At 42.1% G+C, this 144179-nt stretch overlaps 1 protein-coding gene across 1 annotated transcript; it reads right to left on the bottom strand.

Annotated features, from left to right (window-relative positions):
* Positions 1-56431: 56431 nt before the first annotated feature.
* MALT1 (MALT1 paracaspase) lies at positions 56432-134414 on the bottom strand. The gene is made up of 17 exons (XM_077816224.1): positions 134107-134414; positions 127961-128127; positions 114867-114988; positions 112955-113105; positions 102294-102472; positions 100545-100641; positions 99721-99753; positions 97286-97312; positions 91699-91731; positions 86873-87076; positions 73140-73317; positions 70050-70124; positions 64503-64630; positions 61686-61835; positions 59989-60146; positions 58311-58436; positions 56432-56941 (listed from the first exon to the last, which is right to left on the bottom strand). The coding sequence occupies exons 1-17, from the start codon at positions 134265-134267 to the stop codon at positions 56492-56494; spliced, it is 2439 nt and encodes an 812-aa protein (XP_077672350.1). The 5' UTR covers positions 134268-134414; the 3' UTR covers positions 56432-56491.
* Between the last annotated feature and the right edge of the window lie 9765 nt (positions 134415-144179).

The raw sequence follows: 144179 nt of genomic DNA, 5'->3' as shown, positions 1-144179 counted from the left end.
TTAAGATCCAAGGGTTCACCTATTCAAATTGGTGAGGATTTTTATCAAGCCTTCCCGAGGGAAGGGGCTGTAGGGTTTGGGGGGATATTTTGGGGGGAAAGATGTTTCCAAGCGAGCTCTTTCCCTGTTCTTTGTTTAACATGCTTGGTGGTGGCAGCATAGGGTTCAAGGACAAGGCAAAGTTTGTACGTTGAGGAAGTGTTTAACCTAAGCTGGTAAGAATAAGCTTAGGGGGTCTTTCATGCAGGTCCCCACATCTGTACCGTAGAGTTCAGAGTGGGGAAGGAACCTTGACACATGCATGGAAGTCCAGTTAGCAGCGGGAGGACAAATTAATCCTGTCACCATCACAATAGTGATGTAATTACAACAGTCATGCATATTGGAACACGTAATCCCAAGTATACATACAAAAATATGGAGTCTAAATTAGCTGTGACCACTCAAGAAAGAGATCTTGGAGTCATCATGAATAGTTCTCTGAAAACATCCACTCAATGTGCAGCAGCAGTCAAAAAAGCTAACAGAATGTCAGGAGCCATTAGGAAAGGGGTGGATAATAAGACAGTAAATATCATAATGCCACTACATAAATGCAGGGTTTGCCCACACCTTGAATATTGCATGCAGTTCTCGTCTCCCCATCTCAAAAAAGATGTATTAGAATTGGAAAAGGTACAGAGAAGGGCAAAAAAAGAATTAAAGGGTATGGAACAGCTTCCATATGATGAGAGGTTAAAAAGACTGGGACTGTTCATCTTAGAAAAGAGATGAGTGAGGGGGGATATGATAGAGGTCTATAAAATCATGAATGGTATGGAGATAGTGAATAAGGAAGTGTTATTTACCCCTTCACACAACACAAAAAACAGGGGTCATCCAATGAAATTAATAGGCAGCAGATTTAAAATAAACAAAAGAAAGTACTTCTTCACACAGTGCACAGTCAACCTGTGGAACTAATTGCCATGGGATGTTGTGAAGGCCAAAAATACAATTGGGTTCAAAAAAGAATTAGATAAGTTCATGTAGGATAAGTCCATCAATGGCTATTAGCCAAGATGGTCAGGGATACAACCCTATGCTCTGCTAGATGCTGGGACTGGATGACAGGGGATGGATAACTTGATGATTGCCCTGTTCTGTTCACTCCCTTGGAAGCATCTGCCATTTGCCACTGTTGGAAGACAGGATACTGGGCTAGATGGACCATTGGTGTGGCCCAGTATGGACATTCGTTTGTTCTTATGTTCTCTAGCCAAGAAGGACCATACTTGGGTCTGACAGGTGGAGACTGGCTGGATTTCTGACACCTGGTACAAATACTGATGAAAGAAATCAGGGAAACTCCCTCCAAGGTGGAGGAGACCTTGGGAGAACATTCTACATTTACAAATGAAGACTTGTTCATATCTCAGACAAAATCCCATAAAGCCAAGTGGGAAAGAAGAGTCACCAGGCATGAAGACAGGGACCAGCAGTGGGCAAACAGTGGCTCTTGGGTAGGAGAAAATGCTAGTCCAACATAGATGGAAGACAACCTGGCCTGACCCCACCTGGACATCCAGGCTGTATTGATATGTGGGGAACAGGATCCCATAGATGTAGGGAAATTACTCTAATCTGAGCGAGGAGCAACAAAGCGAGGCCTTCCTCTGTAGGGTGTACAAAGAAGGAATATCTCTCATAGAGAGTGAAGTGATTCAACTTGGTTGGGCAGATACCCCATTTTGAGCTCAAGGGCAATGTCTTATATCAGGTTTCAGAGTAACAGCCGTGTTAGTCTGTATTCGCAAAAAGAAAAGGAGTACGTGTGGCACCTTAGAGACTAACCAATTTATTTGAGCATGAGCTTTCGTGAGCTACAGCTCACTTCATCGGATGCATACCGTGGAAACTGCAGCAGACTTTATATATACACAGAGAATATGAAACAATACCTCCTCCCACCCCACTGTCCTGCTGGTAATAGCTTATCTAAAGTGATCATCAGGTTAGGCCATTTCCAGCACAAATCCAGGTTTTCTCACCCTCCACCCCCCCACACAAATTCACTCTCCTGTTGGTGATAGCCCATCCAAAGTGACAACTCTTTACACAATGTGCATGATAATCAAGTTAGGCCATTTCCTGCACAAATCCAGGTTCTCTCACTCCCTCACCCCCCTCCAAAAACCCACCCCCATATGGTCACGCAATCAGACATGAAGGTCGCTATCTTAAAACAAAAAAACTTCAAATCCAGACTCCAGCGAGAAACTGCTGAATTGGAATTCATTTGCAAATTGGATACTATTAATTTAGGCTTAAATAGAGACTGGGAGTGGCTAAGTCATTATGCAAGGTAGCCTATTTCCCCTTGTTTTTTCCTACCCCCCCCCCCGATGTTCTGGTTTAACTTGGATTTAAACTTGGAGAGTGGCCAGTTTGGACGAGCTATTGCCAGCAGGAGAGTTATATCAGGTGGCCCAAGGAGATGAATTTTACACTCAGTTTATGGTACCTAGGCTGATGGGCAGCCCAGTCTCCCTATAACAATGAGTGATACATGCACGCTCCCTTCTACCCCTGAGTCACCCACCTCCACCTGGCCATGCCTCCCAGCTCAACAGGTCCTGTGAGGATGAGCAGGATTGGACTGGTTCCATGGGCCCTATGCTGTTTCCTCTGATAGGGGAATTCTCTCACTGAGGTTCCCTTTCAGCCCCTAGATACCACCAGAGCAGGGTATAGTGGCTGAAGCCAGGGGCAGAATCCAGCATGCAGTGGGTTGTACGCCCTCTGCTGGTGCCACACTAACGTACATCATTACATTTCAAAGGAGAACTAAGCAAAGCAAAACAAAATATCTCTAAAGCAAATTTAAAATTTTTATTAAAGTTAACGTTTAAAATGAAATTTACAGAAGTTAAGAGAGATGGTACTGTACATCTGAGGTCAGGCTTGAGTGACGAGAAGTTATAAGTATTGGTTACAAGGTTCACAAGGTACATACATAGCACATAACCAGCATAGACCCAGACTGGGGTGTGGGAGTTTTTAAAGTGTCAGTGAATAAGGGATCTCGGGTACGCCACCCAGAGAATGTATTTAGAATCAGTGTTGTTGTAGCGAATAGGTACATGGGTGGGGTGTGTCAGGGGAGGAAGTGGGTTATTTTCCCTGACCAAACTAATCCAATTTTTTTTCAAACTGATTTTAAACTGATTAGGGTCTTTTTGAATTTCCCATGTGGATGCATAATCACTCCATTAATATTTGGTGTGTTGCCAGGGCTCTGAAAGTGATGAGCAATTTAACAGTTAGGGGTATAGACAGCTGACATTCATCTTGATCAGACTGCCCACCAAACTGGTGGTTTAGCACCACAGCTGTGCCAACATCATCCACAAAGCCACTGCACAAATTACAAAGAAGATAGTCAGTTTTGCAACTTTTCTGAGAATGTTCAAATATCACATAGGGAGCCACTAGCTTAAGAAGCCAGTATGCCTTTGGAAGCAGGATTGACAGTTGTTCAAAGGTGCAAGAGGGACCCAATACGGTGCAGAGGTGTTAGATTTAGCACAACACTGGCTGCACTCCAGAAAGCAGCTGCGTTCAAGGTCCCCATCAGATTTTTAGCGCAGTATCAGAAATACTCTTCCAGCTGTAATTTCATTCTTAGCAAGATTCAAAGAGGGACTGGACTTTTATATGGATAACAAGAATTGCCAGATTTATAACGGTAAATGCCAAATAAAAATTTTTGAAAGGGAAATAAAACCTCATGTTTTAAACCAATCTCTAACTCTTTTGGGGGAGAGGATAAGATTATCCCACATCTGCCTGCTGTGGAGTTTTTATCCCTTCCTCTGAAGCATCTGGTATTGATCACCGTTGGAGACAGGACACTGGAGTAGCTTATAGATATTTAGGTCTGAAGGGACCATTATGATCATCTAGTCTGAACTCCTGCACAACGCAGGCCACAGAATCTCACCCACCCACTCCTGCGATAAACCTATGTCTGAGCTACTGAAGTCCTCAAATCGTGGTTTAAAGACTTCAAGGAGCAGAGAATCCTCCAGCAAGTGATCTGTGCCCCATGCTACAGAGGAAGGCGAAAAACCTCCAGGGCCTCTTCCAATTTGCCCTAGAGGAAAATTCCTTCCCAACCCCAAATATAGCGATCAACTAAACCCTGAGCATATGGGCAAGATTCACCAGCCAGATCCTACAGAAAATTCTTTCCTGGGTAACTCAGATCCCACCCCATCTAATATCCCATCACAGGCCATTGGGCCTATTTACCATGAATATTTAATTACCAAAACCATGTTATCCCATCATACCATCTCCTCCATAAACTTATCAAGTTTAATCTTAAAGCCAGATATATCTTTTGCCCCCACTGCTTTCCTTGGAAGGCTATTCCAAAACTTCACTCTTCTGATGGTTAGAAACCTTCGTCTAATTTCAAGTCTAAACTTCCTGGTGGCCAATTTATATCCATTTGTTCTTGTGTCCACATTGGTATTGAGCTTAAATAATTCCTCTCCCTCTCCGGTATTTATCCCTCTGATATATTTATAGAGAGCAATCATATCTCCCCTCAACCTTCTTTTAGTTAGGCTAAACAAGCCAAGCTCCTTGAGTCTCCTTTCATAAGACAAGTTTTCCATTCCTCGGATCATCCTAGTAGCCCTTCTCTGTACCTGTTCCAGTTTGAATTCATCCTCTTAAACATGGGAGACCAGAACTGCACACAGTATTCCAGGTGAGGTCTCACCAGTGCCTTGTATAATGGTACTAAAACCTCCTTATCCCTACTGGAAATACCTCTCCTGATGCATCCAAAGATCGCATTAGCTTTTTTCATAGCCATATCACATTGGTGGCTCATAGTCATCCTATGATCAGACAATACTCCAAGGTCCTTCTCCTCCTCCATTACTATTAATTGATGCAGCCCCAGCTTATAACTAAAATTCTTGTTATTAATCCCTAAATGCATGACCTTACACTTCTCACTATTAAATTTCATCCTATTACTATTACTCCAGTTTACAAGGTCATCCAGATCCTCCTGTAGGATATCCCTGTCCTTCTCAAAATTAGCAATACCTCCCAGCTTTGTATCATCTGCAAACTTTATTAGCACACTCCCACTTTTTGTGCCGAGGTCAGTAATAAAAAGATTAAATAAGACTGGTCCCAAAACCGATCCTTGAGGAACTCCACTGGTAACCTCCCTCCAGCCTGACAGTTCACCTTTCAGTAGGACCCATTGTAGTCTCCCCTTTAACCAATTCCTTATCCACCTTTCAATTTTCATATTGATCCTCATCTTATCCAATTTAACTAATAATTCCCCATGTGGCACGGTATCAAACGCCTTACTGAAATCTAGGTAAATTAGATCCACTGCGTTTCCTTTGTCTAAAATATCTGTTACTTTCTCAAAGAAGGAGCTCAGGTTGGTTTGGCACGATCTTCCTTTTGTAAAACCATGTTGTATTTTGTCCCATTTACCATTGACTTCAATGTCCTTAACTACCTTCTCCTTCAAATTTTTTTCCAAGACCTTGCATACTACAGATATCAAACTAACAGGCCTATAGTTACCCGGATCACTTTTTTTGCCTTTCTTAAAAATAGGAACTATGTTAGCAATTCTCCAATCATACGGTACAACCCCTGAGTTTACAGATTCATTAAAAATTCTTGCTAATGGGCTTGCAATTTCATGTGCCAATTCCTTTAATATTCTTGGATGAAGATTATCTGGGCCCCCCGATTTAGTCCCATGAAGCTGTTTGAGTTTCTCTTCTACCTCAGATATGGTAATATCTACCTCCATATCCTCATTCCCATTTGTCATGCTACCATTATCCCTAAGATCCTCTTTAGTCTTATTAAAGAATGAGGCAAAGTATTTGTTTAGATATTGGGCCATGCCTAGATTATCCTTGACCTCCACTCCATCCTCAGTGTTTAGAGATCCCACTTCTTCTTTCTTTGTTTTCTTCTTATTTATATGGCTATAGAACCTTTTACTCTTGGTTTTAATTCCCTTCGCAAGGTCCAACTCTACTTGACTTTTATCGTGTCTCACTTTATCCCTACATGCTCTGACCTCAATAAAGTAGTTTTCCTTGCTGATCCCCCGCTTCTTCCACTCCCTGTATGCTTTCTGCTTTTTCTTAATCACCTCTCTGAGATGCTTGCTCATCCAGCTTGGTCTACAACTCCTGCCTATGAATTTTTTCCCCTTTCTTGGGATGCAGGCTTCTGATAGCTTCTGCAGCTTTGATTTAAAATAATCCCAGGCCTCCTCTACCTTTAGATCCATAAATTCTTCAGTCCAATCTTCCCTAACTAAATTCCTATGTTCCATCCAAAACACATTCAAAATGGGAGTTTCAAAAGTGCTTACGGGAGTTTGATGCCCAAAAGCCACTGAACATAAATGGGAGCTGGGCACCTAATTTTACATGCTTTTGAAAATCTCACCATAAAAGCTTTGGATAAGAGCAAGCAACTGAAGGTGTAACTCAGCTACCTACATAGCTTGGCTATTTAGTAGAGGAAAGCAAAGGAAGCCTCATTGAATTAATATATCACTGAGCCTTTACCTTAAAGACAAAGTTTCAACTGGCTTGTATAAATGGCCCATTAATTTCAACTGCATCTACTCTCCTCCCCAATGAGCCCCTCTCATTACTGAACATTGGTTATTAAGTCCCTCTGCCTGTTCCCTTCTCAGATATTTATTTCAATAAATTTTATTGGTTAGCCCTACCATTACTGCTTTTGATACAAGCCTTCCCTTGTCTGGAAAGGAGTTTAAAGTGAGCTACTGTGACTAAGAGCTCAATCGTGTTCTAAGTGACGTCAATAACTTTGCTGATATTGGTGTGTTGGGAAGGAAGGGAATCACTCTGTACCAAAAATGTGCCTAAATTTTCCAATCCCACATGAATACATATGAAGAAAATGTATACTGGTCATTTCCACCATCTACTCTCTCTTTATGCCGTCACTATAGTGAGGTCTGTTCTACATACACAACGCAGTAGTTTGGATTCCCCAGTTCACCACGTTCACTTTATGCTGCTTATGTCGCACAATGAGAGCCTAAAGCAGCTGAAGATTTGCATTTGAGAATTCCTCGTATGTAGTGGGACTTTCCATAGGTGTGAGGTGGCTACTCCACCTCTTACCCCAGCTACTCTGTCTCTTGCACTGGTACCTCTTCCCTCCCAGTCAGCATGAGAGGAGGGAGAAGGTGTGTTAGGATGTGGGGAACAAACAAGAAAGGGCAGGGAATGTGAATAAGAGCGCATGCTAGGGCCCAGTGGAGAATCAAGCCTAGAACAATTTAAAATTTCCAGAGACAACACATTTCTTACAGGTCTTTCAGTCCTTTATCAGCGCAGTGTTAGAATTCTGGGGTTTTTTGGTCTTCACTGACACAAAGGTGTTTTTTTTTTTAAACAAGGAGATAACAAATATGGGCTAGTTACCTTGCTGTAAAATCCTAGTGGAGACAAGGCACCAGTAGCATTTACCATGAGGTAGCTAGGCAAGGTCAGCACTATGCACCCCACCCTGGATTGATCTCACTAGTTTATCTCACAGTAAAACTACCGTGTCTTACCTCCACTGTGTTTTTACAAAGGGATAGCTAATATGCATTAGTTATCCTGCGGTAAAAGCACACCATTATTGTCAGTGAAGACAAAGCTTGCAGCTGAAGGTCTGCTGTGTTAGTGATTAGATTGTGTGTAATGTCAGGCTGCCTTGGGGAAACTATTGGCATACTGTGGAGATTGGTTCTTCCAGCACGTGTACACACTTCATGTTGGTAGCTCGTCCCCTGTTCCTCACAACAGGTCCCTTGTCTCCTTGCCCCTTTCTGCTCCCAAGAACCTCTGTATCAGAAGCTCTTTCCCCTTCTCAGCCATTGCCTCCTGACTACCCAACCTCCTCTGTAGACTTCACTGCTCAGTTCCCTGGTTTTCATTGGATCCTAAAATATCCCACTACTTTCCCTCTTGCTCCTTCTTTTTTGCTTGCAGGCCCTGCTACAGTTTTATTACCTGGCTGAGGCAATGAGGAAACAGACAGGCAAATGCCACTCTCTCTCTCTCTATGTTCCCACACTGTTAAGCACAAATTAACCCTCCAAGAGTTTGATTCCATTAGGAAATGTTGATGCCATAGGTGCTGGAACTAGGGATGCTGCGGGTACTGCCGCACCGCCTGGCTTGAAGTGGTTTCCATCATAAACAGGGTTTATAGTTTGGTTCAATGGCTCTCAGCACCCCCACGATACAAACTGTTCCAGCACCCTTGGTTGAAGCCTCAATTATTACCTCCAATAAAAGACATTACCTAACCCTGGTCTCTCTAAATTCATATTAATCAGTTTCCTTTGAATATATAAATATATAATATAAAATGAGCTGTCAAGTTCACTTTGACTAAAGGTCAAATTGCTTATTGACATGTAACATTTAAGGATTCATAGTAAAGTCGTATAAAATAAAATCTGGAAGGAGCTGTGTAGAACTGGCACTGTGTAATGGGAGAGTGATTACCTTGTCATTTGGTACAGATAGCATTTGTCTGCCAACATTTAAAAATGTCAATTACATTTAAAAAGCATGAATCTAAGTTTAGAAACCTTTTATTTATTTATTTTAAAAAACCTTAATTTTGGCATTTTTGTCCATTAAACATAGGTGAATTATTGAATTAGTGAGTTATTCAGCTATAAACAATAAAATGGTAAAATGCAGAGGACTGACCTAAATCCTCTTTAGCTTATCATACCTGCAGAAACACATTTAAATGCCATAATATAAACGTTTACTGGCAGAAAAATTGGATTGACCCCTTATAAAATCATCTTCCTCTAATACCTTTCAAAACAGGCAATAAAAATTATGACAAAGACACAGAATACAAGAAAGAGCTTGGTTTCAGATGATGCAAATTTTACAGCCCCTCTTATCTCACCTGTGTGCAAGCAATAATGTCTATAACAAAACAAAACAATTGTGTGTCTTTATAATTGCCCCTTGCCACATTTCTGATCACCAGTTGTTGCAAGAAGCATTTTTATGGTGCTTCTTGCAACAACTGCTTAACATTACTTTAGCACTCTAAATGGTTTTACCTAATTAACACAAACATTGCTATGTGTTGTATTGAAATTCTAATGATGCTTTTCATATATCATAAAGCAGACTCTTATCCAGAGTCTAGACATCTTCAGATGTAGTAGGCTGATGGAGTTTGATAAGAAATATATTAACATAGATTAAAATAAATTAGCCCTATTACCTAAGTGGCTTTGTTTAGCCTGGGAATAAATTGTGAGGGCATGAAAACAGATGTTTCTACTGAGCCACTATCTGCTAATGTGAGGAATAACTTACTGATGCCTCAGTATCATTTAGATGGGTAAAAATACTATTGACAAATATTCTTAATATATCTTTGTATAAATACTGGAATTGAATGATCATCAAGAAGATAGGAAATGTTTAAAACATTTGCATCTAACAGTTTTTAAAATAAAACACATTTTAACTATCGCTGATTGTAACTGGCTCCGGTTGAAAAGGAGCAATTATTTTCCATGGGAAATTTTGAAAACAATTTTTTTCAAAATTTCCCTAAAAAATAATTGCTATGTTTCAACCAGAGCCAGTTACAAAAATTGTTTCAAAATTTTCACCAAAAATTGGTTTTTGAAAACAAACAGAAAGTTTTGTTTTTGGTTTAGAAATTTGTGTTTTCAGTTCTTGAAAACAAATTTTTCCACTGAAAATTCCCTCGCTCGTCCAAATGTTTCATTTTCAGTTTGTTTGGTTTTTTAATTAAAAAATAATCTGGACCAAATAAAAATTTTGGTTTTAGTTGAAAAGCGCCCACCCAAAAAGTTTTAATGAAAAAGTTTCAACCAGTTCTGTTTATCGTCTATAAGTTATATATGTTTATTTGCATAATTTATTTTTTAAAAAATTTCATTTTTCAATTATCAGCAGATTAAAACGATAGGTGAATAATCTCAATTTTCTAGTTTTGTAAAATCCACTAGAAGTTCCTAAAAATATTATGGTGGACACCAGTGTTTCAAACCAAAAATTGGGACCACGACTGGGGTGAAATCCTGCCTCCACTGAAATCAATGGCAAAACTCCCATGGACTTCAGTGGGGACAGGATTTCACACTGGGTCTTCTCCTGTGTCTGTAGGATAATAGTCACAGCTCAGTAATAATAATTTTACTGTAATGGGTCAGGCTTGTGAGGCCCCTATACTCATCTTGATGGCATTTCTCTGGTTGGATGTAACATGATAAGTTTTGAACACTGCATCTGTCAATTCTAAAATTTCAGGGAATCTTCTAGGCCTCAATGGGCAAAACCCAGCTGATTTTTGTGAATGCTAGAAAAACCAAAGAGGGGAAATGGAGCCATGGCATCTGGTTAGCAGAGCCAGCAACTTCAACCATCTCTGTAATTCGCTATAGAGCGAAGAAATGGTTGACAGCAGAAATCATAGATTCATAGATATTAAGATCAGAAGGGACCATTATGATCATCTAATCTGACCTCCTGCACAATGCACAAATCAGCGCATTCCATGTGGGAAGAGTCTTCATTTTAGCTCTGTCCATGTCCCTCTTGAGTTCAAAATGTTGGCACCCTGAAAAAGAAAGAATGGCAGGGGAGCAGAATGGGAAGACTTGAGGGGAAGGGTGGAATGGAGGGAGAATGTGAGACCTTGGTATGAGCGGGAATGGGGAAGCCCTGGCATGGGAGAGGGAATGGGGGATGCCCAGAACCTCTGGCATGAGGGATAGAATGGGGGCATTGCAGTGAGTCCCTGAGATAAAGTGGGGTGAGAGGCTGACACACCCGGGGGTGGGTATGGAGGAATGCACATAGAGCCCCTGGTGTGTGCAGTAAGCTTGGCCTACAGAAGCAACAAAGCGAGCGACACCCAACTGGCAAGTAGATTCCAGCAGGGATCACATTCCCCAAATTCCATCCCAATCCCAGGACTCTTGGAAGTTTTCACAGACAGCCCTGGCTTTGTATGTGCTTCTAGGTAACACTCTAGGACTTGATTCCTAGCTAAAGACTGCCTACATCTACCCTCCTAACAATGAGACTTGCAAGAAAAATATCAGGTAGTTGAGGATACGTTTGATATGGCACAATGGGTCATTCAGAAGCTGCATGTTAGTGTAAGGACTTGGTGTGTCAACAATGTGGAAAACACACCTGTAAGCAGAAGAACAAAGCTCTAGGAAAAGACTAATGGCAGTAAAGGTACAACACAGGCAGTGAGACATGACAGAAGACCTGCAACAGAACCAGGACCAACTGAGAAGCTCAAAAGACATGACTTTGCAGATGTTTAGGGCTAACATGGCCACAAACTACAAACTGAGGGTAAAGCAGCTCAGATTCTGACTCCTCTTTTCTAAATTTCATCCCATTACTCCTAGTTCTACCACCCCGAATAGTATAATCTTCACTCTTGAAGGTTACTCCTTCAAATATTTGTTGGAATGTCACCAATACTCCTCCATTTTATCTCTTTGTGGGTACACTTGCAAATCATTAAAAAGCAGGAAAGATAAGCAGTTCATTGGAAAACCTGGCTAGAAAATGTAGATGGTGTCAGCTAATGCCTGTTTAGTTTCTGTCCCCATAATGATAAATGTGCCTTTTAATTATTGAAAGCCATGGACAGATTCACTAACCCTGGTAGTGACAGGTTCTTGCATTCTGCTATTTGTCTGGACATGAGTCAGAGTGCTGTATGTTAGATCTGTACCTACTGGAATAGTGAGTTCAAAAGTCAACGTTTTAATCTGTGGATTTAAATTGCTTGTCCTTGTGCAAATGATCAAGCTCATTAAAAAGTATTTGCACAACATTTATATTATGAGAAGAAACAAACAATACAAGAAATGATAGAGGGCACATTAAAAAGCAGTGAAGATGAATCAATAGCCAGAAACTGCAACTGTGGGTTCCATATTCTATGGCAGTCATAGAGTGATGATACATACAGCAAATGAAGAGGGCTGTCATTGAACAGAACTAATGGCTGTTTATTTCCTGTGAGCATGGGCTGATAAATCTCCAGCCCGGTGAAAAACAACAGAGTGAGCGCCATATCCCATGCAAAAGTGAACTGGCCCTGGGGCAATGCACCAGAGAAGTTAATCGAACACAAATGACATTTCCAGGGACTAACCGTGTGATATTATCAAACACTGCAGGGCACACACTTGCCATTCAGATTCAAAATGCATTTTCCCCAGGCTCAGAAGTCAGCCTTGTTGCTTTCCACACTAGCTGTGGTGCAAGAGAAGAGCATTTTAATTTTTAAAGAAGAGATTGGGGCCTGAAAAAGAAATGGAGCACGTTGTGTGGAGTTAGAGCTGGTCAGGAATTTTTCCACCAGAAAATGCCACTTGGCTAAAACTGAAAGAGAGGGCGGGCGGGAGGGAGACCCACACCCAGAATAACCTGGTGGATGTGGGAGACCCCTGATTTGGACCAAGAACTCGAACCTGGGTCTCCCCACAGACCAAGTGACTGTCCTAACCCGGAGGCTATTGGCTATTCTAGGGTGGAAGTGGGGGGAGGGGTGTCTCTCTCAGGGTATATCTACGCAGCCCACGGAAATGAGCCAAGTCAACAGACTCGGGGTAGTGGGGCTTGCACTAGTGCTCCACAATCGTGTAGGCTGTGCTCTGACGTCACAGCTTGGGCTGGGGCTCAGGCTTCCAAGTCCCAGGCTTCAGAGCCTGAGCCGGACGACCAGGCACTGCCCACAAAGCTATTCTTAGAGCACTAGTGAGCCCCGCAAGCCTGAGTCTGTTGCACCGGGCTGGAAGGCTCACTGCCATGGGCTGTACAGACATACCCCCCTCCCCGTCTCCACTTGTGTGAGTAATTAAATATCCAGTGGGTGAGAGAGAGAAACTGACTCCATGGCCCAGTGGTTAGGGCATTCACCTGGGATGTGGGTAATTCAGGGGCTTGAACCAGGAAGTCTGTGGTTTAGCGGGGAATAGAACCCAGGTCTCTCAAGTGATGCTACTGCACAGCCCCAGAAGAAAACAGTCAACTTTCAATGGGAGATTGGTGGAGGAAGGACTGCTTAAAATCTGAGTCAGGACTTCAAGATTTGGGTCAGAAAACATAAGGTCATCAGGCCACTGACCTTGTCCCTGTAGGTTTGGAAAGTGCTATGCAGAATTATGGCACTATATCAATAAAATGATAAAGTCACAGGGGAAGGGGTAAAGGCGCTCTGGCATTTCAAAGGTTACCAAGTTCCTGTTTATCCCATGGCTGATCTCAAGTATGGTTAGAAAAGGAAAGGAGGTTACCTTAGGGGAAGGGCTCTCCTTGCAGCTGGCTGAAGCTGGAAAGGCCTCAGGTGGGTCTTACTCCATAGTTCAAGTTGATTGGTAGTGATTCAGGGCTTTGTTTTTGGAAATAAAACAAGCCTTGAAGAAAGGGATGGGGAGTGATCCATAGTGGGGACTTTTAATTTTCCTGTAAACTGGCTTACAATCAGGATAACAGCACCACTAAAATTCAGATAGAAGAGAGCCAAGAACTGGTGCCCAGCACTCTACTCGGGGTGTGTGGGGGGGTGGGGGGGTGGAGGGAATGGAAACTATGACCAAGGACACAGGGCAAAAGACCTATCAGAAAAGTACCATGGGATCGTTAAGGCCACACGCTGCAGAGAACCTCAGTCAGAGGATTATCATTCATACCACACATTAAACAGCTTGGAACTTAGTTTTATACTGGACTTAGAAAGAAGAGGAGTTGGGCTGACCCTGCAGTGCGTGGTGGGACGTTAGGTATTTCAAACCTGAGGCTTAGACCATTAAGCTACCACTCTCCAGCTGGGGGGAATATATGGTTCAAAGGGAAAAACAAGACTCACTGCATTAAATAAACAAGCCAAGCCAAAATCTATCAAGGTTTCTTTTGTTTAAAAATATAAATTGAATATATATTAGACTCTCACCCCACACCATGCTCTCGGGATCAAGTTGCACTGATCCTTTGTTTCGTGGTCCAAACACATAATTAATTTTCTAAAAAGCTATCCCTTCTTCCCCCTCCCCCGCCTCAGGAATTGACTCTTTATGCAGTATGTACACTTCCACACGCACACTTCTCTGCTTCCCCTTCATAGCAGCTGGAGTCTGTTCTGTCACAAAATCCTGTGCAGGAGAAATGTCCACTGGCATAGCTACCTCACATGCCAGTCCACCACCCGCTTCACCCTTAGATGGAAGGAATAGAGGGCCTGCTGGCAGCAACACAGGACATGGTAGAGCAAAGTGCTATTATGCCTGATCCTGCCTGATCTGATGGGTAAGGTGACCAGATAGCAACTGGGAAAAAAGGAACAGTGGGTGGTGGGTAATAGGCACCTATATAAGAAAAAGTCCCAAAAACCAGGACTGACCCTTTAAGAACAGGATATCTGGTCACCCTATCCATGGGTGTAAATGCCACCAGGGGTGGAAGTTAGAGCAGGCCCCCCTGCTGCTGTAACTTCCCCCAAGGCCACGTGTCTGAGGATCAATCAGCTAACACTGGCTCTCTGGGGTCACCACTCTCCACTCCATCCAGCTGAGCACAGAGCAGATGTAGTAGAGAACTGGGGCTCACGAGTTTAGAGCAAAAAGAAAAGGAGTACTTGTGGCACCTTAGAGACTAACCAATTTATTTGAGCATGACCTTTCGTGAGCTACAGCTCACTTCATCAGATGCATACCGTGGAAACTGCAGCAGTTTCCACGGTATGCATCTGATGAAGTGAGCTGTAGCTCACGAAAGCTCATGCTCAAATAAATTGGTTAGTCTCTAAGGTGCCACAAGTACGCCTTTTCTTTTTGCGAATACAGACTAACACGGCTGTTACTCTGAAACCTGAGTTTAGAGCAATTTCCTTTCTCAGGAATCCTCTTAGTTAACAATAATCATCTTCAACACGTTTCAGGGGGAAGCTGCTTAATATTAGACACTAACTACAGCTGTAACACTTAATTGCAAGCAGCCAAGTGGCATGCAAAAATATAACACTTGTACGATAGTTGTGGTTTTCAGAGGACATACAGACTTTACAGAGACACACTGAAAGAGGTTCTCAGCCCAGCTAAGCAAATTATATGAGTGCATTGCCCTCTTGTGAGCAGCTAGGAAATACAGTTCAACAAGTATGTTTTGTGCAGCATCTTCTATACATGCTGTATCCCAAAATAGTCTGCGGCATTAAATAAACTACTGGATATTTGCTTGACTTTCCCTCTTTCAGGCCCAGCTGGCCTTGAAGATTCTGGAACACCAGTCTTCCCTCAGGTATGTGGGGTGACAACATATATCCAATACTTCAAAGAAGTTACAAGTTTAAAATTCTAAGTTTTAGCAAAAAGTTTTGAAAGAAAATTAGATTCCCTTTAATACTCAAAGTGGGTTTTAGCTTTCTCTACAATAGTCCTTTGATAACGAGGCATGGATCACACACTGATTGAGAAAATGCAGCTACTCAGTGTCAGAGCCAAGAAATAGAACCCAAATCTCCCAGTCCCCTGCTCTAAACATTAGACCACACTGTCTACATGGGTTGTTATTTTGTCTCTTTGGTTTTGAGAAAAGGAAATTCATTATTCTAACCACAAAGACTGGTTGCACCAATGAATATCTAAAGTTAGGTTCCTTAGTCTACATTCAGACAGCTAGTCTGATTTTCAAATGTTCTTTGAATTGAATAGGAGCTTGTATAGTCAGCACTTTTGTAAAATCAGACCACTTATTTAGGAACCTAACTTTAGGAATCCAGCTTTTAAAATCTTAGCTCAAACCTTTCCTCAGCAGCCCTGCATGAGAAAATAGTATGTATAAGAATACAGACCTTATATAAACTTTTAATTTTTTTTCTTAAATGGGTTTAATCTTAAGAGTAACTTTTCTCTATCAAGGTGAAGATTACCAAAGATAAGATGTTTGATTTACAGCCCAGTTTCAAATTAGAAAGATTATTGTAAATTGTCTTGTTTGTGAAAATAAGAACACTCGTCATAAATTATCCAAATGATTTTTAATGCTCCTGACTGATGAGTGTTGAGTGACTAGTTGTTGAAAAGAACCATAGCAATCAGCTATTTTTATAGGATTTGTGTGTGAAACTCTCCAGAAACTGGTGACATAATGTCATCTCACGAACTTTACACCCAGATAGGACTGTGACAGCTTCCTCAGAAATTGTCTCTGGCACTAGAATTTTTTTTTTATTTAGTTGATTAGTTAGTATGTGGGAGGAATAAGAGGTAGGGTTGCCAACCCTCCAGGATTGTCCTGGAGTCTCCAGGAATTAAAGATTAGCGAGCTACGGATGATCCCATTCAAACCTGACTGGACCAAATTGCAGGGCTGCAAACTAGGCCTTACACCTTATTTGTCTGAAGGTCTCACCTTGTGGGTAAACAAGTTACATGAGGGAAGAATGATGTTCCAGAATCTCCAAGGCCAGCTGGGCCTTGAGGAGGGAAAGTCAAGACATCAAGAAACAGCCTACACCTTCCTTTGACCAGTCTCCCTGCACCTGAAGGAGGTCCACTAGTGAGAAGAGCTGTGCCAGCAGATCATCATCTGGCTTCGTGACCACGGTCCCTGCTCCTGCTCTACAAGTCCAGAAGACTGTGAGAGCTGGAGTTTGCAAACCCCACCCCATCATCTTAAGTATCGTATTTTCTCTTCCCCCCCTCCCCATTTTTGTCTTCATTAGCTAAGAGATGTCCCAGACTTTTTATATTCTTTAACTTTAGGGTGTGAAATTGTGGCTGTGTCTATCCATGTGTGTAGGAGCACCCATAAAGTCCACACAGGGAAGGTTCCAGAAAGAAAGTTTCCCATGTTTAATTAGCCCCAAACATTGCCTCATCAAGATATTCATTAAGGTATGTTCAGCATCCTATGTTTAAAATTCACAAAAGTTGTCAAACTTCTGCTTATTAAATGCATTTTGTTGAAGTCTGGATTTTAACATCTCTGTTCTGAGAGGAGGGGGAAAGGTTACCGACCCCACAAGAATTGAAATAAAAGAGGAAGCTTATAATTGGCTCTGAGGGTATGAGTCAGACATTAGACAATAATTTAGCTTCAGTATTTTAACCACTTCCATTTTATAGACTTGATTGACTTTACTAAAATTCTTTAATAGGGGTTTATAGCCAAATGGACAACCACTTCCTTAGATCCCTTCTTTTAAATTCTAAGGACTGTTTGTTTTTTAAATTAATCTGAAGATTTAACAAATTTGATTATTTAATTCCAATCCTGTGCTGAAACAAACTTGTTGATTTATTGATTTGATTCTGATTTGATAGTTGTATTGCTTTATTCTTAGTTTAATTTAATACTATTAACAGCAGCTTGGCTTTGGTGATGTGCTTTTCTTGATTTTATCTTTGGTTGTTTATTAGAGCTTATAAAACGGATAGTGAGGCACATCTCTTTCAATAATTAATGGTGGGTAAGGGACTTTTGAGGACCTCTGTGGATCTCAGAGGGTCAACCTAGAAGCTTGGGCTGCTCCTACTTTTTAGCCTTTGGTTCTCATGCCTTTAACTATCAAAGAAAGAAGAAAACTCATGAACTGCAAGGATTTTGAGGCAGTGAACTCCTGTACCAAGTAATTTTCATTCATCTGTCAAGGAAGAGTCAGGCACAAACCAGTGTTACGTTTATATGCAGCTAAGTTGGTCCCAAAGTATATGTAAATTTATATGGAAATTAGACACAACCCTCAAGCTTCTGGCAAGTTGCCAACTCAGCCTGTGGTGTCAAAATGCTGCTGGAGTGAATAGCCACCTACTGTGCTTTTTAGACAGCTTTCAATACTGCTGTTTTCTCGCCATTGTTTTTCTGGTAGAGAACCCAGCTGTGTGCTCACACCGATGTAACTCCTGAGTTCTATGGGGCAGATGAAGGCATATTCAGATTCAGCATTTCTACTGTTCATAGTCTATCACTTTTGTCCTTTTCCTGGTTTCCATTCAGGTATTTTCTATCAGTACTTCCCCCTCCTCCTTGGAAGCTTGAAATCATCAGTGATGTCAATAGTCCAGTCTGGATCATAGCCCAACCCTGAAAAGTACCAAGCACCTCTTGTGAGATGCTGAATGCCCTCATCAACCAGAGTTGACATCTTTGTAGGGGCATCTTACAGGATCAAGCCCTTTGTTAGTAAAACTGCTCCTGTTTAGCCACTAGAGGGAGCATGAATGCACAAAACTGGTTTAGTCTCTGTCCTACACACACAAACCAAAAGTGGCTATTATTTTACAGGGTGTTTACAGATTTATCCAAAGTTACACAGGAAATCTGTGTTAGAAATAAGAACAGTCTTCCGACCACTTGACTCCCAGCTGTGTTTTAACTGCATGATTATTTTCAGAGTAGCAGCCGTGTTAGTCTGTATTTGCAAAAAGAAAAGGAGGACTTGTGGCACCTTAGAGACTAACCAATTTATTTGAACATAACCTTTCGTGAGCTACAGCTCACTTCATCGGATGCATTCAGTGGATGCATCCAATGAAGTGAGCTGTAGCTCACGAAAGCTTATGCTCAAATAAATGTGTTAGTCTCTAAGGTGCCACAAGTCCTCCTTTTCTTTTCACTTAAGGTGAGCTATTATCAGCGGGGGTGTAGTGATAATCAAGGTGGGCCATTTCCAGCAGTTGACAAGAATGTCTGAGGACCAGTGGGGGGTGGGAGGGGAATAAACATGGGGAAATAGTTTTACTTATAAATTCGTTAGTCTCTAAGGTGCCACAAGTCCTCCTTTTCTTTTTGCATGATTATTCTTTTCCTAGTCTTGGCCTGGGTGTTTAAATTCTCAAATTTAATATTGGACTTAATAGAGCTCTTTCACTGAAGATCTGCCTCAAACAATGAGGCTAGAAAAGCCTAGCTTTTAATGTATAATCTTGATGTTGGAATAACTGGGCAAATGACAAAGGGAGGCAGTGTTGCGCCAAAATTATGCTTTGGTGGCTTGCAACACAGTGAAGCGGAATAGTGAAATCTAAAGTTAATATGTATCTAAATTTGCTGTGTATAATATCTACACTATTTGCATCTAATTTCCTTGTAATTTGCATATATGCATATAAAATATGCCGCTTTCACTGACATTAAAAGCAATGGCAGTAAGTGAAAATTAGGTTTTTTTAGACGACAGATGCCAAAGAAAAGGGTGGGCTGTTAAATTATACATTATAATTGTTCCATCTAATGTATAATTACAAATTATACATTAGCTGGAACAAAACAAATCCTTCCTAGGGAGTTTTTTAGTGCTCGTGAAGTGTCTCAGATTGGCAGAAGGAAAAGAAGGTGCTCCGTGTAAACTCTGCAGATTAGAGAGCAGCATGAGCGCCCCCGTGCTGATTTGCCCTGAACTCTGACCTGGATAGACCTGGTCTCCACTTCCGTTCAATTCTTTTCCTCTTTTCCGGAGTGCCAATTGTGGATTCTGTGATGCAGAAGCCAGTCAATTAGGAACTGAAGAGAGGTCACTAACATTTCAAACAACCCACCATTAGAGCTGTCAGATGATAACTTCTGATGGCTAACAACATGAACCAGAGGCGAAAAGCTCTGTGTATATGCACCTCAGAAAATTTAGAGGATTCGGGCCTGGTAGTTCTCAAGTTCTTTCTAGTCCGTACAGTGCACTATGCTCACAGGCCCCCGTCAGCATCAATGCCTCATTATGCATTAGGCTGCACAGACACTCAGGAAGACCTGATCCTTGCCTGTAGCGTTTACAACCTAAATAGCTTAGTGCACTCTGACAGTGTATGCTTTCCCCAAGTTGCTATATTACCTACGCACCTTTGTATTTCAGATTGATAGAATCATTACACGTGTTTTTCTTCAGCAACCACAGGCCACCTCTCAGTAACTTGGGGAGCCAGTACTTTTTTGGGAAGCTGCCAACTTGTTCTCCAGAATCTCAGCATTCATTGGGGGGGGGGGCAAATGTTAAGTACTCGGTTCTCCACCAAGCCCAAGCTCTGTTAAAGCACAAGGGGACTGCAAGGAGCTAGTTGTGGCTCACCAATCCTGCACTGGCTGGCTCCGCGGTAAGTCAGAACAGTCATTGGAAGTAGAGTTCCCCTATGCCAGACATAGGGGAAATGCAGCTGGTGCAGGAAGGGGATGGTGGGTCTCTGCTGATTTTACTCCAGCTGAGCGTTTCCTCCGCAAGGAGAATTCTCTGCTAGCCACAATAGAACTACTCAGCACGATCTGTACTATGCAAGCGCCCGGAGCGGGCTGGAAAATCCAGCCCTAAGCCCTTAGCCTATAGAGTTGCAAACAGACCTACTCCGTGTGTAACTGATGCAGTAACAACTTGTAGCATCATCTCATTAGGGTCCCAGTAAAGGCCAATAACGGTCATTTAAACCGGAACATTGTTAACTATTTCAGTGCTGACTAGAGCGCAAGAAACAAGAGGAAACAAGATCATATTATGAAGATCTGCCTGATTTACTGAGCACTGTATCTCACTTTGGTGCTACAAGTGGGTAGAGCTTGTGTTATGAATAGAGCCCTTGTGAGAGCACCACAACCACTTGCCCTCTCGCCCCGCAAACTGACCAGTAGAGGCAGCAAGTCAGAGGAGAGGAATAGAGCTCCTGGAGGCCGTCTAAACTGACTACACTACAGGATAGTCGAGCTCAAAGAGCCCAGCCAAGTCAGGGGAGCATTCCAGCCTCACCATGGGGGAGTAGAGTCCCAGTTGACTACTGGAGCCTAGGGTGCCTATCTAAGTCCCACTGAGTGGAAGCCAATCCCAAAAAGCCCAACAGAACCAGTGTGATCCTATTTTTGACATCTGCATAATCTTCTGTGTGTCCAATCCAGTGCAGTTCATGTGGGGAGAGCTTTGATAAGCACCACTGGGTTTTCTTAAGTCCGCTCCATGGCCATCAGCTTTATGCTTAGAATTTATCAGGGTTTTATACTCTGAGCTCTCTCCTTCCCATCCCATTCATTTCCATTACCTCTGGAGCACTACAGAGATGTAGTAGATTCTTCTCCCTCTCTCTCTTATACATTGGAGGATATAAATCCCTGTATTACAATGGATTATGTTGAATATTCAATTCATATTAATTTAATAACCATTTCAATGGCATTTAAAAAATACCTATGTTGACCTCACCACTGAGCTACCTTGTAACAGGATGTACGAGGCCCTTTGTGGCCCCCTGCTGGAGGACCCACAGTCAAACTACACTCTGCTCCAGGAAAGGCACAGTGAAAATGAGTCCTCCAGGCCTGCCCAGAGAGGCTGCACAGAAGCAGCCAATCAGAGCCCTGTAGGCTCAGATAAAAGGAGCTGCAGGGCTATAACAGGTCAGTTTCTGTCTGAGACCAGAAGAATGAGGAATGGTGTGCCTGTCTGGCCAAAGGGGCTTGAGGGACAACCAGAGATTGGTTCTGGCTGCATTTGTTGAAGCTGGGAGGTAGAGTACCTGAGAACTTTAACCCTAAGGTAAGGGATGAAGATAAAGGGGCAAGGTGCGAAGAGGCCCATGGAAGTAGTAATGAATTTGAGCGAGCGGTACATGGCTGCTGTGTATAGGGTTCCTGGGTTGGAACCTGGAGAAGTGGGCAGGCCTGTGTCCCTCCCCCCCTGCCCCTCTCAGCAAAGTGGTGTAAAACTCAAGATGGGGACAAGGCTAGTTTGGAAGCCAAAGTCAAGGGCTGAATTTAAAGGCCCAGAACTGGAGGTGTAGACCCTGGTGAGGCCAGACAGACAGTTTTGTTGGACTCTTTGCTACCGCAGAAGGAGTTCTTTTTGATTGTGTGACCTGGCTGGAGGGCTGAATCACTGAAGGCCTGCCAAGCAAGGCTGACAACTTAAAGGGGGTGCCAGCAACTGGAAGTAGCCTGCAGAACTGCATGCAGCAGTAAGAGGTGAATATCACCTGTAACTTACCTGAACACACAAGAAGAAACTGCTCATCAAATAAAGGGCAAACAGCATATATAATTGTATGAATTAGTCAAGAAATTTAATAGAGCAGAGGGGGACTATAGATACCTCATGTTGTTAAGGATTTAAGTTCCCTTCCGTTATCATCTACTGAGGAAAGAAAATGGACTGCCAACATCTCTGTTACATAGAGAACAAAGGGATGAATTTAATCTACAGTAGATCCCTTGGAGATAAGAAACGATTGCCCTCCTGGCAGTTCAGAAATGAAGCACACTAAGAACAAACACAGAAGTGATGGATGTTAAAGGATGTAGTCATTGCAAACATAAGACTGTAGCCAGGATATAAAAGGTTAAAATGTCTTGCCCATGTAATTGAATACCATGTTGTTGACATCCTCCAGCAGTTGTGATCCTGGATCAAGACTAGTTAGCTGGCAGTTGTTCCTGTTGAGTTTGAAATATAATTTTAAACACACAGTGTGAACCTCAGACTATGACGCATCCTTTGAGAGAGCAAGTTGCTGGGTGCATACACTCTGCACATTACTGCTGCATGCTTTTCCTCTTACTAATTTTTGTCAGCCTCGTGAAAGCATCACATCTTAATTTTTTAAAACCCTTACAGGTGGATCATTTATAGTCACTTCTAAATGAAAACTCACAAGCTTCCAAAGATCCTAAGCAATAGCAATATCATATTGTGATAAATGTGGGGCTCACCTCGGACTGCATCCTTGCCATCTTGCTGCACACCAGGTAACTCACAGCAGCAGTGAGGCTGGAACTCCCATCCTCCTGTTCCAAGAACACAGGCCCTTACAACAAGCTAAAGGAGAATCTCCCATTAGCAGCATGGGAACTATGAGACACAGATTAGCAGGGCCGATTCCATCCATACACACTGCCTAGCTCATTCCAATATAGAAAGTTAAGCAACACATTTTCAGAAGATTTGAAGGTGAAATCTTGGGATGGTTTTTATTTGACACTCCAACATATATATTTGATGCAACTACAAAAGCTGGAATGTCAGGGCAAGCAATAGCTCAGAGAACAGCAAATAACCTTAATTTGAAAGATCTTTTTAGATTTGCACCCCTGGAAGTTCTGACAACTCTCTATCGCCTCAGTCCACTGGCAAAGCCAATGTCACACTCATTAGGGCAGCACGGTATCCTTGAAAATAAGAGGCCAACATTGCTATCTCTTGGGCTTTCTCTTGTAAAGCAGAGGAAGAATGTGTACACTTTGACAATAGAAAGTGTAGCATATACAACAATTTGCTGTTAGACCAATAGGGGTGCTATAACACAACTCAAAGGTTTCCCATTCCACAGCATGCACTAGGGAGCACTCACTGTATTTTGGTTGAGGGTCACTGAATACATGATGGGTGTCTTATGATAGGTTATATTCCTCCCCTTACCCCGCCCCATATGCTTTAATAACTAAGATCCCATCTGCACTTAGGATTCTATGGCAGCAATCACAGCAGTATCTCTGGACATAATTAAGCTGAAACGATCACCGTCCTTAGGGACACATTTACCTCACTGTCACCCCACAATATTTCAGACAGTCCCATCTTGGGGCATAGAGGAGGATCAAATAGTGTTTAATCATGTTCCTAAATCATGCTATAGACTTGCTAAAAGCCAATGTTAACGATTCAGAAACATAGTTACCATGTGGTTTGCACCTGTTTACACCATCGGACCAGACTGTGTTAACATGTCAGAGTGCCATGTTGTAACCAGGACACAGTGGTGAAGGCAGCCCTTTGAGCACAGCAGAGGGATTTCTCTCTAATGTACAATAGAAGCCCTATAATTGATTTTTGTGTGTTACAGAAGTCTCTTTCCCCTGCCCCTCACCCCCTTAAGCAACAAGACCTCTGCTATGATTACAACTCAGTGGATCAGTCACCTGCTGTACTCTACCTGCTGGCACAGACAAATGGCTTGGCATGAAGCACTGCTATTTTCTAATCAAAACAATCCCATTATTTCCACTCAGACCAGTCTGAGAATCAAAGAGCTCTTTCAAGCAAAATGTTTTCATTGTAGATGCAGTGTTGAAGCAGAGCGTACAATGGTCCTCCATATATCTCACAGATAGGTATAAAGCAAAATCCACCAGGCTCTGAAGGTCAGCAAGTCCATATTTAATAGGCTATAGTGCACTGTTGAAAGGGCTGTAATTAACAGTCCTTCTAAAACAGGTTTAGCACTTGCTGATCATCTCAAAGCACTCTCCAAACATTACCAGACTAAGCCCTGTGAAGTAGCTATTGTGGGTGTTTCTCACATTTTACAGAGAGGAAACCAAAGCATGAGAAACGAAGGTCAACGTTTTCCCAAGTGGCCTCTGATTTTGCATGTCTTGATGCCAACTTTAGACTTTGGAGGGCTGATTTTCAGAGGTGTGAAGAACTCACAGCTGCCACTGACTTCAGCTGGGAATAGAGGTGGTTCAGCACTTCTGAAAATCCATCCCTGGATGTCTCAAGTTGAGAATCCAAAAACTGTGGCCACTTTTGAAGATTTTGCCCTAAGTGACGTGCCCAAGGTCACACATTAACTTAATAACAAAGCTCCTAGCTCCTATTCCCAAGATGTTTCTCCGAGACGTTGTTGTACCTCTAATAAGCAGAGGCTTCTAGCACCTTAGAAACATAACACATCGTGTAAGAACAGAAGCCAAATGACAACTAGCATTATCATTATTACAAATGGTGCAAATACGGAATTTGAGAGTTCCTTAATTGAAGAGTGAGTCCATACTCCAGACAGATCATGTTGATTTTTTATTCAGAACTGTTGCTAAAATAACAAGATGGAGTGTCAGACAGACTCCAATAGTGTGTCATCAGGAATCCATAATTTTATCTTAATTTCTTCTGCCATGCTTGTAGTGGGCCTGGGCCCTGAAGTTACTGGGTCCAAACTCGTTCCTGATGTATCACAGCTGAAGTCAGGAGTTTTCCAACAGAGATTAATCTGGATCATTGAGAGGAGCCTGGACAGTACCTTCCAACACTTAGCTCATGTAAAGGCACAGTCACTTGAGTGAGGCTAAAAAATTACCCATGCCAAGATGTGGTCAAATTCTGCACCCAATTTCACTTAGTGACACCCTGGGTAACTCAGTGGGGCTGCATGAAGTTCAAGTCCGTGCAGAATGTGTTCCAGAAACAGAAGCATTAATGTTTGAAAAGAAGCACTAAAAAGTACTACAGAATACTTAAACTGCTCTTGCAATCAGGGCTGGCCCTAGACCAAATGGCACCCCAGGCAAGGAGCGTCTTCAGTGCCCCCCCCCATTTGTTGAGCTTTTGAATACCTTATTTTTTATTGCATTTGTAGCCCATTTCACAACTTTGATGCACGATTTATCCCTGTCATATAGGATGATAAATGTGTATGCTAGGATCTGTACATCTGTATTTATTCATGCCATATAGAAGCAGATAAAAAAATTCATTTCTTTTAAGCTTATAGAAACGTTTTAATTTTTAAGAATAACTGAAATGTACTAACATCAAGGAATTGAACTGTGCGCCAGCATTGGGTTGACCAGTATTAAATAACATTACAGTAGGTTTCAGAGTAGCAGCCATGTTAGTCTGTATTCGCAAAAAGAAAAGGAGGACTTGTGGCACCTTAGAGACTAACCAATTTATTTGAGCATAAGCTTTCTTGAGCTGTAGCTGTAGCTCTCAAAAGCTTATGCTCAAATAAATCTGTTAGTCTCTAAGGTGCCACAAGTCCTCCTTTTCTTATTACAGTAGGTGACAGCCTTAGAATGTTACGCCTAGTCCTTTAGTTCAACAGCTCACTTTTCTTGCCTTTGCCCTCGCGAACTGAAGCACAGCATCCGAGAGATCAAACACTGGCCAATGGCATTTTCAGTCGATAAAATGAATCCATATACAGAGCACCGGAAACATTTTACTTCAGACATTCCGTTTCCCCTTTTGTCGCGAACAACAAAAACATCACCTTGCGCCCACCACGCCTGGCACCTCAGGCAGTCGCATGGGTCACCTGCCCCTAAATCCGGCCCTGCTCGCAATGTGGGTTCTGCCATGCAGCCCAGCTATATATATTGTTCCATTTTAATAAAACAATAATACATAATCTAAGAACATTATTAACTACATAGGGGGAAGGGAAGAATGTCTGTTGAAACTCAATCAACTCTATTGGATGTTCCCTGCACCCAGTTAAATACAGACCGACCACATACCTGGAATAAGTGCAGAACTCCTTGGATTACTCAGTGAAACCAAGTAGAAGTGCATACTGCTTAAGAGACTCTTCCTCCCGCTGGCAGGCTTCCCTTCCCTTTGGGCTCAAAAGCAAACACTGTATCTCAGGGCAATCTTGAAAGACGCCATATCTTCATAAATGATCTGGAGGATGGTGTGGATTGCACTCTTAGCAAATTTGCGGATGATACTAAACTGGGAGGAGTGGTAGATACGCTGGAGGGGAGGGATAGGATACAGAAGGACCTAGACAAATTGGAGGATTGGGCCAAAAGAAATCTGATGAGGTTCAATAAGGATAAGTGCAGGGTCCTGCACTTAGGAGGGAAGAATCCAATGCACCGCTACAGACTAGGGACCGAATGGCTAGGCAGCAGTTCTGCGGAAAAGGACCTAGGGGTGACAGTGGACGAGAAGCTGGATATGAGTCAGCAGTGTGCCCTTGTTGCCAAGAAGGCCAATGGCATTTTGGGATGTATAAGTAGGGGCATAGCGAGCAGATCGAGGGACGTGATCGTTCCCCTCTATTCGACATTGGTGAGGCCTCATCTGGAGTACTGTGTCCAGTTTTGGGCCCCACACTACAAGAAGGATGTGGATAAATTGGAGAGAGTCCAGCGAAGGGCAACAAAAATGATTAGGGGTCTAGAACACATGATTTATGAGGAGAGGCTGAGGGAGCTGGGATTGTTTAGCCTGCAGAAGAGAAGAATGAGGGGGGATTTGACAGCTGCTTTCAACTACCTGAAAGGGGGTTCTAAAGAGGATGGCTCTAGACTGTTCTCAATGGTAGCAGATGACAGAACGAGGAGTAATGGTCTCAAGTTGCAGTGGGGGAGGTTTAGATTGGATATTAGGAAAAACTTTTTCACTAAGAGGGTGGTGAAACACTGGAATGCGTTACCTAGGGAGGTGGTAGAATCTCCTTCCTTAGAAATTTTTAAGGTCAGGCTTGACAAAGCCCTGGCTGGGATGATTTAACTGGGAATTGGTCCTGCTTCGAGGAGGGGGTTGGACTAGATGACCTTCTGGGGTCCCTTCCAACCCTGATATTCTATGATTCTATGATTCTATGAACTTCAGACAGCACTTTCATTGGTTAACCAGGGACCTGGTCCCAGTTGGCTCAGTGTTATGTTTTACACACTCAAATAGCAGCCATATAGTTTAAGTCTAAACAAATTATTTTATACTAAGGGAAAACAATAACATAGAGAAATTCAAAGTCTCGTGAGGGAGTCCTTTATGCACATCTCCTCTGTATGAGGCTGCGTCCAAACCGCCCACAAAGTGGAAGCTGACTTGCAGACAGCAGTCTAGTGGAAATTAGAAGGGGCAGTGCACAGAAAAGCAGCTGTGACATAGTGACATAGTTACACACACCACCCACAAACAGGAATTGGGATTCTGGGAAATATAGCTGGGCAAGACATGGTCAACACCATGAGATACTGGGCCTAATTCACTTCTGTTACCCCATTTTATGATGGGGTAACTCCACTGAAGTAATGCAGTCCTTCCACCTATTGAACAATTTGTTGTTTCAAGAATAATACTGTACTGAAACATTAGCAAATCCCCATGGTGAATGCAGATAATATGCAGTTCATCAAAACTCAGCTAAGAAAACAGTTCAAAGCGGTTAGGTTCAAACACCAATATAATCATCAAATATAGATAAGGAAAAAAGTGAAAGAAGATTGTATCATTCAGATGCCTCATCTTGAACTCGGCTGGAGTTAAATGTCTTGAAGATAAATGTTCTTTTTTTTTTAAATTGTTCTTTATTTTTAAAGTAATTATTTTTCCTTCAGCCTATTCTGCCTGATGATGATCTTGCTTTGTATCTTAGGGCTTGTTTAAGTCTGAAATACTGCAGTCGTGCCAGCGTAGCTCTCAGATGGAGACACTACCTATGCCGACAGGAGGGGTTCTCTTGTCAATGTAGTTAATCCACCTCCCCAAGAAACAGTAGCTAGTTTGATGGAAGAATTTTTCTGTCAACCTAGTGCTGTCTACCTGAGGACTTAGGTTGCCATAACAACATTGCTCAGGGGTGTGGATTTTTTACACTCCGGAGCAACATAGCTTGGCTGATCTAATTTTAAAGTGTAGACCAGCCCTTAGAAAGTCTGCTTTGCAATTTGGGAATATATTCCCTACAGAAATTTCTCCATGGAGATGTTCAGTTTTGCATCTCCAAGGCACAGTCTCTCTAGGTATCTTAGGTACTTATATGATCCCTGTCACCCTAATATTTGAGCCCCTCACAATCTTTAATTTTAATTATTAAACTCTCAGGTTTATATAATAATTAAACCTTTGAGGTGGGCAAATGCTGTTGTCCCTATTTTACAGATAGGTAGCCCAGGCACAGAGAGATTAAGTGACTTGACCAAGGGCTGGTCTACACCAGAAAGTTAGATCAACTTACCTATGTCACTCGGGTGTGAAAAATTCACACCCTTGAGAGCTGTAGTTATGCACCAGTATAGACAGTGCTAGGTCAATGGAAGAAAGCTAGCTCCTGCCTCTGAGGGGTGGTTTTACTACGGTGATGGAAGAACCCCTTCCAGCCACACTGCAGTGCTGCAGCTGTGTCACTCTAGCATTTCCAGTGTAAACACACCGCAAGATTGAAGAATCGGCATAGAACATAAAAATGGCCACACTCGGTCAGACCAGTGGTCCATCTGGTCCAATATCCTGTCTTCTGACAAAAAGAAATGGAGTACTTGTGGCACCTTAGAGACTAACCAATTTATTTGAGCATGAGCTTTCGTGAGCTACAGCTCACTTCACTTCACTTCACTGTAGCTCACGAAAGCTCATGCTCAAATAAATTGGTTAGTCTCTAAGGTGCCACAAGTACTCCATTTCTTTTTGCGAATACAGACTAACACGGCTGTTACTCTGAAACCTGTCTTCTGACAGTGGCCAATACCTGATGCTTCAGAGGGAATGAACAGAACAGAGCAATTATCAAGTGATTCATCCCTTGTTGTCCAGTCCCAGCATCTGGCAATCAGAGGCTCAGGGACATCCAGAGCCTAGGGTTGCATCTCTGACCACCTTGGCTAATATCCATGACGGACCGACAGATGGCTGTTAAATTTGTGTTTATGAATGAGATTATCAAGAGCTAATTTATAGAGGGAGAAGTGAAGGGAACAAAGGACAGTGCCCTATAGAACCCTCACAGAAAGCTGGAGGGAGGGGGAATGAAGAGGATCCTCTGAGGGACACGCTGAAGGATCAGCTAGAGGGGCAGGAGGAGTACTAGAAGGGGCCAGAGTCCTGGAAGCCAATGGAGAATAAGATTAACTGCATAGCTGATGGTGTCAAAGGTGGCGGCTAGCTGAAGGAGGATGAGGATGGAACACTGGTTCTGAGATTTGTCTAGGAAAGGTTATTAGAGACTTTGCTGAGAATGGTTTCAGTGGAAAGCAAGGGGCAGAAGCTGTATTGGAGAGAGTCTAAAATTAACTGGAAGAGAGGCACACTAGACAGCGTTCAATGATCTTAGAGATGGACAAGAGAAAAACATATGGGATGGTAGCTGGGGAGGCAAGTAGGGTCGAGGGTGGGTTTTGTGAGATGGGAGTCACTGAAGCATGCTTGTACTGTGATGGGGAAAAGCTAGAGAAGAGCAGAGGTGAGAGTAAGCCAGTACGGTATGAGCCAGTACACAGCCGACCATACTGGCAGGGCGCAGCTTCCCCAGGAAATTTAAAAGGGCCCTGGGCTCCCAGCAGCGCCCGGAGCCCCTGGCCTTTTAAATCGCTGCCAGAGCCCTGGGGTAGCCGCAGTGATTTAAAGGGCCCGGGAATTTAAAGGTCCTGCCCCTTCCGCCTGAGCCCCACCCTGCTCAGGACCCCAGCCCTGTGTACCGGTAAGTCCCTTAAGTTACTTTCACCCCTAGCAATAAGGTGCTTAGGTGAGTATAGCTTATACCTGTTCCCCAAGCAAAATAAGCTGTACCAGCAAAAAGACTTATGCCGGTATAACTGCATCTACACTGGGGCTTTAGGCAGTATAGAAACATCTCCAAAAAATCATACCCCAACCAACATAACTGTGCTGGCAAATGTTTCTGGCCTCAAAGTGAATATAGGTGCTGCTTGGCTAGAGTAAGGTCCACTGTGATTCGGGACCTTGAAGGAAGGGACAAGGATGAGGGCAATCTTGTGTAAAGGGTGCCACTTCTCCTCCGGGATCAACATAGAGCTTACAGGAAACCACCTGGCTTTGCATTTCATGCACGTCTTTCCCATCTACATTTATGTTGTGGCCCATTTCCCAGTATCAAGAATAGAAGTACAAAATCATTCCATTCGAGAGTGGACTGACTAGAGCAAAATCTGTTCATTTTTACCAGCTGAGGATCTCCCCGTCAGTGCAGTGGGCGTAGCTCTGTTATAATTCTGCAAAACAATAAGATCATTTGATCTATTTACAGCATCTTTCATCGGAGCATCTCAGGCACTTCACACAATTCTGTGCGGGAGAGAAATATTTGCAGATACTCTGTGGGAGAGGGAGTAAGTGACTTGCCCCTGGGAATGAAATCAGTGCCATAGCTGGGGACAGAACCCAGGAATCCTGACACATGCTGTACCAGAAATGATCACTGAATCATAACATGATTCCTCTTCCACAAACCATATGCAGTTAAGATACAATGGTGACTTTCACAGTCAAGTCAAAAGGGGTTTTGACACTGGATCTCAAAACTATATCACTCTTGTTGGTGCTTCATTAAAACACATATTAAATAGTAATAGTACATTTAAAGTATTTAAATACATAGCGTCTGGAGGCACATTTTATAAGCCAGCTTAATATCATGTGGTATGTACAGTATAGTACATTACATACTGGATTTGTGACTTGTCATACTTGTTTCAGTTGATGAGAAAAATCACAAAGTTGCGAACCTGGTGACTAAAATTATTTCTAAGTAAGATCAGAGGAGGAAGTCATAGTCATTTCCTCCCGCGTTGTAACTCCTCCGAGCGACAGAAGTATGTGTGGAGAATGGTTGGTTGCTGTGGTAACACAATCGTCGGAGTAATTGCGGTCTCTTGTGTTGGCTGTGCATGAAAACAGAAATGAGGGGAAAGGGTTGTGGGTTTTTTTTTTAAATGGCTTTTAAAATAAACCTGGTACAGATAAACTGTGACAGCGATACAATATAAATAAAAGCCATTTAATACAACTAATGTAGAAACATGCTTACTGTATCCATAGTCAACAGCACTTAAACTAAAATAGCTAGTAAATTAAATAAAAAAACAGAACACCAAAAATAAATAAATAAGCCTACCACCATTAAGAACATAAGAACGGCCATACTGGGCCTGACCAAAGGTTCATCTAGCCCAGTATCCTGTCTTCTGACAGTGGCCAATGCCAGGTGCCCCAGAGGGAGTGAACAGAACAGGTGATCATCAGTGATCCAGCCTCTGTTGCCCAATCCCAGCCTCTGGCAAACAGAGGCTAGGGACACCATCCCTACCCATCCTGGCTAATAGCTTATCCTCCATGAATTTATCTAGTTCTTTTTTAAACCCCGTTATAGTCTTGGCCTTCACAACATCCTGTGTCAAAGAGTTCCACAGGTTGACTGCGCATTCTGTGAAGAAATAGTTCCTTTTGGTTTTTTTAAACCTACTGCCTATTAATTTCATTTGGGGACCCCTAGTTCTTGTGTTATAAGGTGTAAATAACACTTCCTTATTTACTTTCCCCACACCAGTCATGATTTTATAGACCTCAATCAAATCCTCCCTTAGTGTTTCTCTTTTCCTAGCTGAATAGTCCCAGTCTTATTAATCTTTCCTCATACAGAAGCCGTTCCATACCCCTAATCATTTTTGTTGCCCTTTTCTGAACCTTTTCCAAGTCCAATATATCTTTTTCGAGATGGGGTGGCCACATCTGCATGCAGTAGTCAAGATGTGGGCATGCCATGGATTTATATAGAGGCATCATGATATTTTCTGTCTTATTATCTATCCCTTTCTTAATGATGCCCAACATTCTGTTCACTTTTTTTTTACTGCGCCTGCACATTGAGTGGATATTTTCAGAGAACTATCCAAGATCTCTTTCTTGAGTGGTAACAGCTAATTCAGACCCCAGCATTTTATATGTATAGTTGGGATTATGTTTTCCAATGTACATTACTTTGCATTTATCAACATTGAATTTCATCTGCCACTGTTGCCCAGTCATCCAGTTTTGCGAGATCCTTTTGTAGTTCTTCTCAGTCTGCCTGGGACTTAACTATCTTGAGTAGTTTTTTATCATCTGCAAATTTTGCCACCTCACTGTTTATCCCTTTTACTAGATCATTTATGAATATGTTGAATAGGACTGTCCCCAGTACAGACCCCTGGGGGACACCACTATTTACCTCTCTCCATTCTGAAAACTGACCATTTATTCCTACCCTTTGTTTTCTATCTTTTAACCAGGTACCAATCCATAAGAGGACCTTCCCTATTATCCCATGACAGCTTACTTTGCTTAAGAGCCTTTGGTGAGGGACCTTGTCAAAGGCTTTCTGAAAATCTAAGTACACTATATTCACTGGATCCCCCTTGTTCACATGCTTGTTGACAGGGGCAGCAGGTTTGTATAATTTTTGGTGGCGCCCAGAATGGGTCTAAGTCCTGCCCCCCGCCCACCTTGTAAGCCAATATATATATTTTAAAATAATGTAAAAATGGACTGGAAATCGTAAGCATTTAACAGTTTCCCTATATTGCACAATATCACTATCTTAAGAAAAACCTATTTAACTAAGAATATCAACTTTATTAATACTCTGAATATGGAGACAACCAAGCACTCTTGGATCAATAACCCTGAAAAGCAAGTACTTTCTAAAATTAAAACAAATATAGCCCCTTCATTTGCGATGTTCTTCAGGAGGCAGCAAACACTTTCTGTCAGTCAGTTCTTGAAATGAAGTCCTCCAGGAGACTTGCAATGTCCAATTCAGAGGTAGAGTTCTTATGAATGTGCAGAAATACCAAGTAATTTAGACATTCTTGGGCCATTGTTGTTCGCAAATAATTTTTGAGTCTGTGCAGGAAACTGAATGATAGCTCAGCGGTGTAGGTTGTAGTCAGAATCGTGTAGAATAATTTCAGGAGAATTGTAACTTCTGACATGTCACTCAAGTCTTCGTTTTGTTTCAGAAATTGTTTCACTTTGCTCACCGAATTAAGCTGACAATTTCTTGTTCTGCAAATATGACTCAACATTTCTTAATGAAGAGAGAGCCTCTCCATGTTAAGATCAACATGAAAAGCTTCACTTCTTTGAACAACGTCCTGTTTTGAGCCATTTGCTGCATCCGTTATATGCTTCTCCAATTTTACTGTGAATGTAAAAGCTTTCTGTTGAAAACCTCTGTTCAATGGCAACTTTGCAAGCATCAATGATCCCAACATATATTTGATGAAAATACTCTTTGGGGTCACTGATGGTGTGAGGAAGGCTTCCATGGTTGAGCCATCTCGGTGGCTTGCATTTTCTTGGGAGTGTAGGATCATCTAAATAAAGATTTCTTGCCTTCTCTACTGTTGTTTCCCAGAAGTGATTGTATGACGAGTCCGTGCACATCCTGCTCAACACCTCTTGTGACAGGCCAACTTTCTTCATAACTCTTGCCAGTGACACGTTTGGGCTTGGAATTTTTGCATTAGTTTCCATGGCTTTCACAAGAACTGTTAATGTAAAGTATGTTGAAAAAGATTGAAGTTGCTTTGAGAATACAAAAAGAAAAGGAGTCCTTGTGGCACCTTAGAGACTAACCAATTTATTTGAGCATGAGCTTTCGTGAGCTACAGCTCACTTCATCAGATGCATACCGTGGAAACTGCAGCAGACTTTATATATACACAGAGAATATGAAACAATACCTCCTCCCACCCCACTGTCCTGCTGGTAATAGCTTATCTAAAGTGAGCATCAGGTTAGGCCATTTCCAGCACAAATCCAGGTTTTCTCACCCTCCACCCCCCCACACAAATTCACTCTCCTGCTGGTGATAGCCCATCCAAAGTGACAACTCTTTACACAATGTGCATGATAATGAAGTTAGGCCATTTCCTGCACAAATCCAGGTTCTCTCACTCCCTCACCCCCCTCCAAAAACCCACCCCCATACACACACAGACTCACTCTCCTGCTGGTAATAGCTCATCCAAACTGACCACTCTCCAAGTTTAAAACCAAGTTAAACCAGAACATCTGGGGGGGGGGGGGGCGGGGTAGGAAAAAACAAGAGGAAATAGGCTACCTTGCATAATTTCCTCTTGTTTTTTCCTACCCCGCCCCCCCCCCCCCCCAGATGTTCTGGTTTAACTTGGTTTTAAACTTGGAGAGTGGTCAGTTTGGATGAGCTATTACCAGCAGGAGAGTGAGTCTGTGTGTGTATGGGGGTGGGTTTTTGGAGGGGGGTGAGGGAGTGAGAGAACCTGGATTTGTGCAGGAAATGGCCTAACTTCATTATCATGCACATTGTGTAAAGAGTTGTCACTTTGGATGGGCTATCACCAGCAGGAGAGTGAATTTGTGTGGGGGGGTGGAGGGTGAGAAAACCTGGATTTGTGCTGGAAATGGCCTAACCTGATGCTCACTTTAGATAAGCTATTACCAGCAGGACAGTGGGGTGGGAGGAGGTATTGTTTCATATTCTCTGTGTATATATAAAGTCTGCTGCAGTTTCCACGGTATGCATCTGATGAAGTGAGCTGTAGCTCACGAAAGCTCATGCTCAAATAAATTGGTTAGTCTCTAAGGTGCCACAAGGACTCCTTTTCTTTTTGCGAATACAGACTAACACGGCTGTTACTCTGAAACCTGTCATTCTTCGAGAATACACTTCATTTTGAGTCAAATTCACTGGAAGAGTAACTAAATTCATCTAGGCAGTTCATCATGGCCTTGTAGTTATGGAGCAGTGATTTACTGCTACTGATCCTTAGTGTCCATCTTGCTGGGCACAATGGTCATAAAGAAGGCTCCCCTTCACTCTGAAACTCTCTTAATGCTGCCATATGCTTTGATGACTCCCTGAAGGCATTGATGAGATCTTTCACCATTGAAAGCATATCACGACATTCTGGAATATTATGCAGGGCATCCTGTGTGGCAAGGTTAAGGGAAATGTGCAGCACAGTGCACAAATTCTGCTCTCAGCTCTCGATCCTTCACTCTGGCTTGGACCCCAATAAATTTACCAGACACATTACTGGCTCCATCGTAACACTATCCCCGGCAATCAGAAAAGGGCATATCACATCTGAGAAGTGTGTCTTTCACAATTTTGAAAAGAGAAGCAGTGTCCATTGCGTCAGTTTGGTAAAACTGACTAAACTCCTCATAAATATCCCAGTCTTTGCTAGAAAAAAACCTTAAAGAAAAACTTACTTGTTCTTTTGACAAATCGGTAGTCTCATCCATTACAATGGCGTAAAACTTTGAAACCTTTATCTTTTGCACTATTGGTCTTAGCGCCATCATTGCCATCCTTTCAGTCATCTCGCTAATAACCTCATGTGACAGTCACTTGTATTTTGTGCAACTAAGCCACTGTCTCAGTTCCTCTGAATCTGTACTGGGTAGCAACAAGAGCTGCATCAAATTTGAATCACTCTCATTATGTCCATGTAATGCTATTCCTTGTTGACCTAGGTACTGAACACTACTAAAAATGTTATGCCGTTCATTCCTAGCTGATGGTGATTCTTTTCTGTAACTGGTCGACATTAGTGCAGAACCCTGGACCTGCGATGGCAGAGCACGATACTTCATTATGGCTTCCTTGTGACAGGAGGATTTTTTGTGTGATGTAAAACCACGCAATGCGTGTCTCCAATCTTGAAATCCAAACAAAATAAACATTGGTTCGACCTTCGTAGAAAATCTTAAGGTCTTCCTTTCAGAACAGTTTTTGCAGAGTGAGCAAAAAGCTCTGTCTAATTCACTGTTGTACTTCAACCACATAAATCTTGATAGCCAAGATTGCTGAAAACTCATTTTCTTATCTTGTAGATTTGCCACATCTTTCTCTTCTATAACTTTCAGTTTGAAAGCTGGGTGTCGAACTCAGGCTGTCACTTGATGAATAACCCTTTTCTTCTTTTTCGCTGGGTAACTTTTTTATCCATTGTTGATTATTACTGGTCCTACAATTCAAGAATTTGTTGCTGGGTTAAAATGAAGCTGCAATGTGCTGGCACCATAAGGGCCAATTAAAGGTGGAAAGTCAGAAGCAACACTTGCCTGCTTCAGTGTATTTTGTTGTACCCATATACAACCAATTATAGTCTTTAAAGGGTGTAAAAATAATCAAGTATTGTGCTAAACATGATCATACCCCAAACCAGAGGTGGGCAAACTATGGCCCGCAGGACCCTCCTGCCTGGCCCCTGAGCTCCTGGCCTGGGAGGCCCCTCCCCTACTGTTCCCCCTCCCCCGCAGCCTCAGCTCACTGTGCCATCGGTGAGGCATAATTTCCCTTTACAAAAACCACGTTGACTCTTCCCCAACAAATCACGTTCATCTCTGTGTCTGACAATTTTGTTCTTTACTATACTTTCAACCATTTTGCCTGGTACTGAAGTCAGGTTTACTGGCCTGTAGTTGCTGGGAATGACCTCTGGAACCCTTTCTAAAAATTGGCGTCACATTAGCTATCCCCCAGTCATTTGGTACAGACGCTGATTTAAATGTTAGGTTACACACTACAGTTAGTAGTTCCGCAGTTTCACAGTTGAGTTCCTTCAGAACTCTTGGGTGAATACCATCTGGTCCCGGTGACTTATTACTGTTTAGTTTATCAATTTGTTCCAAAACCTCCTCTAATGACACCTCAATCTGGGACATCTTCATAATGTATTCTAGGAACTGGATAGATTTTACTTTGTATTGTTTAAAACTGGGGGGCTTACACTGAAAGACAATATGCCCATAGTGTTCAGTAAGTAATGATGATGTAAAAGTAGCTCTGATGCTTAACGCACGGAAATTACTACAACTGTTAATTGGCTGCCACAAGATGAACAAAACCAGCATCAGCAATACAGTGGAACTTGGCTCAAGCAACCACTGAGGGATTGCTTAATGGAGACAGCCTACTAAAAGGTAAGACAAAATTGTGCTCATGTCTGAGGATATTTTGGGGCAGTCTCTAAAGGAAGACAGTTGATTAATAGCAGTGTCACTTGCAGAAATACGCATAGAGTAAATATGAAATGTACAGGAAGCTGAACCACTTTTTGCAGAGATTCAGATGCATCTCAGGTTAAGTAGGGAGAACACTTGGATTGCGCAGTAACACCTGGGTGCTGCAGGAAATCGTACCAATGATTCAGAAGGTGGTACTGCACTGAGTCAGAGGACCAGTGCCCCACGCTGCTGGAACGGTCATCTTTTGAATGAGACCTAAAATTGACATCTGATCACCTGAAGTCATTAAAAACTTACAAGGTCAATGAGTTACACGGGCTTAACTGAGAAAGGAATTTGGCCCAATATATGTTGCTCTTTTCTGTATTCCAGTAACTCTAAAATTAATTAATACTTAATGGCTCTGTGGCTGTGTCCTACACTCTAGCACTAAGTGGTGCCTGAGGCTGAAAGTCTTATGTAAGAAGCTTCCTGGTCTGAACTAGGCCAAAGGTGAGATTAAAGCAGTTCCTTAATCAGTCCCTGCAACCAGACTCAACTTGTTTTGAGTTCCAATCAAACATTCTGGACATTCGATGGATTTGCTGTGTGACAATTGTTTTGCCATCTCTACTGCACATGTTAAATGGTTAAAAGCAAGGCACGAGAGATTTGTGAAGGGCAGAAAGAATCCTTCCTGTTAAATCTTCCCGTAGCACCATAACCTTAGATGCCACTCTATGGAGGTTTCAAAGAGACACATCCCCTACCCCTCTCCCAGAACACTTGTCTAAATTAGAGGAACAGAGATCATTAAGTGACAGAGTGACCGAGAAAGCAACGTAAATAGGACTAGCTGACTGGCTAATTCATTGCTTGTGTTCTAAGTTATGGGCCCCATATTAAGATATACTAGGGTTACCATATTTGAACATTGAAAAAAGAGAACACTCCATGGGGTGGGGGGTAATTTGCTCCCGCCCCCGGCCCAACTCAACCCCTTCCCCGCCCCCATTCCAAGCCCTTCCCCAAAGTCCCCGCCCCAATTCCTCCCCATCCCTGCCCCATTGGACCCCTTCCCTGAATCCCCGCCCCGGACCAGCCTCCTCCCCTGAGTGCGCCGCGTTCCCCCTCCTTCCACCTCCCTCCCAGCCATGCAAAACAGCTGTTTCGCAGCGCAAGCGGTGGGAGCTAGGGGGAAAAAGTGGGCACCCTCTCGAGTGATCAACATTCACTCTCTCTTGGATGATCAACTCTTCTTTGGGGAAAAATAATAATGGCAAAATCCTGGACATTTTTAGATATTTAAAAATTCCTCCCAGACAGTGATTTAAGAACCCAAAAGCCGGACATGTCCAGGAAAATATGGACGTATGGTAACCCTAAGATATACAGGAGGAGAACACTTACCTATAAAAGCAGAGGCAGGACTAAGCACCGGCACCGCCATCTGTGAATTAGACAGGGAGATGGCCAGCATGAGCAAAGGCTGAGGGTACCTAAAGATAAAAGCCCAAACTCCATGAGCCCCTTGCCATCCACTTCCAGAAAGGAAAGGAAGGAAAACAATACTCTGAGATATAGGACTTACAGAATTTACGAACTCTGTCAGCTTTGCTTGGATTGATTTATTGAAGCCCCTATTCTAAAACTCTAAGTGCTTTCACAAAGATACTTTTTTAAAATAAAAAAGCAAATACTATGACAAAGCACCCATACAAATCAGCTCCAACTAACAAATACTTCAAGCCAAAAATAACTCTCCTCTCCCCTCATTTCAGAAAGAAAAAAACAAAACAGAAAAACCACCCAAAAATCAGAAACCCTGATTCAGGAAAACATTCCTATTCAGGAAGGGGACTTAAGCACATTCTTAATTTATACATGTATACTTCACTCCCAGTTAAGTCAATGGGACTTACGCATGGATTTACATGCTTTTTGTTGTTGTTTGGGTTTTTTTAAAACTATTTATTTAGGAAGCATTAGCAGGTTTACAAATATTTCGTATGTAAATATGAGATACAAAACAATCATTGCAACAGTGATTTAAAGAAACTATACAGTCAACAGATCTCTCTTTAACAGGGTATTACCATATTACAGCGTGAGTGTCATTACAACACCTATGATAAGTTGCTTCTAGTGATTTTCTTAATGAAACTTGATTACACACATTTAACACACAAGGCATGTGTCTCAAATGTTAATATATTGGAAAAAATTAGACAGATGTTGTAGGAGAAGTATAAAATTAAAGTTAGCTTATTGGTTAAGGAAATATATGCGTGTTGTAAAGAAAGGCCCTGACTAGCAAATAGAAGGAAGGTCTTGAAAATAATAAGTGATAAGGCCGGAAGAATAAAGGAGGGAGGATGTCTGGTTCAAAGAATAACTAATGAAAGAAGGGTTTCAGAGTAACAGCCGTGTTAGTCTGTATTCGCAAAAAGAAAAGGAGTACTTGTGGCACCTTAGAGACTAACCAATTTATTTGAGCATGAGCTTTCGTGAGCTACAGCTCACTTCAAGTACTCCTTTTCTTAATGAAAGAAGGGGAAGTTTCTAAAAAGAAGGCCTCTGACCAAGAGGGGTGACTTTAAATCAAACAAAGAGAATCTCTCTTTAAATGAGCCAACATGGCCCTTCCCCAGCCCACACACCAGTGTTAAAGCCTATGTGAGCCTAGGTGCAATGGGAAAACCGTTGGACAGCAAGAAGGAGAGGAGGAAAGGCCTTGGGAAGAAAGGCGATTGTAAATCTTGTCTGGATTAAGACTGGAAATAAGGATGAACTGTCTCCAATTTTTAGCTGAAGTCAGTAATTGGCAATGACATCACTTATTTGTTAAAAGGTATAAAAAGTCAGTTCTTAAAGGGATCATTGCTAATACCTGCCTGACCATGTTGGAGCCAACCAATATGCATCTAAGCACCCTGGGGTTTAGCCCATTTGTAGGTATCTTGATCAAATGCTTTATAAATGTTTTGTTATTGTTTGGATGTAGTAAATTGCTTATTATTGAGGCTTTTTAGGAATGTTTAGCGTAACGTACCATTTGGACTTTGGAGTTAATAAAAGAATTTATGGTTAAATTGGTGTTCGGTGATTTCCCATGTTAATATGAATAATTTAAAATATTAAATCCAACAGATGTGATTTTCTTCTTTTTTTACCTCTTTCAGGTGAATGTGCTTAGAGTATTGAATAACCTTACCTTAGACTTTAGTTCCTCCTGTGCTGCTGACACATAGAAAACTCCAGTTCCTTCAGTGATTAGTCACTTGTTCATTGTGGTACGTCCCAGGTAGTGCCAGCATCTCTATCACTGTCATCGGCCAGTTCTTCCTTGCATGTCTCCCATCTTCCATGTAGTGTACATGTCCCAACCACTTGAGACTTCTTTCTGGGATATTTTCTAACATGTCCTACTCTGTCAGCCCCCTACTCTTGCATTTGTTGTTTTGTCTTTCCATGAACTGTGTAATGTCTTCATCGGCCATCTGTGATGGGCAGTCTTCAATCTCTTTTGTTAGTCACAGTCATCGGGCAAGTCTCTATTCTGTACTGAGCATTCTACTGTACAATCACATGGTATAATCTGACCTTTAGTTTGAGATGGAGACCTCTGCTTGACCAGATGTTGTTCATCCTTCCAACTGTGGTGTTTTGTTTTTCCTAATCTAATCTAGGAATCTTTATCAGAACCATCTTCAAATGTCATCACATTCCTCAAACAGCAGAACTCCTCTGTCTGTTCAAGTTGTCATCTACCCACATACACCTTGTCATCTGTTGTCCCGTTTTTGACCTTCATAATCTTGGTTTTCTCTGCATTAACTTTCAATCCAATTTTTGTTACACCAGAAGTAGAATAGGAAGCAAGGGCAATCATTCTGATCCATGTTGTAGTAAAGCAATGTCCTTGGCAAAGTCAAAATCGAGTAACTTGTTGCCGTTAACCCATTTTACACCACCACAGTGCTTTTTGTTGCCTGCTTCATCACCCTGTCTATTGCTAATGCACAAGAAGATTGGTGATAACACGCACCCTTGTTTAACTCCAGTCATAATATGACTAAATGACTAAATTAATAGGCTAAACTATATATCTAGGAGTCTTCTGTCTGTTTTTCTGGATATGTAATTAATGAATTAATTTTTCCATAACTACCACCTCCTCTATTTTTTTAACCATTCCTCTTCAGTTGAACTACTTATTTTGACTTGCAAAATGCCCCTTGCAAGTCAAATATTTTGGCTCTGTGGGACCAAATAAGTCAGTGAAGAGTTAGAGAGAGTCTCAGAATGAAGGACCCACTGAGAAAATGCCCTGCCACAAGCCACCTCTCTCAACTCAGGGTGAGTAGGACAGAATACCCCTATTGATCCTAACTGCAGCACATCACATGGGGGAAGTGGTGGTCTACCAGGTAGGAGGTCCTAAACCAGCTAGGGCTTGTAAGTTCTTTGATCTGGAGGCATTTGCCTTGATGCATATTGAACCCAGCTGACCCTAACCCCAGTCTCCATAACCCAGTGGAGTTTCAGTGAAGTGCCACAATTAGAGGGTTTTACACTTCTTGGGCACTAGAGTGAGTTAGCAGCAGCTCCAGTTTAGATGGACTCCAAACTAATGGGTGACATTTTGGAAAGTGCTAAGGACCAGTTTTTTTAAAGGTATTTAGTCATTGTTGTGCTCAGCACTGCAGTGCCTAACTGATACCCAAATATCATTTTCTAAAGGGATTTAGGTAGTTGGGCCACAATTCCATCAACTTGCAATGGGATTGTGGCTTCTTAGTGCCTAAATCCCTTTTGGAAATTGTATTTAGGTTCCTAAATCAGTTGGGCTTTGCAACACTGAATACAGCAATGGATAAATACCTTTAAAATCTGGCATAAGTGACTTGGGAGCTCACATTCTATTGGAAGTCTAGGGGATTTGGGTGCTTTTAAACTTGTGCTTCAAAGCCCCTCCCTCACCCCCCGCTCTGCTTAAATTTGTCAACTTTAAATGTTCATAACTAGGACTAATGAACTGACTTTCTGTAACTTGACTTGATTTAAGGGACAGTGAGCTCTACTAAGCAGTGCTAATTGAGGACAATTCATCCAATATGTAATATTTCTCATCAGAAAACATGGGGAAAGGGTTGTCTTCCCTGCTTCTCTATTCTCCACATAACTCAAAAGTAACCAAACTGATTTGCTCAAGCTTTCCACACACTCAGAGACAAAAATACCCACATACCAAACTGTACCTTTAGGCCAAAAGATTTGACAATTTCAGCTCAAAATGAATTAGCTTGAGCAACTGAATAAAGGGAGAATGGAATACAGGACTGTAACTATGGGCACTTCCCGTGCCCACTATCTTTCATAAGAATGGCCAGACCAATGGTCCATCTAATGCAGTATCCTGTCTTCTGACAGTGGCCAGCACCAGATGCTTCAGAGGAAACAAACAGAACAGGGGACTTATCAAATGATCCATCCCCTGTCATCCAGTCCCAGCTTCTAGCAGTCAGAGGTTTAAGGACACCCAGAGTACGAGATTGCATTCCTGATCAGCCATTGATTAGTCTATCCTCCATGAATTTATCTAATTCTTTTTTCGACCCAGTTATACTTTTGTCCTTCACAACATCCCCTGGCTATCATTTCCACAGGCTGACTACAGTGTGTGAAGAAGTACTTCCTTATGTTGGATTTAAACCTGATGCCTATTAATTTGTTTTGTTCATAGAATCATAGAAGATCAGGGTTGGAAGGGACCTCAGGAGGTCATCTAGTCCAAGCCCCTGCTCTAAGCAGGACTTAATTCCCAACTAAATCATCCCAGCCAGGGCTTTGTCAAGCCTGACCTTAATTTGTTCATTTGTTATGTGAAGGGTTAAATAACACTTCCTATTCCCTTTCTGCACACCATTAATGATTTTACAGACTTCTATCATATCTGCTCTTTGTCATCTTTTCTAATCTTAACAGTCCAGTTTTTTAATCTTTCTTCATATAGAAGCTTTCCATATCCCTAATAATTTTTGTTGCCTGGCTCTGTACTTTTTCCAATCTACTATATCTGCACAAGTCCATGGGGCCAGATCTAATGCATCCGAAGGTGCTGAGGGAGTTGGCTGTTGTGATTGCAGAGCCATTGGCCATTATCTTTGAAAACTCATGGTGATCGGGGGAGGTCCCAGACAATTGTAAAAAGGCAAATATAGTGCCCATCATTAAAAAAGGGAAGAAGGAGAATCTGGAGAACTACAGACTAGTCAGCCTCACCTCATTCCCTGGAAAAATCATTAAGCAGGTCCTCAAGGAATCCACTTTGGAGGAGAGGAAGTTGATCAGGAATAGTCAACATGGATTCACCAAGGGCAAGTCCGGCCTGACCAACCTGATTGCCTTCTATGAGGAGATAACTGGCTCTATAGATATAGGGAAAGCAGTGGATGTGATATATCTTGCCTTTAGCAAAGCTTTTGATATGGTCTCCCACAGTATTCTTGCCAGCAAGTTAAAAAAGTATGGATTGGGTGAATGGATTATAAGGTGGATAGAAAACTGGCTAGATCATCAGGCTCAACGGGTAGTGATCAATGGCTCAATATCTAGTTGGCAGCCAGTATCAAGTGCAGTGCCCCAGGGCTCTGTCCTGGGGCTGGGTTTGTTCAACATGTTCATTAATGATCTGTATGGTGGGATGGATTGCACCCTCAGCAAGTTCGCAGATGACACTAAACTGGGGAGAGAGGTAGATATGCTGGAGGGTGAGGATAGGGTCCAAAGTGATCTAGACAAATTGGAGGATTGAGCTAAAAGAAATGTGATGAGGTTCAACAAGGACAAGTACAGAGTCCTGCACTTAGGATGGAAGAATCCCATGCACTGCTACAGGCTGGGGACTGACTGGCAAAGTGGCAGTTCTGTAGAAAAGGACCAGGGGCTTACAGTGGATGAGAAGCTGGATATGAGTCAGCAGTGTGCCCTTGTTGCCAAGAAGGCTAATGTCATATTGGGCTGCATTAGGAGCATTGCCAGCAGAGTGAAGGAAGTGATTATTCCTCTCTATTTGGCACTGGTGAGGCCACATCTGGAGTATTGTGTCCAGTTTTGCCCCCCACCCCACAGCTACAGAAAGGATGTGGACATATTGGAGAGAGTGCAGCGGAGGGCAATGAAAATGATCAGGGGGCTGAGGCACATGACTTATGAGGAGAAGCTAAGGGAACTGGGCTTAGTTAATCTGCAGAAGAGAAGAGTGAGGCAGGATTTGATAGACTTGAACTACCTGATGGGGGGTTCCAAAGAGGATGAAGCTCGATGGTTTTCAGTGGTGTCAGATAACCGAACAAGGAGCAATGGTCTCAAGTTGCAGTGTGGGAGGTCTAATCTAGGCTGGATATTAGGAAAAGCTATTTCACTAGGAAGGTGGTGAAGCATTGGAATGGATTACCTAGGAAGGTGGTGGAATCTCCATCCTTAGAGGTTTTTAAGGCCCGGCTTGACAAAACCCTGGCTGGGATGATTTAGTTGGTGTTGGTCCTGCTTTGAGCAGGGGGTTGGACTAGATGATCTTGTGAGGTCTCTTCCAACCCTAATCTTCTTGACTCTTTTGAGATGAAATGACCAGAAGTGCGCACAATATTCAGTGTGTGGGTGTACCATGGATTTATAGATGGCATTATGCTGTTATATTTCTTAGTATCCATATCGTGCTCTACACCTGAACAGACCTTCAGCAGTCTTTAGAACAGCCTGTGAAACAAACAAGATTCTCTGCTTTACAGTGGGTCAGAACTGAGGATGCCAAATTCAAGACGAACTGCTGAGAAATAGGGCAAACAACCCAAAACCGGTGGTTATTCTTTTAGAAGATATTCCAAATCAGCTACAAAAGTTAACTCCTGTTTCACCACACTGGCTAACAAGACGTCATAAAAGCAGTTTCCTTGGGCATTCCAGTTCTTATATCACCACCAAAAACACTGGATTCAGAGAGGAGTGGTTCTTTACAACCAGTCTCATCAAATGAAAGGTTCTTTTAATCCCAAAGGACCAGACACACACCCAGGTCAATGTATAACTTAGATCTTAGCCAAAAATCATGCTGATGCCAATTCTTTAGTATCTAAAATCTAAAAGTTTATACTAGGGCTGTTGATTAATAGCAGTTAACTCAGGCGATTAACTAAAAAAAATTAATCATGATTAATTGCAGTTTTAATTGCACTGTTAAACAATAGAATACCAATTAAAATTTATGAAATATTTTGGATGTTTTTCTACATTTTTATATATATTGTATTCTGTGTTGTAATTGAAATCAAAGTGTATATTATTTTTGATTACAAATATTTGCACTGTAAAAATGATAAAAGAAATAGTATTTTTCAATTCATGTCATATAAGTACTGTAGTACACTCTCTTTGTCATGAAAGTGCAACTTACAAATGTAGATGTGTTACATAACTGCACTCAAAAACAAAACAATGTACAACTTCAGAGCCTAGAAGTCCACTCAGTTCTACTTCTTGTTCAGCCAATCGCTAAGACAAAAAAGTTTGTTTACCTTTAAAGAAGATAATGCTGCCCTCTTCTTATTTACAATGTCACCAGAAAGTGAAAACAGGCATTTGCATGGCACTTTTGTGATCAGCATTGCAAGATATATTTATGTGCCAGATATGCTAAACATTCACATGTCCCTTCATGCTTCAGCCACCATTTCAGAGGACACGCTTCCATGCTGATGATGCTCATTAAAAAAATAATGCGCTCATTAAATTTGTGGCTGAACTCCTTGGGGGAGAATTGTATGTCCCCTGCTGTTTTACCCACATTCTGTCATAGATTTCATATTATAGCAGTCTTGGATGATGACCCAGCATATGTTGTTCATTTTAAGAACACTTTCATTGCAGATTTGACAAAACACAAAGAAGGTACCAATGTGAGATTTCTAAAGATAGCTACAGCACTCGACCCAAGGCTTAAGAATCTGAAGGGCCTTCCAAAATCTGAGAGGGACGAGGTGCAGCGTGTGCTTTCAGAAGTCTTAAAAGAGCAATGCTCCAATGCGGAAACTACAGAACCCAAACCACCAAAAAAGAAAATCAACCTCGTGCTGGTATCTGACTCAGATAATGAAAATGAACATGTGTCAGTCCACGCTGTTTTGGATTCTTATCGAGCAGAACCCGTTATCAGCATGGACATATGTCCCTTGGAATGGAGGTTGAAGCATGAAGGGACATCTGAATCTTTAGTACATCTGGCACATAAATATCTTGTGATTCCAGCTACAACAGTGCCAGGAGAACACCTGTTCTCACTGTCAGGTGACATTGTAAACAAGAAGCGCGATTAATCGTGATTAATGTTTTTAATTGCTTGACAGCCCTAGTATATACATAAAAAGAAAGAAAGAAAGGTGAGTTTAAATTGGTTAAAAGAATCACATACAGTAATTGCAAAGTTCTTGGTTTAGGCTTGTAGCAATGGTGGAATAAACGGCTGGTTTAAGTCAAGTCTCTGGAATACATCCGCAGCTGGGATGGGTCATTCAGTCCTTTGTTCACGGCTTCAGTTAGTAGCAAAGTCCCTCCAGAGGTAAGAAGCAGGGCTGAATACAAGTTGGAGGGGTTTCTAGGGCCTTTTATAGCTTTTGCCATGTGGAGGGCAACCCATTTTTCTTACTGTGGAAAATTACAGCAACAAGATGGCGTTTGGAGACACATGGGCAATTCCCATGTCCATGCATTTCAACTAGTTACAGCAGGAAATTCCATCGAGTGCAGATGGGCATCTCCCATGGTCCATTGTCAGTTTAATGGTCTTTTGATGGGTCACTCAATTTGAATAGTCCCTCGAAGATGTGCTTGCGGGCAGTACCCCAGGAGCAAACATTTGAAATCCAGGTACAGAGCCAATATTTATAACTTCACATACAAAAATGATACATGCACACAGATAGCACAATCATAACCAGCAAATCACAACCTTTTCGTAAACACCTCACTTGACAACCTTTGTACAAGGTTTGCGGCAAATATAGCATAATGGTTGAAACCATGATCTATATAGTCACAGTTTAATCAGATAATGTCACACCCTGTTGCATGATCATTTCTCTAAGCCATGCCACTTAAAATACACAGGGTGAAATCCTGGCCCAATTGAAATCAATGGGAGGTTTGCCAATGGTGTCAATAGGGCCACAATTTTACCTGTAGTCTCAGTCCACTCCAGCATGGGAGGGCTGGAGAGTAAATTCAAACAATGGAACTGCCTTTCCTCACCAGTGTGTCCAAGCAGCACTAGAGCAATTTTCCTTCTTTACAGGCTGTATTTTTAGTTTGTGTTCATAACGTTTCCGCCATCTCGTTATGTAACATTCTGCAGTCCCATTGCACCACTGCTTTAATAGAAGAAACTCATTTGTTCTTTCACTGATTATCCTAAACAGAAAACATCACCATATTTTTTTTAAAAAAAAGTTTGCCTTCTTTCCGCATATAAAATACATACTTACAGAAATCCTAGTAGATGGGTTTCAGTCTTAAGTTGAAAAAATATATATTCTACTGCTAGTAATTTAGTGTCATTAAAGGACACATATAGCATGTTTCATTCAGGCAAAATGCTGATTTAAGCCAACAGGAGTTTTGCCTGAGGAACAAGGGCTGAACAGAGTCCCTGAACATGCACTCATGTAATAAATGGTAATATGTACTTGACCTGGTCGGAGGTTTCCTAATGGAACATTTTTCTTTTGGATAATGCCCATTTGAAGTCAAATCATTCTGCGGGAACACGTCAAATTAAATTAACCTTCTGAAGAATTCCTGGCAGGTTTCCATCGAGCTCACCCACCTGCCCACTGCCCTCCCCAACACCCATAGCAGCTCTTCTGGTAGGGGAGCTTGGGCGGGGTCCAGGGTGCTTGGGCTAGCCTATTTTATTTCAGACACAACAAAAAGCATCCCCCCTGCAAGAGCATTTCAATATTTAAAACAAAATACTATAGAATTTCACTTCTGAAATATCACTCCCCTCCCCCCTGAGGTTTTTACTCTTTGTCCTGATTTAGGACAAAATGCTTTCCAAAACATCACAGGGTTTTTTTTGAAACAGAAGTAAAATTCAGTTTCCCAGCCAGCTCTAATATACAGCTTTTCCTCACCACATTTCCGTGACGTAGTTAAGTGTTAGAAAATGAGGCATTTCCTGTGGAGAATTTAGACTTTTTGTTGAAAACCTGAAAAACAACCTTTCAGGTTTTTTGAATGAAAAAAATCAAACTTCCATGGAAAGCTGACATTTTCCACCAACGTTTTCACTGAGTCAAAATTCCAGGTTTCTGTTCACCTCCCCTAGTTTTGACCCTTGTTTTACAGATGTGGAAACTGAAGCTCAGGGAGGTTTACTCACCTGTCCAAAGTCATACAATGCCCAGGGAGAGCTAGGAATAGAACCCAGAATTTGACTACTAGTTCTACCTGCGATGGGTTGGACCAACTTCTGGGGTGCCACCTGATATACTGGGGTCCCACCCATTCCACCAGCCTGGGCTCCCTCACCCTGTCCTGCTGTGCCAGGCATGCATACACACAGATAGGGGTGCACCCATCTGTAGAATCACACACAGTCTGCAATCAACTCTGTCAGAAAACTGCTCAGGGATTGATCATCATTCAAGTACACATACCCTCTAGAGTGTAAACCCAAAATTATATTGTCTTGCACTGTATAGAGATCTATACAGCGTAAGCTCATGAAATTTGCTCCCTCCCTTACTGTGGAGGAAGATATGCACAGCTTTTTGCCCTCTCCCCAGTTATGAATTGCACAAACTGGATTTTAGAATAAAGAAAAAACAAGTTTATTAACTACAAAAGGTAGATTAAGTGACTATAAGGAACAGCAAATAGAACAAAGCAGATCACTGAGCATTTGCTCAAGAAACTTCCTGAAAAAGCACAAGATCAAATCTGCACAGACACACCCCTGGAACCCCGACCTGGGATATTCTATCTACTACCTAAGATCCATAAACCTGGAAATCCTGGGCGCCCCATCATCTCAGGCATTGGCACCCTGACAGCAGGATTGTCTGGCTATGTAGACTCCCTCCTCAGGCCCTACGCTACCAGCACTCCCAGCTACCTTCGAGACACCACTGACTTCCTGAGGAAACTACAATCCATCGGTGATCTTCCTGATAACACCATCCTGGCCACTATGGATGTAGAAACCCTCTACACCAACATTCCACACAAAGACGGACTACAAGCCGTCAAGAACACTATCCCCGATAATGTCACGGCTAACCTGGTGGCTGAACTTTGTGACTTTGTCCTTACCCATAACTATTTTACATTTGGGGACAATGTATACCTTCAGATCAGCGGCACTGCGATGGGTACCCACATGGCTCCACAGTATGCCAACATTTTTATGGCTGATTTAGAACAATGCTTCCTCAGCTCTCGTCCCCGAATGCCCCTACTCTATTTGTGCTATATTGATGACATCTTCATCATCTGGACCCATGGAAAAGAAGCCCTTGAGGAATTCCACCATGATTTCAACAATTTCCATCCCACTATCAACCTCAGCCTGGTCCAGTACACACAAGAGATCCACTTCCTAGACACTACAGTGCTAATAAACAATGGTCACATAAACTCCATCCTATACCGGAAACCTACTGACTGCTATTCTTACCTACATGCCTCCAGCTTTCACCCTGACCACACCACACGATCCATCGTCTACAGCCAAGCTCTGCGATACAACCGCATATCTCTCAGACAGAGACAAACACCTACAAGATCTCTATCAAGCATTCTTACAACTACAATACCCACCTGCGGAAGTGAAGAAACAGATTGATAGAGCCAGAAGAGTTCCCAGAAGTCACCTACTACAGGACAGGCCTAACAAAGAAAATAACAGAACGCCACTAGCCATCACCTTCAGCCCCCAACTAAAACCCCTCCAACGCATTATTAAGGATCTACAACCTATCCTGAAGGATGACCCATCACTCTCACAAATCTTGGGAGACAGGCCAGTCCTTGCCTACAGACAGCCCCCCAACCTGAAGCAAATACTCACCAACAACCACATACCACACAACAGAACCACTAACCCAGGAACCTATCCTTGCAACAAAGCCCGTTGCCAACTGTGCCCACATATCTATTCAGGGGACACCATCATAGGGCCTAATAACATCAGCCACACTATCAGAGGCTCGTTCACCTGCACATCCACCAATGTGATATATGCCATCATGTGCCAGCAATGCCCCTCTGCCATGTACATTGGTCAAACTGGACAGTCTCTACGCAAAAGAATAAATGGACACAAATCAGATGTCAAGACTTATAACATTCATATACCAGTCGGAGAACACTTCAATCTCTCTGGTCACGCAATTACAGACATGAAGGTCGCTATCTTACAACAAAAAAACTTCAAATCCAGACTCTAGCGAGAAACTGCTGAATTGGAATTCATTTGCAAATTGGATACTATTAATTTAGGCTTAAATAGAGACTGGGAGTGGCTAAGTCATTATGCAAGGTAGCCTATTTCCCCTTGTTTTTTCCTACCCCCCCCCCTCAGATGTTCTGGTTAAACTTGGATTTGTGCTGGAAATGGCCCACCTTGATTATCATGCACATTGTAGGGAGAGTGGTCCCTTTGGATAAGCTATTACCAGCAGGAGAGTGAGTTTGTGTGTGTGGTTTTTGGAAACAAAAGGGCGGGGGGTGAGAAAACCTGGATTTTGTGCTGGAAATGGCCCACCTTGATTATCATACACATTGTAAAGAGAGTGGTCACTTTGGATGGGTTATTACAAGCAGGAGAGTGAGTTTGTGTGTGGGGGGGCGGAGGGTGAGAAAACCTGGATTTGTGCTGGAAATGGCCCAACTTGATTATCATACACCTTGTAAGGAGAGTGATCACTTTAGATAAGCTATTACCAGCAGGAGAGTGGGGTGGGAGGAGGTATTGTTTCATGGTTTCTGTGTATATAATGTCTTCTGCAGTTTCCAGAGTATGAATCCGATGAAGTGAGCTGTAGCTCACGAAGCTTATGCTCAAATAAATTGGTTAGTCTCTAAGGTGCCACAAGTACTCCTTTTCTTTTTGCGAATACAGACTAACACGGCTGTTACTCTGAAACCTAAAACAAAACACACAAACTAAGCTTATTACACTAAATTAACTGGTTATTATTAGTAAATTCTCATTCTAAATGTTGTTTTATGCAGGTTGCAGAATTTCTGGAAGGTAAATTGCACTGCTTGCAGCTTAAATCTTCAGGTATTCCTTTTACAGGATAGATCTTTCTCCCCTGGGTTCAGCCCCTGCCCTCCCCCAGCTTAGTTCCTTTGTTTCTCCAGCTGTTTTCAGCAGTTTACATTCTTGGGGAGGGAGCCAATGGAGAATAACCAAGATTAACTCACTCCCCAGCCTTAAATAGGATTTGCATATGGTGGGAATCCTTTGTTTCCCAGTTTGACCCCCACCCCCTCTTAATGGAAAAACATGAAGTCCAAGATAGGGTGTAGTACCAGGTGATCACCTGACCTGCAGTGTCAAAATAGCATCTCAGGAAACTTCTCAGGAAGGAGGGAGATTAGTATCTTCAAAGTTTTATTGTCCTTCCTAATGGCCCATCCAGGCTGATTGCATAGTGTCTGGTGGGCGTTCCTCAAGTGTGTACACAGTTGTAATTGTTACATAGTCAATAATGTCACATTACCTTTTAACCACTAACTGGTACACCCTCTAAAGTGCAAGTAGCAAATCCAAAATTCACATAAGATATAACAAGGTCCAACACTTAGAAGTTAAAGCTAGACAAAGTCAGACTGGAAAAAGGTGTACATTTTTAAACAGTGAGGGTAATTAACTATTGAAATAATTTATCAAAGGTTATGGTAGATATTCCATCACAGACAAATTTAAAATCACAACCTTCCATTCTCCATCTTCCACTTGTGGCTGCGTGCCCAGGGTCAGTTCCAGCTCACTCAGATAGATCTGCCTCTGGAAACCCTTCCTGTTCAATGAACTGTCATACCCTATAAATGTGTGTGAGCGAGCAGACTCACACGCACACACACGGGTCTTGTCTGGCTCTCGCCAATTTCATAAGTCTTATTAAGTAATCATTTGAACTTCTCTAACACCTTTTATTCAAATATGTCAAAAAGCTTTACATGCATCAATGAAGCAAGCCTGGACACCCCTGAAAGGTGGTCAAGAACTATCCATCCTCATTGTAGATGGGGAAACTGAGGTACAAAGATGATAAAGTCTAAGTGTGCAAACAGGGCCTCCAGTTTTGGGCGTCCAACTTGAGATACCTACAGGGGCCTGATTTTCAGGAGGTACTGATCACATACAACTCCAGCTGAAGCGAAGGGGAATTTCATTCAGAGAGTCAGGCTCAACTGGTCTCTAAAGTTGGCCAAAACCAGACATCCAAAACATCTTGCCAATTTTGCAGAATTGGCCATGCAATGAGCTGTGCCATGCAGGAATAGAACTCTTCCTATTTCTGTGACAGTCACCAGAAGATATAGGTGACATTCTTGACCTTAAGTTCCATTTTTCAGTCTCTATTTCTATGATTTGCATGGTCTTTAACTGAAGTTTGAAAGGAAGAGAAAAGGGACACAAGCTACCGTATATATCTTTTTGTGAATTATTTTATTACAACAGTAGAAAACAATTAAAAAATGTAATAATAATAAAACTATGACAAACTTTTAGCTAAGTATCCTATTGTACTAGATTGTATCTCAAGCTATAATTTTCATGTAAAAATCTGTTTATACAATAATAAATGCACAGGTATATTTCAAAAATCAGAAAATGTTTCACTATTTTATAGTCTTCCAGAGAAGACTAAAAGCTACAGTCCATTTGTGTTTATGTTAAAGTTGTCTGTCATTTAGTAAATAAATAATACATTAACAGAGATAACTGACACTAGGGAATAGCCATCTTTCAACACAGATGAATTTATAGATTTTCATTAAACACCTACACACAATAATGCTATTAACCATTTCCAAGTGGGATTAGAGACATTCATTGTTTCCATCACCATGTAGAATTACCATATGTAGTCTACTCAATATTCCAGCCAAAATATCAGATTACAGAATTTGTTTTATAATAGGACCATAGAATTACAAGACTAACTTCTCCCCTCTAAACTATATCTTTGTTCAATGACCACTTATCTGAAAAGCTTGGATGTGTTCCACCTAAACTTGTGCAGCATTTTAAATTGAATCTTTAATGTAGCTTCTCAAGACCAATAAGCATTTATTCTTAAGCAATGGTTCATCCTTTATTTTTTCCTGCCTTTTCATTTATTGTGAAGTTCTGCAAAAATTTTACTAACGCAGAAATTTCATAATTGCATCTACTGTGGAAAGGAAAAAATGAAATGCATAGCAACTCAACCCGTTAGCAACGTTACTAGAGAGGAATGAGGCTAATTTATGACCATAGATAAGAACCCACTTGAACAGCGATATCATAATTTAATATACTTTCAGAGCACCAAGATATTTTGTGATATCTTTAGAAACCTATCTCCTATTGCTTTGAAACTAGTTTCCAGCCACACATCAAATTAAGGGTAAATCCCTGCAGCTTTAGTTCTAGTAATGAGCATGAAACCTATGGCCCTGATCCTTCAATTCACTGAAGCAGGACAGAATCTTGTTCCTATCAACAAAGCTACATATGGGAACGCTGGTGCACTGTAAATTTCAAGATTGGTGCCTAACAGTGCCTCTGCATATGTATCTCACACCTTTTGCAACCTGACTTGGATGAGATTCTAATCCTTCATATCACTTGGATGAGTTTGCATTAGGTAGCTGGGGATTTCACATTTGTGGGTAAGGTTTTTATTTAGAAAATAAGAAAGGAACTAATTTTGGCCTGGAGGGGAATGTGCAGGGCTATTTTTGTAACAACATAGCAGGCGTGTGTATGATTCCAGAGCACAGCCTGGTGTCCAGGAGCATCATTCACATATTTTAGCTCAAATCCTCGCCCAGCCATCATACATCAGGCACAAATTACTCCTGCTTTTACCAGGTCTTGCCAGACTGAGTATAGGCCTCTACGTTATATGTGCGCTTATATTAATGCTAAACAAATTTAGGGCTTAAATTTAGCCTCATATCTCTACTCAAAAACAACAAATGGGGTAACGCTTATTTTAAAAATTGTCATCTCTTCAGAAGTCAGTTAGCAACAAAGCAGTAACACTTTGGAAGAGCTTCCAAATATTTGATCCAAAGGTACAAGAAGGAGTTTCTCACCACTAACAACCTGTAGTGAGGCATCCATCAGGATTCTGTAGCTTCATTCCACCTCAATGATTTGTGGTACAGTGTCCTTAACAATTGGCGATATTACTTTATTTCCCCATTCTTGAAAACATTTTCCCCTTTCCTACCACCATTGCTTTTGTCTTTCCTGCATTGAGCTTGAGCCTACTGCTCTTCAGTCATCTGTTGATTTCTTCTAAGCACTGGACATCAAGGTTCCACAGAAGGATGTTGATAAATTGGAGAGGGCTCACAAAAGAACATGAGAATGATTAAAGCATTACAAAACAAGCCTTACAGTGATAGACTCAAGGAGCTCAATCTGTTTTGTTTAACAAAGAGAAGGTTAAGGGATTACTTCATCACAGTCTATAAGTATCTACCTGGGGAACAGATATTTGATAATGGGCTCTTCAGTCTAGCAGTTATAACAAGATCTAACATTTGGAAGTTAAAGCTAGACAAATTCAGACTGGAAATAAGGTGCAAAATTTTAAACAGTGACGGCAATTAACCACTGAAACAATTTATCAAAGGCTAAGGTAGATTCTCCATTACAGACAAATTTAAGATCACAAATGGATTTTTTTTTTAAGACATATTCTAGTTCAAACAGGAGTTATTTTGGGGAAGTTCTATGTCCTGTATTATAAAGGAGGTCAGACGAGATGATCATAATGGTACCCTATTACTCTTGGAATTTATGAATGGTATTACATGCCCTGCTTGCACACAAACATTTTAAAGAAATAGAAGTTCCCATTTTTTAAATAAATAGAAAATCAGAATGTTAAACTCAACTGATGGTGCAGGTTAGAACAGGAAAGTCTAAAAATCTATTTATCATTTAGTGATTACTATGCTATTTTAATTACATTTATAAAGTACACATATAGCTTAGTTTCATTAATGTGGACATTCCTTTTACTGCTTTCCCTCTCCCTCTCTTCTCCATCTGCTATTTTTTCCATTTTGTTTTTGCACAGGAAAACTGATCCCTTCGTAAACTAAAAATCAAGATTAGAAACAGGTCCATTATGCAAGCCTTTTAAGATGGATGTGTCATTATAGACATGTCAGGAACAGCTGAGGAGATCAAGGCTTCAGTATTCCTAGAGAGCCTGTGATACAAGAACAAGGCCTCTGCTGTGCATCTCCTCCCCACCACAAACATACAACTTCCTCTCAATGCTACACGCTTGCTGCTCTGTTCTTTTTCTGGCTGGCACAGTTGCAGACAATAACAGCGTGCCTGCTGGTTAGCTCCTGTGGGGTTCCCATGTACCCAGCTCACGCTTCTCTCCACCCCACCTCTCCTGCCACCAGCTCCCCATGATTACCCCACACCTGTCTTCACTGCTGAAAAAAATTCAGGAGCGAAAAATTAGTTTATATTCCATTCTTGTCTCTTTGGATCTGAGAAGTTTCCAAGGAGAAAATGTACTAACCCATACCCAACCCACAATTCCCAGTACACCTTCTCTCAAAACATGAACACACTGCAGAGAATGTACAATCAGCGCTGGAGTGCTTTAGCCCAGGATTGATGCTCCTGCATATTCTGCAGAGATGGTAGTTACTGCTTTTTAGATAATCTGAGGCTGTTGGAGAAGCTGAATCCCAGGTCAACAGTGTCATCAGTCGTCTCTACTGGTATATTATTCTTTCTTATGTGGGATGAGTAAGTCCATGCTTCTTGTCTTGAAGTTAGCACATTCAAAGTCCCATTGCAATGGCATGCTTCTGGCTGCCTGAAATGATCTGAATGAGCAGAGTTTGGATGGTGAACACCTGGGTAGGAATTTGGTTGACAGTGATTAGGAGAGAGGTAGTATTCAGCTGCCACAGGAGTGGATGCTTGGGTATGGAAAGGTCTGTTAGAAATGCAACAATTTTTCTTAAATCCATGATGAATGCCTAATTTAGCAATAAGAGGCTTCCCAACATTAACTTCCTTCCTTTCATCCAAGGAATCATCTATTCCTGGATATTCATAATGCAGACAAACTGTGAAGATCAAGTGCTCCTGTGAATGACAGACAATAAAATTACTTCTCCCCTCAAAAACAGAGTAAAATAAAAATATTAAAAGGTGATTATTTGTCTGAGGTAGCAATTAACACATTTTAAGTACAGTAACAAATAGACATATAATAAGCATAATTGCTGAAATGCTATAAGCCTTGCAGTTAAATGTATACTACACACACAGGGCCAAATTCTGCACTGATTTACATTCAGCACACTCTCACTGAAACCAAAGAGGCTGAAAAGATGTAAACTCATTGCAAAATTTTGCACACTAACTTTATACTGTGTTTAAATATAGCTCAAGCTTAACATCCAGAGACCTCTTGTCCCCAAATCCTTTCCCCTCAACCATGTATCAGAGCACTAGCTGTTTCCTTATCAGGAAACACTTTCCCCTGTCACTCTGTGGGTGAAATTCTGTTAATGAAACAACTACAAAAGCACTGGGAGGAGTACTGCAGATATAGTCGTGGGATGATTTCTCTCTTCCCCTCCAAATTTCATTTGAATTTTAAGTAACCCAATTCAGCAACATCTTTCTGCCACAAAAGAAATAAGAGTATGAAGGTGCCATTTGCACCTTGCTTAAATGAATATAGGGTTTAGGGTAACACTAACTCATGGGTGATCCTGATTTATAAACCTGCTAGCAGCAGGATAAGAAAGCACTCGTCAGTATGGCACTCTTCATCCCACCCACCTCCACAAACACTCCAATTTTTTGCAATTTCTAGAAGTGTTCGTGGTACCCTCTGGCACAATGTATTGGAAAGTAGATACAGTAGATCATATGCAGCAGAGATGCTAAAGTCCTGAAAATGCTACAGTCCACTTCTGATCCTTTAACAGCAACATTTAACTATGCAAACTGAGCGTGCTTTAAAACACGATGGGTTCAAGGGCACAGGCTGGATTGTAAAGAGATTATTTATAACATTTCCACTTTTTACTAATGACCTCAACTTATGGCTCTGCTTTAAGGCATCACGCTTAGTGAGCAAATAGACATGGAAACATGATATGTACAAGGTGCAGTGATTCCTCCAGAGAAGTCAATCAATCTTCTCAACCTATAGGGCACATTTTCCAGAGCTGTGTTTAAAAGGGACTTGTGAAATAATATGATTTCATATTCTTTGGCTGTCTCTTTGGAACATATTTTCAGTCTGCCAGCTACAGAGCCAAGTCACTGAAGTGTGCTCTTAGCCATTCGCTTTCTAAGCCCCTAGAATAAATGTTTAAATGAGCGAGCATGCTTTGGGCAATTACTGAAAATATACATATACATATAGAATCCAGCTCTTTTACTGGAGTTGTGAAGCAGCATGATTAACCTGTACTGTATAAACAAATGTATTAACCACCTTTAGTTTCTGCAGTGAACTTAGTCTAGTGTAGAGACAGTGTTTGGGAAGATCCTTTGATACTAAATAGCTGCCAGTTTCCTCAGGAGTCCCTTTATTTGCCTCTTTAGGATCTATATCCAAGTCCTGTTGCAAAAAAAAAAAAAAAGTGAGAAATAAGTTGTAGGTATAAAAAACGAGTAGAACAATGTGAAAAGGAAAATAAAAAGGAGCATTTGGATTTTATGTGAAGTAACTTAAGATTTGAGTTCAATGTACAACTTGTTTCTACACAATTTATTAAAATTTAAAACTAAAAAAAATAGTGTTTTTCCTTTTCTTAACAAAAAGATTCTGCATACAAGATTCAATGAATATTAGAGAGAGTCACCTAGGCTGCCTAATTCATCATCAGTCACAAGTTGAAGTAGTTGTTTGTGTTTCATCTCTTGTCTTCCTAAAATGCAACTCCAGGCGGACTCCTTCCCCATTTCTTACAACTAAAAACAATGTGCAAGTTTTGTTTCCCTCCCTTTTCATCTCCTCCTCTCCCTAGTCATAATTGTTCCACTCCAAACCAAGAGGTCAAAACTGAGGGTGCTGTCACAAGCAGCTGGACTGCTATCCATTACCATAGCTAATAGTATACAAAAATAGAGCTTTCCTCTTCTAGATTTGAGTATACTAAGGTAGCATTAGAACAATTGATTAGTTTCCCTTAAATGTGTCATTTTCAGAGTACAATTGTTCTAAAGCTGCTATACAATTAGTATGTTTTGATAAATTCAAATTAAAACACTATTTCTTCCAAGATGCCAGGGTGCCCTTGTGCCCCTCTCAGGGAAGTAAAAATAATGAAATAAACGAGTCAGAACAAAAAAATGTGGAACCCAATAAGATGCACACTAAACTTTATTACTTAGAATCTTGGCTTTCAACTGCATCCCACTCCCTCACTTTCTTCTGTACTTTGCCTGCTAAGGCCCTGATTGGGTCTTTGGATCTATACAGGCAGATACCCGATGCCCGTGCAGAGCCATTGATCTCAATGGGGCTCTGATCATGCACTTCTTATTGCAAGATCAAGGCCTTAGAGTGTATTGTCTTCATACTCTTGTAATGCCAGGTGGGCTGAACACTTCACAATATACTATATACTACTATAGTAACAGCACTGTAGGAGAGAAGGACACTTATTTAATATGTTAATTCACAAATACGTAATTCTCTTTTCAATCACTATTTAGAAAGCACCATGCTAGGCACTTGGAAGGAATAAGAAAACAAGGCTCCTTCCCTAAGGAGTTTATAATTTAAGGTTCAGTCCTGCAATTCACTGCTCTCTAGCTATGGTGACTTCAGTGGGGATCCATGAGAGTCGTAGTGCACCTGTATGAGGTGACTTGTAGGACCGTGGCCTACGTGACTGATCCTTTCAATAAGGACTGCAGGCATTTAGCACCTTGCAGGATCAGGCCTAATTTAGATGTAACAAGTAATAGAAATCAGGATGTGAAGGGAAGGGAAAGAAGAGAGTTTCAACAAGATCATAAGATTCGTTTTATATATGCATCCTGCTTGGTTCAGAATTCAAATTTGAATTTTTTTCCCAAAAGGTGTAGTCTGGCACAAGAGCAGAAGCAGACAACCATTAATTTAAATACAGAGCAATCATGAAACACAAATAGGAAACACTTACAAGTGGGAAGTCTGTAACATACGCTTTGCAAACTAGTATTTCAGGAGGTTTCTTTACTATCCTTGTGTAGATGATCATGACGTTGGAAAATTCGGCTGCGAACCCCAGCTGAATCTGAACACCACACTTAAAGTCAAGATACATACTTTCTGGAAGTTCTGCAAATAAATATTTTGGATAAACAGGTTTAAAATATTTTCATGAAAGCCTAACATGCGTCTGCCATTGTTTTAGCGATCTAAAAGGACATTCTCCTCCCTTCCTATTACTATCATTAAACATTTATATTGTGGTAGTGACTAGAAGACAATCTGGCAGGGACCTCATTTGCTAGGGTGCTGTAGGTAGAAAACAATAAATGGCATACCCTGTGCCAGTGAGCTACCTCTTCAACCCACACCTTACAGGCTCCTTTCCAAATGGGGTGCAACTAGAACATTTTACATGAGTAAGGATGTGATTACACGATACTGGTGGAGCTAGACTGGCAGAGCCTTGTAGTACAGATACAGCTTATGCTGACAGAAGGGTTTTTTCTGTCAGTGTAGGAATGCTTCCTCCCCAAATCATGTTGATGAAAGCGTCTTCTATTGATATAACTGTGTCCGCACTGGAGGGGCTGTTGGCATAGCGACATCAGTCACACACCTGAGTGACACAGTGATGCCGATTTAGCCTCTATACTGAAAGTGCTTGATCCAGACAAGTAAGCTTGTTTACACAGTAACGTCGTATCACTTCAACTACACCATTATAGTTAAAGCAATACAATCCCCTTAGTATTTACATGGTTATACTGGCATCCTTAGCACACAGGAAGGGGAATAAACTTTATTTATATATCAGTTAAAAACAAACAAACAAATGAACAACCCTAACTGAAATAGTAATGTCAGTACCGGGGGGATGGGAGGGAAGTGGGGGGAAGACTGTTTAGACCAGGCCTAAGTCTTTGGTGGCCCAAAAGGCTTTGTGGATATTTTCCTATGCATGGAACAAGGCCAAAAATAAAAAGGAAAAAATGCAGTGGACTGACTAGGAATCTGCATAGTGACTGAAAAAACCCGAAATCTCTGGTTCTGATATTAGAACCAGCACATTTCTCTATGCTGTGCAGTGATTTAAAAAAAAAAAAAAAAAAAAGACCCAGGGATGATATATAAGGGAGAAAACGGTAAAGACACAAATAGGAGTTAGGTGCCCAGTTTTATTTGAGCACCTATTCAATCTGTAAATTTGTAAAAGTGGCAAAGGGATTAGAGAGGAAAGAAAAACTTAGACTACTAATCTTCTGCTCAAATACATTACAGACAATTCAGTACCACATTCAAACCTATCAGAAAAAAAAATAAGAATATTCTTGCTTAAAAAAAATAAGTCAGGGATAATGTCTGGTATGCTGCTCTGGAAGTTACTTCCTATGAAGTGAATTTAACATCCCATATTTTTCCATAACAATTTCATCCAGAGATAAACCCAAGCAAAAACCTCCAAGATCTGAACAGTCCTCTGAATTCTGTTCCTTGGGTACATTTCTACGCGGTATATTATAGCCAGTGAAAAAAGCAACAGTAAGGACTAGACACTACGCCCACATATATTTTCAATTGAATTATTTACTCATATCAAGTGAGAAAGAATTAATAATGAAATTAACATCTTGAAAGGGTGATCTTTTGGAAGAGAGTTTACTGTACCATGAGCTTTGGCCCACTGTAAGTTCCGTGCCAGGGACTCTGCAGATGATCCTGTTTGCTGAATGGGATCAGTTAATGCTCTCTTCTCAGATAAACTGCTGCGAATCTCCAAAGCCTGCTTGCCTTTGGTAAGGTGACACTTACCCATATCTAAAGATAAGATGCAAATAGTTTTGCAGGAATCAAAGCTGCTGAAATTATAATTAAAGCAGCTACATCATTGGCATTATGGTTATGGTTGTGACCGCATTCCAATGATGAACTCACTATCAGGGAGGTTTAGTGATTGGCTATTCAAATTCACTCAAAGCTGAAATGCAGCACGCAAGATGTCTTAGGAGAACAATTTTTTCTGCGTCTATTTTCTACATGCCTCCACATTTAAAAAATCTTCAGTATGGCCCTGATGCAGCAAGGTACTGAAGAACACAACTAACATTAAGCTTATTCAGTCACATTCTTCAGTGCTTTGCTGAATGGAGGCCTATACATTTAAATGAAACAACTCTAAGCTCACTTTTTTTTCTCCAGATGGTTTTTGCTGTGCACAAGATTAAGACCAATAGCTAAAGAGTGATTTGAATTAAAATCAAGGTTTATAAATCATGAATTCATATATCTGGACTATTCAAGTTTGGGATTAAACATTATATATACATTACTGAACAGTGGTCTATGTATTTTCCTTTGGAATGTAACATTTGCCATACCTGATCAGAGGCTTGCTACGTAAAAGGGGTCACCAGTATAATAGTTTGAGAACCATTGATCTAGTCCAATATGCTGTTTCCAACAATAATTAATAGCTCTATCACTTTACCTGATCCCATCCTTCACAGGGTCGTGACCCATACATAACCTGGACTTTAACATCCTCAAGGAGAAAAGATGTGCCTCATTCTCTTCTCACTCACATGGGTGTGAACCCATTAACTTCAGTATAGTTATTTTAAAATTCCAACCAGCATGAGAGATGAAATAGACCCTGTATCTTCGTTCTGTGCACTGTGTCCACATTTGTAGCTATGTAAGTGTTAAAATAGTAAGCTGTAGTAATAAAATTTCTGATGTCAGGGAAAGACACTCTATGATAGCACCTAGTCAGCTGTGAAATGCTGTACTTTAAGAAAAGACTCCTACATATTCCCTCACACAAACTCACACACAGCTGAAATCCTGAAGTTTGTGATCATTTTAAGATTTATAGCTAAAACTCTTATTTGTCTTGAATAGTAGTCAAGATATTCTTATAATAGTCCTGTACATGTACAAAGCTTGTCATGAAACTTAATAAAAATATTAAAACAATGACCTATCATTCCATATTTTCATATCTAGTTAAACAGAAGATAAGCCAGGTGGGGGGAAAATGCAAGAGAGGCAAGGAAGTAGTAACTGAAAAGTAACTATCATCCATGGATCCACACTCTAGTCAAATGGGTGAGTCATACCTCAATTGGTGGTGGCAAAACTGTTAATCATGCAGTACATGTGCACTGTATATGTTTATGCTGCAGCTAGTCACACAATCATCATAATTTCCTTTTTCTCCCTATAGCGCTGGCACGTTAAAACTGAATTGTTTTAACTTTTGTAACACATTTTCTACAGTCTGTCTTGTCAACAGCAAACCAATTTGGTTGCATATTTGATATCTGGTTTGGACTTTTCTGATTTATGAATCCTTGTCAGATATGCACACCGAGCCAAATTCTGTCTTCACTTACAACCCTGTACCCTGACTGAGTGTAATTGACAGCAGAATGTGGCCCATTATACAGATTTTAAGTCTCCAGCTGTTGGGAGACCTGGACAATATTTTTAATGGAAAGCCAGTGAATTTATGTACAAAAAAAAAAAAAAGACATCAGTGCATATAATCCATCATGTAAATGCTCTTGTCTACTCTTCTATGCTTTGAGAGAATGCTCACTCTCAACTACGACATTTTCTTCAGCACTCTTCACCCAGGCAATACTCCCATCAACAACACAGGGAGTTCTGCCTGAGTGACAAATGATGAATAGGGTCCTCCATTGTAGTCTAGTCAGTAAATAATGGTTATGCCAACAGATGTGGTATTAATACTGTATATGACCCACAGAATTCAAGCCTAATTAGTTTGTCTCCAGACAAGTCAATTGGGCTAGCAGTCACATCCAGAGATCACATGACAAAGGAGAGTGATTTTCGTGACCATATAATCATCTGTAAACTCTCATGAGAGTTGCATACTCACAAAAATTTCAAATAAGCAGTATGAATGCCATACTATAGTGGCTCATCAATAGCAGGGCTATTATGGTAAGGGGTGCTTCTGAAATGCTTCCAAGATAAACGTGTATATATATGCCAATTCTGTCTCACTTGAAATAATAAGTGAAAATGAAAGCACTTTTTCTTGCATATTAAACCCTAGCCACGTTCAGAAATATTAGATATTAAACATGCTTTTTCCTTCATGCACTTGAAGATTTTCCTGTATGGAAAGCCTTAAACATGCTTCAATACCAAGCTTTTGAAGCAACAAATGAAATACAAATTCCATCATACAACAAAGTACATTTGAACGTATAGCACCCTGCATCCTACAGGAGCTAATATCAGCTTACAGAAAGGGGTCTTTATTAAGATGTTTCAGGTTTTACACAAGAGGTAGCTGCATTTTGATGGTGGGTTTACACAGTGCAGTAATAAGAATTTAGAGAAGGAAGTGAAGAACACTCTGTGTAAAAGAGGAGTTTTAGATAAGAAAAAAAGGCTTTTTTTTTTGGAAAACTGGGAGCTAAGGGAAGTTAAAATGTAGGTTGCTTTCACCTTCTGCAACTTCATCAAGTAGCACAGTAATCTTCTTGTCCTCTAACATGCGTTCCTTCAAGAACTTCATGAAAATCCCATTGGCTAACCCAGAGTGCTGAATTTCAAAAGCTTCTGCTCCTTGGCATCTTTAAAGTATAATAAATATAAGAGCAAAAAAGAGAGAGACAATGATAATTAGTAATATTTTACAAGACGTATGAATGTGAGAGGAATGCTGCATGAAATAAGGAACTGCTGTATGAAGACTAAGTTATATTTAGAACCTAGTCAATCTGGTCTTCACAGAAATGCAATATACCTTTACAAACAATTAATTTGTGAAGCGTTCATATTTACTACCAAATCACAGAAATGAGGCAAGATCAACCTAAAGTATTATTGCTCCTTGAACAAATTATCTTGGAGGACAGTCCCAAAGCAGTGCCCGAAAAATGTGCCAGTACAAATTCCATTAATACCTCCTAGTTTGGTAAAACTCTTGACCACTTACCAGCTGAATGCTTTTGCATTTGCCATATTAAATCCACAATAGTAGGGTGCTATCCTGAAACTGCTAATCTAAACTTTATACAACCACTTCAAAATACTGCAATTACAGAATTAACTTTGTTCTTTGCAAGCCACAGGAAGAAGAGCTTGCAACCAGTCTAAGTGCTGTAGCTCAGATAACGAAACCCATTTATTTTATTGTAAAACATATATGTAAATTTAAATTTGTTCTGACACTCAGTAAAAGTTAAACTACACAGTTTGTACTTCTCTGTCCCCTCAGACACTGGAGTTGTAGTCTTTGTGTTAAGATGGCAGTGATATGGGTAAAGCCACCAATTCCTTTGGGTTTCTGTTGCTCCACTACCTTGAAATAAGAAAAGGAGTACTTGTGGCACCTTAGAGACTAACAAATTTATTAGAGCATAAGCTTTCGTGAGCTACAGCTCACTTCATAAAGCTTATGCTCTAATAAATTTGTTAGTCTCTAAGGTGCCACAAGTACTCCTTTTCTTTTTACGGATACAGACTAACACGGCAGCTACTCTGAAACCTACCTTGAAATGTATATCTTCATAAAGTAAGTTTATACAACACAAAAAAGTTCTGAATCCATGTGAGGAACAGATTGGGTAATGTAATGTCTCGGGCCCTACCAACTCACAGCCAAGAAAAAGGCATCACAGACTGTGAAATCTGGCCTCGTCCACACCCCCGTGAAATCTCGTCTTTTGTGTGCTTTTACCCTATACTACACACAGATTTCACAGGAGACACCAAGGTTATTTTGTGGGGGGGGTAGCAGTATTGCCACCCTTACTTCTGCGCTGCCTTCAGATCCGGGCAGCTGGAGAGTGGAGGCTGTTAAAGAGGCAAGCCAGCTCTGAAGGCAGTGCCCCACCAGCAGCAGTGCAGAAGGAAGGGTGGCAATACCATACAATGCCACCCTTACTTCTGTGCTGCTGCTGGCCGTGGCTCTGCCTTCAGAGCTGGGCTCCCAGCCAGCAGCCACCGCTCCCAGCTGCCCAGCTCTGAAGACAGTGCTGCCGCCAGCAGCAGTGCAAAAGTAAGGGTAGCAGTACTGTAACACCCCCCCTACAATGACCTTGTGACCCCCACAACTTCTTTATGGGTCATGACCCCTAAAATTACAACACAGTGAAATTTCAGATTTAATTACCGGAAATAATGAAATTTACAATTTTAAAAATCTTATGACCGTTAAATTGACCAAAATGGACCATGAATTTGGTAGAGCCCTAGTAATAGCTCTAACTGAAACAAGCTTTTGAGCTCTACAGAGCTCAGCAGAAGTTGGTCCAATAAAAGATATTATCTCGCCCACCGTGTCTCTGGTATGTCCTAGTACCAAAATGGCTACAGTAAGAAATGACACATATGTCATAGTTCAGGGCAACTACATCTATATTCCCCCTCTATAGTCCAGCAAGGGCCCTCACTCTCAGCTTCAGGCTCCCCTGGCTGTCTCCTCTCTTGGGTGGAGACATGCATCTCACTTCCTCCTGACCAGGCTATTTCCAGATTGCATAGCTCTCGGATTATACTGTGAATTCCCCAGAAAAGTCAGACTGCCTAAGCACATCTGCTTTGTCTTTGTCCTCAGAGACGGTGAACAGTGCAATTGCCACAGTTACGAGTTACCACACAGCACTTCCTATGCAAGCCTATTTTATTCTTAAGTATAATCATTAGAGAAAACATTCAATACAAGAAAAGAACCCACATGCATGCTAACAAACTTACTGGATATCACCCAACTGTCTCCAATATGGGCTCTGAAAGGTGAGTCTTTGAAGCCCCCCATACCTTGCCAAAGGGTCTCTTTTGTGGTTACAGGTTTCAGAGTAGCAGCCGTGTTAGTCTGTATTCGCAAAAAGAAAAGGAGTACTTGTGGCAGCTTAGAGACTAACCAATTTATTTGAGCATAAGCTTTCGTGAGCTACAGCTCACTTCATCGGATGCATAAAGTGGAAAGTACAGTGAGGAGATTTTATATATACACACAGACCATGAAAAAATACACATTGTAAGGAGAGTGATCACTTAAGATGAGCTATTACCAGCAGGAGAGTGGGGTGCGGGGAGAAAAAACCTTTTGAAGTGATAATCAAGGTGGGCCATTTCCAGCACATTTCCAGGAGTTAACAAGAACATCTGAGTAACAGTGGGGGCGGGGTGGGGGAATAAACAAGGGGAAATAGTTTCACTTAGTATAATGACTCAACCACTCCCAGTCTCTATTCAAGACTAAGTTAATTGTATCCAGTTTGCAAATTAATTCCAATTCAGCAGTCTCTCGTTGGAGTCTGTTTTCGAAGTTTTTTTATTGAAGGATACTCACTTTGAGATCAGAAATCGAGTGACCAGAGAGATTGAAGTATTCTCCGACTGGTTTATGAATGTTATAATTCTTGACATCTGATTTGTGTCCATTTATTCTTTTACGTAGAGACTGTCCAGTTTGACCAATGTACATGGCAGAGGGGCATTGCTGGCACATGATGGCATATATCACATTGGTAGATGTGCAGGTGAACGAGCTTCTGATAGTGTGGCTGATGTGATTAGGCCCTTTGATGGTGTCCCCTGAATAGATATGTGGGCACAGTTGGCAACAGGCTTTGTTGCAAGGATAGGTTCTTGGGTTAGTGGTTCTGTGGTGTGGCGTGTGGTTGCTGGTGAGTATTTGCTTCAGGTTGGGGGGCTGTCTGTAGACAAGGACTGGCCTGCCTCCCAAGATTTGTGAGAGTGATGGGTCGTCCTTCAGGATAGGTTGTAGATCCTTGATAATGCGTTGGAGAGGTTTTAGTTGGGGGCTGAAGGTGATGGCTAGTGGCGTTCTATTATTATCTTTGTTGGGCCTGTCCTGTAGTAGGTGACTTCTGGGTACTCTTCTGGCTCTGTCAATTTGTTTCTTCACTTCAGCAGGTGGGTTTTGTAGTTGTAAGAATGCTTGATAGAGATCTTGTAGGTGTTTGTCTCTGTCTGAGGGGTTGGAGCAAATGCGGTTGTATCGTAGAGCTTGGCTGTAGACAATGGATCGTGTGGTCTGGATGAAAGCTGGAGGCATGTAGGTAGGAATAGCGGTCAGTAGGTTTCCGGTATAGGGTAGCGTTTATGTGACCATCGCTTATTAGCACTGTAGTGTCCAGGAAATGGATCTCTTGTGTGGACTGGTCCAGGCTGAGGTTGACGGTGGGAGGGAAATTGTTGAAATCATGGTGGAATTCCTCAAGGGCTTCTTTTTCATTGGTCTAGATGATGAAGATGTCATCAATATAGTGCAAGTAGAGTAGGGGCATTAGGGGACGAGAGCTGAGGAAGCATTGTTCTAAGTCAGCCATAAAAATGTTGGCATACTGTGGGGCCATGCGGGTACCCATAGCAGTGCCGCTGATTTGAAGGTATACATTGTCCCCAAATGTTAAATAGTTATGGGTGAGGACAAAGTCACAAAGTTCAGCCACCAGGTTTGCCGTGACATTATCGGGGATAGTGTTCCTGATCGCTTGTAGTCCATCTTTGTGTGGAATGTTGGTGTAGAGGGCTTCTACATCCATAGTGGCCAGGATGGTGTTTTCAGGAAGATCACTGATGGATTGTAGTTTCCTCAGGAAGTCAGTGGTGTCTCGAAGGTAGCTGGGAGTGCTGGTAGCGTAGGGCCTGAGGAGGGAGTCTACATAGCCAGACAATCCTGCTGTCAGGGTGCCCACTCTCCTGCTGGTAATAGCTCATCTTAAGTGATCACTCTCCTTACAATGTATATTTTTTCATGGTCTGTGTGTATATATAAAATCTCCTCACTGTACTTTCCACTTTATGCATCCGATGAAGTGAGCTGTAGCTCACGAAAGCTTATGCTCAAATAAATTGGTTAGTCTTTAAGGTGCCACAAGTACTCCTTTTCTTTTTGTGGTTACAAGTTCATAACAGCCTTAGCTCAAAACTAGCACCTTCATTAAAAGTTTATTCCATCCCTCATATAGTTGAGGGGGTCTTTGAGCTGGAGTTTCCAGGAACAGGCAAACAGTAGACAGTGGGTTTTTTCCCCTAGGGCGTGGTTCCAAAAGGTCACCCTGTACTTCCTAAAAAACCCACTTCTCATGTGTTGCCCAAACAGTTCTTTGAAGTTCCTAGCATTTACATGGGTCATGTGCCTAGGAAAATTATATAAAATCCTACAACTCAAACAACTGCATTTTTAATACAATGACTCCACAGGCATTAAACCCAATTAAATAAAATTCATATTCAGGATACTGTAGGAAACTGCTATCTGTCACAAAAATATATTTCAATCATTATGGGCATATGGAGTAAAATTTTCTATTTCTCCATAGTTTTTAATACCAAACTAATATTTATTCGAAATGAGCTGGAGCATCCCTGAAGTTGACTATTAAAATAATTGCAGGTGAGTCATTCAGCAGGTTAGGGAGATAAGCTCTAGCATCTACTGCTTTTGAGGGCAGTAGCTCACATTTGAATGGGGAACAGCAAATAAACCTATTAAAATGTACATCTGATATGTCTACACTCAGGCTATGTCTACACTTAAAATGCTATAGCTGCACCTGAGCTGCTATAGCACTTCAGTGTAGATACACACTACAGCAACAGGAGGGGTTCTCCCATTTCTGTAGTTAATCCACCTCCCCAAGAGACAATAGCTAGGTTGACAGAAGAATTTGTCCTTTGACCTATCAACGTCCAACCATGGCTTAGGTTGGCTTAAAAACAGTCACTCAGGGGGTGTGGATTTTTCACACCCCTGAGCGATGCACTTGGGTCAACCTAACTTTTTAGTGTAGACCTGACCATAGCCAGTACATCTCTAAAATATCAAGACAGAATTAAGAGCAATTTTAATCATTCATGTAAATAGCCCAGGGATAGCGTAGGAACATATATTAGAGATGAGTTACTGGTGCTCTTACACTACTGAATGGACTATTTTTTAAAAAAGTCAACTAAATGACCACAGTGGTCCCTTCTGGCCTTGAAATCTGATGGGGTTGGAGGAAGTTTCCTTACGTTGCATATCCAAAAACGATATTAGCTGTAACCTTCAGGGCATCCAAGATCAGAATGGTATCATCATACTCATTTCTATAATAAACGGAAACAAAAGTTTAGAATGTGAATCTGACAACCCAATCATGGAAGTGTTACAGTGTATGTCATAGAAAACAGATAATTTTTCTTTCTTTCTTAAATCAAGAATGAATCCACTGATGGTAAACAGAATTAGCTGCATCAACATTTTCATGAAAACAATAGACAGCCAAATATTATGCATTGACTAGATGAGGGCACCTTATATTAACTGCTGTTGAATTTGGCCACGGTCCTAGCCAGAAGTCTTTGAAACCACTGAAATCTGCCAGTCATTTTAGGCTAATGGAAACTTGATGGGTTTTCCCTTCAAAATGCAACATGAGCAAGGCTGAAATGTGAAAATCTGCCATATTTCTTACAGACATTTTTGTTTCGGCCAGTAGAATGTGACGTTTAATTGGGTTATTAATGTTGCATTAGCAATGAAGTTCACAAGCTCTGGAAGCACTGTAGTGGTCATGAGGAATAATCTCTCTGGTAATAAGTCACCAGGACTAGATGATATTGTTCACTCAAGAGTTCTGAAGGCACTCAAATGTGAAACTGCAGATCTACTAACCATGGCATGTAACCAGATGACTAGAGGACAGCTAAATAACACCAATTTTTGAAAAAGGCTGGAGGTGATCCTGGCAGTTACAGGCCAGTAAACCTAACTTTAGTACCCGTCAAATTGGTTGAAACTATAGTAAAGAACAGAATCATCAAACACACAGATAAATCCAATATGTTGAGGAAGAATCAACACAGCCTTTGTAAAGAGAAATCATGCCTTACCAATCTATTAGAATTCTTTGAGGGTGTCATCAAAAGTGTGGACGAGGGTGATCCAGTGGCTGTGGTGCAGGACTTTTTCTGAAAGCCTTTGACAAGGTTCCTCATCAAAGGCTCTTAAGCAAACTGTGCAGTCACGGGATAAAAGGTAACTTATTTCCTATCTTTTAACCCACGGTGGGAATAAAGAGTCACTTTTCACAATGGAGAAAGGTAAATAGCCATGTCCCCCCAGGATACATACTGGGACTATTGCTGTTCACCATATTCATAAATGAACTGGAAACGGGGGTAAATAGTGAGGTGGAAAAGTTTGCAGATGATACAGAATTACTCAAGACAGTTAAGTCCAAAGCAAACTTTGCCACCTCACTGTTTCACAAAACTGGGTGACTGGGCAGCAAAGAGGCAGATGAAATTCAATGTTGATAAACAGTAATGCATATTGGAAAACATAATCCCAACTATACATATGAAATGATGCGATTTAAATGAACTGTTACCACTCAAAAAAGATCTCCAAGTCATCATGGATAGGTCTCTGAAAACATCCGCTCAATGTGCATTGTCAATCCAAAAAAAAAAAAAAAAAGCTAACAGAATGTTAGGAACAATTAGGAAACGGATCGATGAGACAGAAAATATCTTGCCACTGTGTAAATAAATGGTACACCCACACCTTGAATACCGTGTGCACTTCTGGTCACCCCATCTCAACAAAGACATAGTAGAATTGAAAGAGGTACAGAGTAAGGCAACAAAAATTATCGGGGTATGAAACAGCTTCCATATGAGGAGATATTAAAAAGTATTGGACTGTTCAGAGTAGAAAAGAGATGATGAAGGGATGGAATGTGTTAGAGGTCTATAAAATCATGAATGGTATGGAGAAAGTGAATAAGGAAGTGTTATTTACCCCTTCATGTAACACAAGAACCAGCGGTTACTCAATGACACTAATAGGCAACAGGTTTAAATCCAACATAATGAAGTACTCCTTCCTGCAATGCAGATGCAGCCATCCTAGTCATTGCCAGGGGATGTTGTAAAGGACAAAAGTATAACTGGGTTGAAAAAAATATTAGATAAGTTCATGGAGGATAGGTTCTAGCTATTCTAGCTACTAGCCAAGATGGTCACGGATACAACCCCGTGCTCTGGGTGTCCCTAAACCTTTGACTACCAGAAGCTAGGACTGGACGACAGGCAATGCATCATTGAAAATTTGCCCTATGCTGTTCATTCTTTCTGAAGCATCTGGCACTGGCCACTGTTGGAAGACAGGATACTGGGCTATATGGACCACTGGCCTAACCTTGTACAGCCATTCTTATGTCCTTAATAAGAGTTCTCTGGGGGCTGACTGAAGAGAGGACTTCAAATGGAAGCTGAATTAGGTACAGGGTTTATTATTATTTTAAATGTGGAGAAAGTCAACTAAGTTTCTTTAAATTAAAATAAATCTGCTAAACCTTTCCATTTTTTAAACTTGTATATATAAAACTGTTTTTCAGGAGGCAGGAGAAAGCATCATCCAGTAACACTGGTATACAAGGAGTCAACAAAAATCTATTTGTCTTCAAAAACGTCACAGATGAAGGACTTTGCAACAGTTCCATATCATCAAAGGTTTCTACATATTAATTGAAGTGGCTCTTAACACAAAATCTTCCAGCCACAGCAGTCTTATGACGCAGTAGACAGCAGCAATCTCTGCTGACTTAAAACTCTTATCAGTTTTATCTAGCTAGTTTGATGCTTTAGTACATTTCTCTTTAACCTGTTGAGCGGATAGGTTGTATTTGTATGCAAAAATACATAAGCAGCTGAATTACCATCTTCATGTTTTCACATTTTTGGAGCAGTCTCTAAGATCTCTCAGAACCCATTGGAGCTAGAAATTCTCTCCAACCTCCATCCACCTAAGTACTTACAAAAACATTTATAGCATGAAGTGCCACATGTGTTCTAGCTTCCTCCCTATTCCCTGGAAGCAGCTGATTATTTGGTTAGCTGGTTTTTGTTTGTTTTTTAAAGTATGCTCCCCCTTCTCCAGTTGTAATTTGCTGTTGCTGTGTGAACGCTAAAGAAAATAAGAGAGAGTTTCACACTTTGTGTCGGAAAGTAATGAGATATGTGGTCACCCTAGCCTTCCTCACCCTCCCATGAAAAGGAAACGGATTAATCCACAGTTACAATTTACAGTAAGCATTTCAAGACTAGAAATCCTACCTTTTTCTACACATATCCAGTAAAAACACGTTGAGCCCAGTCTCTTTTTCCTGCATCAGTTTGAGTATATTCTGCACACACAAACAGTTTGCAGACCGATAGGGATTTGGGGCATCAATCGGAACCATGAAACTGTTCCCATAGTTTTCATAGCCATGGCCAGCATAATATAATAAACCTGAAAGGAAAAAGTAGATTATATGGTATACGCACACATTGGAAAGCCACCACTGACTGCACTGGGGCCAGCATTTTACCCATTACATCTACGTTGTTTGGGAGAAATTAAACTTTTTTGCTAATCCAGGTAGAGTTTTCAATTAATATCATCAATGATTGGGCAGAAAGTCAAAATAAAAATAGGCAATTATTGACCCTACTGCGTGCAAACATAACATGAAGAGTTTGGGTAAGTAAAATTGCTTTAACACAAGACAGTAGGTACTTATGAAATAACATTGCTTTAGATTAAAGATGTACTAGGGAAATATGGTCTAGATGAAATTGTTATAAGGTGGATGTACATTTGGTTTAAAAACAATACTCTAAGAGTACAGTAGAACCTCAGAGGTACAAACACCTAGTGAACAAAGGTTGTTCTTAACTCTGAAATGTTTGTAACTCTGAACAAAACGTTATGGTTGTTCTTTCAAAAATTTACAACAGAACATTGGCTTAATACAGCTTTGAAACTTCACTGCGGAAGAAAATGCTGCTTTTAATCATCTTAATTTAAATGAAACAAGAACAGAAACAGTTTCCTTACCTTATGAAGTCTTTTTTTTTAAACTTTCCCATTTTTTAATAGTTTATGTTTAACACAGCACTGTATTTTAAGGATTTTGAGAACAGGTTGGACAAATACCTCTCAGGGATGATCTAGGTTTACTTGGTCCTGCCTCAGCGCAGAGGGCTGGACTTGATGACCTCTAAAAGTCCCTTCCAGCCCTATATTTCTATGATTCTGTCGTATAAACAAGATGCCCTTGAAGTCTGAATATAAATATTTGTAAAAATCCATTTAGCAACTAGAATTATGGCCTGTTATGGGAGTATAGCGCATAATCTATACCAGGGGTTCTCAAACTTCATTGCACCACAACCCCCTGCTGACAACAAAAATTACCTCAAGGGACCAAAGCCTGAACCCACTGGACCTGGCGGCAGCAGGATGTGTGTGTGCGTGCGTGTGTGTAAGCTGAAGTTCAAGGGCTGCAGTCCCTGGCAGGGGCCCTTTAACCTGATCCCCGCCACCCAGGGCTGGAGCCCTCAGCCTTCAGCTTAGGCCCCAGGTGGTGGGGCTCAGGCTTCAGCCCCAGACCCCAGCAAGTCTAACAGCAGCCCTGGCAACCCCATTAAAACAGGGTCGTGACCCACTTTGGGGTGTTATACCAATAAAATAAAAACCAGCACAATCTTATTAAAGGGAAAAAGGCAAAATACCACATTTATTGTGAATACAGAAAGAATCATAGTAAGCAGTTAGTTATAGTTATAACATTCCATTCAATCTCATATTTATTCACACATTCATTCATACAAACATACACACACACACACACACAGGTTCTGCAAGGTTGTTATCATAGTTACCAGCCTTAGAGTTGCTCATGCCAAGCCACTGGCCAGGTGGCCTGGACATGAGGAGGGAGCAGGGCCTTGTCAGATGCTCATCTGATGCTCCTGGAAGTTGGTTTGCAGAATCAGACCCCAAAGTTCTCACTTTTTAGAGTCTATTTTTATAGGAATTTCTTCCTATGCCAGTCTATGGGAATTGCTTCATCATGCTGTTGCTGAATCAATCAGCAGATAGCACATTCCTGACGGCTCCAAGATGTTATCTTGTTCTTTGGTTCTCCCATTCTTGAGGCTGTTGGGTGGATTCCAGTCTGCCCTCCGGGGGGGGGGGGTCCCCCCTCTGGTTATTTCCACTTGACGCCTTCTTCAGCCGATGGACACTGAATTCTTAGGCTGGCACCTCCCTGATCATTCAGTTATTATCCACACCAAGCATCCATCCACATACATCCTCTATCTCTATTTTAATCACAATTGTTAATACAACAAAAGGGTGGGGAGTCTCTGGGTGCTGTTTCTGTTGTTAGAGTATTGCTTTGAGTCTCTCTCTCTGTGAATTGCTTTGAGAATAGACTCTGTCTTAGAATGTACTAACACAATTAGCAGCTTGCAAGTTTCACACATAGAGGGAGAGAAACAGTACCAAAAACCAAGAGACCTCTTAATTAGTAATACCCTGGAATTTAAACTCTGGGGAATCAAACTCATTTGTGATTTTAATACAGAACTTCTTTAATATGATCCAACAGGGGTCCCGAACCACAGTTTGAGAACCACTGATCTATACAAAGGGTTAAATTGTGCATAGATGAGTTAGCAGCTGTACTAACTTGTATAATCAGCTCCTGCACATGCACATCTGCATATCTGTAAGTTCAGATTTCATATTAGACTGAAAGGAATAATACTGAATTACATAGCTAAAAGTTACAAACATATTTAACGTTAAAGGGATACTGTCAACTTAAAAAGACACACTTGTCTGAAAACTCCCCCACTACTATCATGAGTAACCAAAATTACTATAACTAAACGATTAGAGAAAATATATTTCTATTTTTCCAGCTTGCTTACTCTTTATATTTGGCATTACTTTGTGTATCATCAGTTTCATTGTTTCCCCCATATAGCCAGCTTCTCCATTTGTATTTGTGAGGCTTTTTTACAGCAATAGGAGAGAGAAATGTTTTGAAATTTAGAAAAATGCAATTGTTACATCATAAAAACTGAGAGGACACAGGACTAGGTATCTGTTATTAAACTACTTTAACTCTTTTTAAAATAGATCTGGTCTCTAAGTCTGTTTACAGGTTCAGAATTCATGACTGTGATGTGTGTGTCTCTCTGCTGGATAATTAAAAAAAAAATTTTTTCAAGTTAAATTCTTACTAGACCTATTAGGATAACACTTTAAAATAATCTTTTAATCAAATCTGTAATAAATATTCACTTATAGTACTTTAAGTCTTCAAAACATTCTATAAACATTTTACAGAGAAAATTTTATTACAGTTAAATATTTTCTTACTGCAAAAGGTTAACTTTAGTCTAAACCTTAGATTTAGCCTATTATGAATAGAAATACTTGATATCTTGCCTTGATAAGAAAACCAGTTAAATCAAATAAAAACTATTTAATCTCAGTAACAAAAACAAAAATTATGACAGTGAATATGATTTCTGCCTCTTGTAAATTTTTATGGTATATTAGTTGTTCTTTATATAACTCATGGTCACAGGCTTATATATTTTCCCACTGCCTCTTCCTGGTATTTCCTTAACTTATCTATTGCAGGATCTGGTTTTAAAAGGAACTTTAGTCAGCAGTACACTCTAGTTGCCAAGCCAGATACTGAGTTGGTGAAAGTTATTATAAGTCAATTGAGGTCAGTGGAGTTATGACAATATATGCCAGCTATGGATCTTCCTCATAGGCTGTATGACTGGGGCTCTATACAAATAAAATAAATGAATGGAATTATGAACCACCCATCATAAAATTTCACGTTCTGAGTGCTCAAAATAGAGTAGGTGCATTTAAAACACTGAAATCACCTATATCAAAGTCAGCTTTTATATTTAGAAAGCTAGATTTACATTTTAGTTATTGCAATAAAAGAAAAGCAACTTCAACTAAATTACAGTCCTTTGTGTTTCAGAAATACCATGAGACTGACATGGCACTTCTAAGCTAAACCAACAAGTTCAATTATTTATAAGCTTCCAAGTCACACTGAGACCTTTAAAGTTGCTACATGCAATGAGCACAGCTCACAACCCAATGGAAAACTGTAAACCTAGATTCAGAGTAAAGATAAGTGCACAGAAAGCAAATACAAGACAAGTGAGAGCCTAAAAATTGTTTAAACGCCACTTGAATTTTGATGCCATTCAAACCTGGCAGAAGCTCAGAGACTTATAATAGCATCACTTGATTAAAAAGGTACAATTCTAAAGGGTTTACAGTTGACATAACATCTAGTTAAAACAATCTGCAGTATAAACTAAACTAACAGTAAGACAATTATAAGATTCCTGTGGTTACAGCTGACTGGTGAGTTTTGAGAAGTTAGAAAACAACTTGAGTGCCAAGCATCTGCTTAATAGGCACTTTGCGCATGATCCTAAAGGACTTCATTCAAAGCTTACTGTATTCAAAGGGATCCTTTAAAATGCTTTGGATCTAACCCTAAATTAGTAAAAATTTTATTTATACAGGTCTAAATATGCAATAATGTACCTAGATAACCACTCACCACAGACCAGGAAATAACAACCACTGAAGTATTAGTTAAAACAGCCCATGTGTCTAATGAACAGAGTCAAACCCTTTAAAAAGAATGTTGCCCCAGATTTTTCTGCCCTATTGTGTCAGCCTAGTACCACTGTTATAGTGGCATCATCCAAACCATTCCACAGCTTACACAACCCATGCCTGTAAGCAGGAGAAAACAGCTTTAGTAATGACCTTTGGTAGTCACCCAACAACACTAAGAGCATATCATATGTAACTAGGGATGGAAACAACACAGCATTTCATTCCTCAACTCTAAATAGCCTCCAGGGGTCAACACGTATTTTACTTCAATATTGAAAATAGTACTAATGTCATACAGACATGCTCCTGAGCCTATCAACTTCCTAATCAGATACAAATTCAGGATGCCTTCAAATTTTACTTACCCCCATTCATTAGCCTATTGACTTCACTGGGACTGAAGCACATGCTAAGATGCTCTCCTGAATAGGGACGTTTTCCTGAATCATGGCCTTACATTGTTTAACCACCTGAACTGATGATTATACTCCTTTGTCTAGCCAATGTTACCAGCGGTTTATAAGCACCTTTTCACACTAAACCCATTCCTACCCTAGACCAAATGGAAAGCTGAAAAAATTTCCTTGTAGAACAACTCATGGAAGTAGCTATTGCACAATATAAAACACAATCCTTGTCACCTACTCATCTAGGTTCAATTCAACATAAAAAATTCTTTAATAGATCTTTCTGGACTGCAGCTAGATTACAAGCATCAATCCCTACAGATGTGAGCACTTGCCTACTTCACATTCTCTGAACTGAAAATGTACCACCTCCCCCACCACACCCAAAAGAAATTCAGAGCCTGATATGGAAGGTGGGAATAGAAGATACAGGAGGTCTCAGCCTTCATTAGCTTGAAGAGTAATGGACCACAGCAGTCTTAGAGAGTATAAGACCACATCTGGCATTCAACCTTTGATCTTCCACTTGAACTAACAGAGCAGTACTATGAAATGATCTCTGCTGCAACACACTAACTTATGTATTTAAAAGATTTTTTTAAACTGTGCAAATTAACCTACTAGAGTGAATAATTCAGTTGTGGCTGTGCTTGCGTACATATCGAAACCACATGAGAGCAACTGTTGCATAGGTGTATTTTTAAATAAAATTAATTCTCTTTGTCTTTGTTTTAAATATACAGATGCATTTTACTCAGGTAAGCGTGGCATATGAATAAACTTATGTCTAAATTAATGCCTTCCTTGTTTTAGCTAGTTATATCATTCTGCAAATGCTCTCCCTGTATATGGCTGGTACCCTATGGCTAAACTATCTAGTTTAGTAACTGATCACCGATCATAGGCATTATCTACAAACTGGCTTCTAAGGCAGAACTTAAATCACTTGATTGTGTTCGTTTGTTCAGTAGACTTTGCCAGTTTATTTTGGATGGTCCTATTTTAACAAATCGCTATTACGTATACACTAGTTGAAATGTTGGAAATTGAATGCTTGACATTGCTTTTACAATGAAGGTGAACACCTGGATACTTGTTGCAGCATCTGTGTGTCCAATTATATTCCTGCTTTCAGGATCACAGGGTCAATGTAAAAAGATTAGGGGACAAATTCTGCTCTTATTTGCATCAGAGTACATAAAGAGTATCTTCACTGATGTCAATGAAGTGAGTGAGTGAGATCAGAATGAGTCCCCAGATTTATGAAGTTTCTTCACTTTGAGAGCTGTTATCCACTACCAGTCATGGTAGAAAGGTTTGAATAACTGAAGAGTTAGCAATTTAATTTGTACTACTTAGCCATGGCCTGGATGCCGTATGGTATTAAAATATGTTTACCCAAACTTTCAGCACATAAATAATCCCAGTGAAGTCAGTGCTTACAACAACCACCGATAAGACAGTATTAACATCTTGGTCCTTGGTAGTTCTGGACCAAATTTAGGTCCTATTCTGTTTAAAGGCAGTCAGCCATTTATTAATATCGTACAAATAATCATTAGCATAGGCTTGTATTCTAACCCTGACACAGAACCAGACAGAGCTTTTTATGTAGATTAATCCTGCCAAGAACTGGATCGATCAGTACCAAAGGAAGGGTGACAGGATCAAGCATCATCTGCACTAAAATATGATGTCTACTCACGCCAGGCCTTGTTGTGATTATTGGACAAAATTACCCTAAAATCAATTGTAAAAAGTAAGCAAAAGTTTACGATGTTACAATAACCATGAAAATAGGTCAAGTTGTTTATGACACTGAATGTTAAAAACTGGTGCAAGAGAACTAGACAGAGAAACTGGATTAGTCTAAACCAAAAAGGCCCCATTGACATAATCTAAGGACTGTTGAAATTATGCTTGTTTAAAAATAGATGATGTGGAGCCAGAATGTAATGAAACAAAATTGGAGTGTTGGATATTAGGCCTAACTGGTGGACAAAATGATGAGGATAAAATGTGCCTCCCACTTTTGCTACTTTTGTTTCTAATACTTTTTTGGAGGGTGGAGGGTGATTGGGAAGGAATGTTCTTCCGCCTGCTCATCCCCCAATCTGCCAGAACAGCATCTCATCTTGATTCATCTAAAGGACTTTCTTCCTGAGAGGAAAGCCGGCTGGCCTTGGACTTGTTTGTTTACACCTGTGAGGACTGGATGTCATTACTTTATCATGTCACACAATCCTCACAAATGAAAACAAGTTCCTTAAACAAGAGGAAGGCCAGCCAGCCATTCTCTCAGGAAGAATGTTCTTTATATGAGTTGAGATGAGCTGCAGGGATGAGCTGGGGGAAGAAGATTCCTCTCTCCCCCAATGCTTTTTTTTAAAAAACAGAGTAAAGATGGGTGGCATATTTTATCCTCATTAGGTTGTCCACTTTTTGTCATAATTCCTCCTTCTCTCCCCTTCAGAACATAAAAATAGCCACTCTGGATCAGACCATATGTCCATCTAGTTCAATATACTTTCTCCGACACTGGCCAGCACCAGATACCAGGAAGGTGTAAGAACCCTGCCATAGGCAGATGTGGGATAATCTGTCCCCCAAATAGGTCTCATCCTTGTTTCTAATGTTAGATTGGCTTAAACTCTGAAGGAGAAGGTTTAATATCCCTTCCAAAACTTGTCACTAATGATGACAGCTCTGAATATTATTGATAATAAATATCCAAACCTTCCTCTTGTTGCAGAGTGCCACAGGTATTTCAAGAACTGACAATGGTTCCATTCTCATTGTGCCTTTACTAAGCATGCTGGGTTTCAAAAAACAAAAATGTTACAACAACCCTGGACAAATAAATAAGACAGAGAAAAACAATCAGTCTGCTGTACGTTAATAGCTAGAAACATGACAGCTAAACTATGGGAGTTTATGGAGCCTTTTTTCCCCCAGGGTGAGTATATAGAAACAGTAAATTAGGGTACTTGTCAGGGAAGCCTGGCTCTAATCTCCTTATTATTAGCTATAAACCACCATCTATATGATTGCAGATGTTACCAAAGTTGCCAGGCAGCAAAGTGGGACCTGTGAGCCAATATGAGCCTCACACTCTATAAAACATACTTACAATACATCATATCCATCTCATTTATATTTCAGAAATCTGGAAACATGGCTTATTGCAGAGGTTCCCAAACTTTTTGCCATCATGACTCCATTTTGATGAAATACTTCCTTCCAGGACCCAAGACAGCATGGAGGATGCCATTTTGAAGAGCAAAATGGTGTTCTCTACACACTGCACGTGAGAGGTCATGCCTCATGGGGGACACCATTTGAAGAGCAAAATGGTGTCCTCTGCACACTGTGACCTCCGACGTATGATGCATGTGAGGTCATGCTATGTAGAGCAAGAGTGCTTCCACCGCACACTTGGGATTGCCGCAACCCCATCTGCTGATGGTGTTACTCCATTTGTGTAGTGACCCAGTTTGGGAACTGCTGACTTATTGCCTCAGATACTTCAACTTTTTGGAAGGATTTGCTGTAAAAGCACTCAGAAGCTAGGAAATGCCTACGCAACTTTAATCCAGCATCCTGTATGTATGCATATAGTAGCCTTTAATTACATGATCACATACTATGTTTTTCATAGGGTTATGAAACAAAGTGGGCAGGAACACCTTTTATCAGAGCATTTCTGCCCCAGATAGGTTTATTTTAAAATGGTAACTGGATTTCTTTCCTGTCATTGGGCAAGTAACTGGGTTAAGGATATCTGACGAGCAGCCAGCAAAAGTATTTAAGATGCAGTGGTCACAAACAGTTATTGTACTAATATCAGGATCACAGAAATCAACATTTTGAAGTTATCTCCAGAGTTTTTACTAAGAAAATAGCCAGATTACTTTCAATCTTTAAAATGCATGCTGTTACATCTCTCATCTCATTTATATATGATGAGCACAATAATTCTGCATTGCATTTAATAACAAATATATTGAGGAACTAAAGTACCAAGACCACCATCACCAATTTATTTATCAGTTCTACTTTTAGTGAACAGTGTTTGAAATGCCACATTCCTGGCAGCAAGTAGTAATTACACAGTGTCATGGTAAATATCATGAATATCTGAAACAAGGTCTAAATGGGAGTAGCAGCTGTGCCTCTTATGTTTGGAGCTGTGCCCACTAAAACGCAATAAATCACTAGCAATTTATACCCTGACAGCATATTTTATATTGCTTCTGAGACACTCATAGTTACTATCCAGAAAGTTCATTTAAATGATAAAGTAGTTTTATAAAGGTTTAATGATAAACTTTACTGGGAGATGCCATGCTTGGCTTCCACAGGTATCAGCTAGATGGAAAAATGAAGGTTAAACTGTATAAATGTACTTTGCAAATGCTCTGACGTGGAGCTAGTATGAACTACGTCAAAGTCTCTGGTCACTTAATTTTTTTAATTCATGTTAACAGCTAACTTAAACAGAGAGCCTTAAACAGAATAGGAGTCCATAGCTCACCCAAACACACAAGAAACAACATAAGTATTTTACATGAGAGGCAAATGGAAGTCATACCATCAGAAAGCTGAGTGAACTTTACAGCTATAATAATCGTCCATATGATTGTGAGTCTTTGCTCTGATGTATAAATGGTGAAAGATATTTTGAATGTCAGGTCGGCCAGTCCTATCAAGCATCAGGTATCACATGAGTGTGAAAGCCACGCAGAGAAATAACTTCATGTGGGCCTGGCACCCGTTTCAGTAAAATACCAGATTAAGCAGTTTCTTGGCTGAATTTAGGTAGGGGGGGAATTCTAGAGCCATTTGTATAGGACACCTAAGTTTAGCATTCTAGCCTCTGTCCTAAATCCTTATTTTAAAAGTAATTTACACAAAAACAGCTTTAAAAAAACCCAAATCTAGCTAGTCAACAGCAGACCTCTCATCACACGCTGCATCAGATAATTCAGGGTGGCCTGCTCCCTAATAAAGAAGTAAAGTTTTGGCTGAATTGATCTATTCCACTTTCAAGGTAATAGAGACAGTAACTCAGCTTCCCCCTTCAAGATGAGACTTAGGAAAGACAGATCAATTTTCCATGCCACATGCTCGTGAGAAAATTGTTGATACATTTCACCAGTATAGCTCAATCTTCATCTCTTGCCCATTATCACAGTACTGGCAATGACTCGCTTGTAAGGCAAGTTTTTAATGACAAAAAACTCCACCAGAAACTAGCATACAGTTAATTTGTGAATTAAATCACAAACCTGTCCAGGGGGAAAGGGGAAATTTAAGCTCAATGTGACACCAGATGTGCAATATTCATCCTGTAAACTAGTTTGCACATCCATAATTTGTCAATATCCAGGGGATATCATTCTAAATTTAAACTTATTAAAGTTAGCCCTGTGTTGCAAAGTACACTTTTATCTCAATCCTGAAATAGCTTCTAGTTGCCATTTTCTAACTTATTTCTCCCTGTCATTGTCCACATATTGCTCTCCCTACACAATACATGAAGATATATGAAGGGGCAAATCCTGCAGTATTTATTCAGGGAGAAGTTCCACCAGAGGTGTTCACTAACAGTTCTGTTTGAGTTCTGCCTGAATTGGGACTGTGACGAGTTCAGTCACAGAGACTCTCTTGGGACTGTCACTGGATGTGCTGAAATTACCTCTGAGCCCGTTTTCCCTGCCAACTTGGGACTCCAGAACTCTTCCTTGTCAAGCCAGACACACTAGGCTGCTGCATCACAGACCCAGGTCTGGTCCACACCCCCAAAGCTGCAGACTTTAACCAAAAACTGCTCAACAAGTTACTTGCCTCCTGCACCCAGATACCCAGTTCCCAATGGGATCTAACCCCCAAATAAATCCGTTTTACGCTGTATAAAGCTTATACAGGGTAAACTCATAAATTGTCCGCCCTCTATAACACTGATAGAGAGATATGCACAGCTGTTTGCTCCCCCTGGTATTAATCACTTACTCTGGGTTCATTAATAAACAGAAGTGATTTTATTAAGTATAAAAAGTAGGATTTAAGTGGTTTCAAGTAATAATAGACAGAACAAAGAAAGTCACCAAGCAAAATAAAGCAAACACATGCAAGTCTAAGCCTAATACATTAAGAAACTGATTACACTTAAAATCTCACCCCCAGAGATGTTCCAATAAGCTTCTTTCACAGACTAGACTCCTTCCTAGTCTGGGCCCAATCCTTTCCCCTGGTACAGTCCTTGTTAGTTCCAGCAGACATCTTAGGTGGAAAGCAGGGGTGTTCTCATGACTGGCAGCCCCCTTTGTTCTGTTCTCCCCGCCCATTTTATAGCTTTGGCACAAGGCAAGGTTCTTTTGTCTCTCTGGGTCCCCACCCCTCCTTCTAAATGGAAAAGTACCAGATTTAAGATGCATTTCATTACCAGGTGACATGGTCACGTGTCACTGTAAGACAGGGGTGAAAGTAAGTTGAGTGATTTACCAGTACGCTGGGGCCAGCTCTGGCCCCCGGAAGGGGCGGGGCCTAGGGTGGAAGGGGCAGGGCTGAGGGGGTCAGAGCCAGCCCCAGCCCACCCTGTAAAGTAAGTGCTCCCCCTCCTTCTCCTCTTCCTCCCCCTCCCCCCCTCCCCACCAGGGTAGCAGCAGCCTGGGGCTCTGGAGGCTATTTAAAGGGCCTGGGGCTCCCCTGCTTCTGGTGCCCCAGTCCTTTAATTAGCCGCCGGAGCCCTGGGGAAGTGGCGGGGCTCCAGCGGCTATTTAAAGGACTGGGGCAGCAGAGGCAGCTGGAGCCCCGGCCTCTTAAATAGCCCCTGGAGCCCCCGCTACTCCAGGGCTCTGGGGGCTATTTGAAGGGCCTGCAGCTCCCCTGCTTCTACCGCCCTGGTCCTCTAAATAGCCCCCGCAGCAGTGGCGGTGGGGCTCTGGTGGCTATTTAAAGGGCCGGGGCGGTAGAAGCAGAGGAGCCCCGGGCCCTTTAAATAGCCGCTGGAGCCCCGCAGCCACTACCCCAGGGCTCCAGCAGCGGGGATCTGGAAGCAATTTAAAGGGCCTGAGGCTCCAGCCACTGCTGGGAGCCCCAGGCCCTTTAAATTGCCCCTTGGGCAAGCCTCGTTCTTCATTACCCATGGGCTGGCCCACACATACACAGGAAGGCTTGCAGCTAAATAAACCATCCACAACCAATTGTCCTAGTCAATGGGAGCCATCAAGATTCTAAACCACCATTAATGGCCCACACTTTGCATAATTACAATAGGACCTCAGAGTTATACTTTATATTTCTAGCTTCAGATACAAAAATGATTCATACATACAAATAGGAGGAATATATTCAGTAGGTTATAATCTTTGTTATGATATCTTACAAGAGACCTTTTGCATAAAGATATTCCAGTTACATTGTATTCACACTCTTAAGCATGTTTCCATAAAACATATGGAGTGCAATGTCACAGGGACCTTAGGATTTAACACTATTTGATGAACCCTTGGCCACTTGAAGTTGCAGACAAGCAACTGCATCAGAAGTTCATGGCATATCTTTCACTAGAGTTCCCAGCTTCTTTCTCTACAATCTAACGGTGACTTATAAAGACAAATTTAGTTAGAGTTCCTTTTGTTTCTTCATTACGTATACAGAAGGGCTAATATTGTGGTGTTAGCTTTTTTTAAAAGCTTTCTCAGCTTGTTTTTCCACATTAGAAATTCAGGTTTGTCTACCCTTCCCCTCATAGAGAACTACTGCAGAACTAGCAGGACAACATCACAAGTACCAAGGAAGTGAAAACCACCACAACTTGGGAGGGAGAGGAAATTTTTATTACCATCTATTTAATCTAAAAGCTTGACAAAAAGTTGGGAGAAAAGATCTGTGTTAAAGGTTCAATACCCTGCTCCATTTATAAAAACATGGATAACATTTATTTTCTCCCAGTCTTAGTCTTGTTTATTTATATTGCAAGGTTTTCAGGACAGGGATTGTTTCTTAGTCTATGTACATACAGCGCCGGGCTTAACAGGGTTTCAAGTTGGGTTTAGGCTTCTAGACATTACTGTAATACAAATAAATTATTACTACCCATGTAATTTAAGGCTGAGAAAGCTCCCCCCTCCAGTTTCCTGGTTTTCCAGTGAGACCTTCAGCAAAAAAAGGAAAGACAGGACCTGTCAGTCCCAGGGTAAACAAGCAAGCAGAAAAGGAATTTATTTATATGTCTTGAAGAAGCAAAACAACTTTTTCCTCATTTGTACATCATCTTTAAGTTGTAGGAGTACAAAGTTAACAAAATATAGTGAGTGTAAAGTTGCAAATGCATGTAGCACAATGACTCAAGGGGCTCATTCGTGATTTTGTAACCAGTTAGTGGCAGATAACTAGCTGGTTACAAGTAATATTGTTTCCTCACAGCTTCTTTTCCGCCACTGCAAGTAGGTTTGTGCATTTACATCTGCTACACTACCTTACTGTATTGGTGCATTCTGGGAAACACTACACAGAGCTGACTCTTGCTTAAATGTTTTTTTCCCTAGATCACAATTATGCATGTCCCATTACCAAAACAAGCGACACAAATGCAGCAATCTTTAGCAAATAATACACCTTTTAATATGAAAATACATAGCAGTATTTAGCAGAATACTATACATTTAGGTGTGGTTAAAAGAGGCTCAAAGATTTTATCTGTTCACTAATAAAAGCAACAATACCTTTTACTCAAAGCCACAGGATGTGTTGGCGGGTGTTTAACTCACTTCCTCCTTCCCCCCATATACATGCTATTTACAGTGAAGTCTGCTTTACTGTCAAATAGGACTTAGTGATCTGGCAGAGGTGAAAGTTAATGTCTGAGTGTTCTTGACTCAAAAAATGTTTTACTAAATTAGTTGGACAGATCATGACTTTCTTACCATACACTCCTTTGTCCAAAAGAAGTAAAAATTCATCCACTGCATTCCGCATCTCAGATTCAGTAAGATCCAGCAGAGAAACAACTTTGAAATCCAGCTGTCTCAGCAAGTTGGTCAATTCATAGACATCCACCATTGGAGCTTTCAGCTGAGGGTGATTCCAATAGCTCATGTTTCCTATTAACAGAGCTACCTTGTCAATTGCTGTAAAGAAATGAACATATTTTTATACATTTTTGAATCAAATATAAGGTGTTTTTTTTAAAAAAAAAAAAAAAAAAGATGAGCTATTCTCAAATCTAAGTGCATGTGCAATATTTAGTATATTGTAGTATTTTGTGCTGACCATGAACAACAGATTCTCTCATTAAAGCCCAGATCCTGCACTGAGAAGTGCATAACAGATTCCCAAGCTGCACAAGCATGCACACAGAATCACTGGCCTTTAAGTTAGGAGGTTAGACTCTGATCCCACAAGTGACTTTTCATACATGCAGGGGGAGTCCAGTTGACTTTGATGTGTGTATTTGGGGGAGGGGAAAGAGGGAAAGTGCACACCTTCAAAACTGCTTTGGAAGCAACTGTCTGGTTTTATTTGACTATTAAATTATACCTTTTCACCTCCCCCAAAAAGATTCACAGCATCTTTATCTTTAAAACTTTTTTTGCAGCTGAAAAGCCTCCAAGGCAGAGGTGGGCAAACTACAGCTCGCGGGCCACATCTGGCCATGGGACCATCCCGCCCAGCCCTTGAGCAACCAGCGGGAGGCTAGCCCCCAGCCCCTCCCATGCTGTTCCCCCTCCCTCGCAGCCTCAGCTCGCCACCAGCAATCTGGCCCGCCGCTCCTGCAGCACAGCACAGCAGTGTGGCTGTGAGCTCCTGCTGTTCTGAGTGGCATGGTAAGGGGTAAGGCCTGAGGAACGAGGTCCAGATGATGAACAGGGCCTACTAACATCAGCCCCACTATCAGAGGCTCGTTCACCTGCACATCTACCAATGTGATATATGCCATCATGTGCAAGCAATGCCCCTCTGCCATGTACATTGGTCAAACTGGACAGTCTCTACGTAAAAGAATAAATGGACACAAATCAGATGTCAAGAATTATAACATTCATAAACCAGTCAGAGAACACTTCAATCTCTCTGGTCACGCGATTACAGACATGAAAGTTGCGATATTACAACAGAAATACTTCAAAACCAGACTCCAGCGAGAGACTGTTGAATTGGAATTCATTTGCAAATTGGATACAATTAACTTAGGCTTGAATAGAGACTGGGAGTGGCTAAGTCATTATGCAAGGTAACCTATTTCCCCTTGTTTTTTCCTCCCCCCCGCCCCGCCCCTGTTCCTCAGATGTTCTTGTTAAACCCTGGATTCGTGCTGGAAATGGCCCACCTTGATCATCATACACATTGTAAGGAGAGTGATCACTTTAGATAAGCTATTACCAGCAGGAGAGTGGGGTGGGGGGAGAGAAAACCTTTTGTAGTGGTAAACACCCATTTTTTCATGGTTTGTATGTATAAGAACATCTTCTGTATTTTCCACAGTATGCATCCGATGAAGTGAGCTGTAGCTCACGAAAGCTTATGCTCAAATAAATTGGTTAGTCTCTAAGGGGCCACAAGTACTCCTTTTCTTTTTGTGAATAAGAAAAAGAACCAAGGCTCCGTGGATACCTGTTCAAATGGCAGAAAAAATTAAGCCATTTGCTTCCAAGTCTATTTATTGTTTGGGCTGTTCATAGTTTTTGAGTGAAAGAGAGAAACAGGTCATTTATAGGAAGTGCTATAACTAGCTAAGCTACAGTATAATGAAAGCCATTTTAGAGAGATACTTAAAAAATTACACACTTTCAGGGCTTCAATAACCACCTATTTAGATGTTTTGTACAATGTTGTGTTATTAACACTTGCCTATTTATGCTGACCACACTGCATTTTTGGACTATTCTTACTTAACACTACAAATTAGGAGCCGTAAATTAACAAAACAATTTACATGCCATCAAGTCTAATTAAATTGCTTAAACATACACAAGTTGAATTTCCATGTGCTATTCTTATGGTAAGAAATTGAAAGGTACTGGTCTATTATGCCAGTAGAGTTTATTAATATCTTGGATATGAACTCAATGCTTTTTCTAGAAAGGGTTTAGTGCAAGGATGTTTAAATAAATCCATGTAAAGAGCTTCTAGTTAAGGTCATGGAAGCACTAACTCTCAACTATGATTTTAAGGGAAGAGGAGGTTGTACCTGGAATTTGTGTATTAGTTGCTAGTAAACTGGCTACCAGAATGAGATCCTATTATACACAATTTAATATCTGAAATCACAGCACGCTAAACTTTGGTAGCAAGCTTATTAACTCTAGCCAGTAATCATTCAAAACTGTTAATAAGAGAGACTGAATTGCATGATTCAGCACATAACTTCTGCCCAGTATCTGACTGTGATACTTGTAACAGGGAAAACCACAAAATTTGTAATGAGGTACGGAGTTTCAACTTGTACTGGGTGTCAAGATGTACGAGATCCATTTTATTTCTACTGTGTGGATTCTTCTGTATAACACAACTGAATTGGCTCAGGCAAAAACAGCAATCAATTTCTCTCTGTAGTGACTTATTATGGCATGGACGCCTGTCATTATGCACACAGCTTGTATCTAGCTGTTTCAACAAAATGCTTTGACCTTTTACTGTTACAGTCTATGTTTATTCCCTTTCACAAGGAAGGTTCTTAGCCAAAGAATCCAATTCCAGTGGACGTTTTCAAGCTACCTCAAGGCCAAATCCCAAAAAATGGACAATGGAGTAAGAAATTCCCCTTGTCTAAAAGAAACTGAGCATCAAAGTTGTTGCTTAACTTAGACATTAGGAATTCTTTGACTATAACAAACACGGCACCAGAGGTGCTATGATGTGTCTATGCCTGTAAGCTATGAGGTTCTTTTAATTGTCTATTTATAGACTTTATGATTTCTGAAAATCAAATGCTCAAATCAGGTTGAACATACAAAATATATGCCTATCTGCCATTCCGGACACCTAATAATCAATCAAAGATAGACTACTAAGGCAATCAGACTGTCAAAAATATATAACTTAGAATGTTTGCAATGAAGAGGTAACTTGGCCTTTTTTGGGGGGGGTGGGGGGGGAGGGAGGGGGGCTGATCAGAGATTTCCAGCCCAAATGCAACGAACCCACGCACAAAATAGAGTACTGAATAAGGCCAAGTGGTATGGTTATATTTCACAAGAAGGTCAAGCAAGAAAGATTTTACAAGAAGATGGAAGTTCAGATGTGCTAACAGGGTGGTTTCAAGTTAATAATAATAAATAAATAAATAAATAAATAAATTACATGTCCCAATTAGATAGGCCCCTTGTAATGTGTAGAGACCCCCTTTCACCTTCTCTCTCCCCATCACACTTATTTTTTTCTTTGAAGAACAATCTCTACTTACAAGATTAAAATCACACAATAAAGTTAGGAAACATATTATACCTTTAGTAGGGTTGCCAGGCATCCAGTCGATGGTGCAGCAAGGGTCCCAGGCTAAGGCAGGCTCCATGCCTGCCCTAGCTCCTCACAGCTCCCAGAAGAGGCTGCCAGGTCCTTACAGCCCCTAGGCGCATGGGCAGGCAGGGAGGGAGGCTCTGCAGACTGCCCCTGCTCCAGTGCTGGCTCTGCAGCTCCCATTGGCCAGGAACCACGACCAATGGGAGCTACTGAGGTGGTGCCTATGGGCGCAAGAGGCCTGGAGCCCACACCCTGAACCTCCCTGGCCGTCCACTGTACCTAGGGGCTGCAGGGGCCTGGAGCCCACACCGCCAATCCAGAGCCCATACCGCCGCCGCATTCCAACCCCATGCATCAGCCCCACCCCCTCTCCCACACCCCAAACCCCTTATGCCCGGGGGCCCACCCCAGAGCCCGCACCACCAGCCGGAGCCCCAACCCCCCTCCTACACCCCAACCCCCTACCCCAGCTCAGAGAAAATGAGTGAGGGTCAGGGAGAGCGACTGACGGAGGGAGGGGGATGGAGCGAGCAGGGGTGGGGCCTTGGAGAAGGAGTAGGGGTGGGGTAGGGATGTTTGGTTTTGTGCAATTAGAAAGTTGGCAACCCTAATCTTTAGTAAAGTATGGCAGAACTCATCTAATAAGTGTATTGCAACACTTACCATGACACTCAAACCTTGTGTGTGTGCAGTCAGTGCGCACACATTTCCACCAGAAAGCATTTGTTGCAGCCAAGATATTCATGTACTGACTGAGGAACACCTATTATTATTGTGTTGTTTATTTTTATTTAATTAAAAAAAACCCCTTGCTTTCCACCTTAATCTGAAGGCATAGGTGATCATGTAACACAGAGGCAGGCATGAGGGAATACCAGAGAGATTCATACAGTGAGCTATTTGGTGCTAATAAACAGATTTATAACTCAGGTGTCCTATACTAAGAAAAAATAGAGGAAGAGACAAAAGTTTTCACTTATCGGACAAATTACAACCACCTTGTGTGTGAAACAATTCTAATTCTACCATCTTAGATTGTCAAACCATTCAAATACTGCACCAACATACATGTTGAGACCACAGACAGAAGAAGCTAGAAATTATGAGAACCGAAAGGCAATTCTATGCCAATTAATTTAAAATACTTAAAGTTTGCTAACCAAAGAACCAATAAGCTGCAGAGATTTTTATACCTCTCTTAATATAGCCATTAAGTATACTGCAGACATATTGCCCTAGCAATTTCTTGTTCAGAATATACATTATTTATCATGGATATGAAACTACTCACCAGAAGGCCTGTCAGCTGATTGCTCTTGAAGGTCTATTTAAAAGAGAGGAAAAACATGGATCAGTAGTTTCAAATGTAGTTGTGTACATTAGAGAAACAAGTTGTGCATTTGTTTAATTTAAGACAGCTCCCTATCTCAGCTAGTTCTTTTCTATAGCTTGGTGTGGTCTTTATTTCCTTTCTAACTTTGCAGCACAAGTTTTCACTCTTAATGCCTAGCAATATGAGTTATTTGCTGTTATCCTAATTTCCCACCTCCAGCACATTTGCTCTAGTAGAATATGTATGGTGGGGGGATTTTACACCCTGAACCTGAGATGGCAAGGAAATGTGGATTTTGATCTTACAAACTACATGTTAGGATTTTCAATAAAATCTGAAATACTGTACAGTATAACCTCTCTGATCAGATGTATTGCAGGGAATCAAACAGATCATGAGTTGGGTTATGTTCTATATTTAGCAAGGTTGAGAATTTTGCTTTGCTAGAAATTTGCTTTGCTAGAAATTCTTTAATTTTTATTTCACCACTTGCAGTGGTATGGAAGAGCTAACAATGATATTCAGTGCTGAATAACAGGTGGGTGAAATGCCTACCCCTTTTGTTAACATGCATATATCATGACAACCCTGTCAATAGATTCTCTTGGAATGTAAATCAAAAGTAAACCTGTCCTCTGTGTCCAGCACAGGAATTATATGGCCTTTATGATGTGACATTTTTGGGAACCAGTGTCTGGGATAATTCCTAATGGAGTAATATTTGAATCACCAACACAAACAAATGTGTATCAAATTACATTATTTGATCTCTACTTTGATTGACACTATATCATCACAACCATTTTTATGTTTGGCAGCCAGTCACCTTAACTCAGTAACACTTCATTCTTAGCAGCAAAAAGGAGTACTTGTGGCACCTTAGAGACTAACCAATTTATTTGAGCATAAGCTTTCGTGAGCTACAGCTCACTTCATCGGATGCATACTGTGGAAAATACAGAAAATGTACAGAAGATGTTCTTATACATACAAACCATGAAAAAATGGGTGTTTACCACTACAAAAGGTTTTCTCTCCCCCCACCCCACTCTCCTGCTGGTAATAGCTTATCTAAAGTGATCACTCTCCTTACAATGAGTATGATGATCAAGGTGGGCCATTTCCAGCAAAAATCCAGGGTTTAACAAGAACATCTGAGGAACAGGGGCGGGGCGGGGAGGAGGAAAAAACAAAGGGAAATAGGTTACCTTGCATAATGACTTAGCCACTCCCAGTCTCTATTCAAGCCTAAGTTAATTGTATCCAATTTGCAAATGAATTCCAATTCAACAGTCTCTCGCTGGAGTCTGGTTTTGAAGTTTTTCTGTTGTAATATCGCAACTTTCATGTCTGTAATCGTGTGACCAGAGAGACTGAAGTGTTCTCCAACTGGATTATGAATGTTATACTTCTTGACATCTGATTTGTGTCCATTTATTCTTTTACGCTGGGCATCACAAAATGGGGAAGAGATGGCCAGCCCTCTGTGGAGATAGAGGTGGTTAGGGACTATTTAGAAAAGCTGGACGTGCACAAGTCCATGGGGTCGGATGAGTTGCATCCAAGAGTGCTGAAGGAATTGGCGGCTGTGATTGCAGAGCCATTGGCCATTATCTTTGAAAACTCGTGGCGAACGGGGGAAGTCCCGGATGACTGGAAAAAGGCTAATGTAGTGCCAATCTTTAAAAAAAGGAAGAAGGAGGATCCTGGGAACTACAGGCCAGTCAGCCTCACCTCAGTCCCTGGAAAAATCATGGAGCAGGTCCTCAAAGAATCAATCCTGAAGCACTTGCATGACAGGAAAGTGATCAGGAACAGCCAGCATGGATTCACCAAAGGAAGGTCATGCCTGACTAATCTAATCGCCTTTTATGATGAGATTATTGGTTCTGTGGATGAAGGGAAAGCAGTGGATGTATTGTTTCTTGACTTTAGCAAAGCTTTTGACACGGTCTCCCACAGTATTCTTGTCAGCAAGTTAAGGAAGTATGGGCTGGATGAATGCACTATAAGGTGGGTAGAAAGCTGGCTAGATTGTCGGGCTCAACGGGTAGTGATCAATGGCTCCATGTCTAGTTGGCAGCCGGTGTCAAGTGGAGTGCCCCAGGGGTCGGTCCTGGGGCCGGTTTTGTTCAATATCTTCATAAATGATCTGGAGGATGGTGTGGATTGCACTCTCAGCAAATTTGCGGATGATACTAAACTGGGAGGAGTGGTAGATACGCTGGAGGGGAGGGATAGGATACAGAAGGACCTAGACAAATTGGAGGATTGGGCCAAAAGAAATCTGATGAGGTTCAATAAGGATAAGTGCAGGGTCCTGCACTTAGGACGGAAGAATCCAATGCACCGCTACAGACTAGGGGCCGAATGGCTTGGCAGCAGTTCTGCAGAAAAGGACCTAGGGGTGACAGTGGATGAGAAGCTGGATATGAGTCAGCAGTGTGCCCTTGTTGCCAAGAAGGCCAATGGCATTTTGGGATGTATAAGTAGGGGCATAGCGAGCAGATCGAGGGACGTGATCGTTCCCCTCTATTCGACATTGGTGAGGCCTCATCTGGAGTACTGTGTCCAGTTTTGGGCCCCACACTACAAGAAGGATGTGGATAAATTGGAGAGAGTCCAGCGAAGGGCAACAAAAATGATTAGGGGTCTAGAACACATGACTTATGAGGAGAGGCTGAGGGAGCTGGGATTGTTTAGTCTGCAGAAGAGAAGAATGAGGGGGGATTTGATAGCTGCTTTCAACTACCTGAAAGGGGGTTCCAAAGAGGATGGCTCTAGACTGTTCTCAATGGTAGCAGATGACAGAACGAGGAGTAATGGTCTCAAGTTGCAGTGGGGGAGGTTTAGATTGGATATTAGGAAAAACTTTTTCACTATGAGGGTGGTGAAACACTGGAATGCGTTACCTAGGGAGGTGGTAGAATCTCCTTCCTTAGAGGTTTTTAAGGTCAGGCTTGACAAAGCCCTGGCTGGGATGATTTAACTGGGAATTGGTCCTGCTTCGAGCAGGGGGTTGGACTAGATGACCTTCTGGGGTCCCTTCCAACCCTGATATTCTATGATTCTATGATACATAGAGACTGTCCAGTTTGACCAATGTACATGGCAGAGGGGCATTGCTTGCACATGATGGCATATATCCCATTGGTAGATGTGCAGGTGAACGAGCGTCTGATAGTGTGGCTGATGTTATTAGGCCCTGTGATGGTGTCCCCTGAATAGATATGTGGGCACAGTTGGCAATGGGCTTTGTTGCAAGGATAGGTTCCTGGGTTAGTGGTTCTGTTGTGTGGTATGTAGTTGCTGGTGAGTATTTGCTTCAGGTTGGGGGGGGCTGTCTGTAGGCAAGTACTGGCCTGTCTCCCAAGATTTGTGAGAGTGATGGGTCCTCCTTCAGGATAGGTTGTAGAGGTTATAGTTGAGGGCTGAAGTGACCAGAACGCCACTAGCCATCACCTTCAGCCCCCAACTAAAACCTCTCCCCCCACTGTTCCTCAGACGTTCTTGTTAAACCCCGGATTTGTGCTGGAAATGGCCCACCTTGATTATCATACACATTGTAAGGAGAGTGATCACTTTAGATAAGCTATTACCAGCAGGAGAGTGGGGTGGGGAGAGAGAAAACCTTTTGTAGTGGTAAACACCCATTTTTTCATGGTTTGTATGTATAAGAACATCTTCTGTATTTTCCACAGTATGCATCCGATGAAGTGAGCTGTAGCTCACAAAAGCTTATGCTCAAATAAATTGGTTAGTCTCTAAGGTGCCACAAGTCCTCCTTTTCTTTTTGCGAATACAGACTAACACGGCTGCTACTCTGAAACCTGTCATTCTAGCAGCAGATAATCTGCTAAAAACAGCATCACATTGAAACATCTCAAATACAAAGGTCACATACAGGAAGCCAAAAAACAAACAAACCAGATTTATTTTTTAATATTAAGTGGCTTGCTGTAGTTTTGCAACTATATAAACTGATTTGCTGGGTTATCTTCAAATTATACTAATTTATTTTAGTGCCCTCAACATGACAGTTAACATTTTTAATAGATATAGGTGTAACGCTGGCAAATCAGGTGCCAATTTATGCCAAGGTCCCCATGCCTCACTTGGATACTAACAAACATATAGCTGGAATCAGTCTGGTTCACCTGTGTGTTAGTATTCATGAAATAGGTATTAGAGAGTTATAAAAATATGAATAGTGTTTAGGCTTCATTGAATTGTAAATTGCTGCATGCAACAATCTTACTTACAATATCATCTGTATCCCATATTGTAAGGTAATATTTGAGCATTTGCATGATAAGCCTCTGTAACTATGTAAGTCATCAGACAGTAGAGAAACATTAACTAGAGTGAAAAACTAGTCTCCAATAGGACGTTATCTCCCACCTGACAAAGAAGGTCCATCAACAGCATACGAACTACTGTAGAACATTAGAGGACAAAATACTTTGTTGCTCCCCTCCCGCTCCAGCCCTTTCCCCATGAAAAGGAGAGGTGCAAGTGAATTCCTTTCACCAGCTAAATTTGCAACTTGAATCAGAAGGGGGGCGGGGGAGGAGAATAAAAAAGCCCTAACAAGGAGAAAAACTGTATCTCTTTGCTGCTCTAGAGGTGCAGGATTTCTAGGCATAAGCATGGCATCCCCAGCTGCTTAGCCCGGGTTAGCCCTAAGGGACATAATGTTTATTATAAAAGCTTCTATTACCTTTTGAAACTTAAGATAGGAACTCATTTGGGTATCTACATCTACCTGCTTTAAACTTGTAAATAATGCTTATTTCCTTTTCCCAGTCAATAAATCTTTAGATAGTTTATTATAGCATTGGCTACAAGTGCTATCTTTGGTGTTATATCTAAAGTGCAAATGACCTGGGTAAGTGATTTGTCCTTTGGGACTGGGAGTAACCTAAATATTATTAAAAAGAAAAAGGAGTACTAGTGGCACCTTAGAGACTAACAAATTTATTTGAGCATAAGCTTTCGTGAGCTACAGCATCCGATGAAGTGAGCTGTAGCTCACGAAAGCTTATGCTCAAATAAATTTGTTAGTCTCTAAGGTGCCACAAGTACTCCTTTTCTTTTTGCGAATACAGACTAACATGGCTGCTACTCTGAAACCTAAATATTATTGTGATATTTGATGTAAGGGATCATCTATCACAAAGATAAGCTTACCTAGGTGGCAAGATAGATCAGAGTCCACAAGAGGACTGTCCGTGACGCCATATTAAGTCTGTTATCATGCTTGAGGAGTTTATACTTGATAATGGATTGGCAAAATTTAAGTATAGAACTCACAACCAATTTGGGGTTTGTGCCCTGCTTCTTATCAGTCTGCCCAGAGATTGGTACTCATGCTCTTGAGTGACTGCAGGACAGCTTGACGGTGTGACTGAATCAAAACCCCAGATCTAATACACCTGGACTATGCAAATATAACTAAAATTTTGCAGCGCTGATCTATTCAGTTTTTAATATACATTTCAAATCTGAAATTAAAGCTATTTATTTCAAAACATGTGCTACTTACCAGGCTTTCCAAGACTACTAAACTCTTCTGTAGAGAAATACATAAAAATAATGAAATTACAGTTTTGACAAACAAGAAGGAAAATAAACATTGGTCATAAAAATGATCAACTATCGTATTCTGTATTTAACAGAAGCTGAAGGCTAGAAAATCAAGCTCTAAAACCTGGACAAATTATTTAAAAAAAAATCTGAATTTTTGTAGTTTAGTAAATTTATCCCTTCACAAGCTTCCACTACACCGCACACACAGAACAAAAAACTACAAGTTGATTTACATCAAAATACGAAATATGATTAGCTACGGTACTCAGATTTCATTGTAGTGTCTATATCAGGGAATAGACACAACAGAAACACTAATGGGAAAAATATGTAGTATATACTTCACCGAATTAATCCACAGACATTCAAGCAGCTTTAATGACAAGTGAGAAAACAGACGGAATCACACATTTGAAGATATTTGTTTTTATGAACATTCTAAAATGGCAACATACTAAACAAGAATATATTTATTTAAAAGAGATAAATAAAGACATTTCTGGGATGATTTTCAGAAATGTCAAACATTCACAGGACTCTCTGATTTTTCATTTCAGGGATTTCAATGGGAGCTAAGGGAAAATTTATTTCAAGTGCCCGGAGACAGAGAAATCTAGACAGTCTTCTAGACTCACACCAAAGCAGAGGGCCCACACAAGACCAATCTGACGTTGAAGGTATTCTGTGTAAAGGGCTCAATACTGCAAGGTACTTAGCACCTACATGTTCCATTTACTTTTGGCACTTGGCCTCCCACATAGGCAGAACTAGTTCATAGGGCCTCATCCAAACTCTGTATATTGGTGAAAAAATGCTTCATAATAGCTTAATCTTGCACTCTTCCCTGTTTCTTCCAATGTACCTGTTAATATTAGGGCTGTCAAACGATTTTAAAAAAAATAGTCACAATTAATTGCAGTTAAACAATAATAGCATACTAATTTAAATTCAGCATGGAAGTATGTCCTCTGGAATGGCGGTCAAAGCATTAAGGGGCATAAAAATGTTTCACATACCTAGCACGTAAATACCTTGCAACACCAGCTATAAAAGTGCCGTGTGAATGGCTGTTCTCACTTTCAGGTGACATTGTAAAGACGAAACGGGCAGCATTATCTCCCATAAATGTAAACAAACTTGTTTGTCTTAGCAATTGGCTGAACAAGAAGTAGGACTGAGTGGACTTGGAGCCTCTAAAGTTTTACATTTTTTGTTTTCGAGTGCAGTTATGTAAAAAAAAATCTACATTTGTAAGTTGCATGTTCACAATAAAGAGACTGCACTACACTATTTGTATGAGGTGAATTTAAAAATACTATTTCATTTGTTTATCTTTTTTTACAGAGCAAATATTTGTAATAAAAAATAAAAATATAAAGTGAGCACTATACACTTGGTATTCTTTGTTGTAACTGAAATCAATATACTTGAAAATGTAAGAAAACATCCAAAAATATTTATAATACATTTAAATTGGTATTCTGTTATTGTTTAACAGTGTGATTATAACTGTGATTGTGACTTTTTTTTAATCTAATTAATTTATTGAGCAGTAATTGCTTTAGTTAACTGTGATTAACTGACAGCCTTAGTTACTACATATACATATTTTAAAAATTATGCTATGCCTGGTTTGATTGGAAAAGGTTAAATAAAATCTCCCTAAAATCTCTAAGTAAATTTCCTTTTGTACAGAAGCATACCATAAATAATGTATAGTTTAAGGAGTCAAGGTACGATATGGACATTAAGGGCCTGATCCTTGGCTCTCATTACATCCCCTCTGTACCATGAAGCAATGCAAAGAGGAAGTAAAGCTGCCCTAATAGAACAGCTGGAGAAACCCCTTGTGTAGGCATAAAGCTGGTGTAGAACTGGCAGAACCATCCCAATGCCACCCCCAACACAGAGGACACACTCCAGCAGTCTCTGCTTGCACAGGCCATTGCCAGCCAACATAAGTTATGAGAGTACTGCCGCTGCTCTAATTTACACTAGGTCTGAATCAGCAGCCACTGGTGCCTAGGGAGCTGCGCTTTTCCCAAGAATGTTACCCCTTTGCCTAGCTGAAGACATCCCAGCACCCTCATGTTTCATAAGAATCTGGTAAATTTTTCAAGCTTTGCACATGGCGATAGTGCAGAACCAAAATATTTTTGATGCACAGATGAAGAAAGTAGCTCATGATTTTGTTTAAAATGATAGAACCAGATGCAAAGGAGCAATGGGAAGCACATACATAAGTATCAAATTATGTTGCAAATCAATATGCTAGAGCACATTAAAGCCGTCAACTTCACACACTATTGTAGTTATAGATCCAGCAATCTCCATAATTCCTAGCATTCAGGATTATTTTTAAAGCCACCCACAACCAAAGATTTACTTTACCTTCCGTGCATTCCACTTCCATGGCTTTTCTTCCTTGTATTTTAAGAGAAAAATCTGAGTATAATTCATGCTCTCAATTAGTATACTACCAGAAGACGACAGAAGTTACTGCCAAACTGTACTGCTAAATATGGATAAGTATTCATATTTTAAACAGCTCCATCTCTTGGTATTAGCACTGAAAAAATTTGGTTGCCACAGTTGAGGTGTATACAATATTAGAGTGAAAATACAAAATAAATAGTTATCATAAGTCTAAATTCATATTTACAATTCCAGTGCCTATAAAGACCAGTCTATACATTATTAGAATATATTTTTCCCACTCTCTAGGTTCCTTTTGCAGGTGTACACATACACACACACACACAAACAAACTGGATTATACATTTATTTGCCTTCACTGTGGGTAATTTCACTTGGTGCTATTTGTGCTTATGAAGGAAGTGAGCAACTGTAACTCAGTCACCACCACCACCAAAATTCTATAGGTGAAATCTCAATTGTTAGACCGGTCATTCTCTTGTCAAAGCACTGGCCCTATCTTTTGTTCACAAACTAGATGAACAGAATGACTTTTCACTATATACTAGCATGTTCAGAAACTTGATAAATTGCACAGAGATACTAGCAGAGGATCTTTAAGCACTTTAAAAATGTTAAGTTTCTAAAAATCCCTGTGTGCTGGGCAAACTGGAGTTACAGAAAGATTAAGTGACTTGTCCATGGCCATGCACTGGAAGCTTCAAATAGGAATTCTAATGCCAAGTCATCAGGGTTTATTTACCAGCTTTTATTATGCGTCAAATGAACAGAACCATTACCTATCATGACTTCTATCTTCTTGCTTTCTTGATTGTCTTGGTCATTAAACACATGACACCAATAGGTCCCCTGATGTTCCATGTCCACATAAGACACCTATATAAAGCATCAGAACCACACATCTCAAAATATATAAAATGCATTTTCAGTTAAACCAATAAAAAGGAAAAATTCATAAAAATTAAGACTAAACATCCTTCACAAGATTTCAAATACAAAAGCCCTGATCCTGCAGCATAGGGATCTGTCTGCATGAAGCTTGTTGCAGGATTGGAGACAAAGAGCTGTACCACAAATCAGGGCTGTTGATTAATCGCAGTTAACTCACGCAATTAACTCAAAAAAATTAATTGTGATTAATCACCATTTTAATCGCACTGTTAAACAATAGAATACCAATTGAAATTTATTAAATATTTTGGATGTTCTTCTACGTTTTCATATATATTGTATTCTGTGTTACAATTGAAATCAAAGTGTATATTATTTTTTATTACAAATATTTGCACTGTAAAATGATAAACAAAAGAAATAGTATTTTTCAATTCACCTCATACAACTACTGTAGTGCATGCTCTTTGTCGTGAAAGTGCAATTTACAAATGTACATTTTTTTTGGTTACATAACTGCACTCAAAAACAAAACAATGTAAAACTTCAGAGCCTACAAAGTCCACTCAGTCCTAATTCTTGTTCAGCCAATCACTAAGACAAACAAAAAGAAAAGGAGTACTAGTGGCACCTTAGAGACTAACCAATTTATGTGAGCATAAGCTTTCATGAGCTACAGCTCACTTCATCGGATGCATTCAGTGGAAAACACAGTGAGGAGATTTATATACACACAGAACATGAAAAAATGGGTGTTACCAGCAGCAGAGTGGGGTGGGGGGGGAACCTTTTGTAGTGATAATCAAGGTGGGCCATTGCCAGCAGTTAACAGGAACATCTGAGTGAACTTGCAGGCTCTACGATATTACATTGTTTTCTTTTTGAATGCAGTTATTTTTGTACACAATTATACATTCGTAAATTCAACTTTAATGATAAAGTGATTGCACTACAGTACTTGTATTAGGTAAATTGAAAAATACTGTTTCTTTTGTTTTTACAGTGCAAATATTTGTAATCAAAAATAAACAAAGTGAGCACTGTACACTTTGTATTCTGTGTTGTAATTGAAATCAATATATTTGAAAATCTAGAAAACATCCACAAATATTTAAATAAATGGTATTCTATTATTGTTTAATCACATGATTAATTTGTTTAATTGCTGACAACCCTACTACAAATCTATCTTGCTGATCTGAGATTAATTAAGCATGGAATACTACAGCTCAGGTGAGTTGAGAAAAATATTTGCCACATACAACATTCTCAGGTATGGCATAGGGAAAAGGTGCTGCAAACATTTAGTCCAAAATATAATCAATAAATGCATCCTACATCTCTTTGTAGCCTTCTGTTAAATTAAAGTCACTCTAGCCTGGGATACAAAAGTATCTTCCATGGCCTCCAACCAATTAATACCACCAGAGACACTGTTCCCCTAATTAAACTTATTTTAGAACTCTGCTTTCCAAAGGGACTCAAAACTACTATGGAAATACTAGCAATGGGACACCAAAAAATTGAAAGTGTTCTTTATGCTATCTCATGGCTAAATGATTCTTATAATTTAAAGTCTCTGAGGCAAATAACTAAGATAAAAGTGGTTAAATTAGTTTAACCCCTCAATAACTTACCTTATATACCTTTCTGTTCCCATTTGTCAACAGAAGTCCATTTCTGAACCACTGGTAATGAGGAACTGGGTTTCCAACAGCACCACACTCTAGAACCAATGTGTCCCCTACCATCAGGTTTTGTGATTGGGGCTGAATGCAGATATGTATCTTGTTTTCAGGCAAACCAACCAAGCTTCCTTAAATTTAAAAAACAAGAAAGAGAGAGAGAAAACACACATACAAAAAGAATTCACTGAGAAGCAAGCCCAAGCTTTTTTACTGCTCTGTCTTAAATAGGGGAGAGTCTGAGACAAAGAGAGGTGGAGAATGATTAGTTTGCCTTTTATTTACTTCAATTTCACCATATAAGGAGGTACCTCTCCTAGTCTCTAGACTGTGACAAACTATTATTATTAATAATGTTTATTACAGTAGTGCCTAAGGACCTTAAAAATACAGTGAAAACAAACCATTAACCTTTTCCATACAAATCAGATCATCAACAACCAGACTTGCCCCAGCTCCACTCCCACATCATCCTAACCACCTACAACAAAAATACTGCACACACAGACCCCAAACCTCAGCCTGTTCCAGACTTCTGCTCAAACAGAAGGGCTTTGCAGCATGCCCTAAACAGCAGCAAATTCAGACAATTTTGGAATGGAGAAAGGAGAAAGAGCAAATTAGGGACCCTCACAACTGAGAGCAGCTGCCTCTCTAATAAAACCAAGGACTCTAATACCTCTGTGGATCACAACTACAGTAGTATGGCATGGGAAGAGTGCCTCTTTCAGGTAGGGAGGACTCAAGATATTTAGGGCTTGGCAAGTCAAAACCAAAACTTGGACATCCACCCAAAACTCAAAGGCAGTCAGTGAGGGTTCAAGAACACCAATATCATGTGCTCACAGCAAGATAAAGCACTGAACCACTGTATTCTGTTTCATCTTCTGTTTCCAAATAGATTTAAAGTGTAATACACGTACGCTGCAGTAATCTAATCTAAGTGACAGGGTGGGGATAACAATAATGAGAGCTGCATCCTACTGAAGGGGACACCATTTCTAGATCAGACCAAGATGAAAAGCCATCCTGGACACTACTCCGGTAAGATTGTGTAACAGTAGATAGGGGTTTAATGAGACTTAACCTTTCAATCCTTCAGGCAACTTGAAAATCTTTCTGGCCAACTATATTATATCCCAAATATATTACTCCATCCTCAGCTGAAATGAGATCCCCTCATTTTCAACAATGAGTAAACATGGAAGGCATATTTGAAAACATTCCCTCTTTGAAAAGACATGGTTCAAAAAATTAATTCCTCTTCCCATTCATGTTTTACATTCCTAAATTTAGTCATCAATAAGATAGTAAAGCCAGTTTTGATACCTCGCTGTTCATCACACACAGGGCCAAATGCAACAAGCCTTTCATGAATAAAATTCCACTGATTTTAGTGAGAGTTTTGCACAAAGGACTCGAAAGACTGAGCCATTACTCTACAGTATGTTTACTGCTATTCTGTCTACATAGCACCAATGAAGACTGTTACCAGTCTATAGACTATCCAATTTAAACCAATGTTTTAAAAAATGACTTGTGATTTTGGGTCCCTTTATATTTGGTTGACAGGGTCTGATTTCCAGAAAGCGCCAAGCCTTCACCCTCTGAAAACCAGGCCTCTTTAAGGCATTTAAAGTTGTAGGCATCCAAAAATTGAGGCACCCAAAAATTACTAGTCAGTTTTTAAAATCTTGGCCCTTAGTGATTACATATTTTCCAGCTTCACTTTATTTCCCATCTCACTCACTTTTTGATGTACCCCTCATCTAAACAACAGTAGGCAAAACTTACAATATCACTACACAAACTGGTTAGCGACATTGCCAGAAAAATGAACGTGTTGGAACAATCCTCAACACCATAAGACCAATCGCCTTTGCCAGCAAAGATTAAGACTGACATAAGTAAAAAGCAATAAAATCATTATCTCACAATCCAGATGGGAAAAGAGGGGTAACATAACAGAGTTCATTTAATACAACTTTGATCATAATATTCATACTGGAAAATGGTTGATATATATTTGTCAGTTATCAATTTCTACATAAGTGTGGCAGGAAAGTATTATTTTGGCTCCATATGTAACAAAATTGATTCATTCAATTTATGGGCCAGATTCTCACTTGGTGTATCACCACCGAAGTCAATAAAGCTGCACCACTTTACACCAGCTGAGGATCTGGTCCATTATTCATAGCAGTCCAAACTGAACTCTCTCTTTCTATGTTAATACATACAGCGAATAGACAGAAAAGTTAATATTGCAAACAACAGATAATCACTCTTTCCTCTAGGGACCAGCATGCACTGCTGGAGGATTGGAAAACCAATCCTCCTTTTATCCAGATTTTTCTTTGCAATTCATATTGGAAATAATACTGTTAAGGACCTGATTTTGAGTACTTTCTGCAAGCTTCTCAGCACCCTTAGCTCCTGTTGAAGTCATTAGGAGGTTTAAGGGACTTAGTACATTGTAGATGCAGCTCTGCATCTCCCACAATTGGGATCAGTAGTATATGTTTCCAACATATAACTTTCAGTATGCTTTTATGTATATATTTTATCAACTGCAGCTATACCTGTTAAAGGATTCTTAGAGTGAGATTTAGGTAGAAGATTTCACTGAGGACGTGCTCAGCATCTAAAAAGAAGTGTACCACCACTGAAATGTCTCCCATAAGTTCTGTTTACCTGAACACTATATTTAATAGCGTTAGTTGACAACTCCCAACAATGTTATAAGCCCCAGTACCACTTTGTGATCTATTATAGGACATTAATTCAACTACGGAATATTCAAGGCTGAATGCTCTTCTGTAGGAAGCTCCTCCAGTGTTACGAATTGAATGCTCATGATGTACTACCACCACAGCATGCAGGGATCAGCATCTTAACTCTGAAACTTCGACAGCTGCTGTTACTGAAGCAGAACTACAACTGTTTGCCACAGAAACCAGCTGCAGTTCAGATTCTGAACCTTTTTGGTGCCCCCAAAGTATATTTTCAGTGCAGTGGAGTATATTATGCTTTAAGGATATGCTACTGTTGGCTTTATTTGCTGGTTTTGACTTTCAATGAAACAAGAGTAAGCATTATCAACATAAAATATTTTGATTACAGGTAAACCAAACATAGGATTTTGTTTTTTTAGGTTAAAAACAAAAAACCCTAATCCAGGACACAACTTGCCTGCTTGCCTACATTGTTGTGGTTCAGATAAAATTAAATCCAGATTCAAACAACTCCGGGTTTATTTTTACAAGACCCCAAAACCTAGCTGACATGGTTTTGTATAACCAAAACCGAGTCTTCCTGTTTCATCTTCAATACTTATTTGATATATTTATATATTAGATGCTTCTTAGCACAAAGCTATTATCTGAAAGACATTTAAAACTGGAGAGAGGGATTTAAAAATTAAATGGTTAATAGTGTGGCTACCTGAGAAATGCATTCTGTAGATTTCAGGATTAGTGGTTTAAATATAAAGCAATGGAAGTTACACTTTTGGACTATTCACTTATACCCTCTTCACTCTCTCAATGGTGATTGTGAAGAGTTGCATGGCAGCCCCGGACCTGCCTGCAGGGATGTGCATGCATGAACTAAATTCCTCTCACCACCAGTTTATGTTGCTGCAGATGGCTGGCAGTGAACATTTTAGGGGGTTACAGTGAAACTGCAATATTGTCACCAAGTTTAGCGTGTCAATATTTGTTTAATTCAAATAGTCAAGTTTTAAAGTGAATCTATTAACAACAACAGAATTAATGGGCTCTTCTATAGTACTAGAAGTGCTTTATAAACACCACTCACCTCTTTGTTCTGACTCCTAGATAAAGTTTCTTCCTAAACAAAACTGTGTTCACAAATATATTAATATAGAAACTGATAAAATATTGAGATTAAATACATTTCTATTGTATATACAGAAGCAACTTCACTGTGAGGAATTTAAATATGCATGGGATGTCTGGTAAAATTAAAAAAAACAACAACAAAAAAACCCACGGTAGCAAGTGCAGACTTTCCCAGAAAGAATACATCATGAAGCTTGTGTGGTCACTCATGTCATGCTGATAATAGCTCATCTTAATTAATTAGCCTCTTACAGTTTGTATGGCAAATTCCACCTTCTCTGTATGTGTATATATCTTCTTACTATATGTTCCATTCAATGCATCCGATGAAGTGGGACGTAGCCCACGAAAGCTTATGCTCTAATAAATTTGTTAGTCTCTAAGGTGCCACAAGTACTCTCGGATACAGACTAACACAGCTGCTACTCTGAAACCTGTCATCTCAATGTGTTTAGATTAAAGGTCCAGAATATGCAGACACATGTTGGCATCTAACCTGACAATCACTTGTGGATTAAGAGCTCATAACAATATGTATTGTATGCATTGACTCCCTTTGTCCCATTCTACAATGTCCGAGCAACACAGCGTGTACAGCACGCTGTATTTCAGAGATCCTACAAAATATATGCTCGAGCAAGAGATAAGAGAGTTAAAGACTAACTAGAAGCTTCAACTAATTTTCACATTTTTGGGGGAATTAAGTCAGAACCTCCAATTTCTTTCCTTAAGGTGATCTGCAAAGGAAAACAAAAATTGCCCTCTTTGAATAGCAGTTGAGTACTCCATTGAAATCTCTTATGGGCATCCCAGAAAAAAGATTGAAAGAAAGGCCCAAGTCCTAGTATTCTGCATTAGAAAATCAGATCTCATCTACTCTGATTTTCCAGAAAGCTGATTAATAACTAGAGAGCAAACAAAATTATGGCTTCCTCGGTGCAAAGGAGGTAGCGCTGGCTGAAAATTTACTGACAGAACTGTTTTCCATCAGAAAGTATCAATTTGACAAAATTGAAACATTTCTGGGAACTGTGAAGTCTCACTTTGGTGGAGAGGAGTCTAACGAGCCTAGTTCAGCCTTAACAAGGCATCCTGTAAGGCTTCCCCTGCATGGATTGGGCGGGTGTGGGGGGAAGACCTTAAAAAGGGAAAACCTGCTGCAAGAAGGCTGCTATACCTCAGAGATTGCTGACCACAGACAGAAATCAGCCAAGAGAGATACTTGCAGGCCTTAGCCACCCCTGAAACTGCATGGACCAGCTGATAAACCAGATGCCCCAAGAGGAGGTACTGGAGGTAGACCAGCTGAAAAGCCAAGCCCCAAAGGGCTGACCCCAGAAAGACTACCTGACTAGAGACAGGCAAGCTTTGCCTTTCTTTTCCTGTGATTTCTCTTTCTTACGCAAGGGAAAGAGAGAGAAATGGACCTTTCTTTTGTTTGGAGAACGCCTCATGTGGTACAAACAGGGGGAGAGCATCATAAATAACTTGGGTCGGGATCTGGTCTGGACTCAGGGAATCCCCAACCTACACAGAAATGTATTAACTTCCTGTGAAAATTTTGATGAAATTATCAAAACATTTTCTTTTGACTTACTCTTTTGAGATAATATAAACAAAAGAGCAACAGGTTTCCTTTTCATAAAGTGCAAATGAAATATTTTTGTAATAATTTCAAATATTGACTTTGTCCTGATTTGGGACAAAACCAAAGTTTTAAAAATCTCAGAATTTCCTGCAGGACAGAAACTCTGAAAGGAGGTGAAACTCGAACAATTGTGATGGGAAGGAATTTTTAGGCAAATTGTTTTTATTAACTTCTCAGATGCCTGACAAACAATCAGTTTAGAAAGCTCCCCCTTGTGCTCTTAGAACTCCAGTAAAAAGAGAAGGTAGGACTGGCTATTCTTGAAACACGATTAAACAAAAAAAACCAAAAAACAAAAAAGCATTTTACCCCTGTAAAAGCCATACAGACCTTCAGGCTTTCTTTATATATGCCAAAAGGAAATAAAACAACACAAAGTGGGTTTCCCTTTTTCAGATTACCTTTGAAGACCAGAGCAACTGTCACTGAAGGTTCTCCATTACACAGGTTGCGAGCAACCCCGACATGGACCCTCACAGCCAGTCTCCCCTTTGCATAGGGGAAAAAAAACCCAAAACCATCCATAACATTCAGGACCATTGTCAAGGGACTCTCAATGGCTGTGGAGGATGACTGGTTTCCCCTTAGTCTGCACATTCTATTACTTTTTATGATCTCCCCATGCAAAGCTCACTGTTGAGGAAGGAAATGAGCTACTGTAAAGGCTGGCAGGCTTACCATCCAACTTTCAACACTGGTCAACTTAAAATTTGCTAAGCCTATTGCTAGTGTTATTGAACTGCAGAAACACACTATTACTAGTGTTATTGAACTGCAGAAACATACACCTATGTGAGGAAGTCACACTGACAATTTAGTACTTTATATCAGCTTGCAGTGGTCTGTTGTTTCGGACACTTTGATTGCAGAGTTCTGTCACCTCTTGACCTAACAGACATCTGTACGTTTCCAAGTTCCTTGGGTTGGTACAGATTTAAACTATGTCTCCCCGTGTGTGGATGATGGGAGGCAAAACAGTTGTACCACACATGCTTCAAATTCTAGAGTCATAACCAGCGTTCACTTGCTGCAATTCTGCAGCTGCAGAAATTACCATTTATCCAATGTCCCACAAAATCCAAGTCAAACTGCTTCTCTAACTAGTCAAAGAATTAGTAAGGGTTAGCATCAGTTGTAAACAGAGGGGTTCAAAGCCTCCTTCCTGGGTGTTTATGTCCTGACTGCTCAACAAATAAAAGTAGTAGGAGTGCAGCAAACATGCCAACCCAGGGCCATTGAGAGTTGCTGCCTCCTTCTTTGGGTTCATTATTTCTTATTTAAATTTAATCAGAGCCCAATGGATGGCACCTCAGTTGCTTAGCTTAAGATACAGAAATGGTGCAAGGTTTGTCCTTTCTACCCTCCGGTGGAGCAGGGTTAGGGGAATGGATGGAAAATATTTCTTAGGTAAAGTTGCAAGCGGAGGTTTTCAAAAAGGCCTAAGGAAATCAGGTGTCCAACTCCCATTAGGGATCTAAATAACATTTAAAAAAAGTAAACGTTTAAAGTATTAAAATTGTACCATTTAAACATTTAACTGTTAGGCTCTGCTGCCTCCCCAGGCGCCAAGGATCTTGGCTGCTACCCCAGTGCCTAGAGACTCCACTCACTGCTGGGCCCATGCTTGGAGTCCTGGCTGCCGTCCCACGTGCCCAGGGTCCCAGCTCCTGCCCTGGGGCTGGCGGCGGGCATGGGGCCGGTGGCGGGGAGGACCTGTGGCACGGGGGGGAGGCGGCAGCCAGGACCCATGGCACGGGGGATGGGGGGCAGCCGGAGTTTAAATGTTAACCAGAACACCTTACCAACAAGACAGTTAATTGGTTAACATTTTACATCCCTAACTCCTATTAGCCTTTGAAAATGCCAGCTGGCAAGTATAAGGGCCACATACATACTGAGTAAAGTCACTGTATAAGCACATGGTATTATATAAGGAAAGCTGAATAAAGATCCTTCTGGATTCCAGCACCACTGCGCCTAGACTTCTTCCCAGCCCCGTAGGCTCAGTTTGTTGCCTCATTATATCTTACAATGTCTGGAAAACGCTAAAGGCGCTAAAAGCTAGCCATCCCCCTCCTCTCACAGGCTTCTTGCTTTAGACACATATACGTCTGTTAAATAAAACTTCATTGTGACTTTAATTTCATCAGAGAGGGGGAAAGAGGAGAAGAGAATGTTAATGTTTTGTTGCCAATGCGATACAGTGTATTGCTTTCTATTTGTATCTATCCAGGCTTGGCAGAATTCAATTTTTTTTTTAATAATTTCAATGGCTATATCAATGTTTTTTGTAAGCTTTTTTATTTTTCTCTACCTTAGTTTCACAGTTCTGCAAAAATTATGGGGTTTTAAGCATTTTTTTCATCAATTTAAATGTTCATAGTTCCAGGAAATTGGGGGAGGTCAGATAATTATTAATTACAGTAGACTTTGAGATTCAAAAAGTTTAAGCTTTATAATCACTAAAAAACAATTTGTCAACATCAATTTCTCAACATCACATGTCAAAATATACAAAGTAAATATCCTTAAATCAAATTCTAAGTTCTCAAGTAGCATTCTTCTTACTTTGCCTCTATAAATTTGTTAACTTTTTTGTGTACAATGAAATCAATGCTTACAGACATTTACTGATAATCTAATCTCTTCATGCCTCTCTCATATTATATATGTCATAAATATAAAGGGAAGGCTAACCACCTTTAAATCCCTCCTGGCCTTTAAAAACCCTTTCACCTGTAAAGGGTTAAGAAGCTAAAGCTAACCTTGCTAGCACCTGACCAAAATGACCAATGAGGAGACAAGAGACTTTCAAAGCTGGGGGGAGGAAACAAAGTGTTCTCTCTGTCTGTGTGTTGCTTTTGCCAGGACCAGAGCAGGAATGCAGGTCATAACTCCTGTAAAGAGTTAATAAGCAATCTAGTTAGAGATGCATTAGATTCTATTTTGTTTAAATGGCTGATAAAATAAGTTGTGCTGAATGGAATGTATATTCCTGTTTTTGTGTCTTTTTGTAACTTAAGGTTTTGCCTAGAGGGATTCTCTGTGTTTTGAATCTGATTACCCTGTAAGGTATTTACCATCCTGATTTTATAGAGGTGATTCTTTTACTTTTTCTCCAATTAAAATTCTTCTTTTAAGAAACTGATTGCTTTTTCATTTGTTCTTAAGATCCAAGGATTTGGGTCTGTGTTCACCTATGTAAATTGGTGAGGATTTTTATCAAGCCTTCCCCAGGAAAGGGGGTGTAGGGTTTGGAAGGATTTTGGGGGGAAAGACGTTTCCAAGCGGGCTCTTTCCCTATTATATATTTGTTAGACATTTGGTGGTGGCAGCAATAAAGTCCAGGGGAAAAAGGTAAAACAGTTTGTACCTTGGAGAAGTTTTAACCTAAGCTGGTAAAAATAAGCTTAGGGGGCTCTTCATGTAGGTCCCCACATCTGTACCATAGAGTTCAGAGTGGGGAAGGAACCTTGACTATATATATATCCATTGCCCTTTAATCGTCAGAACTTGTGTTACTTAGGTGAAACACTTGTGTTGTTTTTTTCTGGGTTTTTTTTGCATGGGGGGCAGTTAGTTTCTCTCTGCAGTTTTACTAAATAGCCATGACCCAGTTCACGGTCTATGGGAGCCAATGTTACAATCAGGATGATTTAAGACTGTTAAAAAATAGCTGCACTTTTGGTGAAGTGGGAGAAGACAATTGTTCAGATAATATCAAATTGAATAATTCTTTAATTTCAGATGTTAAAAAGGTCTCTGTTTTAGCATTAGTCCTTGCAACATTAGTAAAAGTTTGATCAGTGTTCCCTACACTCTTCTCCTGTCTGGAGTAACATTGTAAGCAGAACACTCCTGTAGTTCAAAAAGCCTACAGGAAAGTACCGCCTATGAGTTGCATAATAAAGTAAAATAAATTCTCTCTTTACAGATTGAAGACGATTTGCTTGCTTTTTTAACTTTGCACATTTCACCTCATCAGTAGGCTCAGTGAAATGCCAAAACTTCCAAGCAAGGCCGTTAACAAACAGTAAAAATGTTGCTATTTGTTACAGATGAACAACTGTCATTACAAAAGTTCTACAGATTACCCTACCAAAATAACCACCAAAACCACACAGCCTCTGAAACTGGAAGCAATGAATGGTGTTAGCACAATAAGGCCTATAAAGTGGACTGCAAATAAAAGAAAGCCTGCACACTCTCCTCAACTTTGGTAGCAACTAAATGGATACAAGTGAGCAGATTTTAATCTTTGCATCTTAGTTTTCTCTTCCCCTTTATTTATTCCTTTCTTCCTGCATTCTTGTTTTCCACATTAACATTACATACTTTATACATGATTTTCCTACCACAGGTAAATGTGAACCATATCTGTGACTTACCTGAATATCTATCATTAGTATAATTAACTGTTTAGTTGTAAACTTACAAGAATTCTAGTCACACAGAAAACACTAACTCTTTATTTTACTCAGTTTATAAAATAGACAAACACTGGATGCAAAAAAATACTTGTCTACATTGTCACATTTTTTTTTTAAACTTACCACTCCACACATCGGTTTATATTCTCCTAAGTACTGTGTGTTAGGACTAGTTCATAAATTAATCTCCCTCTCAATTTCTCTACTGCTCTGGAGAGGGTGTAGAGACTGTTCTAGGTCTATATTTGGTGCAGCACATGTCTGCTGATGTGCCAGCACACTATGCTGAAGCCTGGCAGGCACATTGGGAGGGATGGAGTCAAGGCTATACCTATTCTACCATTCCCACCTACTTTGGGGGGAACAACAATACATAGCAAGCTCTGCAGAACCCGTTTTCCCTCCGTCTCTATATGCCGTGATATGGGTAGCCAGCACAAGGCAGTGAGGCATAAAACACCCACTTCACTAACTTGTGTAATCATGAGTGCAGGGCCATAATCTGGGCTTTAGCTAATTAAGTCGTTACAGCAAGTCAAAGACACTTTCACAGCAGACTGAATTTGTCAGATGCGTATTTACTTTAAGCCTACTGAATTATGATCTGGTTCATCTTCCCCACCCCCAGATCCGAACAGAGGGGCCCCATTGTGAAAGGCATTTGCAACTCACCATAAGACACTCCCTGGAGATCACAAACGTCCAGTTGTGCCCACCGACTGAACACAAAGGAAGAATCGCTGTTCACTCGACAGATGTAAAACCCAGAATCATTTACACTCACTGGGTTAAAAATCAACTCTGGGGAAGTCCCATGTGGAACCTGTGTTACATATGAGCCACAGAAAAACTTAACTTAGACTGACTGGTGCTGGTTTGGGGTAAACATTAGAATATTTGTTTCTAGCAAGGACAGTACTCCTGACTACTAGTGCAGCAAAAGACTATACATGAAAATAAATTTACCTTTAGCAGATAAGAATCAAAACTGTATAGTAAATAGTGCAATTATTATACACATTTTAGTAACTTGGAGACAATCTCTATCTGGATCAAACTAATTTAACACGTTGCTTAAGGCCTAAAAGTGATCTAACACTAGATCTTAAAAATGGACTTTAATATCATTGCTAATGTAAGAGTTCATCAATAGGCATTCCTCTTACAGGAAGATACACCTGGATAAGGGGTGGGGTGGGGGGCATTGGAGAAAAGTTGTGTTCCTTTTTAACTGCGGAATGCTACTCAGGCTATAGGAATATGGGGCGGGTGCAGGAATTTAAATTTGACCGCTTTTGGAGGGACACGTTAAGCACATGATGTTATGAGAAAAGACAGCACACCCTCGCCATAACGAACCCCTGGGGATCCAAGCCATTTGACCATTATAGCCAGAGGTTCATTATAGCAAAAGAGAGGGCGGACACAGCAGGGACAGCAGAGCTCCTCCAGCAGGAGCTAATACCTCCTTCAGCCGCAGTGGTCCTGGGGCCAGAAGAACTCACTCTGTGACCCTGCTGATTATTGGAGGGGCCTGTGCCCCTGTCTTCCCCCATTTTGCACGCCCCTGGGAATAGGGCCATCCCTAGCTATTCTGGGGCCCTACGCAGCCCCCCTGCAGGGGGGGACAGGCCTCTGCGGGGGTGGGAGGGGCTGTCTTGGGGCGTGGGGGGAACCACTCCCCAGCAGTCACTGGTGGCGCGACTGGGGCTGGCTCCCTGCACTTCCCGCTGCCGGTGAGCGCAGGCCCAGCCCTGCTACACTCCTCAGCGGTGGGAAGAGGCAGGGCTGGAGCAGAGCAGGGCGGGGGCTTTGGGGAAGGGGTGGAGTCGGGGCAGGGCTGGGGTGAAGCAGGGGTGGGAAGAGGCGGGGCTGGGGCAGGGGGCCTGGGAAAGAGGCGGGGCTGGGGCTGGACCAGCATGCAGCTGCGCAGGGCATCAGGAAATTTGGTGCCCCAAGTTTCCTGGTGCCCTACGTAGCTGTGTACTTTGCATATAGGTAAGGATGGCCCTGCTTGGGAATATCAACTCAGACCCACTTCAACAATTTATTTTATTGGTCATATTTGTGACATGCTCACTTTAAGCCTTCAGCCCTTCAGTTCTAGGTGACCAGTTCCAACATGTTCTAGTGCTCTAGCAACTGGAAGTTGTTACATTCCAACAGAGATTGAATGGCCTGAGGTAAATGAGTTGGTGGTCTCAGTCCAGTTCTCTCACATTTCCAGTTGGTGCCATTCTTGCAGGATCACAGAATCCATTGGTCAAGCTGGACCTGTAGACTGGACTATTCTCTAGACACTGTCACAGACAGTTGAAGCACATGACATCTGAAGGGTGATGTGGGAAAACTTTAATGGACATAACCTGTGCTGTACTACTTCTGTGACAAGAGTACTGAGGGTTCTTCTCTTTCGGGTTGCCAATCTGGAAAGTTTCACCATAAATGTTCTTAAAAATATCTGTGAGCCAGTTGGGGAATAGGGAAGATGAACTCCAGTTTTTTGTAAGGATTTATATTCTGTAGACTGACTTTACCCAATACTTCCATCGAATCCTTGAGATTTCCTATATTTGGTTATTACCTCTTTTTTCTGTTTGAACCACTGATAATGCAGAAATGGATATCCAGTTGCCCAACAACATAGTTTGACCGTTTGTCCAGATAATACTGACTTAGGGTCTGGCTGTACAACAATCTTTATACCTTAAAAAAAAAAAAAAAGGAGAAGTTAAGACATTGCAACAAGAATGGACTTGCTTCCATTTGTCTTTTGTAAGTTAAATATTGTTATACAATTAGAACTGCGTAATTTGGGTAGAATTGGGTAATTAGAACTTCACCTGTTGGCTTTTCGGTGTGTGTGGGCCTTTTCCCCCTATTTTGATTGATCGGTCTAGTCACATGGTGGGAATATTTTCAAGATGAGGAAAGTAGACCTGAAGGAAGGTCCAGTGCTTAGGGCACTAGCCTAAGATTTGGGAGACCAGCATTCAGTTTCCTGCTCTACCACAGACTTACTGTGATCTTGGGCAAGTCACTCAGGGGTTGTCTGTATGGGGAAACTGACCAGAACAGTTAGTATGGAATAAGCTAGTCTGCAATAGCTTCCCATCTGGATACTCTTACTCCAACATAAGTGTCCAGTGAGGAGTTATTGTGGAAAAGCTATGACACTTTAAATTCACACTAACTTATCCTAAAATAACTTCCCCATGTAAACAAGCCCTCAGTCTCTGTCCACCAGTTTCCCATCTGTAAAAATAGGGATAATAGCACTTTCCTACCTTACAGGAGTATTTGTGAATCACAGAATCATAGAAATGTAAGGCTGGAAGGGATCTCCATAAGTCACCAACTCCAGCCCCAGCATTGAGGCAGGACCAAGTAAACCTAGATCACCCTTGACAAGTGTTGTCTAACCTGTTTTTGAGAAACCTCTGATGATGGGTATTGCACAACTTCCCTTGGAAACCTACTCCAGAGTTTAACTAACCTTATAGATAGAAAGTTTTTTTCCTAATATCTAACCTAAATCTCCCTTCTGCAGATTACTTCTTGATCTAGCTTCAGTGGATCTAAAAAACAATTGAGCCCTCTGTTCTTTGTAACAGCCCTTAACATATTTGAAAACGTATCAGGTTCCCACTCAGTGTTTTCTAAAGATTAACTATATCCATTATTTTAATCTTTTCCTCATAGGTTAGGTTTTCTAACCCTTTTATCATTTTGGTTGCTCTCCTCTGGACTCTCGCCAGTTTGTCCACATCTTTCCTAAAGTGTGGCATCCAGAATTGGTCACAGGACTCCAGATGAGGCCTCACCAGTGCTGAGTAGAGCAGGACTATTAACTGCAATGTTTTACTTACACCACTTTTGTTAATACACCTCAGCACTATGTTACCCTTTTCACAGCTGCATCACACTGTGATCCACTATAACCCCAGATCCTTTTCAGCGGTACTACCACCTAGCAGTTATTCCCCATTTTGTAGCTGTGCACTTGATTTGTCCTTCCTAAGTTAAATACTTTGCACTTGTCTTTATTGAATTTCATCTTGTTGATTTCAGACCAATTCTCCAATTTGTCAAGGTCATTTTGAATTCTAATCCTTTCCTCCAAAGAGCTTGTGACCTCTCTCAACTTGGTGTCATCAGCAAATTTTCTAAGCACACTCTTCACTCCATTATCCAAGCCATTAATGAAAATGCTGAATAGTACTGGACCCCAGATGGACCCCTGCAGGATCCTAGTTTTACAGGAAACACTTAATAACTATTCTTTAAGCATGGTCTTTCAACCAGTGGCACATCCACTTTATAGTAATTTCATCTAGACCACATTTTCCTAGTTCCCTTATGAGACTGTTATGTGGGACTGTATCAAAAGCCTTACTAAAAATCAAGATATAATCACATTTACTGCTTCCTCCCATTCAGTAAACCAGTGACCTTGTCAAAAAAGGAACTTGGATTTGTTTGGTATGACTTGTTTTTGACGAATCTATGCTGGCTATTCCTTATAACTCTATTATCCTCTAGGGTCAGCAACCTATGGCACGCGTGCCAAAGACGGCACGCAAGCCGATTTTTAATGGCATGCTGCTGCCTGCCGGGTCCGCCAGCCCCGATCAGCCCACTGACAAACCCAGGCCGGGACCCCGGCAGGCAGCAGCGTGCCATTAAAAATCCTGCCTGCCCCGGCTCGCTCTTCTTCTCCGCCACCCCCACCCCAATCGGGGCAGGGTGAAGAAGCTTGGTCCTGCCAGCTCCTGCTGCAGGGCAGGCAAGCTCCCCCCTCCCGAGCCTCTTCCCCCAGCGTGCTGGGTTCCTGCCCCTCCTCCTCTCCCTCCCTGCTGCCGATCAGCTGATGGTCCTTGCGAGGGAGGGGGAGAAGTGGAGCTGCAGCAAGCTCACCCCTCCGTGGAGGAGGCGGAAAAGAGGTGGGGACTGGGCCTTGGGGAAGGGGGGTGGAATCAGGGCTTATCCCCTCCAGCCCCATGCTGTGAGCTGCTCAGGGCAAGGGGCTGGGAGCAGCCCCATGACCCCAGCCCACACCCCAAGCCCTCTGCCCTGATCCCCGCACCCTCCTCACACATCCCCAGCCCCCTGCCCTGACTCCTGCACCCCCTCACATGCCCCCCATACCCCATGTCCTGACTCTTGCACCCCCCACATTCCCACCCCCACCCCTCGCACCAAACAGGAGGTCCTATACCCACCCCCCACATTCCCACCTGCACCCCTCGCACCAAATGGGAGTTGCCCAGGTAAGCACTCCACCCCCAAACCTCCTGCCCCAACCCTGAGCCCCCTCCCTCATTCTAGCTCCTGGCCAAACCCTGCACCCCAAACCCCAGCCTGTTCCTTCACCCCCAGCCCTGTGCTCAGTGCACTCCCACCCTCAGCTCAGTGCAAAGAGAGAGGAAGAGAATGGGATAGAACCAGGGAGAAGGTGGGTACCCACTCTATATGGGCAGGGCCGGGATCTCTGACCGGCAGCGGGCTGAGCAGGGCCGGCAGCCGGGACCCTGGCTGGCAGGACCCGGCGGACGGAACCCCAGACCGGCAGCGGGCTGAGCCGCTCAGCCCACTGCCAGTCTGGAATCCTGGCCACCAGCCCTGCTCAGCCCGCTGCCGGTCTGGGGTTCTGGCTGCTGGCCCCTTGCCAGCCAGGGTCCTGGCTGCAGGCCCCGCTTGGTGAACAGAACCCCAGACCAGCAGCGGGCTGGCGTGGACTGGCGGCGTAAGATCAGCATTTTAATTTAATTTTAAATGAAGCTTCTTAAACATTTTGAAAACCTTGTTTACTTTACATATGACAATAGTTTAGTTATATAATATATAGACTTATAGAGAGGAACCTTCTAAAAAAGGTTAAAATATATTACTGGCACGTGAAACCTTAAAGTGAATAAATGAAGATTCAGCAAACCACTTCGGAAAGGTTGCCGACCCCTGCTCTAGGTGATTACAAGGTAGACACATTAAAGGTTTGTGAGACACTAAGACACAGCAGTGATGGGAACCTTATAATTTCTTAAGTAAATCATTTAATTTTCAAATGTAAATTTTGAAAAAGAATTTTTTTTTAAAAAGTCAATACTTCTACAGAAAAACTGGAACAAACTCAAGCATTAAAAAAAAGAAAAGAAATGTTCTGAATTTTCAAATATTTCTTTTAAATCAGCTCCAGTTATCACTAACATTTTAATATGTAAGAAAACCAAATTCTCTGAAAGACTAGCATCTCCCATTCTGTGGAGATATTACAGTAACACTGGCAAGTTCTGAGAAAACTGGTTTAAACATTCTTCAGAATTTAGTTTGTTTTCCTGTAAATGTTTACAATTTCACCTTGAAATAAATATTTTAGCATAATACAATTACCCTCTTATTATAAAGAAAATTTTTACGATGTAAAATTTTCACGCTACTTTGTAAGAGATTACAAATGGGTTTTACTGCTTCTTGAACTTCTTCTGAAAGATGAAATGCAGAAGTCAAAGTGTGGTTTTACCCTGAAAAGTGGCTAAAACGGCTGTGTCATGATTTCTGTTTGTCATCCTTCACTGATTTCTACATAGTTTACACGTAAAAAGACGATTTGACCCTAAGCGCCAGTTCTGTATAAACTCAACCTCAACATTGTACAAATTCAGACAGACTTGCCTAAGTTGCCATGGGAAAAGAACTCGAGGCAGCAAATACCTCTGCCTGAGTTTCGATCAGTGTGACTCACTGAGGTCACGGAAGGCTGGGCAGTATGACTGCACGCAGTCTGCCAGTTGAGCCCTTGTCCTTCCTGGATAGGGAGCCGGGAAACCAAGGGGAGATTGGGAAGGAAATTTCTTCTTTGGATTTGGTCTGTTGATTTTACCACACAACTCCAGGAGACAGAATGGACAAATGAATGACACAGGGAAGGAAGGTATTGTTTGGATTTTTGTTATCCCAAAAGGGGAAGGTTCATATTTGTTTAGTTTAGCTGGGGGAAACTGAGGCAGCAGGCAGGTAAGCCATTGTTGGAGGCACATGCATCAATATTCTATACATGTGAAGATGATGGATAAACCTGACTATCTTCTTGGGCATCACCACCAGTAAGAACATTCTGCCAGCAAAAGTCTGCCTTCAGTTATACCTGTGCAACTCCATTGCCTTCATTGCACAGGTGCATCGCTCTCCAAGAGACTACCCTATAGCATTAATAGTGAACAGGTTATTCAGACGATGTGTACGTTCAGGAAAAATTTGCTTAGGATGAAACTAAGCTTAGAAAGAAAAGTCTCTAGCAATACCCATAATAATTAACGTAAAGACAGCTACTCAATTGTGACATTAAATGACCCAGCCACCAATTTTAAAGAAAGAAGCATACACAACATTCAAGTAAATTTGTGCAATCAATCTTGCTTGGATCATCAGATCAAACTGAGGGTATTACCAGTACATTTTGACCTAAAGTTCAGGGCCAATCTGAGTTTCTAAGAGTAAAAACCTGGATAATTATCAGGAGTTATTTTTTCTTTAAAAACACAACAAAATAACCCAACCGAGGAAAATTCTACCATTTATAAAAGCTGTTAGTTAGATTCAGTCTTAACACATGCTTGGTCTTTATCAAAACCTTGGGGTCTGAACTATCAGGGTCACTCTAAGCCAGCCAAATAATCCTCAGTTAAACAAGATAGATGAGGTTACACCTTTTTGATGGATTGTAGTGTCCTCACTCTAGAACAACCTACATATTGTCGTAGGCTGGCCTATCAGCAGAGCTCTGAGTGGGTCCTGGAAAGTCATAGTAATCTGGGTGTCCTACTGAGTCACCAACATAGGGATGCATTCACTCTGGCTTCATGTCCCCTGTCTGACTCAGGTCCAATGCCACCACTGATAGGATGTGATTTACAGCCATGAGATGCAATAGGGATCAGGTTGCTAAAGCTGTAACTGCTCTTCCCAGCCTCTGAGAGCTTGTCTTCACTGCATACTTAGCTCCAGTGTTGCCCCACTTTGACTTGTGTACACACCCAACATCCCTGCTTTAAGGCCTGGTCTACACAGTTTTGCCAGCACAGATGTGGGCTAGGAACGGGGGGGGGGGGGGGGGGGGACACAACAACCCACACACTTCAGCCAGCTGCACTAGCAAAACCCCAGTGTAGATGCAACTATGCTGACAGAACAGTGCTTCTGAAAACACAGCTAATGTCATTGGGGCGAAGGTGTAGCTATGTCAGCAGATGAAGTCCTTCCAGCTTATGCCACATCTCCACTCGCGGGGTCTGCCTGAACTGCTGTGCTGGCATAGTCATACCAGCAAGGGATCTGTAGTGTGGACCAGTGATTCTCAACCTTTCCAGACTACTGTACCCCTTTCAGGAGTCTGATTTGTCTTTCATACCCCAAGTTTCACCTCACTTAAAAACTACTTGCTTACAAAATCAGACATATAAAGTGTGCCAGGCACTATTACTGAAAAATTGCTTACTTTCTCATTTGATCTCTATGAAATTTTAGTTTGTATTGACTTTGCTAGTACTTTTTATGTAGCCTTTTGTAAAGCTAGGCAAATATCTAAATGAGTTGATGTACCCCCTGGAAGGCCTCTGTGTACCCCTAGTTGAGAACCAATAGTCTGAATGTGGTGGTGAGTTTAACCTGAGTTGGCTGGCCCAAGAAGAGAGACAGGTGAAAGCTCAAGTGAGCACAGCTCCTGAGCTGCTCACATGACCACTCTGAAGAGTGGATACAGGCTAGCAGCACTTGAGTGCCATTAGTCCTCCTGTGACTTCCCACGATTCCCCCTGCGGGCCCAGAAAGAACAGACATGTTCTCGCACATCACGCTGCAGAACTATTCATAGTGCAGCTCAGATTACTGCAGCGCTGAGACCCATTGGATATGTCCCCAGAAGTCTTAGTGTCACCCACAAGTAAGTGCAGTGCTATTGTGGACACAGCAACTCAAGTGTTATTTTGCAGAGCAGCCACTCTCACTCGAGCTAGGTTAACTCGAGAGCTGTAACTCTAAAGTATGTAACTTGAGTTCTCTCTTTAGTGAAGACATACCCTGACTGAGACCAATGCAGGACTGGCTGAGAACAGTATATCAGAATCACCTAGATGACATGGCTGTGAAAGACTAATGATGGCTTTATTAAAATAAATTGTATTAAGGTTTTATGTGATAAAGGAAACTGATGAACAGAAACAGTTGTCACCCTATCCAAAGAGTCCCCCTTAGTCATTTATTAAGTTGTCCATATCTGACATCTTTTGGGACAGGATAAGACAACTTTTCTTTATTGCTTATTAGTCCCAATACTAGGAATAGCCTCTTGATCTTGTCCACTAAAAAAAGGATCTCAGTCATCATCAGGGGAAATCCCAAAGGGACATGGTACCCTTGCAAACTGAGCACCACCCAAATTAATCTCTGGCAAAGCATTTAAAGTGGTGTGGTTGTATATTCAGTTCATGTCCACCACTGGCAATCTTGTCATGCCAACTAAGCTTTTGACACCTACGATCATCACCTGTGTAGCAGCATTCCTTGGAACACACACACTTTGGAATTTGTTGATCTTCCATTCTAATAACATGTCCCTACCAAGAAAGCCACTGAAACCAAATCAGTGCTGAGAGACGTGATTGCTAGCTTTGGCTTGGAACATCCCCATTTCTAATCTTGTCCTGCCACTCAATATAAAGCAGTGGACAAAGACATAAATCAAAAACATCTATCAGATGTTCTTCCAGCTTTCCTCATCACCCATATTTCACTGCCATAAAACAGAGTTGGTGTAACTGTGGTTCTACAGACCCAAAGCTTTGCAGCAAGCTTGACGTCACAACGTCTCAACAGAGGCCACTGAAGGGCCTGAAACACAGCAGCAGCTGCTGCTATACAAGCATCTATATCTTTCAAGCATCCTCCAGCACTATCTATGACACTGGGCCCAAATATCTGACAGCTGCCACCTGCGCGATGTTCTGTCCAGAAAGGTTAATATTGAGCTGGTTGTAATATGGAGGAGACTGCCTGATAATGGCCAGATACTTAGTTTTATCTGGATTAATAACCAAACTAATGCATGCTGCTTCTTGCCTGGCCATAAACTGCGGCAATTTTCCAAACTTAGTCAACAAGACAAGGTCATTGGTGTATTCAAGATCTCAAAGCAAACTGCCTCCTCAAAACTTATCCATCAATTGATCAGCACTAATATTGAACAGTGATGATGGCAAAACAAAGCCTTGCCACGCTCCCCTGGGGATAGGAAACTCAACTGATTCAAATGCAGCTTTCTGTTCCGTTATAAAGCTCTTCGATCAACGAAGTTATCTTCCCAGGAACACTTGTAGAATATCTACGCAGCAATAAAACACCTGTGGCACTAAGGCTCACAGGCCAGGCTGTGGGGCTAAAATATACAATGCAGATGTTTGGGCTCAAGCTGGAACCCAGGCTCTGAGACCTGCCCCCCTTCATGGGGTTTCAGAGCCCAGGCTCCAACCCAAGCCTAAACATTTACAACACTGCAATTTTTAGCCCTGCAGCCTGAGACAGCTGACCAAGGCCAGCCACAGCCATGCTGTGGGTCTTTTATTGCACTGCAAATGTACCTCAAGTCTAATTAGATCCCAAAGAGATCTCCTGGACATTACAAACAGACCCAGCTTCTTTGCGTCCTGCTCAAAGGAGGCACAATATCAAAGGAAGTACTGGTCCTAGACCATAGGAAGGTCTAATTCCAACAAGCAAATAGCTTACTAAATTGCCTGATTTGTTATCTTAAGTGCATATCACTAACCAGATAGAGCACATTAAGATTTCAATTCTTGTCTGCACATGACTGCACATTTTATGACCTACAGCAAGTAATCTAGAGAAAGGAATGTATGGACCATCTTATTTTCTTTATCGTCCTCCTCCTCAGGCAGGCATACTCATTCCTTACACACACAATGAATTGTTTCTCTAGGTACTGCAAAAAGAAAAGGAGTACTTGTGGTACTATCGGATGCATGAAGTGAGCTGTAGCTCACGAAAGCTTATGCTCAAATAAATTTGTTAGTCTCTAAGGTGCCACAAGTACTCCTTTTCTTTTTGCGGATACAAACTAACACGGCTGCTACTCTGCAACTTCTCCAGCTACTGTTATTGCTGAGCAGGACCAGATTGTTTATGTTCCCACAATCATAACCAAGGGGATGAGATTTCTATTCCTTCCTTCCTTGTGCACCCAAAACAAAAGCAAAACCCCCCATGTTTTCACCTTTTCATTACTTTACACTTCACTAAGACCAGGTCTACATTTGCTGCTATAGCTATACTGATAAAAGCACTTTATGTTGCTATAACTACACTTTAGAATCATAGGGTTAGAAGGGGCTGCAAGAGTCATCTAGTCAGACCCCTTGCCAAGATGCAGGATTTATTGCGCCTACACCATCCAAGACATCTTTTTGAAAACCTCCAGTGAAGAAGCTTCCACAAGGCAGTCTGTTCCATTGTCCTACTGTTCTTACACTTAGGAAGTTTTTCCTGAGATTTTACCTAAATCTGCTATGCTGTAGTTTGAACCCATTACCTCTTGTCCTGCTCTCTGTGGCAAAAGAGAACAACTTTTCTCCATCTTTTTTATGGCAGCCTTTCAAGTATCTGAAGACCACTATCATATCCCCCTTAATCTCCTCCTTTGCTTATATGGCTTGCATTTCATCCCTTTAATCATCTTTGTCGCTGGCCCCTGGATCCTTTCCAGTTTCTCTAAATCCTTTCTATACACTGGTGACCAACATTGGACACCGTACTCCAGCTGGGGCCTAATCAGTGCAGAGTAGGGCTGTACTATCACCTCCCATGCTATGCGTCTGTTAATGCAACCTAAAATTGCATTTGCTTTTTTTGCAATAGCATTATGTTGCTGACTGATGTTGAGGTTGTGATCCACCACAACTCCCAGATCCTTCTCAACAGTTCTGCTCCCAAGTTTTCCCGCATTCTGTATTTGTGCATTTGGTTTTTCTTCCCTAAGTATAGCACCTTACATTTGTCTTTGTTGGGTTTCATTTTGTCGTCTATAGCCCAGTTCTCCAATTTATTAAGATCCCTCTGAATTTTAGCTCTATCATCCAAAGTATTGGCAAATCGCCCCCCAGCTTTGTGTCATCTGCAAACTTGATCAGTATGCTCCCTATACCTCCATCCAGGTCATTAATAAAGGTGTTAAACAACACTGGGCCCAAAATAGATCCCTGTGGAACACCACTTGAGACCTCCCTCCAATCTGACATCATTCCATTAATAGTTATTCTCTGTTTGTGGTTGTTTAACCAATTATGTACTCACTTAATGGTATTTCTGTCGAGCCCACATTTCTCCACTTACACTAGGGATTTTCTCAGTATAGAAATGTTGCGCCATCTCCCCAAATCACTTCCGTACCTGACACTGCTATACTTGCAAAAGTCTCGAGTGTAGACCTGGCCTTAATATGTTCACGCAGATACACTTTCATTTAGACGGTCACAAAAGTTCATTATACCTTTGAATTCTTCACATTACCCTCCTTTTACACAAAGCAACACATTGCAGTTCTAATACCGATCTTGGCGAAAGCAATAATTCAACTGTAAAAAGTAGGCACAGTGAGTCTAAAATACCACACAGCTATTCCCACATAGCTGATTTAAGAAACAGAACAGGATAACTGATTATCTAGATTAATTTCTCCTAAAACAACAATTCCTGTATGAATTCTTCCCAGATTTAAGGCCTTAAACTATAAAAGCTAATGTTAGGGGGCCAATTTATATAACAAAACAGAATTTGGCCTGGTGTTTTTGGAATACATTATAGGTAGTAATGAAAACACATTTATTCTCAAAAATTAGGGACAAGGAGTACAAAACTCACCTATGATTCTGACTGTTGCTCTTGTATATACATTAACTTTTTCTGTTTGTGAAATCTCATTAATTACTATCTAGAATTCAAAACCAGATAGCATCAAAACGCAGTAGGACTAGATTCAGCAAGATGACTGCTCAGTTGCGGTCTCCCTCATAGATTTACTCTTTTAACACACAGGAATTCTGTTGAAATGTATAATTTGCATAGCATCTAGAAATCCAAATTAAGGATCAGCACCCCATTTTGTTAGCCTTGTTTCATGTAATAAAGGACAGCTGCAAACAATGAGTGCTCCGACCTCAGTAATAAGTTTGCTCAGGTTATGTCTACACTTCAGCAGCACAGCTACCGCATGGCAGCCATGCTGCTGTAGTGCCGTAGATTAGATGCTTCCTACATCAAGGGAAGGGGTTTTTCCATCAGTGCAGTTAATCCACCTCTCCGAAAGGCAATAGCTAGGTTGAGAGGAGTCTTAGGCCATGCCTACACTATGGGCACAAGCTCGCCGATAGCAATTCTGGGCCCCAAGGTCAGGGCCGTCCCTGGGGAGGGGGAGGAGGGAGGACCGGGGCGGAAGTGAGGAATCCATCACTTCTGGGACCGCCTGTCACTTCTGGGACTGACCGAGCTGGCCAATCGTGCCAGCCCACAGGACCCCCCAAAGCGCAGGGCCCAGTGTGGTCAGGAGTGCCTAGGAGCCCTCTGGCCAGCGGTGAAAGTAAGTTAAAGGACTTAACGGTATGCCGGAGTCCTGAGCAGGGGGCGTGCTCTCAACCGGAAGAAGCACAGCTTTAAATCCCCGGGCCCTTTAAATCACCCCAAGCTACCAGCTGCAGAGGCAGCTGGGAGCCCTGGGGCTCGGGGGCGATTTAAAGGGCCTAGGGCTCCAGCTGCTGCTATGGCAATGGAGCCCCGGGCCCTTTAAGTCACTGAGGAGCCCTGGGGACTCCTGGCTGCCACCGCTTTCCCGGGGCTCTGGACTCTGGCAGAGCTTTAAAGGGCCTGGGGCTCCGCTGTGGTAGTGGCTGCTGGAGCCCCGAGCCCTTTAAATCCCCGCCTGAGCTCTGCTGCCCGAGCCCTGGGGTAGTGGCTGCTGGGCTCCGTCGGGGATTTAAAGGGCTCGGGGCTCCAGCCGCCGCTATCGCCTCAGCCCTTTAAATCCCTGCCAGAGTCCCGTCATCACTACCCCAGGGCTCGGGCAGCAGGGCTCAGGCAGGGATTTCATAAAATCATAAAATATCAGGGTTGGAAGGGACCTCAGGAGGTCATCTAGTCCAACCCCCTGCTCAAAGCAGGACCAATCCCCAATTAAATCATCCCAGCCAGGGCTTTGTCAAGCCTGACCTTAAAAATTTCTAAGGAAGGAGATTCTACCACCTCCCTAGGTAACGCATTCCAGTGTTTCACCACCCTCCTAGTGAAAAAGTTTTTCCTAATATCTAACCTAAATCTCCCCCACTGCAACTTGAGACTATTACTCCTTATCCTGTCATCTGCTATCACTGAGAATAGTCTAGATCCATCCTCTTTGCATCCACCTTTCAGGTAGTTGAAAGCAGCTATCAAATCCCCCCTCATTCTTCTCTTCTGCAGACTAAACAATCCCAGTTCCCTCAGCCTCTCCTCATAAGTCATGTGTTCCAGACCCTAATCATTTTTGTTGCCCTTCACTGGACTCTCTCCAATTTATCCACATCCTTCTTGTAGCGTGGGGCCCAAAACTGGACACAGTACTCCAGATGAGGCCCCAGGGCGGTAGCGTGGGCTGGAGCCCCGGGACTCTTTAAATCCCTGCCAGAGCCCCGCCACTGCTACCCCAGGGCTTTAAATTGCCACCTGGGAAAGCCGGTCCCGGTATGGCGCACCGGCTCTTGCCGATACACCGTATCGGGCCTTCCAGCTTACTTTCACCTCTGCCTGCGGCCCACTCTGGCAATTTAAAAGGGCCCAGGGCTCCCAGCTGCCGCTACCGCAGCAGCAGCTGGGGGCCCCTGGACCTTTTTAAATTGCCTGGGTCTGTGGCGAATTGCCCCCTTTGCTCCCCCACTGTCAGCAGGCCTGTATGGGCACTATGCCACTATAGCATAGACGTTTCCTACATCGACAAAAGAGTTTTTCCATTGATATGGGTAATCCACCTTCCCAAGCAGCAGTTTGGTTGACTGAAGAATTTTTCCATTGACCTAGCCAGGTCCACAATGGTGGGGTTACATCGGCTTAACTAAGGCACTCAGGAGTGTGAATTTTTCACACTACTGAGCAACCCAGTTAGGTCAATCCAAATTTTAAGTGTAGACCAATGACAGTTCTGTTGATTCATAAGACAGAAAAGAATCCACTTTTCCAGACTCCTGTGTGGTCCTGGCTGCAGGGCTTACAGTAGGAAAAACAAAACAAACAAAAACCTTACTTTTTAAATAATTAGGCAAGCAAACCATCTACCTTCCCTCCCAAATATACCTATTGTCTTCATAACAGACTCTTCTGTTCTGCCCATCTGTTCCTAACAGTTCATCTATTCTGGATTCTTAAAAAAATAAAATAAAATAAATAAAAAAACAACACACCACACACCTCAATACTTCTGTATAAATAAAAAAAGACTTTGATTATGGAAGTTTTTTCAGTTTCCAAATTGGAAGTGTAGTATTGCTAGCTTTTACCTATAAATTCTTCTACCCACTGCAGGACCCTTCCCCCAGTGAGTTTCCAGCATAATGCATATAAATGGTGAATTTAAGAACGAAAATTAACCTGGAGGACTGAGACACTGAAGAGCCTCTGTGTGTTCCAGGGCTTGTAAGAATTCCATCAGTTCCACCACAGTGCAACCCCTTTCACCCATTAGTCTCAGGAGACTCCAACTGGGGCTTCCGTCTGGCTCCAGTACTTTGAGAGAACATTGTTCCAACTCCAGAGAACTGCAAAAATTAAAATAAAACAAATATGTTAAGTGCATTTGTGTGTATGCCAGCTGACCAATTTAAAATGGAGAAAGAGAAACCTGATCTCTGTGCAATACTCATACCTAATTTTGCCCTGATGAGATTGCCTTGTACGGAAATATTGATAAAACTGAATATGTGAAAGTAAATATTCATTTTTGCAGGGGAAATTACTAACAGGAATCTGGTTCATTACTACAAATACAAGATCTTCCTGATGTACACTTCTGACTCCAATTAAGCAGTGGATTTTCATATATGAATCTAGTAGAGATTATTCCACTAATGGGAGGTATGTTCCCAGTTCTATATTTTATTGTTTCCTGGAAGCATTTAAAGTATCTTACACATATGCAGCATCTCAACTCAAGAGGATTTCAAAATGCATGACAACTGTATACAAATCATACACAGCCACTTTAATTAAGCTGCCTGGAATGAAGGTGAACTGCATGCCACACAAAGAGTATTTGTGTGTAGAACAATTCTAGCCAATACAGTGGGCAGACACCTCCACTTGTAGGCAGGACTTCACTTTTCATGATCTCCTCTGAAAAACCAAATACCTGTGCAAAAACCTTTCCATTTATGGTGTGCCGACTTCAGAAGCAATAAACAATGAGTCACCAATGGCAGGATTTAAACTGTGGTTCCAGGAAGACACTATTTCAGATATGATGCTTTCATCACTGATGTACTGCTATAGTTTAAGAAAGATTAAATATTAGACATTTGCCTAGTGGGTCTTGCCCACATGCTCAAGGTCTAACTGATCACCACATTTGGGTCAGATTGGCTGAGATCAATCTGATAGTTTGGTGGGATAGTTCAGTGGTTTGAGCATTGGCCTGCTAAACCCAGGGTTGTGAGTTCAATCCTTGAGGGTGCCGTTTAGTTGATCTGGGGCAAAAAATGGGGATTGGTCCTGCTTTGAGCCGGGGGTTGGACTAGATGATCTCCTGAGGTCCCTTCCAACCCTGATATTCTGTGATTTCACCTTCCTCTGCAGCATGGGTTACTTGCAAGTTTAAACTAGTGCAAATGGTGAATTCTCTGTAACTTTAAGTCTTTAAACCATGATTTGAGGACTTCAGAAACTCAACCAGAGGTTAGGGGCCTTCTGTGGCCTGCAATGTGCAGGAGGTCAGACTAGATGGTCCCTTCTGACCTTAAAGTCTATGAATGTATTTACACTTCACTGTCAATCTGTAATCGCAGACGTAGAGATCCATGCATTAAAACTTCAGTCTTAAGCGTTCACAGCCACTTCTAATAACCTTTTCTGGATAGTCTCAAAATGTGAAGAATTAGGAGAGGATCAAAGTTATGGAAATATATGAAGTCATATGTCACCACAAGAAACGTTTATTTAGAACCCCTTTATTTAATTACCAAGTACTTGCTACAGATTAATTGATAAGGTGGTGATGAGAAAGGGTTTTTAGACTCTTGAGAAAAAGGGACACTAACATAACCCAAGATCCAATAAACTTCAGCAGCAGACAAGTGTGAAGACATCCTGGCAGGAAGACTACAAAGCAGAACAATTTGTACCAGTATATTTTCTCCCTTGCAACAATTTTCATGTTTGTCTTCCTGTTTCTTCTGTAAGAACATGGGATATGCCTTTTAAGACTGTAGGATTACTTAGTCTGCACAGCAGTTACAACACTAAACTTCTTCACCAAACTACAAAGGGTGCCAGCCAAAAGAATAATTCACCTGCCTTACAGAATAAGAACAGTGGGCATTTTAGCCACAAGAATGAAACCAATAAGACAGTGCATCTCATCACAACAGATCACCACCACACGTTGCATACACCAAATCTGTCACTCACGTGGTCCGCTTGCGCCAAGTGGCTTATATCTCTGTGTCAAGCCTTGCATGGATCCTTAAGTTGTTCCCTGTAGGAGCTACCCACCCCTGCACTCAGCTAGGAACCTACTGAGAATCTGCACCTGTCACTGCTGAAGCACCCCAAGTGTGCATGCCAGGCACTCCTTGCCCAAACATTCACCAGAGCATGCTGTGGCTTCCTCGCTACATGTTCCAAAGTCTCTTCCCTGAGGTGACATTGCCCCAGCAGCAACTCTCCCACTGTTTGTGCTAGGGCCCCCATACGCACCCTCACCTGCCCCCCCGCAGGGCTCTCCCACTGCCTGTGTCAGGACCCCCAGCCACACCCTCACCCGAACCCCCAGGGCTCTCTATTCCCTGTGCCAGGACCCCCAGCCACACCCTCACCTGAACCCCCAGGGCTCTTTATCCCCTGTGCCAGGACCCCCAGCCACCTTCACCTGCCCGGGCTCTCCCACTGCCTGTGCCAGGCTCCCCGGCCGTACCCTCACCTGCCTCCCCACAGGGCTCTCCCCTCTCTGTTCCAGGACCCCCAGCCACACCCTCACCTGCCCTCCCAAAGGATCTGCCCTCCCTGTCCCAAGACCCCCTAGCCACCTTCACCTGCCCTCCTCAGGGCTCTCTCCTCCCTGTGCCAGGCTCCCCAGCCTCACCCTCATCTGACCCCCCCATGGCTCTCCCCTCCCTGTGCCAGGACCCCCAGCCTCACCCTCGTCTGACCCCCCCCAGGGCTCTCTCCTCCCTCTGCCAGGACCCCCAGCCTCACCCGCCCCCGCTCCCCCAGGGCTCTCTCCTCCCTGTGCCAGGATCCCCAGCCTCACCCTCATCTGCCCCCCATGCCTCTCCCCTCCCTGTGCCAGGACCCCCAGCCACACCCTCACCTGCCCCCCCAGGGCTCCCAGCCACTTTCACCTGCCCCCCCCAGGGCTCTCCCCTCCCTGTGCCAGGAACCCCCAACCACACCCTCACCTGCCCCCCCAAGGCTCTCCCCTCCCTGTGCCAGGCTCCCCAGCCGCACCTTCACCTGCCCCTTCCCCAGGGCTCTCCCCTCCCTGTGCCAGGCTCCTCAGCCGCACCCTCACCTGCCCCTCTCCCAGGGCTCTCCCCTCCCTGTGCCAGGCCCCTCAGCCGCACCCTCACCTGCCCCCCCTCCCGCAGGGCTCTCCCCTCCCTGTGCCAGGCCCCTCAGCCGCACCCTCACCTGCCCCCCCCCCCCCGCAGGGCTCTCCCCTCCCTGTGCCAGGCTCCCCAGCCGCACCCTCACCTGCCCCTCCCCCAGGGCTCTCTCCTCCCTGTGCCAGGGCCCCCAGCCACACCCTCACCTGCTCCCCCAAGGCCTCTCCCCTCCCTGTGCCAGGACCCCCAGCCATAGAATCATAGAATATCAGGGTTGGAAGGGACCTCAGCAGGTCATCTAGTCCAACTCCCTGCTCAAAGCAGGACCAATCCCCAATTAAATCATCCCAGTCAGGGCTTTGTCAAGCCTGACCTTACAAACTCCTAAGGAAGAAGATTCTACCACCTCCCTAGGTAACGCATTCCAGTGTTTCACCACCCTCCTAGTGAAAAAGTTTTTCCTAATATCCAACCTAAACCTCCCCCACTGCAACTTGAGACCATTACTCCTTGTCCTGTCCTCTTCTACCACTGAGAATAGTCTAGAACCATCCTCTCTGGAACCACCTCTCAGGTAGTTGAAAGCAGCTATCAAATCCCCCCTCATTCTTCTCTTCTGCAGACTAAACAATCCCAGCTCCCTCAGCCTCTTCTCATAAGTCATGTGTTCCAGTCCCCTAATCATTTTTGTTGCCCTTCGCTGGACTCTCTCCAATTTATCCACATCCTTCTTGTAGTGTGGGGCCCAAAACTGGACACAGTACTCCAGATGAGGACTCACCAATGTCGAATAGAGGGGAACAATCACGTCCCTCGATCTGCTCGCTATGCCCCTACTTATACATCCCAAAATGCCATTGGCCTTCTTGGCAACAAGGGCACACTGCTGACTCATATCCAGCTTCTCGTCCACTGTCACCCCAGGTCCTTTTCCGCAGAACTGCTGCCTAGCCATTCGGTCCCTAGTCTGTAGCTGTGCATTGGGTTCTTCCGTCCTAAGTGCAGGACCCTGCACTTATCCTTATTGAACCTCATCACATTTCTTTTGGCCCAATCCTCCAATTTGTCTAGGTCCCTCTGTATCCTATCCCTGCCCTCCAGCGTATCTACCACTCCTCCCAGTTTAGTATCATCCGCAAATTTGCTGACAGTGCAATCCACACCATCCTCCAGATCATTTATGAAGATATTGAACAAAACCGGCCCCAGGACCAACCCTGGGGCACTCCACTTGACACCAGCTGCCAACTAGACATAGAGCCATTGATCACTACCTGTTGAGCCCGACAATCTAGCCAACTTTCTACCCACCTTATAGTGCATTCATCCAGCCCGTACTTCTTTAACTTGCTGACAAGAATACTGTGGGAGACCGTGTCAAAAGCTTTGCTAAAGTCAAGAAACAATACATCCACTGCTTCCCCTTCATCCACAGAACCAGCAATCTCATCATAGAAGGCGATTAGATTAGTCAGGCATGACCTTCCCTTGGTGAATCCATGCTGACTGTTCCTGATCACTTTCCTCTCATGTAAGTGCTTCAGGATTGATTCTTTGTGGACCTGCTCCATGATTTTTCCGGGGACTGAAGCGAGGCTGACTGGCCTGTAGTTCCCAGGATCCTCTTTCTCCCCCTTTTTAAAGATTGGCACTACATCAGCCTTTTTCCAGTCATCCGGGACTCCCCCCGTTCGCCACAAGTTTTCAAAGATAATGGCCAATGGCTCTGCAATCACAGCTGCCAGTTCCTTTAGCACTCTCGGATGCAACTCGTCCGGCCCCATGGACTTGTGCACGTCCAGCTTTTCTAAATAGTCCCTAACCACCTCTTTCTCCACAGAGGGCTGGCCATCTACTCCCCATGTTGTGATGCCCAGTGCAGCAGTTTGGGAGCCACTTTCACCTGACCCACCCAGGGCTCTCCCCTCCCTGTGCCAGGCTCCCCAGCCGCACCCTCACTGCCCCTCCCCCAGGGCTCTCCCCTCCCTGTGCCAGGGCCCCCAGCCACACCCTCACCTGCCCCCCCTCCCCCAGGGCTCTCCCCTCCCTGTGCCAGGCTCCTCAGCCGCACCCTCACCTGCCCCCCCTCCCCCAGGGCTCTCCCCTCCCTGTGCCAGGCTCCCCAGCCGCACCCTCACCTGCCCCTCCCCCAGGGCTCTCCCCTCCCTGTGCCAGGCTCCCCAGCCGCACCCTCACCTGCCCCTCCCCCAGGGCTCTCCCCTCCCTGTGCCAGGCTCCCCAGCCGCACCCTCACCTGCCCCTCCCCCAGGGCTCTCCCCTCCTTGTGCCAGGCTCCCCAGCCGCACCCTCACCTGCCCCCCCTCCCGCAGGGCTCTCCCCTCCCTGTGCCAGGCTCCCCAGCCGCACCCTCACCTGCCCCCCCTCCCGCAGGGCTCTCCCCTCCCTGTGCCAGGCTCCCCAGCCGCACCCTCACCTGCCCCCCCTCCCGCAGGGCTCTCCCCTCCCTGTGCCAGGCTCCCCAGCCGCACCCTCACCTGCCCCCCCTCCCGCAGGGCTCTCCCCTCCCTGTGCCAGGCTCCCCAGCCGCACCCTCACCTGCCCCCCCTCCCGCAGGGCTCTCCCCTCCCTGTGCCAGGCTCCCCAGCCGCACCCTCACCTGCCCCCCCTCCCGCAGGGCTCTCCCCTCCCTGTGCCAGGCTCCCCAGCCGCACCCTCACCTGCCCCCCCTCCCGCAGGGCTCTCCCCTCCCTGTGCCAGGCTCCCCAGCCGCACCCTCACCTGCCCCCCCTCCCGCAGGGCTCTCCCCTCCCTGTGCCAGGGCCCTCAGCCACCCTCACTTGCCCCCTGTGCCAGGCTCCCGCCGGCTGCTCGTTTCACCTGAGCCTGCCCCATGTGCCTCTCCCCCGCCCGGCGCCAGACGCTCTGTCCCGACTCGCCCGGGCTCCTGCGCGCCTGGCACCCCACCGCTCCTGCCCCCCGCCTGCCGTTGCCTCGGCGCCCCCCGGGGGCTGCCCTCACCTGAGCTTGACCCTGCCGTGGCTCCCGGCTCGCTGCGCCAAGTCTCTCCAGCCCCTGCCCGGAGCTGCGCGGTCCAGCACGCCACTGAGCCGCCGGAGCAGCGGCTCCCTGAGCAGATTAATGGGCAGCGACCCCAGCGGGGCCACGGGCGAGACCGACATCGCGGGGAGCAGAGACCCCTGCGAGCGGCCCCGGGAGCGGTTTGAACCTCCCCCGCGCCTCAGGCTCCGGGAACGGGGCGGAGGTGGCGCCTGCACCCGGAAGGAGCGAGCCGGGGATTCCCGCCCCAGCAACCACCCGCCGGGCGAGCAGGGAGCTGCTGGGTCTCGTCTGTCCTCGCCACCCTCCCTCGCCCTGCGGTGTCAGCCCCGCCCGACCGCCGCGACGGCCCCGTTTCCTGGGCCAGCCCCTTTCCTCACTTCAACCTGCCCGGGCTGAGGCTCCTCTTTACTTTGTCAGCCCCTTCGGCTCTGTGCCCCAGCCTCTGGTTCCCCCAGACATGCCTGTGCCAGCCCTTCCGAGAGTCTGATCCTACCGGGGTTCCCCCCCGTGCCTCCCCCCGCTTCATCTCACTTCAGCTTGACCCTGCTGTTCTCTCCACTCACTATGCCAGCCCTCATCTCCCTTTCCCTGCATGACTACCTAGTCTCTGTGCCTGCCCCCCAGAGCCCCTTATGGAGATCCTCACCCAGCTGTGCCTCCCAGCTCCCCACAGCCCTTCCCTCAGTCTAACCATGCCATGATTGCCCCACTCTTTCAACTTGTCCTGGCCTGTCCCTTGCTAAAGCATCACTCTGCTATGGGTCCCCCGCAACCACTCACCTCAGTTCAGCCAGACCCTGGAATGGCTCCCCACTCCCTGTACCAGTCCAGTTCACCTCAGCCTGATCCTGCCATGGGGCCTTGCTCACCGCCCCATGTCCCAACTCCTCTCAGTACTACCCAGGCCACCAAGTTGCTAAATTGTTGTAGTAGCTAATTAGTAGTCAGAGACACCCTCCTCTTATCCTCCCCTCCCCCCAAGGAGTATGGATCATTAGGCTGATAGTTTGGAAGGACTGGCATGCCCTCAGGCTAAGCTCCAGGGAGAGCTTTGAAATGCCCATACACTACCAACAGGGCCTATATCTGGGTGAAACATACATAAATATGTTCCTCTTTGAAACCTGAAGGGGAGTTCCAAAGAGGATGGAGCTTGGCTGTTCTCAGTGGTGGCAGATGGCAGAACAAGAAGCAGTGGTCTTAAGTTGCAGTGGGGGAGGTCTAGGTTGGATTTTAGGAAACACTGTTTCACTAGGAGGGTGGTGAACCACTGGAATGGGTTACCTAGGGAGGTGGTGGAATCTCCATCCTTAGAGGTTTTTAAGGCCCGGCTTGACAAAGCCCTGGCTGGGATGATTTAGTTGGTGTTGGTCCTGCTTTGAGCAGGGGATTGAACTAGATGACCTCCTGAGGTCTCTTCCAACCCTAATATTCGATGATTCTATAATTTGGAAGTTTTTTTATTCTAGAAACATTAAGCTGTAATTTCAGTCTGTGAATGAAAACTTCAGCTGTTCTAACAAGTGAAAGGGAAATAATGAAACCATCAAGGTTTTTGTTATGCTCATTAGGAAACAACAAAAGCCTAGAAGCAAAGTTTGAGGGTGGGAGGCTCAGATGCATCTATGTCTCCATTCCTGCTCTGCTTAGGCCTGCTGCAAATAGATGCAGCTACTGGCCCTGCCCTTTGTCATGACGAAGTTGAAGGTACCTAGACATGGGGAAAAGCTTTCTTATGAAAAACAAAACAGAAAGGGGAGAGTCAACCTGGTCTTTAAAATAGGCAAAATTAGCTTTATATTTCAGAAAATAAACCATTTACACTCCTGGGGCCTCACTTTTATGACAGGTGACTAACAATTAAACATGAGTTTAGCCACACTTCAAGTTGAATTCTGGATGCCAGGGGAGAACCATGGTCAGAGGCTACCCAGAGGATGTGTATCTATATAGATTGCCAGTGATTTGTTTCAATCACTTAAAAATAAATTCTCTGTATTTTACCATCTATTTCAATCAATTGCCAAGTTTTCAAACTTGGGTGCCTAAAGTTAGTCACCTAAATAAGTGGCCTGATTTTCAAAGATCCCTGGCAGCACCTGCAGCTCCCATTGACTTCAATGGGTATTCAGCACCTATGAAAATCAGGCCACCTATTGAGGTGCCTAAATATGTAGTTAGGTCGCTAGCTGTAGGCACTCAAATTGGATGATTTTAGCCAACGCCATGTACTCTGATTCTCATTTGTTCACATTTTGTTTTCCTTGAAACACTACTAATCTGAAAGCAAGATAATTGAATTGTTAAATAACAATACTTTGTTCTTCAATATTACTTTCTATCTCAGGAGCTCAATGTGGTTTATAAACCTCATTGCACCTCTTTTTAAACCAATGTGACATGTTAAACTGAGGCAAAGACATGACAAGAGGCTTGACTTGCTGGTGACATGTAATGATCTACTGGTAAAGCCAGGAATAGAGCACAGGAGCCCTCCCAGTAATGTGCTGTAACCGAGAGAGACAGCTGAGTATACCCAGCACCTTTACTCCCCTGAAAACCAAGCCGCTTTTACTTAGATGCCTAAATATATGTTTACAGAGATTTTCAAAGGCACAAATGGCAACTAAGTAGCTAACTCCCAATTACTGTCAATGGGAGAGTGGACCCTAATTGCTATTGTTCCTTAGACATTCTAAGGGGAGATTTTCAAACTTCAGGCACCAACCCTGGGAATTTTTTGCATAAGGTATCCTCAGTTAAAATTTTTCTTTTTAATTTCCAAGCTAACCCTATCATCCCGATATCCAAACGCCTCCATCTGTGTGTCTTGTACAGTGCCAAGATCACTGCAGACACTTAATCAATAATTAAAACTGACCCTTTAAAACCCCCTTTGTTAACCTCCAGATTTATGTCAGATTGTGGGAATTTTTCCTGTATGTTGTTTTACTGAATACTGGCATTCCTCTCCTACTTGACGGTGTTTCTGTTCTCTTTGGCAGTAGCACGTGCAGCAATGACCACTCTGAGAAAGGGTTAGCATTATAATAGAGCACCTTTCATGAACAGGGGCAGTGTGCCCATGCCTGTGGCTGGCTGTTCTAGGATGTATAATGCTAGCACGTTAGGTTTTTGTTGGTTTCAGTGCTTTATCACTTCCAGCTGTGCCCTCTGTTCCCCCAGCATTCTTCCCCCGCAAAAGAAGCTTAAGCAGAACCTCCAGTTTTTAGAGCCTTTTTTCCCTCTTCTAGTCAAGGCACCATGGGATGAAATCCTGACCCTATTAAAGTTAATGTAGCCTGGATTTCATCCAGGATATTAAGGTACATTCATATGCAAATATCTGCTTAGGAGGAGGAGGACTTCATTACACATTGTGGTTATTTACATTCCGTATGATTAATATTTGTAGTAAGTTGCTTTCAAAGTTGTTTATTGTGTTACCCCTACAGGAGGCACTTCATCTAAAAGTTATTTTTTCTAAATTGTCAATCTTCAGACACCATGCTGTAAAATATAGTTAATGAGGGGCAGCGTATGTAAGTCCTTCGTGGCCTTGAAGTGAGTTTGATATGTCTCAGTCCAGTTTCTACTGAGCAATGATTGACCTGATCACAAAAACAACTGCTCCAGTTGATACTAATTGACACCCTTGATGGTAGTTGTAAGTTCCAGTGAACATTCCCTTTAGACCATGCTTATGGAACAACCAAGAAAAAGATTGTTATTAGAGACTCCAGCCTAGGTTTTACACAAAGCCTAGGCATCCTGAGACAGGACTAGCTATATACTTAGCTACCTAACTGCCTGATTAAGGCCTTGTTTACACTACAGATGTTGACACTCAAAAATCGCTATAATAATAATTGGCTTGTCATGTTCACACTCACTCCCTCTGTCAGCAGAGCGCGTCCACAATTGGGGCACTATCACTGACCGTGTGAGCAATGCACTGTGGGTACCTATCCCACAGTCCAGCTCGACACCTTCTGCGTCTAGGTATTGTAGGAAGGCAGAGCAGATCGCTGCACATCTTCGGACTGGGCTCAATGTGCTATGATGCATTGCTTTCTGTCCCAGCATTCCATGGGCTTCTGGCTTTCTTGCATGACATTTTTCAATGGTCTTTGTTTGCTGTGCACCCCAGCATCTTTGTGAGAAGCGATGGATTCTGCACTGCTCTCCTATGCGCTGATAACTAGAGAAGGGCAACAAAGGTGTGACAAGATTATGAGTATCAACAGATGGCTTAGGCAATGGTGCTATAAGGAGGGCTTTGGGATGTATGGCCACTGGGAGGCATTCATGGACAGAGGACAGTTCTCTCGGGATGGACTTCATCTGAGTAGGGAAGGAAATAGACTTCTAGGATGGAGGCTGGCACAACTGATTAAGAGAGCTTTAAACTAGGAATTTGGGGGAGATGGTTGGGAGATGTCCAGGTAATCTCCACGCCGGATTTTAGCATTGAGAGGAAAGAAAACAAAGTAAGAGAGGATACAGCCATGGGTAGGAGAAGGGCAGTGTAGATACCAGTCTAATAGGTTATATTGGCTGTAGAATGACCGTGCCTAATAGGGTACAGAATGTGAGTGAGGCCAAACAGCAAAAATTAAGATGTTTGTACACCAATGCGAGGAGCCTAGGTAACAAAATGGAGGAACTAGAGCTACTGGTACAGGAAGTAAAACCAGATATTATAGGGATAACAGAAACATGGTGGAATAGTAGTCATGACTGGACTACAGGTATTGAAGGGTTTGTGCTGTTTAGGAAAGACCGAAATAAAGGTAAAGGTGGTGGAGTAGCATTGTATATCAATGATGAGGTAGAATGTAAAGAAATAAGAAGCGATGAAATGGATAAGACAGAGTCCGTCTGGGCAAAAATTACATTGGGGAAGAAAACTATTACAGCCTCCCCTGGGATAGTGCTTGGGGTGTGCTATAGACCACCGGGATCTAATTTGGATATTGATAGAGTCCTTTTTAATGTTTTTAATAAAGTAAATACTAATGGAAACTGTGTGATCATGGGAGACTTTAACTTCCCAGATATAGACTGGAGGACGAGTGCTAGTAATAATAATAGGGCTCAGATTTTCCTAGATGCGATAGCTGATGGATTCCTTCATCAAGTAGTTGCTGAACCGACTAGAGGAGATGCCATTTTAGATTTGCTTTTGGTGAGTAGTGAGGACCTCATAGAAGAAATGGTTGTAGGGGATAATCTTGGCTCAAGTGATCATGAGCTAATTCAGTTCAAACTGAATGGAAGGATTAACAAAAATAAATCTGCAACTAGGGTTTTTGACTTCAAAAGGGCTGACTTTCAAAAATTAAGGAAATTAGTCAGGGAAGTGGATTGGACTGAAGAATTTATGGATCTAAAGGTAGAGGAGGCCTGGGATTATTTTAAATCAAAGCTGCAGAAGCTATCGGAAGCCTGCATCCCAAGAAAGGGGAAAAAATTCATAGGCAGGAGTTGTAGACCAAGATGGATGAGCAAGCATCTCAGGTGATTAAGAAAAAGCAGAAAGCATACAGGGAGTGGAAGAAGGGAGGGATCAGCAAGGAAAGCTACCTTATTGAGGTGAGAACATGTAGGGATAAAGTGAGACAGGCTAAAAGTCAAGTAGAGTTGGACCTTGCAAAGGGAATTAAAACCAATAGTAAAAGGTTCTATAGCCATTTAATAAGAAGAAAACAAAGAAAGAGGAAGTGGGACCGCTAAACACTGAGGATAGAGTGGAGGTCAAGGATAATCTAGGCATGGCCCAATATCTAAACAAGTACTTTGCCTCATTCTTTAATAAGACTAAAGAGGATCTTAGGGATAATGGTAGCATGACAAATGGGAATGAGGATATGGAGGTAGATATTACCATATCTGAGGTAGAAGGGAAACTCAAACAGCTTAATGGGACTAAATCGGGGGGCCCAGATAATCTTCATCCAAGAATATTAAAGGAATTGGCACATGAAATTGCAAGCCCATTAGCAAGAATTTTTAATGAATCTGTAAACTCAGGGGTTGTACCGTATGACTGGAGAATTGCTAACATAGTTCCTATTTTTAAGAAAGGCAAAAAAAGTGATCTGGGTAACTACAGGCCTGTAAGTTTGACATCTGTAGTATGCAAGGTCTTGGAAAAAATTTTGAAGGAGAAGGTAGTTAAGGACATTGAAGTCAATGGTAAATGGGACAAAATACAACATGGTTTTACAAAAGGGAGATTGTGCCAAACCAACCTGAGCTCCTTCTTTGAGAAAGTAACAGATTTTTTAGACAAAGGAAATGCAGTGGATCTAATTTACCTAGATTTCTGTAAGGCGTTTGATACCGTGCCACATGGGGAATTATTAGTTGAATTGGGTAAGATGGGGATCAATAGGAAAATTGAAAGGTGGATAAGGAATTGGTTAAAGGGGAGACTACAATGGGTCCTACTGAAAGGTGAACTGTCAGGCTGGAGGGAGGTTTCCAGTGGAGTTCCTCAAGGATCGGTTTTGGGACCAATCTTATTTAATCTTTTTATTACTGATCGTGGCACAAAAAGTGGGAGTGTGCTAATAAAATTTGCAGATGATACAAAGCTGGGAGGTATTGCCAATTTAGAGAAGGACAGGGATATCCTACAGGAGGATCTGGATGACCTTGTAAAACTGAGTAATAGTAATAGGATGAAATTTAATAGTGAGAAATGTAAGGGCATGCATTTAGGGATTAATAACAAGAATTTTAGTTATAAGCTGGGGCCGCATCAATTAGAAGTAACGGAGGAGGAGAAGGACCTTGGAGTATTGGTTGATCATAGGATGACTATGAGCTGCCAATGTGATATGGCCGTGAAAAAAGCTAATGCAGCCTTGGGATGCATTAGGAGAGGTATTTCCAGTAGGGATAAGGAGGTTTTAGTACCGTTATACAAGGCACTGGTGAGACCTCACCTGGAATACTGTGTGCAGTTCTGGTCTCCCATGTTTAAGAAGGATGAATTCAAACTGGAACAGGATGGATGAATTCAAACAGGCTACTAGGATGATCTGAGGAATGGAAAACTTGTCTTATGAAAGGAGACTCAAGGAGCTTGGCTTGTTTAGCCTAACTAAAAGAAGGTTGAGGGGAGATATGATTGCTCTCTATAAATATATCAGAGGGATAAATACTGGAGAGGGAGAGGAATTATTTAAGCTCAGTACCAATGTGGACACAAGAACAAATGGATATAAACTGGCCACCAGGAAGTTTAGACTAGAAATTAGACGAAGGTTTCTAACCATCAGAGTGAAGTTTTGGAACAGCCTTCCAAGGGAAGCTGTGGGGGCAAAAGATCTATCTGGCTTTAAGATTAAACTTGATAAGTTTATGGAGGAGATGGTATGATGGGATAACATGGTTTTGGTAATTAAATATTCATGGTAAATTGGCCCAATGGCCTGTGATGGGATATTAGATGGGGTGGGATCTGAGTTACCCAGGAAAGAATTTTCTGTAGTATCTGGCTGATAAATCTTGCCCATATGCTCAGGGTATAGCTGATCGCCATATTTGGGAGGAAGGAAGGAATTTTCCTCCAGGGCAGATTGGAAGAGGCCCTGGAGGTTTTTTGCCTTTCTCTGTAGCATGAGGCACGGGTCACTTGCTGGAGGATTCTCTGCTCCTTGAAGTCTTTAAACCATGATTTGAGGACTTCAATAGCACAGATATAGGTGAGACGTTTTTTGCAGGACTGGTGGGTGAAATTCTGTGGCCTGCATTGTGCATGAGGTCAGACTAGATGATCATAATGGTCCCTTCTGACCTAAATATCTATGAAAAAAAACTGTCATGAAGACATTGTGGATGGCAGTTCAGTTAATCACAAAGTTCCTAACTGAAGAAGACTCCCAGTTGCCTGACATGCTGTGTGATATGGATAGGAACAACTTTAGATTGCTTTTGGCATTCACGGAACAGTTGCAGGGAGCGGACCGTCACTTTTGGGCTTGGGAAACAAGCACTCAATGGTGGGATCATATAGTCATGCACATGGCTACAGAACTTTTGCTTGTGAAAAGCCACCTTCCTGGAATTGTGTGTGGAGCTCGCCCCAGCACTACGGTGCAGGGACACCAGGATGAGACATACCCTATCAGTAAAGAAGTGTGTGGCAATCACTGTGTGGAAGCGGGCAACTCCAGACTGCTACCGGTCAGTCGTGAATCAATTTGGAGTCATGAAGTCAGCCATTCGGGCTGCGTTAATGCAAGTGTGCAGGGCAATTAATCACATCCTGCTACGAAGGACTGTGACTCTGGGAAATGCATGTGAAATAGTGGATGGCTTTTGAGAAATGGGTTTCCCTAACAGTAGAGGGGCAATAGATGGCACACATATTCCAATTTTGGCACCAGACCACCTTGCGATGGAGTACATCAGTAGGAAGGGGTACTTCTCTATGATGTTGCAGGCGCTTATGGATCACTAGGGGTGTTTCACTGACATCAATGTGGGGTTGTCTGGGAAGGTGCATGACACAGGCATCTTCAGGAACACCGGCCTGTATAAAAAATTACAAGCGGGGACTTTCTTTCCAGACCAGAAGATTACAGTGGGGGATGTTAAAATGCCCATAGTGAGCCTGGGAGACCCGGTGTGCCCCTTACAGCCGTGGTTCATGAAACCTTAAATGGAAAAACCTGGACAGCAATAAGGAGCAGTTCAACAACAGGCTGAGTAGATGCCGGGTGACTGTGCTGGTGATGCCTTTATGGCAGGTTAGACCTCAATGAGGATAATATTCCCATGGTCATAGCCGCATGTTGTATGTTGAATAATCTTTGTGAAGCTAAGGGTGAAAGGTTTGCTTAGAGATGGAGTGTTGAGGCAGACCGCTTGGCTGCTGATTTTGAGTAGCCAGATACCAGGGCTATCAGAAGAGCCCAGAGGGGGGCAATTCAAATCAGGGAGACTTTGAGGCAACACTCTGAAAATGAGAACCAGTAATGTATATCTCTGATTGGTGTTGCAATGTTAAATTACATGTAGTTTTCCTAGGAATCAATGGTGGCATTTGGGGTCTTACATTCCAGTAAGCTAATGATTACACTGTGTATGTATTGGTAGTGCCAGCTATCTCAATTTGTAGGAAACAAATAAAGATGAATTACTGTTCAAAAACTTTGCTTTTATTGAACGAGAAACAATACATACACGCACGCACACACACACACAAAGGCACGTGGTGGGAAAGGAGGGACCAGGGATGGGCAGACTTTCAGAGCTGTGTGTAGGTCCAGCTATCATTTTGAAAGTTGTCCGAGGGGGTGAAGTGAAGGGGAAACCGAGAAGTCCCGGAAAGCTGAAAGGAATGTGCGGGTGGAGTTTTGGAGGGCATGTAAAAGAATTCTGACTGTGCTGCAGGAAAGGGCGGGTACACATCTGCTCAGTCTGTAGCATTATTAAGGACTTCAGCAACTGCGTTTGCTCCTCCATGACTTAAATCACCCACTCAGTAGCGTCCTTTACAAACTCCTTATTTTCTTTTCCTGCCTTTCCGCTTCCATCCACTCCTTGAGTTACCTTTTCTCTGCATTGGAGAAGTGCAGTACCTCCTGGAACATGTCTACTTTGCTCCACCTAGGGCACTTTCTTTCTGGCGGCAACGCTCAGCCAGTGTGTGGAGGGGGTGTTCCTGGAGGCTACATCTGCTGAAGCACAAGGAACCATGCACAGAAACATGATTGTTAAGTTCATGCCCAGCATTGAAACATTTCAGTAAAATGCACCTCTAGTAACATAACAATCACTTTCTCATGGGCCCGTGGCAAGCACACATCTCGACAAACACCCAGAGCATGGTGAGTGTTGCATGGGGGTGGGGGTGCTCTACATGGGGAAAAGAGCACTCTGCAAGGATTGCAGTGCAACCAACTAGGGGAAAAATTCTAAAATTCTCCTGCACTGTTACAGTGACCCCACAGGCGGGGGTCATTGTACCAGATATCTCACTGCTGAGGGTAAGCAGGGAAGCGAGGGTACATGTA

Source organism: Eretmochelys imbricata, chromosome 5, assembly GCF_965152235.1.
Source record: "Eretmochelys imbricata isolate rEreImb1 chromosome 5, rEreImb1.hap1, whole genome shotgun sequence".
Lineage (NCBI taxonomy): Eukaryota > Metazoa > Chordata > Testudines > Cheloniidae > Eretmochelys > Eretmochelys imbricata.
The sequence above is the reverse complement of the archived record's forward strand: the minus strand, read 5'-3'. Positions and strand labels throughout refer to the sequence as shown.

Bases quoted from the DNA above. Each gene is read 5' to 3' on its own strand.
- MALT1 (XM_077816224.1), bottom strand. From the start codon at position 134,267: ATGTCGGTCTCGCCCGTGGCCCCGCTGGGGTCGCTGCCCATTAATCTG. The intron at 102,473-112,954 runs GTGAGTTGCAAA...TTTAAATTTAAG, and splicing joins TCTCCAGGGAGTGTCTTATG to GAAGCTTGGTTGGTTTGCCT. The intron at 58,437-59,988 runs GTAAGTGTTTCC...TTTTTGCAACAG, and splicing joins ATGTTACAGACTTCCCACTT to GACTTGGATATAGATCCTAA.